General features: G+C 40.9%; 3 protein-coding genes across 8 annotated transcripts; 2 read left to right on the top strand and 1 right to left on the bottom strand.

Moving 5' to 3' along the window:
- The first annotated feature begins 5,942 nt into the window (after nt 1-5,942).
- On the top strand, nt 5,943-39,299 carry PPP1R21 (protein phosphatase 1 regulatory subunit 21). 5 transcript variants are annotated; one of them, XR_012622405.1, is made up of 23 exons: nt 5,943-6,066; nt 9,138-9,206; nt 9,610-9,756; nt 11,830-11,931; nt 12,603-12,767; nt 12,861-12,919; nt 15,254-15,348; nt 17,666-17,718; nt 19,877-20,026; nt 22,983-23,084; nt 23,160-23,248; nt 24,105-24,241; nt 25,233-25,325; nt 27,191-27,318; nt 27,698-27,850; nt 28,630-28,722; nt 29,891-30,124; nt 31,617-31,652; nt 32,844-32,960; nt 33,889-33,987; nt 36,015-36,143; nt 38,086-39,061; nt 39,156-39,299. XR_012622405.1 is itself a non-coding variant. In XM_074817675.1 (22 exons), the coding sequence occupies exons 1-22, from the start codon at nt 6,007-6,009 to the stop codon at nt 38,113-38,115; spliced, it is 2,340 nt and encodes a 779-aa protein (XP_074673776.1). In that variant the 5' UTR covers nt 5,943-6,006; the 3' UTR covers nt 38,116-39,299. The 5 variants fall into 5 exon arrangements, 4 of the variants coding, with proteins under 4 accessions (XP_074673776.1, XP_074673779.1, XP_074673777.1 ...); XM_074817675.1 differs by having other exon boundaries at nt 38,086-39,299; XM_074817676.1 differs by lacking the exon at nt 5,943-6,066 and adding an exon at nt 7,467-8,468 and having other exon boundaries at nt 38,086-39,299.
- A 6,823-nt stretch (nt 39,300-46,122) lies between these two features.
- On the top strand, nt 46,123-95,255 carry STON1 (stonin 1). 2 transcript variants are annotated; one of them, XM_074817674.1, is made up of 11 exons: nt 46,123-46,177; nt 57,845-59,838; nt 68,871-69,073; nt 82,958-83,059; nt 83,360-83,483; nt 85,072-85,127; nt 86,273-86,366; nt 87,599-88,200; nt 89,765-90,055; nt 90,811-90,900; nt 94,374-95,255. In XM_074817674.1, exons 2-11 carry the CDS (start codon nt 57,894-57,896, stop codon nt 94,479-94,481), a joined length of 3,615 nt encoding a protein of 1,204 aa, XP_074673775.1. In that variant the 5' UTR covers nt 46,123-46,177; nt 57,845-57,893; the 3' UTR covers nt 94,482-95,255. The 2 variants fall into 2 exon arrangements, with proteins under 2 accessions (XP_074673775.1, XP_074673773.1); XM_074817672.1 differs by lacking the exons at nt 82,958-83,059; nt 83,360-83,483; nt 85,072-85,127; ... (3 more) ...; nt 90,811-90,900; nt 94,374-95,255 and adding an exon at nt 69,448-73,688.
- A 5,104-nt stretch (nt 95,256-100,359) lies between these two features.
- Nucleotides 100,360-119,794, bottom strand: LHCGR (luteinizing hormone/choriogonadotropin receptor). The gene is given in 11 exon segments (XM_074820606.1): nt 100,360-101,590; nt 104,165-104,245; nt 106,817-107,002; nt 108,205-108,279; nt 108,948-109,016; nt 111,680-111,757; nt 111,853-111,927; nt 112,488-112,562; nt 114,462-114,536; nt 119,684-119,764; nt 119,766-119,794. Coding segments are annotated over 11 exon segments (2,055 nt in total).
- Nucleotides 119,795-125,733: the final 5,939 nt, after the last annotated feature.

Here is a 125,733-nt window from a genome sequence, read left to right as displayed (position 1 = left end):
GTAATATTGTGTTCTCTTACTTCTAGCTGAATTTCATCTAGGTTAAGAAGCTTGTCTTCTTATCTAAAACCATTCCAAAAAACTGCTGTTACTTTGAAATTTAGAGGTTTTTTAATACTGGAAATCTTTAACTCTTAAATCATGACATAGAATATTTACAGATCACGCTGAAGTTCTACAGTTCGTGTGTCAATTGTTTGGGTTTTTTGTACATAGTTTTCTACATTTTTTTTTTTTTTTCTAAAGTATAGAGGCCTGGAAGCCTACTCCCATACTTTACCAAAAAAAAATATTTCTGACCAACTGTGTCATTCCTTGATTAATTACTACGCACATCCCTGTAAGTGCACTCAAGTTCACTGCTAGCTTCTTAAAGGTATGTGATATTTCACTCAGCTGAAATAATGCTGCTTTTACTAGTCAGTGTCATAACCACAAAAAAAAAAATACACTGAGAACTGCACAAAAATCCCCATAAAATGTAGTAAAACACAAAGAAAAAGAAATTAGACGATTCATATTTTTAAAAATGCTAATATAGTTCCTCTCAGCCTTATAATCCCCCCTAGGATTCATCCTCCTCCTATTGTTAGGATTTAAAACTGACACTGCGTTGCTCCTCATGCTGTTTCTCCTTTCCAGTTCATACTAATCTGCAAAGACAAACCTATCTCTGCCAAGGCACTTTTTCCAGCAGTCAATTTGATCATAAAACTCCCCTGCTGCCTTTCGATCCTCCTGGGGTGTCCCCATTTCCACTGCTTCAAGTTCACATTTCCCATCGCCAGGCTTGCAATGTACAAGTAACTGTTAATCGCCTTCTCCTTCCGCATGGTGTGCCGTGCCTTCTCCCTGTGCTGTCGGTGAGGAACCCTGCTCCACGTCCCCTCCACCCCTCTTCTTTTTCCATGACAGTCTTTATGCACCAAAGACCTGGCTTTAGCTCATTCAAAAAGTCCAAATTATTTTTGGAGCTGCCACAATCTTTTTAAAAATAAAAATACTATCTTCATTAACAAGAACAATTCTGATTAAAATGTTTCTGAAACTACTGGTAAATCTGCCAGCTCTCTCTCCTTTCTCTGCTCAAGTGTCTGTCTCTGGAGATTTGAGAAAATTAAGACAAACCCATGCCATCTTTGCTGCAGGTAACAGGTCCTGCTTTGTTGATGTTACTTGTGTGGGAGAGTCAGGCCTTCTTTCAAAGGCATGCAGGTCTGTGTCCACAACTGGTGTACGTGAAAGAGCATCCACTTCTCACTGTACAATCTTCATAATGCTCCTTCTCAATCCAGTCTTTTATCTTTCTCTCTGAAATCGGACAATTTGTCTCTCAGGATTTAATGTACATTGGTTTTATTTTCCTTTCTCCAGCAAACAGGCAAGACTGTAGAATCTGAGTGCAGGCAGTCTTTGCTGGGCCAATGTTTCTCAGTTATGGTCCCTGCAAGCGTGCAGAGAAGGAAAGCAAGAAGCGAGGCTGCAGAAGATGTGTAGACCTTCAACAAGCAGATGGCAGAGCCAGGGAAGAGGCTTCATTTTCCTGGAAGGGGGAAAATTCTGCATTCAAAAAAAATGGTAGAAACATACACTTTTTCAGCTGTTACTAAGTTCTGCTGTTTTATGGAGCAAGTATCAGTAAGGATTTGCTGTGAAGATACAGAAGTTGCTGTTGTTGCACTAGGGGCTGGTATGTGTTGTACCCAAGTGGAACATGAGCTGCAAAGTCAACTCTGGATTATCACAGGCTCAGTTTTTCCATCTTCTTGTTCTCAGCAATTTCTTTTTACACAAAGGCACCACTCCCCTGGCCATGCACACACCCTATAGATGACTCAAGCTATTTATCCTATGGGCTGGGAAGGGACGAGAGAGACAGAGAGACTTGTTTTCATTTCTATTTTTAAATGCTACAGAAACACTGAAATTATGATAATGAAGACTACAAATTAAAAGAAAATGTTCTGTGAAGTGCATATCTGTACATGCATATACTTTTTTTTGAGTGCGTGGCTTTTCTTGTCAGACTTTTTGAAAGAGGTGAAAGGTTATATGTAACAAACGGTTTGTTACAGAGTCACCATGAGAAATAACGAGCGCATATTGTGAGCACATATCCTGCTGTTCATACTTGCCGTTGCTAAGATAACAGAAACAAAACACCAGTTTAGGGTGTTTGCAGCTTCCGAGGATGTGGCTTGTGATAGTCTGATGACTGAAGATGGCTCCCTTCCAATTATTTTTTAATTTTTTCCGGATCTTAGAAACCCTTTTGTTGTGAATACTTGTAAGCATGTAAGTGATGACAATGAAGTTTATTTTCCCAAAGCACAGAAAACATCCTGGATGATTCAAAATATATTCTTTGTTTATTTCTCTACCTGCACCTATTCACAGGGTATGTGAGTACAAGTTCTGACTAATCAGGCAGAGGGGAAGGCACTGTTTGAGCCAGGAAGGGAGGATAAACGAGCTTGAAAATAGAACATACTGAAACAATCACCGTAATTCTTAAATAAATTATTTGTCTTGAGACAGCATGTAAAATTCAACACCCATTATACTAGCTGCTGAGCACAGACATAAGGACAGCCTCTGTTCCACTGCATATCTTTTGCTCTTCATTCTGCCCCATGAAAGCCAACAAGACAAGCAAAAATGCTATGACCCTTGTAAGGGATTTTTTTGCTCAACACGTCATGTTTTAGCTTGCATTAAGTTCTGCTGCCGTAACATGTACTTATATTCGTGTGGGTGGATTTGCAGAAGGTAGTATTTTGGGGGTCCTGTGGCAACAACCCCACACTGCTTGGCATTCCACTCACTTGACCTTTCTCGCTCTGAACTTCTGATGACAGGTTCAGTCCTTTGCAATTACATACTGAGTCACCAACAAGGAAGCATTACGACACCACGCTGAAGCAACGCGCATTGTGCACCTCTCCGGCGCAGTGGTTGGACAACCTTGCTCTTGAGGGAGAGATGAGTATTAAGAAAGTGCTTGCGATGAAACAGCACAATACAGGCATTTTTTCACTGTAGGGGAAGTAGTACTGCAGCTGCAATTACAAATCAAAAGGATGAATCTGAGAATTTCCTATGAGAAAGTTAAAAAAACCCCCAAACACAACAAACAAGCCACATAACTTTTGTTACCTGTATGTTTGGGGAACTTTGACTCAAGCTGTTCATCAAGTACCACCATGGAACTGTGATAAATTACAACATTATATGTTCCTAAAATTATAAGGACTCCAGGATCCATGAGAAACTGGGTAAGAAACAGGACCACTTTTAAATACAAGAGGCTGGCCTGATGCTTAAGATACACTGAAGTAGAGCTGTTCTGATGAGCCCAAAAATCCTGCAGTCAGCGCTCAGCCTTAAAGCAGTAAAAGCACCCATCTTCTGATTCACTCCGTCCGCTCGTGTTTTAAGAAACTGACAGTACCTCCTATGATAAATGCCCTATATAATGCACATTTGGATCTTGCCATTCTGAATGGATGCAGGCGAATAAATTCTGTGTTCCTCCACCCTGAATGCTAGCTGCCCAGTCAGAAACACCGTTGTTGTCAGTGGGAACGCAATTCATTCTGCTACAACTAGGCACTGTAATTCCCTCAGCTCCCTTTCCCAGCTTTCAGCTGTGAAACCTCTCTGCCAGCATTCACTGCACCAAATACAAGTAGAAAATTTTATCACAAAAGCATCTTTGAACACAGCACAAACTGGGAGTACTGTATTTTGCAAAGTAAGTTCAAAGGATTTCAGTCTAACATTCCATGAAAGATATATCCTAGGAAATGCAAACCTGAAAATACAGGCTTAGAATCAATTGCAAAGGTTTTTAATAATTTTCCAGTATAAAATTTACTGCACTGACATGTGAGGACATATCATACAAGGTGTGCTGCTGTTAATCCTGGTGTGCTGAACACGAATTGCAAACTCCATTTACTTCATTAAGAACTTCTGTAGGGAATACAAAATGGAGTGGAAGGAGTACTCTATCATGGCTCTAATGTTAAAAACTAGAGCTTCTTTATTTCTTATTCCAGTATTGCTATTTAAGCTCTTCTGGTCATGCAGAAGAGCAGCAAGATCATTTGGATGAATAGTGACAATATGTGTTTTGCTTTTTTCCCCTTTTAGACTTACTAAAAATGTGCAGTCTCTGTTCTTGGCAATATGGATCAGCGACATGTCCTCCAATATTAAGACTTCCTGTGGAGATACAAACATATTTACTAATCTGGCCACCATATCATATTTAGTGCTTGCCAACTCCACTACTGTGATAAGCAAAAGAATAGCACACACCATCAAAACCTCAAGACTAAGGAAAAGGATTAGCTTCCATTACAGGCACCTACTATCTACTCCTACTTAAGGGAAACAAAGAAAAAAGGAGGTAAGAAAATTATAATTTAGGATCTCTAGCACAACCCACTACTGAGGAAAGGCTACGAAGACACCATGCTGAAATCAAGTGGAAAAAAATGATACCATGGAAACTGAACAAAAATCATAATTTGCTGTTACATCTCTATCCTAGCCCAGGAAGCCCTTAACCTGCAAATCACTAGATGCTCAGCATATACTGGTGAAGTATCATCACATTTTTGCCTTATTATCCTTTTCCTTACACATCTGTTCCCAGTCATTTTCAGAAACAAAATCCTGCATTGGCTGGATATCTGGCAGGACCAAATACACCTATTATGATGTCTTCAGATTCTGCTTAAAGAGTGCTGATGGTATATACATATTTAAATGTCTGGCAAATCTGAGGAGAAAGAAGAAGAAAATAGGAGATAATTAGCACAGTCTAAGCAATCTCTAAAGGAGGATGCCTGAATGGTGGAGAAGCTGAAAGAGGGCTCTGAAACAAAGGGATCTACAGGCTGGAGGCAGCAGAGAAGGGCCCCCCCCGGGGAACCACAGGGTGCAGACAGTCAAAATGACCGGATACTCTGGAATTCGAGTTTCTGTAGCTTGAGAGCAAACAGACGCACTACAGTGATACACCATTTATCCATGTCCCACTTCATTAGGCTAGAACGGCACTTAGGGTTGAACAGAGTAGGAAGACCCAAGTGCTGGCATCGACTAATCCCATCCCTGCCACTCACTTGTTGCAAACCATTAGAAATTACTTAACTGCCTTTTGACTCCTTTCTTCACCTATGGATCTGCAAAAAATGTATTTGCCTCAGTTTCTGTGGGTGTCGCGTGTGTTAGACAACAGCTGTAGTGCACTCTGAAGGAGGAGCGCACGACGCTCAGCGCCGCAAGCCGCCTTCCCTCGCAGGCAGGTAACAGCCCCCACGCCTGGCCCTCACCCCGGCACCACAGCCCAGGCGCAGGCTCGGCCGGGAGCCGCCTGAGGAGCAGGCCCTCCGGTAGCCACCGCTGCCTCTGCCTCTGCGGCCCGGGCTGGCCGCCCCCCGCCGCCGCTGCGCGCCCCGCTGCCGCAGGCCCGGGCCCGCGGCTCCCCCTAGCGACAGCCCTGCCTCGGCGGGGAGCCGCGGGACCGGCCCTGGCACTCGGCCCCGGCAGGCGACGGCGCCGGGGCCGGGGCACCACCCGCCGCTGCCCGCGTCGCGACCCGCGACATGACGCCGACACGATATCCCCCCTCCCCTCCCCGGGCAGACGATGCTCCCGCGCGCGGCCGATGTACTTTGGGCGGGGTGAGGCCCCGTAGCCTCAAGGCCGCGCAGGGCCTGGCGCCTGTTACTATGACAACAGAGGCGGCCATGATCGCCTCGCTGGTGTCACGTGGTCCGGCCGGCCCGCCCCCCTCCGTTGCGGCCCCGCCCTCCTCCGTGCCGCCATCTTGGAAGTTGCGTCAAGATGGTGGCGCCGGCGACTTAAGCTCCGCCCCCTCCCCCGGCAGGGGGCGGGGTGGTGACGTCATCGCGTTCCCACCGCCTGAACCCGGAAGTGCGTCTTCCCTTAGCGGGCGTGCGGCGCGGTTAGCGCCGAGCCGGTGGCGGGGAGATGGCGGCCGCCGCGGAGCTGCAGGGGAAGTACCAGAAGCTGGCTCAGGAGTACTCCAAGGTATCAGGCGCCAGAGCCCCTGCTCGATGCTCCGCGAGCGGCGGCTGCCGCTCCCCTGCCGGTGCCGCCCCCCTCCAGCCGCTCCCTGCGCGGGGGCTGCCGGCCCTTACGCGCCTCTCTGAGGGGAGGGGGTCTTCCCTCCCCGCTCGGCCCGCGGGGCTGCCGGTGCCTTCGCTGAGCCTTCCGTGCCCGGGGCAGCCGGCTGCTCTGCCCCGGTGCCGCCGTGGGGCGGCGGGGCCCTGAGCTCTCCCGCCCGGCTTGGCTGCCTTCGGCTGAGCTCCAGCCGGAGCGGGGGGCTGGTCAGGACTGAAACGCCGGTTTTTGCGGCAGCCTAAAGTGTTCGGGGCCCAAAGGTTGGCTCTTATTGAGGATGAGATGAAGGCAAACTTGGGCAGGCATAGGGTGCGAGTTTGCGGGTGCTGAGGGAATACAGTACTGCTGAGCCCTGGCTGGGTGAGCCGGCGTCAGGAGCAAAGTGGCCTTGTCTGCAAAAGCATCCAGTACGACAAATAATGGGTTCAGCTACGCCAGGGAAGTGAAACTAGCAGTGCTCTCCCTTGCTTCTCCACTTTCCAGTCAGGCATGAGGCTTAGTTATCTTTTTGGGTGTGACTATTGGTTGAGGCCTTGGTCTTGTATCTTACCCACAGGCTCTGAGTTTGCTTTGACTGGTGAGTGTGGGAGTTCACTAGTGCTAGTAGTGCCTGCAGTGGTGTTGCAGTGTCTTGGAAGTGAGGACACTCGACTCCACGCTTGCCTCATGTCTGTTTCCATTCTTCTGCAGCTGCCCTAGGTGACTTTGCTTCCTGTTTCTGGTACTGCTTAACAGAGTATGTAAAGACTTCTGTCCCATAGTGGAGAATGCCTTTCCTCTCCAAGGTGCTTGAGATGATTTATTAAATGGTGGAGTCTTGCTTAATACAGAATTCTTCATTCTTGTTTCTTCACTAAAAGGAAGAGGAGACCGTTGGTCTTGAATGGCATAGTTCTTCAGTGGTCTTGGGAAAGAAAGCCAGCACTTTGTGTAGCCCAGCATCAGAGTGGCACAAGGCATTTGACTGTATTTGACACCTTTTCCTAGATTACAGAATGATGCATCTTTAAATACTATTCTTCTTGGAACGGCTGTAAGAAAACCTATATCTAAATTGTTCACAAACACATTTTTTTTTAATACTTCCACAAAATCATTTTAAGAAAACTGAATTCACTTTGAAACTTTGTAGGTCACAGAGTTCATATTTCTTGTTGCTTTCTACAGTGGCTCTGCTGTACCTTGGAGATTAAAAATGGCTCAGGATAAGGTGTTTGAGGGACTTCACTGCTTGGTTCCTGAATGAAACTTTGAAATGTGGACTTTCAGCTATAGTTTCTGGAAGTTCAGCTGCTGGATCCTCTTTCTTTTAATATCATGGTGTCCAAAAGCTTTCTTTTAACTTCATCTTGCAACCTTCAGCCTGTGATGTTTCATTGGTACTTTGTGGGAAGTATTTTTTGGTTTCATCCCACTTCTTGTGCAACAACTCCAGGGCATTGTGGGATCCCCTTTGCAGATAACTCTCCTTTTTGTGTAAATGGGCAGTTGTTTAGTTGGCTGCTTATTGTGTGCAGGTGGAAATGGAGGGTAGCCCTGGGAAGCTGTTCGCCTGTTCACTTACTTGGGTTGTGGAAGCCAAGGAGAGAGGTAGACAAGAGCTTGACAGACCCAAGGAGTGCCAAGGGAAGTACCTGCCAAAGGATTGCTTTCCCTCTTAGTTCACGGAGCAGTCCAGAAGAAGGATGTGTGTTTTCAGAGTCTCCTTCCCTTTGAGTTGCAGCTTCTGGCTCTCTCACACAACCCTGATGGTAGTAGTAGTCAAAAGGCTTTTTCAACTTGTGACAGCCTTTGGTGGATCACACTTCAGTTTGGGTATCTCAGTGCAGCATGATTGAGCTTGTTCATTCAGTGCACCTGATGTGTTCCTACATTAGTAGCTGTGGCAGAAAAAAGGCATAGAAAACTACTGCACTGCTTTTTCTTCCTAGGGAAACCCTGTGCTTGGAAGTCTTTCTGTGTTGCTCTTGCAAGTTTCTTTTGCCTTTGTGATGCATGAGCAGCACAGTGGGAATACTGCAGGGCAAAAGCCTGTGCTTAGCAATGTCAACTGACTTCTGACCTTTCAAATATATTCAGTCATCAGACTGAAAAGGTTAGCCATTGCTGTTTTACATTGAATCTTGCCTTCTATGCATCTGCCAGAGGTATTCCCAAAAACTGTGCAAACCCTTTTAATTTATATCTGCAACAGCTGGACTCAAACATATCAAATGAATACAAACTGCCATTGAAGAAACCAGGATTCAAGCAGTTATCAAGGAATGGGAAGATGGAACTGTCGGTATCCTCATTGCTGCAGGGTAGAGGTACTCTGTGAAGTGACTGGGAAATAGATTTCTTAAGTATCACTTTTCACCGCAGTGAATTTAGCTCAGATTTGTGAACTATATAAGTAAGTCTTGGAGGGCTTTTTTTTCCGATGCTTTTTATGCATTTTCCTGAAGTGTTTCTCAAGCTGTTCTCTCTGGATCATCTGCTACTACCAGTAATAAGCATTTTTGCATTAGCGTGTAGTTAAACTCTTCCTGAATTGATAGGGATTTTGCCTTTATTGTGAGCCCTGTTTATGTTCCAGAATGAGTCATGAACAGTTTTGGGGAGAAGAGTGGAGAGGCACTGAATATGAGCAAGAACTTTATTAGGCAAGGAAGAAGTTGCAACTTTTCCATACTTCTTCACTGTTCTTCAAACCTTAACTATATCCAAGTAACTAATCTTCCAAGATATTTATTGAGTAAGAATCATGTTCTATTTGACCAAATGGTACAGTGACTTCTTGTTTCTTGGCCATTCAGGTTATGAATTGGATACTTTTTTCAACCTGATATCACTCCTATCTACCTGAACAGAATACTTTAAAAAGCATGCACATCTGGTGCTCTCATGAGAGAATATGATGCTTTATGCACATTCTAATGAATGACTTTTATTTATTCCTCTGTCTTGCATAGTTACTGGCATCTCTTATCTTTCAGCTTCGAGCTCAGAACCAAGTGCTGAAAAAAGGGGTTGTAGATGAGCAAGCAAACTCTGCTTCTCTGAAGGTAATCTCTAAAAACTTTTGTGTCAGATGTATTAAGCTTGTGAAAAAATAGGTAAATGAGAATACTTTTACTCAAAGTATTGTGATTAAAAGAGTAAAGAAGGAATTTCTGTTCTGCAACTAATCTTCATTGTTCTCTGTAGGTGCTGACTTTAAAAGTGGAAGGTTGCTTCTTGATGGTTAAATTATAGGATGAAGTACCTACTTGAGTGTGATCTGTGGCAGTTCAAGGAAGTGAATGCTGTTTTTTGGTTTAAAAGCAATACTTTTAGTCTCTTCAGTCATGAAATAGTGAAGAAAGCAATTCTTTAACGCGTTCTCTTTTTTTAATGTGATACTTCTTACTAAAAACATGTGTGAAAGTAAATGTGAAAGTTTTAAAATTAAACTTTTTGGTCATTCAGGAGCAACTGAAGATGAAGGATCAATCGCTGAGAAAACTGCAACAAGAAATGGACAGCTTGACCTTTCGAAATCAGCAACTTGCCAAGCGGGTGGAGTTACTTCAAGATGAACTTGCATTAAGTGAAGCTAAGGGCAAGAAGAATAAGGTATGTGCTAAAGGCAAAAACCTTGCTTAGCAGATGTCTGCTCCTCACCTGTCAATGTCTTACCCTGATTTCTAGCAGTAGTTGCCTTGTGTCAAGAGTTGAGCTCAATATTTTTGTCAGAACTTGTGTTATTAACTGATGTTAGTGAAAATAACCACTAAGGTATTGATTCATATAATACATGTGGAGTAGTTCTGTACTCTTCTAGTGCATCAACTAACTGATACTGAATTGCCATCTCCTTTTCCAGGTATTTAGGAAGTGTTCAAACAGCTGGGAAAGATCTTGGAGCTCTGTGATTAATCTACTGCTATGATGAAAACTGATCACCCCTCATTTCCTATCCCCACCTCCTTGATTTGTAATTTTGATGTCAATGGTTAACTCTTCAGCCTATGATTGTAGCTTTTCTAGTCAGCTCTTGTGTGAATCTTGTCAGATACTTTGAAATCTAAATTTTTAGCTAGTGTTCTGTATGTTATTTCAAAGTGACAGTATAATTTCAGTACTGAGATCTTTCTCTGCCAAAATGCGTGCTGATTAAACCTGATTATACCATGTTTAGTCTAAGATCAGCCATGTCGTCCGTACGTAACGTCAGAATTCCAGGGGTGGTGTGTCTGGACTTAAATAATTGTCAAGCATCCTTTGCTACCTTCCTCTTATCAGGAAACCCCTTTTAATTACTATAATCTTTTCTTTTTGGTTAGCTCCCAAAATGCTGTAGCAATGAAGACTGACATTAAAGAAATCATTCAGCTGACTAGTAATATGATTATCTTCCTTTTTTCTGAAGCTCTCATGCATTTTTTTGCTATCCAGTTCCTTGATAAGCATAGTACCTCTGACTTACATTATTCAGACACTGTAGTAGATTGTTCTCCAAAATGCATCTTGACCCTTCTGTTATTTTATTTCATTTTATGTAACTTATCACTTCCCTAGGCATGTTTCCAAACTTTGAAGGACCTCAGCCTGGCTTGAGTAGCTTTGCAAACCATTGCCACTGACTTTCCTGTTCAGCTGTCAGAATGCACAATTCTGTATTTCTTTCTTAAAAAGTGTTTGTACTACCTTTTAAATATGTTCCCTTTAGTTTTACCTGTCGGGCCTCACTGAGTACGTACATTATATTGAACACACTCCCAGTATATTCCATACCACCCTTACTTCAGAGACTTGCTGTTGGGAGACCACGTAAATCACATCTGAAGCTATTTAGATTAAGATTCAGATAGATGATCTATGTCAGACTGCAGTCCTTGTAGAAGGAAGAGAACATATGCCCATGTCTCGGGTGTTGTAGATCGTAGGCTGATATCAAATGCAGAGGTGGCTTAGCTGTCCTAGCTGTTCCAAGCACTTGAAGTTTAGCGTTAAGTTTGAATGTGAACAGTCTCCCTTTCATTTGGTGGTGGTACTACCTTTGTTCAGCAGAGAAGTAGTATGGGATTCACTAGTGGTGCATGAACCTTTTGGATGAAATGGGTGAAAAATGAGGAAACAGTTGGCAGAGTTGCCTGAATTCTTAGGGTAGTTGGCAGACAGCGAAGACCCTGTGTTTCCAGTGCCACCTTGTGCTACAGCCTGCCGTGGGGTAGTCTGCTTTCAGTGATTATTCCTGGTCCTTGCTGAGACCAGACCAGCTTACACGTGGACACTTAGTGGGGGCAGATGTGCCTTACACACAGCTACCAAACCTAATAAGCCCATGTCTGTAGGGTTTCGTATTACTGACTGCATGGAATCATGCAAGATTCAAATGGGTACCTGCCCATACAAGCAGTTTTGTGTGTGTGAATGTGATGCCTGAGTAGAGGCTTTCCTGAGTCCTTATTGAGTTAGCATGCTACCACTATACAGTAACAATGGTGTGAAGGAGAAAGTGCTGCTTTTAGGCTCATGCTGTGTGCAATATGCATACCTTTTGATGTATTAGTCAATGTAAGTAACGTATATACTCATGTGCCTCTATTGGGAATTAGCAATGGGAAGAGTTTTCATATACTTAGGGATGGACTTTGGGATACCCCCAGAGACTTGGAGGTAGTGAATGCATTTTCTTTCTTTTAGAAAAGTGCAGAATCCTCATCTCAGTTGAGTCAAGAGCAGAAAAGTGTCTTCAATGAAGATCTTCAGAAGAAAATAGAAGAGAATGAACGACTACATATACTTGTGAGTGAAACTTTTTTATCCTTCTTAGTTCAGAAAACTGGTCACATGACCGAAGATAAAATAAAACGCCATCTGAAAACTAGTGGGTATAGAAGCTTAATTGTATGCAAAACAGTAGATTAGATTGCATAGCTTGTTTACAAAGATGTTCACTGGGCAAATGGAAACGTATTTTGACTTAAGATTCTTAAGACAGTATGTGGAATAACTCAGTATGTGTTTTCTCATTTAGATTTTTAACTTTTGGTGACACTTAGCTACTTTACTGAAAATAGCCATATAGTTGGTACTGGGTGGAAACTTCTTTTTAGTTCACTAACTGTTTCAGAATTGCCTTAAAGCTTAAAATACTTTCTGCCAGTTGCTGTAATTAAGTCAGGAATTACTTTACTGAAATAGAATGCATTTCACTTTGGTTTAGAAAACTCCAGAAGGACCTTATGGTTCAACTTTAATTTTTCAGGTGTCTACTGTTAATTGGCAATATATTTAAGGAATGCTTGCTACTACAAAGCGTTAATAAATACAGAGTATTCCTGAATCTTTTCTCTGTAAATATCATCATAACAAGTACTACTTCTCAGACAAATAGAAATGTTATTAACCTGGACTGGCTAATTAAATTGGTGTAAAATTAAGCTTTCATATGAGCTCTGCATTTCTTCTTTTAGTTCTTTGAAGCAGATGAGCAGCACAAACGTTTAGAAGCGGAGCTGAGAACTAGACTTGAGGTTTTAGAAACTGATGCTGCGCAGCATCAAGCTGTGGTGGACAGTTTAACAAGGAAATACACGGATACCGTGGAAAAACTGCAGAATGATAAAGCGAAATTAGAAGTAAGGAGTTTTACTTGCAAGTTTGAAAAGTTTTGAAATGAAATGTCTTGCTGTGTCAGTACTTACATTGTGAGATTATCTTCTTGCATAAAGATCAAGTCTCAGACACTAGAAAGAGAAGCTAAGGACTGTAGGCTTCGAACTGAAGAATGGTAAGTGTTTTTATTTAATATAATGAAAAATTGATTTAACTGCTGTAAAAGATTAACTGGAATATTTTTAGAAAATAATACCTTTTAAAAAAAAAACCTGATAAAACTCAAAATACTGGTCAATAGCACATTAACATCAAGACTATGTGGGTCAGACCCCTTTTCCTTCTGCTGAGTATATAACTAGAAAGTCCCACAGATTCAACTTTCAGTAAGAACAGTTTTGTCACCAAGCTATTTTAAGTAGTTGTGAAGTTGATGAAAGCTTGAAGAATTTATTTGTAATGGAATGTTATAAAAAGAAAAGAAACTACTGAACTTATGTGAAACAAAGTTGTATGAGTTTTTACAAACTGCTTCTAAAAACAAAGCTTGAGCAAGGCATGCTGAGACAACTGACTGAAAAGAATTTCAAAAATCCCCCTCCACCCCAAAAGCTTCTTGAACAATCACTTTTGCTTTAAGTATAACACTCAGCTAGAATATTTGAAAGTTTGTTGAAGGGTTGTATTGATAGTTTTGAAATACCTTCATTGTCTTGAAGACAACTTGTAGAAAATGGGAAGAAGTTGAGGACTGTGGGTCAAATCAAATTAGGGTGCACTTCTCTGAAGTTGATTATTCAGGTGCATTTTTTTAAAGATATATATGCAGTGTAGATCTTTAATGTAATGGATAAATTGCATAGTGAATGATAAGATGAAGAGTTCCTTCTTTCAGATGGTAACCTTGAAGTATGTATTTTAATTATTTTCAGAGATGCAGGTACTTGTATTCCAATAACTCCTCTAATACAGGCCAGGATTTCATGAAGAATGACTTGCAAAGGAGGATGAAAGCTGTTTTGCTGCTATTTGCTTTTCTGTGGTGTTTGAAAAACAGTGTAGTCTTCAGTTCAGAGCTTGTCTGTCATGTTCTAGGTTGGCTGGGTAATTAATGTCATTGTAAGAAATTGTCCCTACTATTTAAGAAGGGAGGCTTTTTAAAAATAATAAAGCCTAACACTTCTTTATTTTCAACACTGAAATCAGCATCTAATGAACACATGACAGAAGATGCCTTTGAGAGTACTGCTTTTCTGTTTTCCCCATTCTTTCAGGGGAAGGGATCCATTTGCCTCTGACACCCATGGTTTATTCAGGAAAGCCAGGGAATATGAGACTTGTGCCTTGAAAATTAAAGGGCAGAATGTAAAACAAAACATATCAAACTACTTGTTTGCCATTCCTCTGTAGTACAAAAAGGAAACATCTGTACTTTCGCAGTTTGTCTTTGAGTTTATTTTCTATCGTGCCCAGTGCTACTGTGGTTCGTGCTGTATAGTTTCTGTGAAATTTTGGAGCTACTTTTCAAGAAAAATGTTTGTTAATGTGCATGAGCTATTATTGGCCGGTTTCTTCATATCTTACTTGTCCTTGTCTATTTTGAATTCTTTTTCCTTGTTAGTCCTGATAGACTTCCACCTATCAAATGTTTTTGTAAAAAAGGAAAAAACTGTCATTTTTTGATACCTCCCCCCCCCCCGCCCCCCTCAAGTATATGTGCAGGAGTTCTAGATGTCAAACGGGAAGCAAAACAGTGAAGAATTTGGGGGCCTAAGTTGGGTAAGGTGTGGAATTTGGTCTGAATCAATATGCAGTAATCTTTGACATATGTAGATAATGCTGGAATATGTTACTGTTCATCTCAAGAATCTATACTAATGATATTAGTAATCCTAATATCTTAGGTTCACATCTATATACACAACCAAATGTCAGTGAAGCAGATCTAGAGAAAAATCATTTGAGAATGCATCAGAAACATAATTGCCAAGTCTTGTGGGAATGGGCCGTATCATAGCAGTGATTAAATATTGGACTTTGAAGAGCTTGGGAGGTATTTCTAATAGTGATGTGACGTAGTTAACTGAATTATCAACAACTCACTAATTGCATGTTAGTAACTAATTTAAAGGTCCTTTTGCATTTCCATTCAAATTCCAATAGAATACTTTCCTATAGCTTAATACAATAATTGTGGAATTGGAAAATAATGTAAAGGTTAACTCTGAAATAAGGTAAGCTTCTCAAGAATGGAATTTAGGATTTACAACAATTTATTGCAGCTTTCACTGCATTTGTTAGGGATTAAAATACAGTGTCATATATCAAATATGACATAAAGGAAGAAAAATTATTCCTACTGTCTTATTTATATTTAACCTCTTGAAAGAGACAGATTCCTGTACACTCAGGGGATGCTTATGGTGAGCTATGGTGTTGGTGATACAGAATAAATCTTAAAGGTTTACAATGTGCATGTGTGGTTTTTCGTTTCTCTTCTGTTATTTAGCCAGCAACAGTTAAAGAATCTTCAAGCAGCTTTGGGCAGTAGACTGGAAGAATCTCTATGCATAATCAATGAGAAAGTACCTTTTAATGACACAAGTACGTATTGCCTTGGTCTGGGTTTCTTGTTTAATTTTGGGTGTCCATCTGGAGGAAGTACTCTTTATGAATTAAAATGTATCAGCTGTAAGAAGTGTTGGACATCTGAACGGACACTTTGGAAGTAATTGTAGTAAGTGTTCCTAATACTCACCATAATCTTTAGTGATCTTAAAATAGCAAGTTTTTATATTTATATGTATCTAATGAAAATTAAAAATTTTGAAGGCTTTTGAGTAATTTGCCACTTGTCTTGCTTAGTGTTGACAGAATATTGTAAAAGATGAAGGAACACTGTCAATTTACTGTTTTTTCCACAAAGATTTCTTTAGTTATCTCAGAGTATTATTTTTGGTAGGGTATATTCAAGAGTTACAGTAAGTGAAAATGGGACAAACCAGTGGCTGCGGAGCAGTTGACTTAATGAGGCATTGCATCAGTAATTGTCTAGACTTAGTGAGAAGTCTGTCAGCATGTCTCATGTCTGATCAGAGAACACCCAGACTAATTCTTACCTGTGGTTTGTCTCAAACTTGTTCATCTTTTCAGGGAAAAAACCCCTTTAAATTTGGAGACCGTTACCTGAAGCAATCTTTTTTTTTTTTCCTGCTTTCTTTCCAACTGCTCTTAGATAAACTGAAGTGCAGAGGATACCATGAAGTTAGGAGTACTCAGCCTTTGCATTGTCTTGGTACAAGAATCAGTTAGTATGTGCCAGATCAGTGCTGTGTACTGGGTGCTTTTGTGAATAGCTGGAACACAAGGTTGTACTTGGGCAGGCAGCAGTCTCTACTCTTCTGGCAGTGAGACTAGGAGGACCGGGAATAGCGAAAAAGCTGAAAGTAAGGGTGAAGGAGCGGAGAAGTGAAAACAGGCTGTTGAATTTCTGGTACATTTTATTGGTAGCTTCTGCATTTTTCATTCAGTTTAAAACTTGATGACAATGTTTTAAATAGCCTTAGGTTCTCTAAAAGCTGATCTGGTGGGGCGCTGCAGGGGCGAGCCTTCCAAGTTCTCCACTGGGTTGGCAATTCAGCAAGTCTTGGCTTAGAGACACTAGATCATCTTTTCTTTAGGCAATGTTGACTCTAATACAGCGTATTATGCTTAGATGTTGATGCCTTGAGTTGATACCCTCTTCCCTTTTTTCTTGGCATCTGCTGCCTATTTCTACTTCTCTGGTGATTTTTTTTTTTTACAGGTGGTTATCACTGTAGTGGAACTTTGATGCAAATAATTCGTTTATCCGTTCACTCGGCTGCCATAGCATAATGTTTTTACTTGGGTAGAAAACGCTGCAAATAGTGGACAGATCATTGGTGTCTCTCATTAGAAGAATGAGAGAAAGTCGGGAAATGTTTGTCTGCTGTGGATTCCAACTGTGTTGCTATAGGCTCTGTAGTTGGTTTTAAGTGTAACTAGCAGCTGGCATCAGTTTCAGTAACAATCAAGTGACTTGTTGACTGCTGAGCATGATTTTGAGAGTAGAAAAATAACAAAAAAAGTTTTCTGAAGCATTTACTTACCAGTAGGATTCAGTAATTTTGGACAGTGTTCTGAATGCAACTACCTCTTCTCATGTGTTAATTGTCAAATGTGAATGATACAAAAGGAATAAGAAGCTGTACATTTCCTTTGTGTCCAGATTTTAAAGTGGTTATTATTCCATTTAATTGAGGATGGATATTATCCCTTTTACATCTATAAGACTTTGTAAGCTGTTGTCTAGGTACAAATATCCCTCTAACCTCTTTAAAAATTGTGCCTGGTTGTAATTGAATAATCATTCTAGTTGCTCTGTAACTGGAACAGATGGAGAATACATCTTACTCTAAATTATCAACAAATCAAGTACGTACAGGAGCTTTTTTAAAATGTGCAAACCATTCGGCAGCCCCTGGAATGTAATTGGAATTTGAAGATCTTGAATTCTTTAAGGGTGGGTTTTTTTTTTAAAAGATTTGCACCCTTGTTAGTGATGAATACTGGTTTTTTGGACAAGAGGATTCTGCTCTTACCTATAAAATTCAGGGGGTTCAGATGGTTAAATTTGACTTATAGTCTGAGGCAAGTATGGCAGTGCTTTCTCTCCACTGAGTCACAGTTAACGGTTCTTAAGTGAAGTTGTTTAGGCCTACTTTATTGAAGCCTTTTTAGTTAATATTTTAACTAATCTTTTTAGTTAATATTACTTACATGAACTGTAATAATACTGCCATTAAATTTTATATTTTAGAAAAAAAATCAGTATTTACCAATAAGTGTGTCTTAAAAAAAACCACAATTAAGTGCATATAACTGAATTTTTGTCCTGTAGGATCTAATCGATACAATGCTCTGAATGTACCGTTACACAACAGAAGATACCAGGTAAGCACTTTTTGTGGTTTTGTGTGTAAAGATGCAACTTTCTGCACAGATACTGAATAAAACCAATCATTCTGGTGACTCAGAATGGCAGAAGATAGCCTATCTTTGTACTACTGTGATATTCCAAGGGAATGTCTGCCCACAGAGCCTTTGTGCTTTTCAAAAGGTAGTCTAATCTGTTCTTACATCGAGAAGTCAAGTTCACCTCACTTCATGAGAGTTAATCCATTGGCTACTGGCTGATGATTACTGTAGGCATTAACTCAGGCATGCCTTTCTAAAAAGAATGGCAAAAAGGTTTAATATTTGTCCCTTACTAAAGATACACAAAACATTCTCTTACTATGCCAACCTGCAGTAAGCTAGAACTTGGAACTTTTCATTTTTAAAGTTGGTTAAAACTACGTTAGTTTAGGGGTCTTAAGCTTTTTGTAGAAAAAAGTTAGTTTTGGTATCTTAAATTCATTTTTCCCTCAAACTGAGCTTCTTCACTCACATCACTTGAGCCCCAAAGAATGTTTGCATTTGGAAACTGTATGTTAGTGTGTATGCTAGAATACCATGCTAGTTAATATTACTTGTCACTAGTCACAAACCTTTTAAGGAATAAATCCTGTATCTTTGAGAACTCTGTGTGGTTCGCTTGTATTTTATGGGATACTTCTTGCCAAAACACCTCTCACTTGCAGCCATATCTCCCTTATTAAATATTATTTAAAAAAACCAAATCAGTTTCTGTTCATATCTGTAATTGCATCAGTTTCCTTGGGAAAGTGGTTTACTCAGTATTCAAAAATGAGCATTCGTTTTCTGTGAATAGCTAAATATATTAAGGCTTTTTGCAGTAGTAAATCAGATACCTTGATGCAGTCAAAATTTTCCTGTTTTGCTACGACTGAGGATGGGCTCCACAGCACTCAGTGTTTCTTCTGTTTGCTTATATGATATGTCTCGAACTTTCAAGTTAATGCATTCAGGTGCCACTGTAGGAAGACTTCAAATAGCTGCTTTCTCCATTCTTCAGAAGTCCTTATAAAGAGACCTTGTTGCTAATATGTCTGCTGTGAGAACAGGTGACCTGCTGTCCAGTTTTGAGATGGAAGCAGCGTAAACCTGTTGCTGAGTTCTAAGAGAAATCTGACTAACTATGTGAAGAGTTTCTCCCTTTACTATTTTCTGCTAGCACTGTGTCAGCCAGCCTCATGCTTCAAGATCTGCAGTCTTGAAAATGTTCCAGGACAGATTTTTGACTGGCTTTGCCAGTGGAGGCAAAATGTTAGTGTATTAGCACTGGCTGCAGTGTAAAGGACAGCAAACCAGTAATGTTGTCTGTTTTCTTTCCTTGCATAGTTAATTAATGCAGTCATTATACTCAGATTGTGTATGTTAATTACTCACCACCATTCCTGACCCATAATCAAGATTTACTTGATTTAATACTCCATTGAAGCATTAGGAATGCATCTCTGAAGGATAAGTCATTCTTGGCTGAAATGTCACTTTAACCTTCTTTTCTCCTACATAAATCGCAACAGAGTGTAGTTTTCTTCTGTGTTGCCTTTGCTTTTTCAGAATGTTCTGTTTTGGGTTCACTTCTTGGATACCCTCTTACTGCACTAAAGCCACAGAACAGCCTTATTCACAAACAGCAGCTCAGTTCTGTCCAGGTGGGAGAGTAAGAATTGAGTGATACTGGTTAGAGAAGCGAACACTTTTTATTCTGGGAGAAAACCTCATTGGTTTTTACTAATTAAAGTTAGGTTTCCTTACAACCAGATATTACAAATTTCTCACGATCACCACACTGAAAGAACTGAGCTGTTGTCAGCAATTAGTCTATTAGTCTTTAGAAATCTTAATTTCAAAGATGGTTTCTATAATTGTGCTATGCTCTTAACTGAGAAATGCAGCAGAGGCAAAGTATCACCTATTGTATAAAATAAAAACGTACTTTGTCATCATAGAAAAACATGCCCTTCTGTGTGACAGTGTAGTTTATTTATAAACTAAAAATTAAAGATAACTGCTGCTATGTATTTTAAGCTGAACTAGTAACAAAGAAATCATTGATAGCAATTTTTTGTATCCAACCCTAGATTTTTTTTCATATTTAAATAGGTACAAGTCAAATATAATAATTTTATAACTGTCTTTACAGCTGAAGTTGCGAGACCTTGCTGGCCAGGCGCTGGCTTTTGTTCAAGAACTTGTAACAGCTCTTTTGAACTTCCATACATACACTGAGCAGAAGGTACAGATCTTTCCCATTGATTCTGCAACAGATGCTATATCACCGTTAAATCAGAAGGTAACAGTTTTCAGCTACAAGTATAATCAATTACGTAGACTTTCATGAGTGAATAATTTTAGTCATGCAAATTACTGGAATGCTATGAGTGTGTTCCTGAGAGGCAGCCTCTCCAGCATAAGTCTTTTCTCTTGGGTGAATTCTCTGAATCTGGGTGAAGGTGTAGCTGCAGAGAATCCTTCTCCCCTGTGCTTCTGCCGTAAGAGCATTATAATAGTCAAATCAAGGCTCTTTTTTTTAAGTGCTAAATTAAAGTGCATTTGTCAAAAGTTCAGCTGACTGATTTTAAAATACACAAATATTGCACTGCTAAATAGATGCTTGACTTAGTTAATGCACTGGAGCATGGGAGATGTTGAGACAGAAGGTCTTGTATTTCAAGTGTTTAATGTGAAATAAAGTGGGTGCAAGGTAGGCTTATGAAGGAGAGAACTTGGACTTTGTTCCCTGGTCAAAAACCGGCTATTTGTATAAAGACCTTTCCTGTAAGCGTTCTGAAGCTTCAAGTTTGTAAAGCATGTTGAAATTATTAGAAACCTGACCTGTCTTTCTGTGCATCTCCATGGGAAGACTTTTCTGGGAGTGTCATTCAGAGCTGTTAAGCTGCATCTTTTGACTTTCTCTGCCATGAAGCATAGAAAGAACTTTGTGCACAAGGATTTGTGTGGGGATGCATATATGTGTGCTTTGGAATAAAACTAGTTTAACGTCAAAGTTGTTGACTTCGTAGTGCAAATGGACCTATGTGCATTTAAGTTGCTGGATGACAGCAACTGATTCAGACTATAATTTCAATTTAGTAGTTTGTAGGGCTCAGACTTAAGCTACCAGGATGGACGTGATTTGCGTTCATCAAATAGCTGCAATGCATGTAGTGACAATGTTAACTATCACAAAACTTTCCAGTTCTTGGGAAGACTTGCTCTGATCTCTTTGTAGGCAACAAATATGCTTGCGAAGGTGTCTGTTCACTAGAGGAATCCTGCTCTATTTACCTTCTCAGTTGTTTAGTCTGAGAACAACATTTTCTTGATCCTGCCATCAAACGTACTCAAAATGGTGTATCCTTCTTGTGAAAACTATGCGGTTTTGTCCTCTTCCAAATTCTTTGGGGCAGGAACTGTGTCTCCCTGTTTATGTGGCCCAGCATGGTGATTGGATTCTGCAGGCACTACTGCAGTTTACATTAAGGGAATAAAATCAAGTTTCTTAGACATCACTTCTCATGCTTTTTTTTCTTAATGTCCTAGTTAATGCTTCTTTGTTGCCTTTCAGCAGAGAAGTGCTTTCACACAGCTGAAACATGCAACTTAATCAGAACTGTAATTTGATTCTCCTTTTCTGATAATTGACTCTGATTCAGTAGTTCAGGCTTTGTTTGTTTTCATAATTATGTCTCTTGTAGTCTGCCCCATTGTGTATTCATGACCTAATTGCCTCAGTGCAGGCTACCTCTCAGGGCTTTTGTCATGACTTTCCAGCGGTGAAGCGTCTTTTATCACTCACTGAAGCTGCTGTTGCTCCTGTATTTTTGATTAATTTATCTATTTGCTTGGCAAGTGTTCTCAGTGTGATCTTAGCTCCTCCACTTAGTGGTTCAAAAACCTCCCCTTAATGTGGTAGAGAAAATGAGACAAGTGTCAGGTAGTGGCTTAGCACACTTGCACTGATCTATTTTTCCCCAACTCCAGGTCTTGTCTGGCGCTTTCAAGCTATTTTCCCCACCAAACATTCAAAGTAGATGTGGACAATTCCCTTCCAGGTTCAAGTATTCCTTTTCTCTTTAAGTATTGGATTGCTGGGTTCTGCTGGGTCTTCAGCATCGTGCCAGATAACTCCAGTCCTCTCTCTTGCAACACAAGTCAGGAGCATTCTGCATGTGTTATTTCTTCCTCCTTAGATTTAGGAATTTTCCCTAATTCCATCCAGATTTCTGCATGCATGAATGAGAGCTTGGCATCTCTCTTTTCTTGTTAACACTGTGTTACTTCACTGTAATAATACAAGAAATCATTAAAATTTCTCATACCCTATTTGCCTGGGGTCTTTAGCTACTATTGTGGTACAAATAATCAAAGGTGAAGGTATCTTTCCATGGGGTAAAATAAAAACCAAGATCACTTTTGACTACCTATGTCAGTCTGTGGAAGAAGCTTTTTGTAATACTGTGGTATCAAAACTGAAAGCTGGTGGTACTGTTACTTTTTGATTGTGTGTAAGAGTAAACACCTTTGTTCTCAGGTATACTTTTTTTGAAGGCAATATTAGCCGTAGAGTATACATAAGCAATTTTTAGCAAAGTCAGGCAGTTCTGTGAGGCCAAAGTTTCGTAATTGCGCAAACCTGTCATAGTTCTTGAAAGTAAGAATTCTCACTTTGATTAGTTACTGCTCCATCCTTTGCATGGGCATAAGTATGCTTTGACCCATGTTGAAAACTGGACTGGATACAGATAAAGATTAAAATGTATCTCTTGCTCTCAGTTTTAACTCTTTAGTTCTTCAATACTTCACGCACCATAGCATAGCTGTGCAAATGTTTGTGCTGGGAGGAAGGTAGGCTAGTTTATTCTGGTGGCTTAATGATGCATGGATCTAGCCTTAATTTGATGGAGTTGAGCAAGGAATGCAAGAATGTTTAAACTTAAAAAGAAGGGTTTGGTGTGCTGTGCATGGCGGTTAAAATGAGATAGGGTGCTGTGGCAGAGCCCTAGATGGGTTTTTGCTTGGACTTCCGTTGTAGTCTTCACTATTTCTCACTTTCCCTCAAGGTGTGCGTGTTTGTGTCACGTAGCAGAGGTTGCTGTACATCACTTGACTGTTATATCTTCTTATTGACGTCCTGGGGACCGTTTAAGATGATGGGTGCTTTGCTAAAGTGGACTGTTCAATTGTTGACTTGAAACAGTTTGCAAGAGCCTTCAGCAAGCACCATTTTAAAATCTCTCTGTACTCAGTTCTCACAGTATCTTCATGAAAATGCTTCGTATGTTCGCCCTCTGGAGGAAGGAATGCTTCACTTGTTTGAGAGTATTACAGAAGATACTGTGACAGTCCTGGTAAGATTTCTATTTTTTAGTATCGAAAAAGATTTTTACAGAGCAAAAATATTTATATGTTGTTTTTCCTTCCAGGAAACAGCTGCGAAATTGAAGGCCTTCTCGGAACACTTAGCTTCCTACTTATGCTTTTTAAGAAAGATTCTTCCTTATCAGTTAAAAAGGTACTTCTGATTTGATAGATCAAATTAAAGGGGCACTAAATGTCAGGTATGCAGCATTGTCAACACCTACAACTCAAATATTAAGTTAGCTCTTAAAGCGCTCTGGCTTAAAAGGTAGAACTTTTTTTTTTGCCTGCTGGTTTTTGAGCCTTTAGGATATGCATGTTTTTTTCAGCTGGGCATTAGAGCTAAACCCATGTATTTTAAAGCCTTTTTTTTCCCCCCCTCACAGATGAGACTTTAATAAAAACTGCACAGATTTTTAATGTCTCTTAATGTTATTCAATAGCATCGATACTATTCAGGTATGATACACTGAAACTGTTAATTTCTTGAGTCTGTCTGGAGATTATTTATCATGCAGTAAATATAGCAATGTAGTAAAACTTGGCCAGATGCACATTCATTCTGCAGTGAAAATCTTTGTTCCTGAGTGGGTCGAAGGGAGGTGAATTATTAGTGCAAAGAACTGCTTAAAAAGAGGTTTTGGATTAAAGAAGAAAAAGCTTGGTTTATGCCTTCTCTATAGCTGTTCTGCTCCTTAGGAAGTGAAAGGTAAATTATGTGTAGTAGAGGAAAAAGTCTTTAAACTGATGCCATCAATTCCTTGCCATGAGTGTAAACCATTCCTGGCTTGTGACTGAAGCTCCTAAGAGTGGGGATAGTACATGCACACAGAAATTTTCATTTACTGCTAAGTTACTCTGATATGTTAACCTTTCTAAAATAAATTCCTAGTCTATTTTAGCTTTGGACTGAGGATGTAGCGAACACTAGGTATCTACTTCAAAACTCATGAACTTGCTTTTTAAGATAATTGCTCACTTTTTAAAAAAAATAATTCATATATTCCTAGTTTGGAAGAAGAGTGTGAGTCTTCTCTTTGCACAGCTGCTTTAAGAGCTAGAAATATGGAGCTACACAGAGACATGAAAAGATTCACTGCAGTGTTTGAGAAGCTACATACATATGTTAGTCTTCTTGCGTTACCAAGTAAGTGCCAGTTTTGGCTCGGTTGGTTACATTGTGCCTGGAAGATTCTAGTTTTTGTTTTTGGGTGGATATTGGGGGTTTTTTTGTTTGGTTTTTGTTTTGGTTTTTTTAAACCATACACACAAACTGCCACCTCTATGATAGAGGAAAACAGGATTAATGCTAATCTTTAGGTAGTGTCTAAACTGTGGAGCAAGTGAGTTCTGCAGTATGCTCTGTCATACTAGACACTCCTTTATCCAGGCTGGGAGACCAAGTGTGCTTCTGAGTGTGCTGAGGAAGAATGTTTCCTTAATGCTCCACACTCTTCCTTCTGGATAGGCATGGGCATAGCGCAGGCCTGGAAATTACCAAGCACCACATTTTAGATAGTCATAGTTAACTGTAGAGGAGAAGAAATGACTCTAGGTTTTTAGAATATGATTGACAGTATGGCTTTTGCCATCTCTTAATCATGAAATTGTTAATAAACTACATTTTACTACTAATTATCACTTCCAGCTCCTCCTATTCATAAGACTATTAAATACAACTCATACTAATGACTAAATAAAATCAAAATTCGTCTGTGTGTGTGGGGAAACTATCTCCAAATGCATACTTTAAGTAATAAGAGGAAACAGCTATTGTATAGCTTCGGGTTATTTCAGTCTTCACTCTTTAGAAGGACCCAGATGGTCCTTCCTACAGCAGTGAGCATATAAATCTTTCTGCATGCGTAATTGGTTTTTAAGACCAAAACAGTTGATATTTGTAAAATCTGAATGAAATTTAGGAAACTTGGAAGTCTTTTACCTGCCTACTCTGGCAAAATTTGGTATATATACATTTGATATTGGAGGGGAAACTGAAGTAAATGAATCTGTTTATGATTCTTACACTCCATGCAAATGTTTCTAGTAGGTGGAAATTGGATTATTTTCAAAGCTAACTTTTCTTTCATGGTAAAATCTTAGTGTTGTTGTTTTTCCTTTCTGTGTGGTGCTCTTAGGTACAAAACCAGAAGGTCTTCTTAGGACAAATTACGGCTTGGTGTTTACAAACATTGCTGCAACTCTTCATGGATTTCATGACACTTTAAAAGGTGAGAGTACAGGAATGTTGTTATGTTTCAGCTCTGCTTCTTTCTGTTTAACATAGCACATGTATTCTCTGTAACAGTGCTGAATGTGTAATATGTGATAAATCTGGTTTGTTTTGCCTTTACAAACTAAGGTAAGAGGCTAAACCTACTAACTACTTCTTTTGGAATCGCATGCAGGTTTTTCACTCCTCCGTTCTGTTAGCTTTGTTATTCTAAGTTGCTGGAATATTTAATTATGGCTCTCTAGATCTTCCTGAGCAGTATTGCTTTACTTTCTGAACTCCACTGCTCTAGTGGAACTAGCGTACAGAATGGAATGTACATATTTTCCCCTGCTTATGTACTGTTGACCTAGTACCTGCCTTCAAAGTGGAATTTTTCCTTACTATTTGATTACTATTTTTAACATGAATATATAACCAAAGCTTAAGAAGTCTGCATTATTTTTGAAACTTAACTTTCTCCTTGAAAATGAGTTACTTTCCTTTTATCAGGAGAATATGGATATGTTACATTTTCAGTGAAGTGATGTTCCCTTAAAACTCAGGGAGTTTTGCAACACTGTTTCTGTGTATCTTAGAATTTCTGTACCATATAGCTGTTTCCAGGGAGAAAATAATCCGTATAGGTGAATTGTTTTAATACTAGTCAGCTGTTTAAACATTAAGCTTTTATAATTTTAAGCAAAATTGGGTTTTTTGTTTCTTTTAGTGATAACATCAATAGCATGGTCCCATTTTGCAGAGTCCTTGTTTTAAAAAAAGAAAGATTGTATTAGAGATTGTATCTCAAACAAAATAAGACACTAAACCAAGAGTTTTCTAGCTCTTAAATAGATGAGTTTATTGATAAATACTTTCTACCTCTTAATGTAGTTACTATAATGTAAAATCAGCCTGATTTATACTTTAACAAAGGAAATAAAGAAAATTAAGTAAAGCACTGAAGAAAACTGTCAGTAGAATTCATTAGCTAGCAACAGAAACGTTGTGCCTAACATCTCACACTCACAAACTCTAGAATGATTGATTTGTCACTTCTCCCTTCCTTCCCAACTCAAACTAATTTCCAACTGTTTAAGCTTGCTTCAAATTATAATTTATGGTGGTAATGACCTGGGATTTTTCCATTCTGTAGCAATAATACTGTATTGTAAAACAGGTGCAAAATGTTCCCTTGTCAAATAATTACTTATTTTTAATTAGGCCAGGTTGAGAATGTTTGTTCTTACATCATAAATACTTGAGTCTTTTTAAATTTTGGTGCTGTTGACATTAATTAGATTATTTAAGCTAAGATGTTTTTGTGAATGACTTTTTGAAAGTGTTCTGGTTTTGGTTTTTTCCCCTCTCTGAAGACTGTTCTGTTAGATTTGTCTGAAAGAATTTTAGAATGTAGGAAGTAGCATTCTAAACTTCTGGTAGCCTTTTAGATTTGCTCTGACAGAATTCAAATACTATTCCCTTAAGTCATACATGCTTAACACTTGGATATTGAACATGACTAAAAATTCTACTTTTAAGTGTTCTGACGAAAACTTATGGAAATGGAAAGTATATTTGTGAAATGAAGTGGTAGTTTAGTGTGAGCTTGTATCCCCTACATAGCTATGATTTTTGGGATACACAGTACTTAAATATACACCTTTATTCTGCCTTGTGTAACAGGCATAATGTCTATTCCTTGTGATCACAAACAGTTTTCCAAGGCAGTAAGCTGAAGAACTAAGAGTGTCTGGACTAAACTTTTATACAGCTTAGAGGGGAGAAGCATTCAAAGCTTGAGGTCATAAGCTGAATTTGAAAATGGTTGCTGAAATAGACAAAAATCATAATTTAACATAAATGTGTTTTTTCTTTTTCTAGATATTTCCAAGCACTACAGTCAGAAAGCTACTTTAGAACAAGATGTTCCAACTGCTACACAGAAACTCATAACTACAAATGACTGTATTTTATCCTCTGTTGTGGCTTTAACAAATGGAGTGGGCAAGGTAATGGATATTTTTGTTTCAGTATAATGCCCAAACTTGTGCAGGTGGTTTAAAAAAAAAAAAGCACCCGCAAAAATCTTTGTTGATTAATTTGAAAAATCTATGTGTACCTCTGATATTAATAATCTGTAGTATCAGGTTTGTTCCAAGATATTTTCAGGCCACAAGTTAAAAAGAACTGGGTGATAAAAGTAGATACTATGAAGAGGATGCTTTGTGTTATGGTCTAAGTTATGTGGAAGACCCTGTAGCTTGTTTGAAATTCCTGTTGTGAAGTCCAATTTCACTAAATACTTGGCTTTCTCTTGAAAGAGAAATTGTTCTGGTGAATCTTTGTGGTCAACATAATTTGAAAAGTGACTTTTCTTGATGTGTCTAGATTGCCTCATTCTTTAGCAACAACTTGGATCACTTCACTACTTCATTGAGCTATGGCCCTAAAGGAGGAACAGAGTTCATCAGCCCTCTTTCAGCTGAGTGTATGCTGCAGTACAAGAAAAAGGCGGTCGCTTACATGAAGTCTTTGAAGAAGGTTTGTTCAGAAAATGTACTTGCACAGAGAAAGCACAGTTCGGTTGATAGCTGGTTATGCCAAAGAGAATGCAAACTAAGGATTTCAGTATTTGGAATGGATGAGAATCTCTGAGAATCTTTGGCTGAGGAAATGGAACCCTTAGAGCAATAATGCTGTTGAAAAATTTAGAGAGCATACTTGCCCTCACAACTGAGGGTATGTGCCAATTCTACTGTTACCCATTTCCACAAATTATTTCTGTGCCAAGACTCCAAGGAGAAGAGGGTAGCTGCTCATTTAAATTTCCTCCCATATTCACCAGGAATATGGAGTGAATGGTATCATATTCTTATACTTGTGTTCACTGGAAGACAGTGGAGAGGAACAACAACAAAAATAGGAGCTGAAGAAGGTGTTCTGGAGAAAATGTACTGAACCAAAGAATTGAACACTGCCAGATCTCCCTGTTGTCTCCACTGAAATTAACAATTTAGTGATGCTGTGCTTAACAGTTGTTATTAAATCACTTCACTGTAATGTCTTTAAAATGGACTTTAAGATGCATTTGATCATTAATTAACACCTGGAGTTTTCTGAGCACTTTTTAATCAGGTGTTCATTTTGGAGTGCTGCTGGTTTTTGTGAGCTCAAAACATTTTTTCTACTGGCTGGTAAACACTTGGAAGATGTTTTTCTTCCCTTTATTAAAGTAAGGATGGCAATAAGAAAATAAATGTATAATACATATTCTGATCTACTGTGAAACATGTTTTGAGATTTCTTTTATCCTTGTGCAGCCTTGTGCAGATTCAGTGCCTTATGAAGAGGCTTTAGCCAATCGCAGAGTTCTTCTGAGTTCCACAGAAAGTAGAGAAGGTCTTGCACAACAGGTATTCTGGTATAAATTTTACTAACATATAGTGTATTTTATAAAGGTAAAGTAGTATCAAATAGTCTCCATATATGTGAGTGTGGTTGTTTGTACATATTTATGCATATACTGAAGCTTAAAATTAGACTGTAGATGTCTTGTAGAGTTTTGAAAGTAAAACTTATCGTTGTCAGGCTAGTTTATCCAAGACTTGTTCTTCTGTATGTGCAGAATGTACGTGTAGTTATGAAAGAAAGGATTATGCCATTGATGTCTTAATTTCTGAATATAAGTAGTCAGGCAGTCTTTAATTCAAATGAATGCAAAATGAAGACAAGAATAAGGCATACTGAACTATTAAGTGCCAATGTACTGTTTTGAGTGCTGCTTTTGAACTGTGCAGGATTCGTTAACACTGGTTAAGAACAATGTTTTTTCAGTAAGCATCTATTAATTGATTATAGTTTATCATTCTTGCAGTGTGTGTGTATTTTTTTTTTCTGGAGGGTGAGACAGAGGAAGGTTAAATGGTATCTAAAATGGTATCTCCTCATATAATGAGTCTGATTAATACTAAAACTTCTTTATTAGCTGGAGTGCTCTGACTGCTTGAGTCGTCATCATCAAACTTTTACAGTAGAAAAAGACTTCAGTGTTTTGTTTTGATTTGTTTGGGGTTTTTTGGTGGCCAATATTCAAAGTGTATTAATAGGTATGAGATGGATTTCAACAGAAATGTGTGGAGTGATATGATGTGAGATGTTCCATAGTTGATTTCTTATCTGGACAAGTGAGTTCTTCTGTCTCTGTGAGGTGGGGCTGCTGAGAGGGGAGAGAATTGTTTGTCTTTCTAGCATAGAACAAGAAAATGCTAGTGCCAGGCACACATCTTTCATGTTTTCATAAAATTCTTCCCTGCTTTAATTTTTTTCACCTAATATGATGTTGTTGCTTCTATGAGCTGTACCTTTGTGATGCATGTTTCAGACTAATTAAATAACATGGTCATTTTTGATACGTGACCACAGTTAAGCATACGGCTCGAATCAGTAGTTGTTTACCTGCTGCATTATTCATTAGCTCACTTATGTAATGGTTTAAAATAATACTGTCTTCAAACATTTTCTGTGTGGCTTTTTCCCCCCTTTGTGTTCAGTAACCTGGACTGTAAACTTTCCCTCCTAAAGGTCCAGCAGAGTTTGGAGAAAATTGCAAAACTTGAACAAGAAAAAGAACACTGGATGTTGGAGGCCCAGCTAGCTAAAATAAAGCTAGAGAAAGAAAACCAAAAACTGAAGAACTCTCTCAGTGGACACTTAACTGAAACTATACAAGAGCGTTCTGTTTTGCCAAATGTAGCTGAACAAAAGAAGGAAACCACAGAAAAGAGTCCGAGGGAACCTATTAAGAGTACTAGTCTGGTAAGTGACCTTTTTCCTTCAATAGAGAAAAATCCATTTTCTTTAGCAGTAGTACTGTTTGGTCAGTGGAACTCTAATAATGAAAGCTTTTTGACTGTGGTGAAATGCATTCATGCTTGAGCTCCTTGTATTTTGCAAAGCGACCTGCTAATACTTCCTGTAGAGTTTGGAACTTCTTGGATTTTGAGACTTTGTTCACTGTCTCTACTATCATGGAGATATTTTTGTAGTTCTGTACTTGTATGACTGAGGGGGAAATAACTTTTAGCTTGTTTTTTGTTTTTTGTTTTCTGACAGTGTAGTTAGGAAGCCTTGCAAGTAGTATATATCTCGGGTGAGCTCAGAGTTCCCAATACTCTTTCATCTTTAGATATGGTAAAGCAAATGGAAGTAGGTAATTAGTATTTTTAAATGGGTTCTAAGATTTATTACAGGTCCGTTTACTATAGCTTAATTTTAACTTGAAGAAGCTCTTCAAGCTTCCAGTGTTCTCTGGAGCACTAATTTTTATGTAACCTGCATAGGTACATACAGCTTGAGTTCAACAATTGCTCTTGGATATGGCATACGTTCTGTCCTTGCTCTTCTATGTTGGTAAATGGCTTTTTCCTGTTGATTATGAGCCTTTAAAAGGGGTTTGCCTTTCCTCTGAATTGCCATTTCTGAAGTGGTATTAACGGGGATCTCATCTGTAAGAAATAATCTACTCAGCTCAGCACTCAACAGAATTTTTTTTCTCCTCTCTTTCCTGCTCAGCGTAAAAATGACCAATGGATTGTTTTGAAATCCTCAATTTTGAAGTAAAATGGCATCTTCAGGTTTTTATCCTGTATTTGATCCATTAGGAGTTTGAGGAGAATGGCTCTTTCTAGCCACAATGCTTAATGTAACTCACAGGTCAATATATTGTATAAATATTTCCCATAAACCCAAATCTCTAGTCCTGTTGAGATCAGAAAAAACCCCTCGGATGCTCTGTGAAGATATTTTTCCATTAAACTAGTTATTGGCATACACCCCTCTGCTAGAGTTCTGTCAGTGCTTCACACTGAACTGTCAGTGTAGTTTACTAGTCAAAGTGGAAAGAAAGGAATTCAGAAGGTACTCAGGAAATCCAAGTTGGCTTTCCTTGCTCTTAAATATAAAAAGTAATGTTTCAATGTACCTCAGAAATAGTTTCATGTAATTGAGCAGTTGCATAATCGTACAAGCTAGCTGTGTCTTGTTGCTTTTATTGCTTTTTCCCTGTGTACATCATAAGGCAAAGGATATATTTGGAGAGTTGGTGTCAGCTTTAATTCTGTTCAACGCATTCATGTATATTATTACCCTTGTTTATGTTATAGGTGAAAGTACTTAAATTTGGTTTTAGTTTTAACTTTTGCAAGATCTTTTAGTTTAAAATTCTTCTATGACTGAAGCTGAAATGACGTGCAAGTATGGTATCTGTTTTTGCAGTTCTCACTTAAGTGTATTTTCTTTCTTGTTCCAGATTGGAATGTTGACTATAACTACTGATAATGAAAAGGTAATCTGTTTTAAGCATTATCAAAGTACATCTGGTAAATACTTCAATTCTGATTCGTTAAACTTACTCCAGAAGTCTAATTACCAACAATAGTGTTGTGTAATGTCATGAGTCACCCGTGTAGTCTGCATATCCTATGTTCAAGTTTCTAAAATCCGTGTATTTCTTAATTTTCTGCTTCTGTTTAGTGAACTGATATCTTTTGTTTATGTAAGCAGTTCAGAGCAGTATGAGCTGTGGTCCAGGTCTGTTCTCTGTAATTTGAGGAAAGCGTTGGTCTGTTTGTACTTCAGTAACCCTAACTGCATTCCAAGCCTCAGTTCTTGAGGAAGGGCTCAAGCTGCAAAAAAAGTGGCTAACTGTAGTGCCTGGTGTTTAACACTTAAGTACTGGCTATCCCAAACCAGAGGTCACACTGAAAGAAACTTCAAACCAGCTGTGGGACTAAATGTTAACTCTTTATTTAGCACTGCTGTAGAGTAACACTTGCCCCAGCAGGAACTTAGCAGAGTAATATTCAGTGCTTTCCCTTTACTGTTACTGCAGGGAACTGATGTGTATTTTCTTATGAAGGTATGATTAAAAAGGGGGTCAGGGCCAGATAATAAGTTCTTAAAAGTTACTGCATAGTGCTGAACTTGAAGGTAATGACAAATCATGTGAAAGCTGCCTCTAGTGGGTTACTCTGTAACTTACAGTAAACTGGTGAGTTGTGGGTTGGTTTTTTGTTGTTTTTTTTTTTTTAAAGTTCAGATCGCCAAAGAAACTTCTGGAACATGCAACTTCAGAAATAGTTCTGACTGTTGTGAGCTTCTCAAATTTAGTTATAAGAAGGAATTCTTCGTTGTTGGGAAAAGCCAGTAAGTTTTTATGTAGGTGAAAGCAGTCCACTTCTGTAGTGGACTTTCATCTTCATCAGAGACTTGATATGTTAAAACAAGCTAACTTCTTACATCTGCAGTCAGTTCTTTGTCCTTTAAGGAAACCTGACATTAAGAGTTACCATCAGAGTGACAAATTGTAGAGTGACCTGCTGTAATTTGTCTCTTGTGATTGGGGAATCTAATGCTCTCGAGTAGATCAGCCAGGCCTAAGGACAGAAGAAAAGTCAGTATAGAGGATGATGCTGTGATGCAAGTATTCAGTCTGCTAAACATAAATATCTGTCTACTTAAATTTTTGCTTTGCTAGGCTCCAGATGTTGAGTCTCGTGAAGACCTGATAAAAAACCACTATATGGCAAGGATAGCAGAACTTACATCTCATCTACAGCTTGCTGACAGCAAATCAGTGCACTTTCATGCTGAGGTGAGCAAGCAGGCAGTGTCTATACTGAAAACTGTAAACCCCTTTTTGAACTTTCCACAGGCAAGTGTTGTAATAGCGAGTTTTAAAAAATGGAACATAATGTTTCATAAAAATCTGATCCTGGAATATGTTTTTTGGCTGTGGTCTAGTATGCATAAAAATGGATACTGTAGAAAGACTTCTTTTTAATAAATCCTTTGATAGCCTTGTCTTGGGTGTTTTAAGTATAATGTGTGTCATGTATAGGTTTGTTCATATAAGCTGAAGCAGCTGGCTTTAGTTACCAAGCTAGTTCTGACTTAATCTTAAAGTGATGCTGATGTCATTCAAAAATATTTGAGTGTATCATGAAGTGATGAAAACAGCTCTCCTCTGAGAAGTTTGGTTCTTAGGCATAAGTTCTACTTAACCTCAAGAATTATCAAAATAATTCCTTGTATTTATGGTTTCCTGTTTTCATCTCATGAGGTAATTTTTCTTGAAAGTAGTGGCCATTTTGATTTGTGTAATCAACTGATGTGGAATATACCAAAGCTCCAGGTTGACAGAGCAAATACTCTTAAATGTTTTTTAGTGGTAGATGACATCGTATCAGAGAAAGATGGTTCTTCCATATTTGAGCAATGTGTGAAGTGAGTTGCTTGTGTTGCTTTTTTACTTATGAAATATTTCCTAGTAATTATGTGAAAAATAAGCTATTTAGAGGCTTGGCAGTATGGTAATTCTGTAAAATGAAGTTAAATTTAATATTAAATATTATATTACCTTTGCATTTAAAAACATGCACAAGCTCTGACTAAGTTTCTTGAAATCTGAGGATTACAGAAAGATGAAAATATCCAAAGCAATCAGTTAAAGGTGGCACAAGGCAATACTCTGGAACTAACTTTTCTCCCTTCTACCCTCCCTATCGTCTTCTGATTGACAGTGTCGAGCACTTGCCAAAAGACTGTCTTTAGCAGAGAAGTCCAAGGAGTCGCTCACAGAAGAGTTGAAACTAGCTAGTCAAAACACCAGTAGATTACAGGCAAGTATATGATGTAATAGATGCCTGGTTGGAGGAGAAAAATTACAACCATCGAGCATGGTGATGCCTTTACTAGGTCCTTAGTTATGTGAGGTAAAAACTCTAATGGTATATAGAGAAGAGACTTAAATAATACACTTCAAATCCCAGGTATAAAGTTGAAGTGGAACGTGCTTGCAAGGAAAAGGGTATAGTAGCCAAGCCTGTCTTTTAGCACATTTGATATCAAGGCTTTTTATGAAAATGTGTCATTTTAATATCAAAAAGTGTGGTTGTGTGACTGATTTCAGATGATATACCAAATTCTTAATCCTTTCTAGCATGTGGGACTGAAAGTCTTGGAAATGGCAGGGTGTTTTTCTGAGATGGATAGCTTAATATTAAGCACAAATAACTTTGGTGTAATCTATAAGAAGCCATTGTTAACAATAGACAATAAACTGTTACCTCAGACCTCCTGTGAATGTTCTGTCCCTTTGTCCTGCCCTTCCACACAGCTGAGAAAGGAGCCAATAGTAAAATAGAGTACATATATTCAATTCATAAACGCCTTCATGTTTTCTTTATATTTAGTTCATATCTCTATTGCTCACCTGTCTGAGATGGCGAGTACCAAGAGTGCTCCATACAGGCAGTGAATATAATGATATACACTTAAAAGAATTGTTCATAGACATGAAGTGCTCTTTTGATTTGTCCCTTTAACAAATTCCACAATCAACACCCAGCTTAGCACGAGATGCTCATCTCCAATTACATATTAAGCTTCCTAAGAAAAGATAGCAGGCACATCATTTGTATGTTTAGTAGTCTGCATAATACTGAATCATAGAATTGGTTGGAAGGGTCCTCTGAAGGTAATCTGGTCCCCTCCTTTGGTCAGAGCAGAGAGAGTTCAGATCATGCTGTTGAATCAGGAGTTTCCTGTATAGCCATGCTGACTGCCTGTCACAGTTGCTCCACTTCCTAAGCATTGGACTGTTCTTTTGCTCTGTCCTTGATCAGTCAGCTTTCCTGGGCCCCTTTAACTTCCAGGGCGGTTTTACCTGGTATCTTGCCAAGCAGACCTTGAAAAAGCCAAAATCTACTCTTCTTAAATCTAGGGTTGCTGTAATTCTTCTATTCATCTTGCTTGCTTCCCTCAGGATCTTAGATTCCACTAACTCATGGTTGCTGCAGCCAAGGCTACCATTGGCTTTCACATCCCTGACCAGCTTTCCTCATTTGTGAGTAACAGGTCCAGCAGAGAGCATCTCTTAGGCCTATTGAGCACTGGCATCAAGAAGTTCTTTACTACACTCAAGAGAACTCCTGAATCGCTTGTGTTCCACCTTGTTGCCCTTCCAGGAGATGTCAGAGTAGTTAAAATCCCTCATGAGGATCAGGGTCTGGGGTTGAAGAGATTTTTATCCGCTTGTAGCGGATGCCTGACATATCACCCTTGTTCTTCTCCTCTGATCCCTGCCCATGAGATCTTAATTGTCTTCAAACCAAGCCACTCCTTCACATAAAGCATGATTTCTCCCCTTCTGTCCTTCCTAAAGTGTCTGTATCCCTTCATTGTTGTGTTCTAGTCGTGCATACTATCCCACCATGTGTCTCGAACCCCAGAGAGCTCGTAGCTCTGCAACTGCATGTGGATTGCTGATTCCTTCAGCTTCGTATGCCACGTATATTCATGTACAGGCCATGATCTAAACCTATAAACTTGACTTGTTTCTTGGCTGGAAGCGATGTTGGAAGACTTAGCTGTTAGTCTTTTATGTAAGTCATAAAAAGTGGGGGAAAAATTATAAAGGAAACAGAGAAAACCAAGGGGAACAGACCATGCATGAGACTTCAGGTAAAATAGAAATAGCTATGACTTTCTTTCATAAAATGATTTTTTTCAATGGTTTAGCTTAATTGCACACATTCAGCATCAAAAGTGTAGATTACTAAGTAGAGATGGAAGTTGGCTGCTTTGCCAGTTGTCACAGGTATTGAACATAGGCTTCTGGTTTTGTTTTGGTTTTTTTTCCCCTTAGGATGAATTGATGACAACAAAAAGAAGTTATGAGGATCAGTTAAGTATGATGAGTGACCATCTCTGCAGTATGAATGAAACCTTAACTAAACAAAGGGAGGAAATTGATACATTAAAGATGACTAGTAAGGTAAGTTGCCAGGTGTTGACATTAGGCACTGGCTGCAGCTTGGAGGTCTTGTGGATTGCATTTGGCATTTCTGCAACGCTACCCTTTAACAAACCAATTCACAGGTTCTTATTCTTGGCCAGTTGGGAAAAAAACTCCAAACCTGGTCCTGCATGTTTCAGTGAAGAAAAAATTCTTGCAAAACACACGTGTGGGAAAGAATAAACACTTTGTCACTGCTTCAAAGTAGGCTTTCAAAGTGTACCCTCTGATGGAAGATCAGCACCTTTTTTTGCTTGTATGTGGTGAAAATAGAACTATTTGCAAATCCAGGTAGTGATACCAGTTGTTTATGATAAACTTACTGGTAGGCGTGGCCTTTCTGCACTCCTTTCTCGGTTGCAGCATACTCAGTTCTTGGCAGCTATTCTTCTTCCTGTTTTATTCTACATTCTAGCACATATGTGCCTCCTGTAGGAATGAAAGAGTTGCCACATACATTCTTCTGTGAACTTAAAATGCACGCTTAAATTATTTTCCAAGCAAGGAGTCTACCCATTTATCAGAAATTTTGGCTTGTGCCATTTTTGACAGGCCCAAGTAAAAAATATGCTTTGAAGATTGAGTGTTTAAAAATGTGCTTCAAGTTAATGTATCTCTTATCTCAAATTGTTTCTGCAACAGAGTATATCCTCAACATCAAACATTAAAATAATGTTAATGATGAAAAATACAGAAGTCTGCTGTTTCAAGCAGTCAGTGATTACACCATGGTGTATCTTATTCTGATGGTTCTAGGGAGGAACAGATGTTGTGAAGGCCTTTACCCTTCACTCATCTGGCTGTGAAACTAAAAAACTCGCACTATTCTCCTTAATTGTGGAATGCATGGAAGCAGATTTCACTGAAGGATTAAAAAAAAAAAATAAAATCCATGTTTTGATTAAAGGTCCCATGATGGTGATTTTTACTGTTTAGAATAAACTCTTTCCCCCACATATAGAACTGTTTTTCTTCAGATGTCTGAGTGTTTTGACTTGGCATTGTAATCTTTAAAATTACTTTTTGGTGTATAAGCTCTTGTGTTTTGAGAGGGAAGCTCTTGGCTGCATACTGACCATAGCACTTCATGTTTCCATAAAGTGTTTTCTGGAATTGTTCACTTGTCATACTTTTAAGGCTTGAAGTGGTACTCTGTAAGGAGGTAGTTCAGAGTCTCACACAGCAGACACAGATTTTTCAGATGTTACCAAATGTAGAAGATGATTTGGTGGAAATCAAAATGATGCAGTTGAAGCCATTATCACTCGGAGAGAGTTATTGGATAGATTAGAAGCAAATGTTACCTTAAGGAAATAGGAAGACAGAATTGCCAGGAAGTACCTGTTGCACAAAAGTTTATTTTAAGCTACACGTTTGCTTTGTGGAATTGTTGCAAGTCAAATGTGAGTTGGTTAGCTGTAGACCAAATTATTTTCTAAACTAAGAATATTCTGTATAAACCAAATAAAAATTAAATTTGTTTTGGAACAAAGTGATAGAATGGGGGATTGATTTTAATTTGACACAATTACCCTATAAGGCTTGTATTTGAAATATCACTTAAGGGTGAATTGTGATTTGACTTGCCTTCACTACCCTTACAATATCAGTGGTGTTAATACAGTGGAGTGTCTTGGGACATAACTCAAATGTCTCTTTTCCACAGGTTTTAGTTGAAGTAAGGTACTGTTGTGCTTATTTTAAATATCTGTTACTTTCCTCTGTTACACCTGTAAAGATAGAAGGATTTGTAGAGCAAGCAGTTACGGGCTTCCATTATTAAAAGCCTATGGACTGTTTATTTTCAGTTTGACTGTACTTCTTTGATGTAGGCATAAATTATCAGATGTCAGGTTTTATGTTAACTGTCTAGATTTTCTTATCTGAATTATATGTTCTGTTAACTTGTTTCTTGTTGCAGGGCAATTCTAAAAAGAACAAAAATCGATAGCTTGCAGCTGATCAATGGTCTTCGGAAGCTGCTGCTGCACAGGATGCAGATAGTGAATGTTCATTGTCCAATTCCTGTTTGTTCCAGGAAGCAGAGGGTGGTATTGGGTCTAGTAAAATCTGATTTGGTTCTGTAAATGGCTTTAAAATATTTAGAACTTGTAACAGATAAAACAGAACTTCATGTTGGCTCTAAACCAGGAAACACACACTCTGTGGATAATTTATATAGTAATTACCTTCAGTTTTTACTGTGCACTTTTTAAAACCCGGTTTTAATTTCATGTAATAACTTCAGATTTTGTATATCTTCAAATATGATTATGCATTAACAAATTTGGATCAGTGCAGTAGTTGTCTATTTTTGAGTTGTATATTAAATCCTCAACATGGTACATTCCCTTGCCTGTTAATAACAGTTTAAAAATCAGTTTTCAGACTTCTTTTGGCCATGCAAGCTGTGCAGTTACTGTAAATGTATTATTCCTGTTCTCAGCCCTTTTGAATTGATTGGAATTGTGGCTTTAAATTATTTCTATAAATTCACACAAGTAAATGGGATCATTATTTTATTTTAGACTGCAATAGTGGAAACTTCTGCTGCTTGTATTTGGCACTTTGGATTTTGAAGTAAAGAGCACAAATGGCTGAATTGGGATACTTCTATGAAATTGCTTTAAGCCCTTAGGCATTTTGTTTACACATATATGTATATATATATATTGGTTGAAATAGCTGTTTAAAGCTAGAGGAAATTGTGATTGTAATTTGCCCAAAAGAGTGAAATGATATGTGTGTAGAATAGATCAGCTTGCTGTGCTCTCTTACAGTAAAGAAGAATATGAAATATGTAGAAGATATAAACACTGAATTTGCAAAAAGTCTTGGAATTAAGTCCTGATGGATTCACTGTGGGGATGCACATGACTTTTCCTGTGTTTTGGGAGGTTTGTGAACTTTAGGCCTTTCCTAAGATTTTTTTTTTTAAGTGAAGTCTAGTACCATGAGTTTTCACAGCATTGATTTTTTTTTTTTAATCAGATGCTGTGCTGCTCCACACTTTACACTGATCTTCTGTTCCATAATTTGCATTATGCCACTTACCTGTCTCATAAGGGTTTACTCTGATATCAGCTGTGTTGATATATATTATTAGTATGTAATAATAAAATCAACTACACAAAACCAGCTTGACTCTTTTCTTGATTCCAGTTATACCCAGGTTCACAGTGTGGTATTGTGGTGAGATGTTAACAGCTATTCCTGTGAGGTGAGCTTAAGTAATTAGACCAGCCTAGTTACTCTTAGCAGTGCTTCTCTTTCTTTGGGCCAGGTTGCATTTCTGAACCTAATACTGCAGTGTGCGAAGTACACATCAACAGTCTCTCATAGTCATGAATAAGTGACCAATTCAGGTAACAGCACTATTTCTTCTTAATGGTTTTAGTAACGGGATCTTCAGAAATTCTTTCTGTGTTTTTTTTTTTAAACCTCTACTGACATTTCCAAAGATTTCAAAATGTTTAGCTGTCCTAGATTTCTGAAAACACGTCCCTAGTAACTGTTCTGTGTATTCAAAATAAGTATTTGCTATAACCTAGAAAGAATTTAACTTCAAGATTGCCCTCTTAAGAACTACTGCTTCATGAATTTTGAAAGTACCCAACAACCACCAAATACACTGGCTGTTTCAAAAGGCCTTAAGATCTTGGGGGTTTCCTTGCCTGAAAGATTAACTTCTTAAACAGGAGTCGTAGGATGACGTTGTCATAAACCGTGCAAGGGTGTCACCTCATTGCTGTGTAAATAATGATGTGATTATTTTAAATTGTTACATGCATAACTGTACATCTGTGATTTAAATACTGATCAGCTGAAGTGTTGATTTAAAAATAGTGGTGTTTGGAATGTCTTTTGCTAATTCCTTCAGATTAAGCCTTAACCAGCTCAGCGTTTCAATAATCGTGTTTATGGGATCTTCACAGGAGATGTGATCTAGTAGCACTCCAAGCAGCACCAGTATTGAGAATGGAACGCTTTGCTTTCCCATCTTTGTTGAAATGCATTGGTTATTTATACAGGGTCTTTTCCCTTTTTGCCAAGACAGCTTCACTTCTCATCCTGTTGCTCTTTCTACTTTATCTTCCCTTGCTGACAGGTGAGTTGAATTTTTGGTGGGGAGAGGTCTTTGGCCCAGCATGTTTCCTTGATGCTGACTTTGGGCACAGCAGGGGCTGTCACTGTCCAACAGTGCTCACTACAACTCCAAAGAACAGATTTGCTCAGACATACAAGGCAGTGGTTGCAAACAGTGAAAGGACATAAACTTCATATCCACGTATCACCTATCATGAGACTAGAGAAAGTTATTTACTGCCTTCGTTGAGCAGTGTGAATGCTTTTTTAAAAAAATATAAATCCAATGATATATTAAATTTTGGAGAACCACCTGGCCCTGTAAACTGGGCAAACCTGTTGTTCTTTAACACAGTATGTATGTAAGGTGATTTGAAAGTGCTATCTTAGCAACAACAGGGTTGTAAGAAAAATAAAGCTGAGTGCAGTAAAAAATTGTAATTGCTAGCAGAGGTCTGATTGCTTCCTCCCACAAAGGCTAGATGCCACTACTAAGAATGCTTGTTCTGTCTTATTCTGCATTTTTTGCTTCTGTTACTACTTGCAGTGAATTACTCAGCAGTGAATGAAAACAATGTTTGTTTAGAAGACGCCATGTTTGCCCTAATTCCTGACTATTTCTTTTAATCAGAGAGTTACAAACTTGCTTTTAACTACAATTGTGTGTGCAGAACTGCTGGGTTGGTTACAGAGGGGGACAGAGAAGAGCTTTTGGGGACCTCTCTAAACCAAGGCCTGACTGGGGCTAGGAAATCCACCACATGGAAACTGGCCTGGGGGCAGTTCTCATTGTCTGCCTCTGCTGTGTGTGTAGGCAGCTTTAGACACGTCAGTGCTAATTCAAAACCGCTCGGCTTCTTACAGAAGCTTCGAGTGCAAATAGCTGCTGCAATACTGAGGTTACGCAGCTGAGCTGCAAAATAAGAAGCGTATGATTCTTGTTGGGCTTAATTTGCAGGGCAAGCTACCATGCTAACAGCCCTATAAGAATTGGAGTTTTAAACTTTTTGTATGTGAAAGTGCAGAGACAACAGTAGAAATCACACTTTATCTGTACTGGTTTTAATTCTAATTCACTCTGCAAGTCCAAAACTTCATAAGTTGATGAGGTCTTAACTAATGAAGTAACCTTTGAAATCCAGGCCTGGTGTCAAAATTGTATTTGTGGTCTCCCATAAACAACACAGGTTGGTCCTGAGTAGAGTTAGAACCACAAAATGAAAGACTCCAGGTAATTTCCAGTCACTTTAAGCACTACGGATTCTTTCATGAATTGACTTGGAAGCTAGTCTGCAGTGGCATGTAGCTTCTTGCAAACTTTCTCTGTATAAAGTTCATTGCTTCTAAAATGAGTATGGGAAGACCTTAAATCTCCATATGCCCCCCTTTCTACTACAAAAAGTCTTCATCCTTGTCTGCTCTCCTACTAAAAACTTCAACTTTCCTTCCTCTCGGATTTAGAAGGCTTCAATTTGTGCTTGAATAGTAAATGCAGAACACTTCATTCAAGAAAGATTATTTTAATGAAGTTATGAGCTTGAAAAAGTCTGAACTAAAAACTTCAGTGCAGTTTTGTGAAGCGCAGCTTTTGGCATAAGAAACAGCTGTACTACTGGAGTTTGTGCTGCACCCCTTACGTGCCTTCTACTTAGGGACTTTCAAAGTGCGTATAGCATACGTGATGTTGGACACAGCAAATTTTTGCCCTGGGTTGCGGGGAATCAATTTTACCAAAAGTTTCTTTTGACATCTGGAAAGCCTGGTTTATCTTCAGTCTGAGCAAGTCTCTCTGAGATTATTGATCTAGCCCAGGAGGTCAAGAGCATCTGAAGCCCCTGTTCTCTCACAGACAGAACACAAGTATGCTAAATTTCTGTCACCAATTTATATGTAGTGAATATATGGTACTTAAATAGTGAATATACTAAACTTGTGAGGGTTTTTTAATAGCAATAGTACCAACTGAAAAATTAATTTATTAAATGAGAGGGAGAGAAGAATTTGACTCTCTTCCATTTTGGTTTGAATTATCAGATAAGACAGACTTTTGCAGAAATTTGCTGCTAAAAAAAAGGCAAAGTAGTAGAGCAAAGAGTTAAGTCTATCAACAAGTGTTCTTCTGTCTTCAATTAAGAATATTTGGTTCTAGCGAGATATGAACTGACAGGTTTCACTTTTGACAAAATATCATAAACAGTAAACATTTTATAAAAAGGGTAATATACTGCAAATCATGTTAAGATCGACAAAAATATAGTCAACAATGTAAACTTTGTAAAATGTTAAATGAGTTTAATAACTGCCTGTAGCAATATATAGTACCATATCTTTATGTGAAATACTCTTCAAACTGTATTTACAGTAGAAATAATTTTAATAGTTCTAATTTGTTCTGCATATGCTAGTCATTAAAGACAAATTGTATTAAGGACTTCTAAATCTCAGGTTTTTTTCCTCTGCTGCTTGAGTTTATATTGCACCGAATTATTTTGAAGGAAGAGAAAATGATAGCAGAATTTACTGGAGAAGAACAGTCTTGTCTTGAAAATGTATACACTTGTCTCAGCAAAGGAAAAATCTGATCTATTTTTAGACAAATGCTGACCTTGATTAGAGAAATTAATACCCTTCCCACTTGAAAACAATTAGAAAGGGCTAATGTGGAAGCTAACAGGCAAAAAGGTTTATTGAATGTTGTGCAGGAGTATGCAAGAGTGAAGGACTCCTTTTGGGTTATGTAGAAAATATTAGAAATCAGAAAATATTTCTAATTTCCGGGCATTTTGGTGAAACAGGAGGTATTGATCCTCTGGTTCCCTCTGCCAAGAGGCTGGGTGTGTCCTGGGAGAAGGCAGAAGACTCACTGGGATGGAATTCCAGAGGGAAGAGGTTGGGATCGGGTTCTGGCGCTTCCAGGGCTACCTGCTTGGGTGAGGGTGGCACGCGGAGCTACCTGACCCCGAGCTTGCCAGGGCTGCGGCTTTGTGATCTGAGCCTGGAGGCCTCGGGCTGGCAGTGCCCAAGAAACACATTTACAGACAGAAAAATGTAAATGTAATGATTCACTGGTTTGCAAGTTACAGATTAAATTATGGTGAAAACGTTCCAGGCTATCAGAAGAAAAGACTGCTACCCTTCCTTTCCCCTCTCCTGTCTACGTAGGAGATCCTCAAATCTTTCCTCTGTGAGCTGTGGCTGTCCCTTACGCGATACTGAGATGGAAATATGGGCAGCAGCAAGATCTGCTCAGAAGCTGGTATGTCGCAAGCCCTCAGGTGAAATTATGTATGATCAATGTAAAATTCATTGGAAGCATAATTTTAACCACCAGTATCTTACCTGGTTTGAAATGATAAACACTCATGAACACAGACCCAGGTAACTATATCAGACACTAGATTTTTTTTTTTTTTTTAGTTAATGAAAATGGAATTTTTTAAGCCAAAAGTGGCCAGTGTTTTTCCTGGTGCAACTTCTGTAATGGCATTAAGGTTACAGAAGAATTTTTTTGTAGGGAAAACTGTATTGAACGCTTCTACTGCAAATGCAGACAGGCAGAGCCTGAATAGTATTTCCCATGCGTAGAGCAAAGAATCAGGATTGCTTAATTTTCAGTGAAAACACAAGAAAACTTTTCAGAGAAGTAGGACAAATGGAAGCAATTGACAAAAGGACATCCCGTCTTATTCTCTTTAACACAGAAGGGAAAGTTCAACAACACTGAAAAGCAGTGGAGTAAAATGGATGGATGATGCTTTATGAAGAATTTTGGATGCATGACACGAGAAAGTGGAGCTCACTGCTGTGAGTGAGCTGTCACTGCTACTGACGGCTTTTCATCTGGGCAATTCCAGTCTCTGTAGTCCCTGGCAGCGCTGCTCCATGCCCCTGGGAATGCTCTAGAGGGTTTTATAGGTCGTTTCCCCCTGTTCCTCTTCATCCTAGCCATTCTATGTGTTCTGCCCTTCTAGGAGCAGACTTTCTGCGTGGTACCTTGTCACCTCCGGTAGGTGCACTCTAGAGACGCCCATTGTAACGGATAAGAAGGAATTTCTATTACTTAAGATAATGTGACACTATTATTCTGTTGGCAACTAAGCCATTTTCCAAGCCTTGTGCTATATGTCTTTGGAGGAACTCCTGTCTCCAGAGGAACATTGAAGCATGAGGTAACCTGTCCTCTCTTCGAGCCGGGAGGTGTTTGCTCCGAGAGGGCTCTGCAGAGGATGAGCAGAGGGCGAGACCTGGCCTGGACTTGGTCTTCCCACATTGCAGCTTGGTCTTTCCATAACTCTGCTGGTTTTTAGGAAGGCTTGGTGATTTTGATGGCCTACCTTGAAGAAAAATAAGTGATGTTTTACCAAGGTCTGCAGGGTGTTGTTGGAAATGCTGTCCCTCAGCATTGACAGAAATCTGTGCTTTTCAGAGCCACTGCTCATCCCACCTCACACCATAGATTTTACTGGAACCTGCCTCAGCTCAGTTTCCAGAAAAGTCCGTCTGCTTTGGCATGACTTTTTGACAACATAAGGACTTGTAAAACAGTCTCACCCGTTTCTCACCCCATGGAAAATCATCCTTGGCTCACCTCTGTCATGTGGCAGCATCTTGTATCCTCACCAGAGGCTGCCAACATGCTTCCTCCAAGCCTGTTCCCCAAGAGCCTGTTCCCCATCTTCATCAAGCAGTGGTAGTTCACCTCTGAATCTCCTAGTCTTTCAGTAGCTTGTCCCTCCTCATCCCTCTTTGACTGCAACTCAGTGCGTGAGCCGGCGCAGGCGGGACGCAGGAACAACCACAAAACCAGAGGTGAAATGCAAAGGGTAAATGTATTCTCGCTGCCTCGCGACCCCGGGGGATCTCCGCAGCAACACCCGGGCAGAGGCACACGAGCAGGGACACGGGCACCACGGAGCTTGGTCCTTGTGAGCCAAGAAGAGGCGAAGAAAGAAAAGGTCTCAAACCTGCTGCTTTTGCCTGTACGTATCAGGGATTTTTGCAGGTTTTCCACTGTGCTTTGATCTCTCCCGCAGCAGGTCAGGAACCGCAGGGGTGTTCAGTAGGGTGCCTCTGAGTTTCTCACAGGCCTACGTTATCCAAACGCAGACATTCTACCCATCAAGCACACAGAGCCAAGCAACAATTAGTACTACAGGTGTGTTTTTCGGCACCCCAGCTGCAAGTCACTTGAGCACGTTTACAGTCCTCCCGGCAATCTTCCACGGTGTTCCCACACTCATATGCTCTTACTCTTAAGGACAACAGTAACAGATTTTTCTGGCTGTCCTCCACCCATAAAGTTCTTTCCCAAGGGCTGAGCCTCATCTTCATTAAAGCATAGGTTGTTTTTTTTTTTTTTCTTTTAGCTGTCCTTTTCCTGGGACGTGAACATTTGGACACGAAGAAATTCTTTGCTTTTTTTTTTTGACAGTGTTTGCGCTTTTGGAGATAAGAAGATTGACACCGCAGAGAAGGAAATGGCTCTTCTGGCACAACTTAGAAAACCACCCTGGCTTATGATCTTCTGAAGTTTATGTATTTGGTACAAACTAAATGTCTGTGGAGCTCTCCCCAGGCGTTCCAGCCAGCGCAGTGCTACCAGAGAGGCACCTAGCAGGGGTGACCGGGGGAAGAGAGCGATGCTGTCCCCATCCCCTCCTCCAGAGGAAACTCGTTCGGGAGGAGAAGGCGGCGTAGGCAGGAACGGACCGAAGCTCCCTCCCAGCAAGCGCTGGCCCTCGAGTCCGTCCTTCGGGCCACCAAAGCCGTTGCCCAGCCCTGCCCTAGCCGTAGCCCGGACAGCAGGACTCGTGTGGCCCCGGGGGCGGGGCGGGGCGGGGCGGGGCGGGGCTCAGCCCGGCCGGGGCTGCCGCTGCCTCTGCCGGCGGCGGGCGGCCCCACGGCGGCGCCGAGGCGGTGACGGGCCGGTAAGGATCGGGCCCGGCGGGGGGGCGCGGCGGGGTCGGCCGGCTCTGCCCCGGGGGGGGCTGCTCCCCACCCCCCCCCCCCGGCCCGGAGCGGTGGAGCCGGGCCCCGGGGGGGCGCGAGGGGGCTCCGGGAAAAGTGGAATTTTCCCGGGAGTGGAGGCGCAGCCCAGAAGTCCTGGCTTGAAACGGGCCGGTGGATAGGGCGGCTTTGTTTTGGTTTAAGAACGGGATTTAAAAAAAAAAAAGGCCTTTTTTTCTTTTTTTTTCTTTTCCGTTTTTTCTTCTTTTCCCTTTTTCCTTATTTTCCTTTTTTATTTCTTTTTTTCATTTCCTTTTTTTCTTGTTCTTTTTCTTTTCCTTTTTTCTTCTTTTCCTTTCCCCCCTTATTTTTCTTTCCCTTTTCTTTTTCCTTTTCCTTCTTGTTTTAACTTCCTTTTTTCTTTTCCTTTTTTCTTTTCCTTTCCCCCCTTATCTTTATTTCCCTTTTCTTTTCCTTTTTCCTTCTTGTTTTAATTTCCTTTTTTCTTTTCCTTTTTTTCTTTTTCTTTTTCTTTTCCTTTTTTTTTTCCTTTTTCCTTTTTTCTTTTCCTTCCCCCCCTTATTTTTCTTTCCCTTTTCCCTTTTCCTTCTTGTTTTAATTTCCTTTTTTCTTTTCCTTTTCCCTTTTTCCCCCCTGTCCTTCCCCCCCCCCCTTTTTTTTTTTTTCTTCTTATTTTCCTTTCCTGTTTCTTTTAAAGTAGAAGTGGTGAAGAGGGGATGGCTTTGCGTGGGGTATCCGAAGCTTTGAACCACTGCGGAAATCGGTGGGGTTTGTGTGACGGGCATCCCGCAGGATCAAATTCCCATGACTTTTGCCTTGTTAGGGAGGAGACTGGGGCGATCGAGAAGTTTTTTTATTTAATACTTGGAGTGAAATGAATTCCTGGAGCCTTTCTCATATTTTCTAGTGGTTCAGCTGATGATGTTAAACAATGCATGTAGGCTCACAGTGTTTGAAATCATTGCTGCAGAAATCTCTCTGATACATACAGCGGGGTGCAGGGCTTTGGGAAAACAACCAGAGCGGCTGCAGGAGGATGTGCGGCATGGGGCTGAAATGGTTAGACTGCACTTACCATAGATACCCTCAGTGCAAACTCCGGGGATGGTATTTCAAGCATAATGTAGATGAAAAAGAATATAGAAAGTTTTGCTTTCTGGCTTTAAATAAGTGCTCACTGAAGGGGGACTTTTCAATAAGTTTTTTTTAAAAGCTGTAAGTGTTCTGATACTTGTGGCAAATAAGAGTGCTTCTGAAATGTGCTAGGAAAAATGCTGACTAAGGTATTTTATGGGAGCCCAGAGAAAGTTAAGTTACAGAAGTCTGTGCTTACCTTCCCCAATGTTTGTGTTTTGTTTTTTTGTTTTTGTTGTTTGTTTTTTTTTTTCCCTGTGGTGGAGCGCACTAGAAACCCACACCGATTTCTCTGAAAACAGCACTTAGATTTTTTTGGAAGAGTGGTAATGACTGTCTGGGGAGGAGGGAGGAGGGAACAGAAGTTTTGGAGTCTGGAGGCTGAGACTCTTCTATGTCTGTAAGAGAAGAAAAAAGAGGTAGCTGAAGACAAAACCTTGAGTTGCCTGGTCTAATGCACTGAAACCACACCTACAGCAAGAAAATCTTATGAAAAAAGATTATCTGCTTTCTTGACTGTATGTATGGGTAGCCACATGGAGAGGAGAGCTTAGCACTTCACTCTGTAACTAGCTGTAGTTGAGCACAGAAGTAGTTTGTACAACAAAGGGTAGTTGTACAACAGAGTGTGACTGGAGTTGTAAATCTCACCACTGGGAAATTCTGCCTGAAGGTATGAGGTCCTTGTTTCATGCTCAGATTTGATTATTCTCTGTCTTCCCATCTCCGTCTACACAGATGAAGAATGTTATTTTCTATCACTTTAAAAATTTATTGGGATTTGTAAGCTTAATGGCTCAGCTTTTTGATAGGGCTGCCCAAATCCAGATCCCTAAACAGCAAAGTAATGTAAGCTTTTAAGTTTTCCTCCGTGTGAATGTTAACACCAGCATGAAATGCACCCAATTACATGAATAGAGATGCACTGTCATGGACAGGGTTTTACTTCATGTTTTGGTAAAGAAGATTCCTCTAGTCCACCACTCCTTTTCTGCTGTTTTTGATTGGTATAAATATGAGATCTTTTGCTTCAGAAAGCCAGGCTGCCCACATCTATCTTAGGTTTTGGAGAGGAATCCAAATGAGGCTTTTTTTGGTTACTGTGTTATGAATTATACTTTCTGGCATGACTGTCATCAGTAGCTATTAAAAATATCTCCATCCAAATAAACAAAGAATATTTTAATTGTGACTCTCCTCATCAGTGCTAGTATTCCTATCAGGCTTTAAGGCAGGGAGAAGGGGAGTATGCTGCAGTTTAGGAGAGAGTTGGTCTGTCAGAAAATGTTACTAATGCTGTCAGGCAGTACTTTTCAGGTAGAAGAGCTCTGCAAATCTTATGTCATGTGTGAGTCTCTGGGAAGGTACTAGCACTTGTTTGTTGGGCCCTAAAGCATGAGATAGTTTTAAACATGAATTAAAAAAAAAACAAACAGGAGAATGTATTATGTTGTTCAATGAATATCCTAAATATAGTATATATATTAGCTTCCCTACTTTTTGTTATTCACTGCTGAGATTAGTGGCAAAGAGTTTTTGAAATGTACTTTTGCATCGTGTATTTGTGGCATTTCATCCATCGCTTCCCTTGGACACTGCAAACACTTGCAGAGGACCAGGTTTAAATTGTTTCTGACCACGACCAGTTTAATATTTTGATGTGATCTGTGTGCCCAAGCATTCAAGATTCAAGCCTTTTTTTTTTTTTTTTTTTTTTTTTTTCCATCCAGAGGGCTGCTTAATCCTTAAAAAAAAAAGGCTGTTGATTTTACAGAAGTGGGACGGCCACCCATAACTTCATTTCTGCTGCCTGGTAGCATATTATAAATCTCTGCCTCTGCTCAGGGGAAAGGCAGAGGGAGGGGTTTGGGATGTTAAACTACTTGCCAGAGCCCTCTGCAGCGCTGTTGTGACCAGAGTACTTTTGTGGGATGTTTGTGCGTTCCTAATAATAACATGTTTCCTAAACACAGTTAAAAATTGCTTCAGTAGATGCAGTAACATTCCATTAACTTAGTGACCTGCAGAAGTACTGTAAATAAAAATAGATTTATTTTCCTGTCTCTTCCAGGCCAGAGAGCTATGCTGAGGGAATGTTGGCTTTTTTTTTTAATTAAAAAAAAAATGCAACAAAACAAACCTTCTGTACAGTAAAATGTCAGCTAGTGTCAATAAACAGTTTACATGAGACTCTTCTGCAACTGTCCATTGGCTCTCCGAAATCTGCCTACTGAGTGTAAGTTATGCAGTCACTATGGTGATGCTGAAGAGGAGTGCGATTCAGAGAGGATAAAGCAGGACTGGCTGAGTAAACTGAATGGGAGCAGGAACAGAAGCACCTTTCAGGGGTGCACCCGCGCTGCTCCTGCAGCTTGACAGCCCAGCAACCTCAGCCTCTTCTCCCCTGTCCATCTTCTAACTGGGGGGTCTCTTTTGTAGGAAGAAGAAAGGCCCTGTGGAGAGGTGTGTTGTATACACAAGGGAAACGCGCGTATGCACGGTGAACTGAATTAAAAATGATTTACATATCTTGTCGAACCAGATAATGGGAAGTGCAACAGCACAGAGAGGTCAATCAAAAGCCAATCTCCTGCTACAACTAAGGATCACAGGCTTGCAATGAGCACTTTCTAACATCAAAAAAAAAAAAAAAAGTTTTCCCAATCCACAGCTGCATGTATTTATTCTGTTTCGAGAAGGTGCAATCACATCTTGCACACAAGTGATGTGTCACAGAAGGCACTGTGATGTCCAGGAAAGAAGAAAATAAAAACACTGAGTAGCTAATACTGATTTGATCATGCTTTTTATTATTTATTCTAGGAAAATACCGTTTTCTTCTGTTAAAGATGTTCAGTGTAATATTTTTGTGGTTTAATTCGAGTTAGCAGAAATGCCTCTATTGCCTTTGATAGCAGCTTGTGTCCTCTTGATGTTTTTCCTGACCATCCACTGTTTGCCAATGGTGCACCAGCATGGGCACGCCCCATCCTGCCTTCTCAGTTACAAACCTGGGGTCCAAAGACACACAGAAACACGTGCTACCAGACATACGTTACTGAGACCTGGCACAGTCTGTCACCTTCCGGGATAGGAATCCACCCCATGAACAGGAAAACGCCAGAAATCAGAGATGGGACTCTTTTCTGAGTCTGTTCTGGAGGAACTGACTGAGAAGTTAGAACTGATGGACCTGAGAAAGATGCTTAGACTTGTGTCAGGTACTGGTGCTTACCATTCCTGTGGTTAGACCTGATGGTATACCAGAGATAAGCGCCTTTTTTGTCAGTTCTGTTACATTTTAAAAAAAATAACAGGTTATAAAGTGTACCTGTTTCTGGCTCACTTTTATGTACCAAAATTATCCACAGTTGATGGTGTGATGAAAGATGTGATTGCATCTTCTTGAAACAAAATAGTTACATGTAGCTGTGGATTGGGAAAACTTTTTTTTTTTTTAATGTTAGAAAGTGCTCATTGCAAGCACTGTGATCCTTGAAGATTTTGTAGCTGGAGATTGTTTTTTGATTAACTTCTCCGTGCTGCTGCATTCATTGATTCATGTGTTTTGTAATGTGTCTGCATACTGGCTAAGTCACAGCAAGCAGTATAGGAGTTGCTGCAAGTAAGTTTATAGTTCCCTTCAGGTGGTTGAGGTGGCCTTTAGGTTAAGAGGACTACTGTTGTTTTTTGCAGCTCAGTGCTTGGCTGCATGCACTGATGACGAAACTCTCGAGTGACTTCCAAGAGTGGCTTCAGGTCTCTGGTCCATTATCTTTCCCAGTGACACTTACATTAGATTTATATTTTAGTTTATTTATTTTTAATTTATTGTGGTTAGTTTATCCATTCTGAAAGTTACATTCATGATAATAAACTCTGCAGAAAAGCCTTGAGAGGACTGGTGATGTGGATCCCAGGTGATTGTGGTGCAGTGATTTAGGAAAATCTCTCAGTTCCTGTAGAAAGCATCTTTGGCATGTGCCCATAAAATCCTACAGGCACTTCCAGTAAAATATTTTCTCTAGGCTTTCCTGCCTTGATTTCTATTCCCAACTAAGAAAATACTGAAGGAGCAAGCTGGTCTGACTCACCCATGGTGGTATGACCACTGGAGTGGGCCAAGGGAGGGTGTGGGAATCGGTGCTTACAATACGTGGGGTGATCGGTTGAAGCAGATCGTGTTGTACACAAGACCGGTCACGCATGCTGTTTTGTTGTCTTTTTGAGGCAGCTTTGAAATGACTTCACATCTGAGTGTTAGGGAAGGTCTGCTAGAATGGATCTAGACATGAAAAGGAGTTTATTTGCAGTCCACAGCAGCTGAGGTTTGGGTGGTTATTTCATGGCAAAGATGGGAATTATTTTGAATAGCTGTGCTAAATTTTCATATAAACTGGAATGTCCTCACCATCTAACCTCCTTCTGTTGTGAGCAGAAGCTACTTCTTTGGGGAAGACCCACTTCAGCCACAGCTGAGCAGGCTAGAATAGTTAGCAGAGATGTGAATCTGGCAGCACTGCTGCTTTTCTTTCATTTGAGAGCTTCCCACAGGTTTTCCCTCCCATGTGAATCTCACACTGCTTATGGCCTTTAAAGCATGATATGTGACGCTGAGAGGCAGAGGAGCTGGCATTTCTTCAGGCCTCTTTCATTTGGTGCCTCTGTGCAGCATCCCTCTTGAGGGCTGGATGCTTTCCTGGTGTGCAGAGAGCGTCGGTGCTGCAGCTGTGAGGACTTGGCCTTGTGGTGGGGAGTCCCCCACGTCCCAAACTGTGTGACACCATCTTCACCAGAGGCAGTTTCAGCCTCTGCCATATCCTTTTCCCCAGTGAGGAAAGTAAGCATTGTTTCCGCTTGGGAACATACTGTGATGTGTTGTGTTGATGCCCTTAAAAATGTTAGTTTTTTCATGCTTGCGAGTGCAAGTACCAACCACCTTATTTGTAAACTCCCCTTTGACTCAAGGCAGAAACAAGTAATAGCGAGAGGCGTTGGCATGAGTTACGCCTGCCTGTGCTCTGGGGACATGCACACTGTCAAAAGCTGAAAGCTTTAAATCCTCCAGCTCTCAGGGCCAAGAGTAAGGAATTCCAAATTAAACAGATTAGCTGTGAGCTCCAAACTTTTCCCAGCTGTGCCTATGCCCCAGAGAGTGAGCAATGTAAATATAAGTTCACATTACACTTTGAAGTCAGTGTATATTTTTGACTATTACACCAGTTCCTTGTTTTCTAGAAGTAATGAAATGAGTAATGCAGTGGGAGACTTAATCCATGTATATATCCCAAATACAAGCAAAAGCCAAGAAATTCCTGTTTCCCATCAGTCGTGCCTTTTGCTTATGTTTATTTCAGAGGTATAGGTTGGAGAACTTTTTTTTTGGTGTATGTCTAGGAGAGGTAGAGCAGAGTTAAATAAAAGTGCAGCCATATGTCGTTAAAATTTGAGGCAAATCAACATAAACGGTATTTTACGTAGAAGATATGCTTTGAGTTTTTTTTGCATAGTTAAGTAATAAACAAAACAGTGATACAAAGAATATGTCTGTAAAATACAGAGGTAAATCTGCCATATTTTACTTGGATATCACAAGGGCTTACAAACGTTTAGCGTATTTTATATACCATATGTGCTTTATTGCTTAAACTGCAGAGAATTTGTACTTTCCTGTGAGACTATTGCACTTTATGGCAAAATGCTTGAAGAATTGTCTACATATTTGTACAAGAAACGGTAACAACTCACACGGTGGTGTATGGGACAGCTTCACTACAGTGTGCACAGTATGCAGTTTTGCCTTAAATTTCTATATAGCCTCTGTGCAACAGATGACGTTGTTCCTGGAAATAGAATTGATGGATTGTAGTGCATGGGGTCCACAGTTGTTCTGGAAGGGTGGAAACATAACGGCCAGGCGTTGTACACAGAGTAGCTCCTGTGAAGAGCTCAGCTTATTTTGAAGGGATTATTTAACTGTTTTGTCACACTGTGTGTACGTAAATCTGTTTTTCTGAGCTTGAAACAATTCATGAGGTTGATATTTGCCCAGTAAGATCCCACCATGCAAGTGACACACATAAGATACGTGCTCAGGTGTTACAAAGAGAATTTATTTAGAGAATGTATACCTTAACAGTTTTGAAGCCATGATGGCCTCTGGAGCTAGAGAGGCAATAAGGAATGTATTTATAAAATTATGCTTTTCTGTGTATTATTTTAGAATGTGAGTACTGTCTATTAAGCATTCATTTACTTGCTTTACGCTTTGCAGAAGGGAGGTGTTTCCCTGCCATTCCCCATTAGCAGACCCCATGCTCCTCCACTGTTTAAAAAAAGGACCTTTGTGTTTAAAACCGAGCAATGTGCTTAAGGGTTTTAACTGGTGCCAAATGTTAGGGAAGACCCTGGGAGTGAGCTGCTCAGGGGGTTCAGTCATGCTGGTTCAGAGGCTGCTGCATCCCCGCTGGGTAGGAGGTGATGCAAGGCCACTGCAGCAGGGTGGTGGGGGACATCGCTGCATGCCAAGGCAGCATCCTCAGCTAGCTGAGGGCCAAGCCATAGCTGGGTTAAAAGTAACAAAGTCAATACCTTGAATTGCACCTTGGAGCAAGCAGGAAGTTATTATTGCTGTTTTACTGTAGGAAGAGATAATGGTATCCCCCAGCAAGGCACAAAAGTTGAGCAGTATTTTTGCTGCAGATTTGATCTGGGATTTTTGAAGCAACAAAGGGCCCGGTAATATCTACAGCCTGTAAAATCTCTCAATAATAGGATAGGATTTCTCTTCCTGACATCCTCGAGGTATTAAAATGAAGAAATTAAGCTGCAATCACTGTTCATTAAATGATGAAGGACTGAGTTAATCTGATAAATGGGGGATTGTTTTCGGGCAGAAGAGGATGAATTGAGATGATTTGCAGCTTTTGGGTTCACTGGAATCGATGCATTTGGGATCAACTGTTATTTTTTTGTTTGCAGTTTCAAGATTCTAAAAATGGTATTTCCTGTCGCATATCTGAACAAGATACCACACATGCTTGTAATTTAAATGTTATGGGCCGCATAACATGTGGTAATGGAGGTCAGTGGCATCTTGTATCGTTTTCCTCTTACCCAAAACATTTGGGTTATGTTTACGTGGGTCCCATGGGAGCCTTTTGAAGGCAAAACACATTTATTCTGAAGCCTGAGTTTACTGCAATTTTGAGGAAGAACATCCTCACTTGTAAGAAGGAATTTGGAGCACTTTTTAGAACAAAAAAGAACTTGAGAGAAAGGATCACTTTATTATGTTGTGCAGATGTAAAAGCATCAGAGAACAATCTACGTAAAGTAGCGTAAGACTAATTATTTTGGGTTTTAAATTCTAGATGAATGGTGCTGCCCATAACACAAAAGGTGCATTTCCTTTTATTAGCATGACATTACACAAAAAGCTTTTAAAGATCCATTTGGACTTTTTTTTCCTCCATTCCTAGTAGTCAGTTTTGGGGATCAGTGAGCAATAGTAGAGGAACTGCTATTTCAACACTTACTACTTGAATGTGTGCTTTTGTTAAAATCAGCTTTTTTTTTTTTTTTTTAAAAAAAAAACCCCACATATCTGGAACAGTAATAAAAGGTGAAAGCTACAGCCTCTGATAGGTACATTGAGGGTATTGTAACTGCAGATGAGAGCTCCATCTGCAGAAGTGGTTTTCTTCATAGACATTTATTGACTGAAGTTAAATATTTGGCAGGTGAATTTCAAGCACCTTTTTGCTTTGTAGCAGGAAAAAAACCTGCCGAATAATCTGTAACATCCCATTTTCAAAAGTGAATAGTAACAGACGTTGGGGAAAAAAAAAAAATCAACATCTGGAAATAATAAAGGACACTGAAAAACTTCATTTCTAACAAGAAAGGGAAACAGGCTGCAAAATGTGTTCTTTACTGTAAACAACATTTGTATTTACTTACATTCCCATTTTATGGTTTCTTTGTCACTCGTGCATCCCAGTGTTTTGTGATCTGCCCCTTCGGCGTGGCTGTGGTCATACCGAATAGCTGTGTCTCGTCCGGCTGCTGAACTTGCCGTCATTTCCGCCGAGCTTCGCGCCGTGCCCCTGCATCATCCCTGGAGCCCTGCCCGAGAGAAAGGTTCTCTCTCCCCTCACTCAGCATGGTTTTCTCTCTTGCTGGAGGTGGCTTATCTGTGGTAAATGCCGGCGGAGTTTTTAATGGCAGCCTTTGAGGCTGCTTCCTAGTGCTCTCTATCTACCAGTGTGCCTCATGGTCCTGGCTGTTACAGAAAAAAGTCATGCTCCGAGTTAGCATCACATAAGCTGTCGTTAAAAAACAAAGCTTGTTAAGGTGAAGCAAGGGCTGAAAACTTTGAAACTTCCCAATCTTGAAATAATCAATATCTACTGCTGAAGGGGCAGTGCCAGCAACCAGAGGGTAAGGAGGAGAAGGGTGTGGAATGGGAGGAAAAAATGATGACCAAGTCCAAGACCAAATAGCTGTGATTTTTCTTTCCATTGCTATGCTTTATTTTGATGAAGTGATTGTGTGGGTGAAGGACACACTGGTAGTTGTGTGTGTCTGAGCTATGATAGTCATTTGTAACTTGTTTGCTCCTTTTCTCTCTCTCTCTCTCTCTGTAAGTGGAGAGGAGAGTGCTTATAAAATAACTAGCATACTGCAAATATTTTTACTGAACAAAAAGGTCGACAGTTCAAAAAATAACGAAGGACCAGAGTCCTTCTCCATTGCAAGCTCTTGTTTGCTTGGCTGCAGAGCGAGCAGGCTGTGCCACGGTTTATGGTACTTTCTTAACGGCTATAAACTGGCCAAGAAATAATGGGGGAAAGGTAAAAATAATGACTTGTAGCATAAGATTTTACTTGGCTCAACTTTGGCATCTCTAGAAACAAACAGTTCTTTAAATGCTAGAGATAAAGAATGGCTTTTGTGGTTACATGATTGTATGCCGTGGTGCCATGCAATTAATAAATGGCCTAACTATGGCTGGCTGTGCAGGAAGGGGAATAGCTTCAAGTCATCATTATCTAACCTTAATTAATGGAGTAACGTATTTGCCGGTGGTTTTGTCTATATGAACTCTGCCTTCCTTGTGCTTTCAGGCATACATGAATATGTTCTGACATAACAATAATAATTTTTTATCAAATGAACAATGTTTATATGTGCCCTGTGGTTCTTCATTGTACTCAATTCCTCCTCAGTCATTAGCCATTTATTGCTTGCTTCTTCATCAGTCAGGAGCAGTGGGGAGGAAAAGCTTTGGGGGCAACATACATAAGGATACAGTGAGCATTTACATTTCAGTGCATGATTTAAAACCACAAAGGCAAGATTAATTATTTACTGGTTGCAGTTCTGCTCTGAGGACATCTAGCTGAGCCCTTTACCACTTTGATGCAGTGTAGTTTATTAATTGGTTTAAAGACCTGTATTTTTTCCAGGCCGCCAGCCAATTCGTACATTGTTACTTGGCCTTGACTTGTGTTTCACCAGTGTTTTATCTCCAGTGGATGCTTGTAGTCTACCCTTCAACATCATCCTTAGGGCTAACTTTCTTGCTTGTAAGACTAATGCTTTTCCACACCCCCTCAATGTGTCAAAGAGCGTAACTCGGGGTTGAAGGAACTGACGTGAAGTGATTCCTGCCCAGGTCTAGAAGGCATCTGGGACCACTCCATGCATGCTGCTCCTGGCAGGAGTCACCTCAGGTAGCAGCATGGAGTGTGTGATGAGTCACAGGCCAGTTCTGGTGGCCACAACAGGCTCCCTGCTGCCTCTCACCTGGGGATGCTCATGCAACTGCCCTGTTGCCTGTGTCCATCTCGGGAGGAGAATGCCTGCCTTGCAGAGAGCTCAGGAACTGGCTGCTCATTGCATATGTTACCTTGGTGGGCTGGTTTTGCCCTGCTGGCTGTAGTATGTGTACCTTTGCCATCAGCACTGAGTTGCTACAGCTTTTCAACAACAAAAAAAAATAATCCCTTCTCACCCTCCTAATTTTGTTTTTGGAACAAGTTGCACCATTCTTAGTAAAATGCTGTTTTGTTTAATAGGGGGAAGGAGGGGAAACCTAACCTGGAGCAGATGCCTAGTGTGGAAAATCTCTGTCCGTATTCCTGGCTACACGTAAGCTGTATAGTAGAAGGTGTTATGCAGGTGGTCCTGTATTGCCGTGGGACTTTCTCCTCTCTCTGATCTAGAGGCTGCATACAGCAGATGCTCTGAACAGCCCATAAAGCTTAGATCTCCCTTCAATCCTCAACCCGGGTGAGCAGCAGGGGTTCACGGGCAGTTTATCTGTTTCTACACAGCTATCTCTGATTATACATATAAAACACAAAGTACACTGGATTTGTGAACTACATGCAAATTTTGAGCTTTGTGTGGTTGAATTTTATAAGGGCTGGGTTTGTTTTGTCTTTCAAGACAGTTTATTTCTGCTCATGTCTGTTGTTTCTTCGTAGATGGTTTGTGGGTGATACATGTGCAAGTGCCTCAAGTTTCTCCTACAAGATGTGTTCCACAAATCCAGCAAATTGGGTCACCTTCGATGATGAGCCACTCTTCCAGTCGCCTCAGAAATCAGCTGATAATCAGAGTAGCTGTAAAGCAAATGGCCTTAAACTCAATCTGTCTAGTGTGCATGAGTCTTCAAGTAGGGCATCTTCTACAGGCAGCACTCCACTCTCATCTCCTGTAGTTGACTTCTACCTAAGTCCTGGACCCCCCAGCAACTCTCCACTTACTACACCTACCAGAGACTACCCAGGAAGCCCATGCATCCCAAAGCCTGGGATTCACATCCTGTATCCCATCCCTGAATGGCCATCAAAGGTTAACCTTCTTCCATCACCTGGGATTTGCTCATCCATAACCTCGCAGAAACCGAGCAGCCTTCCTTTGAACACGTTGCCTAATGACCATCCAATTAAGAGTTCAGTCTCCAAATCATCAGACGAAGGAAGCCCTAACCTGCCAGGAAGCTGCGAGGAGTTAGGAGAGTTGTCGTCAGCACCAGGGTGCTTCCCATACTTCCAGAACGACTGTGCTTTTTCCAGTCCTTTTTGGAAGGAAGGATGCTTACTCAGTCCATCACCAGCTAATGTTAGCACACACAAGAAGGACAAAGCACTCGACAGGAGTGTCTGTTATCCTAAAGACAGAGAAACTTGCCACGATCAGAAAAGCCTTAACCAGGGCTCCTTCAGCTACATCTGCGAGAGGCTTGAACACCTGCAAGCTGATAGCTGCGATGCCGCAGGAAGCCCGCCCAGCTCCAGCACTCGCGCGTGGCACAAGCTTTCCCCCGCTGTCCCACGCAGCCTCTTCAGGAGCCAGAAAGCAGATGGGTGGCCGTTCATGCTGAGGATTCCCGAAAAGAAGAACATGATGTCATCTCGGCAATGGGGCCCTATTTACCTTAGCGTCCTAGCCGGAGGTGTATTGCAGATGTATTATGAAAAGGGCCTGGAGAAACCTTTCAAGGAATTCCAGCTGCAGCCACACTGTAAGCTGTCCGAACCCAAATTAGAGAGTTATAATGTCTCAGGAAAAATCCATACCGTGAAGATCGAGTGCGTGTCTTACACAGAGAAAAGGAGGTATCATCCCAAAGTAGAAGTGACCCATGAGCCAGAGGTTGAGCAAATGTTAAAGCTGGGCACCACAGATTATAACGACTTCACTGACTTCCTCGTAACAGTCGAGGAAGAGCTCATGAAACTTCCTACCGTTTCTAGACAAAAGAGGAATTATGAAGAGCAAGAAATGACTCTGGAAATAGTGGATAACTTTTGGGGGAAAGTCACCAAGGCAGAAGGAAAACTCGTAGAAAGTTCTGTCATCACACACATTTACTGCTTGTGTTTTGTGAATGGAAGTGCCGATTGCTTTCTAACCCTGAACGACCTGGAGCTCCAGAAGAGGGACGAGCGTTACTTCGAGAAGGAGGAGGAGAAGAAATGGATTGATATTCTTGATTGCCATTTCCATAACTGTGTCAAAGAGCAGGAATTTGAGCAATCGCGAATTATTAAGTTTACACCCCCAGATGCCTATAGGCTGGAACTGATGCGTTTCAGGACACGGTATAATGGGCAAGACCTTCCCTTTTCTGTGAAGGCTGTGGTAGTGGTTCAGGGGGCATATGTTGAACTTCAGGCTTTTATAAACATGCCTTCAACCGCTCCGATCCCAATGCGTTTATCCTCTGTGAAATACTGTGAAAATGTTATGATACGCTTTCCCGTTCCCACGCAGTGGGTCAAAGCACTTTGGACCATGAACCTCCAAAGGCAGAAGTCCCTAAAAGCAAAAATGAATAGGAGAGCATGCCTTGGTGCTTTACACGAGGTTGAATCTGATCCCGTAATACAAGTCTCGGTTGGAACAGCAAAATACGAGAGCGCCTACAGGGCTGTTGTGTGGAAGATAGACAGGCTTCCAGATAAAAACTCAAGTAAATAATTTGCACTATAAAATGATGGGCTTGGTTGCACATCTTCACTGTTTTTATGCTCGTGTACCTCCATCAGCTTCTGTAGTTGGGGTTTTTATCTGGGTGGTGGTATTGGTAGAAGCTAGAGTAACCTTTTAGGAAAAAGAGAATATAGCCCTTTTTTTTTTAAAGGACATTTTCCTTATTTATTCAATGGAGGCAGATGTATTATTGTTAGTAATTATAAGTGTGCAATGTTATGGAAGTGGATCTCATAATGCTGAGTAAACCTCTAGTCTGTAGCAAGAAAGAGGGAAGCATTTACGCTTCACATATACCAGGTGTGCAATGGTGGGATGGAAGGCAAACACTAGTAGGTAAAATGTTTTGCCCACCCAATATCACACAGCTAATAGAAAAGATGGTATTGTAACTGTTGGGTCTTGGCTTTCTAGCATCATTTAAGAAATGGTAGGTATGATGCATAACTGGAAGGTATTGTGGTCAAACTTGCTGTAGGAAGTTGACTGTGCTTTTGCAAAGGCTAATATCTATTACCTCCTTTATGGGTTTGTGCATTGAGGTTGTATGTTCATGGCAATAACTGCACTGACAAAAAATGCCTCCCACTTTATTCCTGTTTCTCTCAGGTGGTGGTACCTCACTAAAAACTTGCAGCTGTAAAACCATAGTTGTGCATGTGGAAGTTGTTAATTTCCCACTAAGTGAAATAGTTAATTCACCTTAATTTAATGGAGAAAATATGACTTTTTGGAGAAGGAAAATATAAATGTATGTTTTTAAAATTCCAGTTTTTAGTCACATTACCAGATTCATAGACCTATACAGTACTTTTCTAAGGGCATAAAAATTCTTGAGGAATACAGTATTCTGCTTTGAGTTCTGTAGAGTGAAGGCATTTGATCCTCTGCTTGGATATGCATTATGTGTATTTGAGGCTTTGGGAATCTTGTGTAAGACAAGGGCATCTATTAAAGCATTTTGCCTAAAATAGCTGTAAAATCTGTACTTTTAAGAAGGGAGTAAGTGTGTAGTATTAATAAATGGATTGGCCTAGTCTTGTAGTTAGTCCAGACAGTTAGGATACTACCTCTTTAAAATGTCTGGAAAAGATTTAATCTTCCTGAGTCCTGGTTTCAGGTATGCTAGTACTAAGTTGACATATCCACTCCCAGGTTCTTACAGCTAGATGTGCGTGCAGGTGAGAGTTAACATTCAAAACTATTAAAAAAAAAAAGTAAAGGCAAAAAAACTCCCGAGGATATTTTTTTCCTCATTTTTAACTAATTGTAAGTTATATTTAATCTGACCTGTTGTTTAGGTAATTATGAATTTATTTTATTTATTTTTTTTTTACAGTTTGATATTTGAATTCTGATTGATATTTCAGTGACGGAAGTAACAGATGGACAGAAAAACAGGCAGCAGCAAATGAAAAGGGAATATTATCCTGAGCCTAGATATGATATAGATCGCTTTCGGTATTAAAACAGCATTTGAAAGCATCCTACATCAACATGCTAATGTGGCAGTACTGAGAGTATGAATTATTGCATGGCAAGAGCTAGTATTTTTACCAATGGTGCTGCATGGAAATACTGGTCCCTTTTGTGTGCAGACTGGGTCTTGCTTAGGTGATGAGGTCTCTCAAACCTCGAGCACTTGTGCCTTTCGATTTCTATTGCTGCACCCCATGGGAAGAACAGCACAAACACCGCTGTGGTCAGATTCAGAAATGATGTCACGTTAATGCCATCTCTGTTTTTCCTGTTCTTTTGCTTTGGAAGAAGCTGTGGTTGGCTTGGGCCTGTGGCTAATGCCTGTGGCTAATTGGCTGAGCCCTCCCTTTTACACGCTGCTTGTTACCCCAGTATCTCACGCTCTGCTTGGAGAGAATGCTGGTGGCTGCCGAGCAATGGGCAGCGGGAGAGCAGAGGAGATGCAGCACCGGCAGACGGGCTAACCTAAGGCAGGGAGCCAAGCCAGACTAAATGGTGGGGAGTGAGAAATGAAGATAAAGGGAGGCAGTAAGGGAGGGGTTGGGGAGCCTGCAAGATGATAGATGGAGAGATGTAGGGAAACTAGTAGACAGAAGAAGATTCCTCAGGTCTTCAAAATCTGCAGATACGGATGTCTTGCACTCCAGGCTTCAAGGATTTGCTCTGTGCTGCTGTGACCCGTGTGTTTTCCCAAGGCTTATGGGACTGACTGACTGGGTAGCTTTTAATATTCTTTGCTATTTAATGTTGGTTTGCTTCTGCAAAATCAAGTCAGCAATCTAGTCAGGCAATTTTAAAAGAGATTATAAGTCTTCTAAAGTCTTTAATTCTGCAGTTCATTCACCTTAACATTTGATGTGCACAATTAACTTAAGATTTATATTATTTGAAATATTATTTGGGTTTTTTTGGGCATTCTACAGCTTTATATTATCTTCTACCAGTAGCTTAAACTTCTGATGTTTGAATAATTCCTCTGGCCAAGATCTGCAAAATCACTTGTATCCTTGAAATGTTCGTGTGTTTGAAAAAGCATTTTGGTAGTAATACTGCCTGGTCAACTTTTAGACCTCTCTATCAAGTTTTCTTTATGCACTTAAGAGTTTAAAAATAGAGCTGTCCCAAGGCTTGCCAAAAATCTGGAGGCAGTCAAACTAATAGAAATATGTAAACTTTCATAATATGTTTACCGCAGGGAGAAAAATATGCTGAGGCTTTTGCTTTCAAAAAGCCTTTGTCCAAGGCTTCTTAAATAAAATAAAAAAAAAAAAAAAAAAGGAAAAGGAAAGGTTGCCTGCAGTTATATTGTGACTCCATTTATAGACATCGAAATATGTTACTATCCACTGGACTCTACTAAAGTGCTTCCTTGGGAGAGTGCTGGCCAAGCAAAGTTGGTATGAGCTGTGAGATACCCTAGTTTTTTAAAAGCTGCCTATGCTGATTCAGATACATAAATGGAGAGTTTAAAGCCAGAGTATTAGCATTATTTTTTTTTTTTAAGTTATAAAACCATAGACTTTGAAGGGTTGATTCAATTACATTTCTGCAATTTGAGTCTACGTTGGTGAAATTGGAGCATCGTATAAGGAAATGTAGAACATGTTATGATTTCAGCACAGTACTGGGGCCAGTCTTTGCACTGGAGAAGCTGTATGCACCTGTGTCGCCCAGGGAGCTGGGGAGAGACTAGACTTTGAAACACTGTGTTTTAATCTCTTGCTGTGTAAATCTGTGCACTGTGGTGTTCCCTGTTAGGACACCTCCACCCTTGGGCCGTTGTGTAAAGCAACAATTCTTCAGCTGATTATTTCTTCTGCATCATGGAGCCACACTGCTGAAGCAGTGATTAAGCAACACAGAGAAATGGAGCCGGGGGAGCTTGTGGCTGCTGGCAGCCCTGCTACTGCCTTTTAGCATCTGAGCATGGACTCCAGTGTGGGAGGTGGTGTGGTTCCCAGCAACCTTCAGCTGCTGCTTTTCTTATTTTCTAAACTGCCTAGGTGGAAACTCCAAACCATGACTTTGTCAGGTGGGCTCCATCCCTGCCCTTCCACCTCCTGGAACCAGCACCACTGCAAACTGCTCCTTGGCGGTGGTGCCTTCCCACTCACCTATTTCCTAGGCGTTTCTCCCAGAAGATTGGATAAATGCACCCATTTAGACATCGCTGCAGGAGTTAATTTCTAACAACCCTAATGTAAATCTGTTCTTAGTAATTGTTGACGTTTTCATGTTCAAAATAAGACTTTCAGAACTGGACTGATTTTGGCAAAAGTAGGATTACTACTTAAGTAAAATAACCAGCACATTTTCCAGCCTAAATTTCTTGGCTTCATAAGCCTTTCTCAGATCAATGTTGCTTGAATGCTGTTCATACAGGTGAATAAGGGCTAAATAGTGTGAGTAGATGTAGTGAAGTTAGATTATTAATTGTTTGTGAAGTGCTAAATGACAATTTGAATCTAATTTCATAGTTTTAGTGATCTTTCTGTTAGTTTGCTTTGGCTTTGCTTGTTGTTATTCTCCAGAGGAAGAGAGCAAGAATTTGGAACTTTTTTAGGAAATGAGAGACAGATTTTCAGATGTGAATCAGGAAAGACTTAGGTCTCTCAATTCACAAAAGTCTTAACAAGTTGCCTAGACACCTAAACTGCAGGGTTTCAGTCTCCTAAGTTAGCTAGTAAAAGCTCCGTTATCTCCCCAAATTATCTGGTTGCCTTTCAGGAGTGATGTGATTTCATCAGTCCAGGTGGCCATGGAGCCTGATGGGTCACATTTTGTGAATACATTGTCTTAGCTTGATGTACAAACTTACACTGTGCCTGCTCCAACCCATTTGTCTTTCCACACCACTACCTCTACTCTGTTTCTGGCCAACATCTTGCTTTTTCAGCATTACAGTTTCTTTTGAAAGGGATCTTGTACATGCAGCCTCTCTTTCTTCTTCTAACTCCAGTGTAATACAAGGCCTGGGAAGCGTTTCACAGATCAGAGATGAAAAGGACTGACAACTTTTAGGTGAACTCTAAGGCAGTGCTCAGAGTCTTCCAAAGTGTTGGTCGATCACTTTGTTGTCTGACAGACGATGCGAAGAAGTTGCTCTATGCTCTTAGCACAGCCCAACGGTGGACAGAACTTCTCCGCAAGTGAAGCGGTGAGTACCTCCTTCTGACATTGATGGTGATACAGCAGACAGATGAGTTGGGGGGAACCCTGTGTTTTGGGAGTAGGCAAAAAGGTCCAGTGGAGGCTGCTCCAGAGGACTCAGGACAGTAGCGTTACCCAGATCCTAACACTATCATCTCTGCCTTTGCAGGTTACTACCTAGGGGAAAGGAAGGACCCCAGAACTCATTGGATCCCAACACTGAGACCACCTCATGGGTGTGGGTTAGCTGCAATATAAGACCAGGGATTTTTTTAAGGGCTGTATGGCACTGAGTCACAACTGTGCCATGTCTAACAGAGGAGCCTTTAGCAGCAGACCAAGAGGAATGGCCCATTTATGCCTGGGCTCAAATGGACATCTATCATCCAACACTGACCATCAGATACCTGCCCAGGAAAATTCCAAGCAGTGGTTATTTCTGAATTCCCTTTCTCAGAAGACAAAATAATTTCCCAGACAATTCCCATTGCTACTTGTTTCTTCATAGGCCTCCCTTCCACAACAGGAAGATGGTGAATTTGATCTCCAAAAGCCCTTAGATCTACACTGTTTTCCTTCTACTGCAAATGAACTCCAAACAAGATGCTACTGCTCTTCAACAAACCATTTCTCCTCAGATCTTTGGTCAACCATAGCCCCAGAGGCAGAGAGCACCACTTTCCTGGACAAGGCATGACATGTCATCTTAGTGTTGCACCCCCTGTTTTCTCCAGGACACTTCACTTGTGGCTGATGTTGTGCAGTCTGCACATCCCAACCCAGCAAACGGCATAAAGTCCAGGTCAAGTAAGTGTGTTGCCAGGCTGCATCCTGGCACCACCACAGGAGAGTGGAGCAGGTCCTAGGGGCCAAGAGGAGCACAGTTCAGGTGGGTTGCTGCGCCACAGATGGGATGACATCTCACAGTTTGGCTCTGGAACAGGGTGCTTCTCATGGCCTCCTTCACCACTGGTGCTGCTGTCACCACAGCTGTTGCTGGGATGATGGCAGATTCAAGAATGGAGAGGCTGACAAGCGGTCTGGAAGAGGGACTGTGGACCAAGAGAGTGTTAGTGCAGGAGAAATAGGCTTGGACACAGCAAGAGATGACCAGCAGCAGATCATGGACAAGGCCCACATCACAGAGGTATACAGATCTGGCTGTCACTGTGTATGTGAGTGATGAAGTGCCATCTCCTCACACTTGTTTAGTGCTCCAGCTTCATTCTCAAGGGGCTGGCAGGTGGCTCCAGCACTTGTTTCTGACTTTGTTCTCTCCTCTGTTTCAGTAATAAAGTCCCTAATGTTACACTTTTACCTGTCTCTGTGTATTGTCTTATTGTCCTGAGACTTTAGCCACATGCTGTGTGCCCCTGGCATTGCACTCCTTTGCCTAAGACCTTTACAGGCTTACAAACTGGGTATCTTTGTGCTGTAGTGCCTTGAAGGACCCTGTCCTGTAGTGTGCTCAGAGGTAATGTCTCGCACACGCTGGGAGCACTAATTTAGCACAAATCAGTCAGTACCTCCTACTCCACCCCCCTACCAGCCTTGCTGCATAGCTTCGTGAGTGACTCTAAGCCCGATTCATGTGCAAGTGAACTAAGCAGTAGGCTATTACATAAAAAGGAGGTGACAGTGCTGCTGCTTTTGGTCATGGGCCATGGTTTGGTGGTGGTCATGATTTTTTAAGCGTGTGAGGGTTGTAAAGCATTGTGCTCTGACTGGTGCAGCAGGTGGGTTGCAAAATCTGCAAGGAAGGTTGAAGTCTTTCCATCCAGTCTCTCCAGCCTGTCCTGCTCAGTTTGGTTTCCCTCCCTCTGTGCTGGCTTTGGTGATGGCCATTGCTGGGCACCTACTTCTCCCCACTCACCTTAAAAGTGTTATTGTACTGGACATATTTAGGGGAGCTTCATTCCCAAAACTCAGGACCTACACATTTTTTGTTGCAGTGATCATACCAGTCACTTTTATGGATCTGCCCTTGCATTTATGAGTGCAAGTTGTATTACCTCTTCCTACAATTTCTGTAACCAGTTCCTTATGAGCGTGTGTTAGAGCTGTGCTTTGGTAGAAAGAAGGAGCTAATCCCATGTGGGGAGCGGTTGCTGGCTCTCCATTGTGATACACATTTCTTTAAAGAGGCCTGGGAGACCTCATGGCCAGTGTTTGATACTCTTCCGTGGTGCAGGATTCTAGCTGGTGTATATAGCATTATTTTCTGAAATCCAGGTCAGGTTTTCTCTGAACATTATAAGTAGTTATGTAAAGAAGCAGCATTTAGGATTAGGATTGAATGAGATGTACTGCTGGAAGCAAGCCTGCCGGGGATGCTTGTAAATCAGCCATGTAGAGAGTCCAGATGGTGAAGGACTGCACTTGTCCAGTGACATGCCCCTTACCCGAAGTCGTGGCTGTGTTTCTGTGTGTGTGCCTTTGGGGTCAACCGCATAGAGAGAGGAACACTTGCAGACAGCAGACAGCTTTTTAAGCTACTGATTATTGTTGCTGTTATTAAACGTGGAAAAAAGAAGGGAGGAGAAAAAGAGTTGGAGACCTCCCCATCTGAAGTTTAGGGGCTGATAATCCAAAGGACATTTCCTATTCCTTTCTCCCCTTCCCTCACCTTTTCTTCCAGGCAGTGAAGTTTTAACTGTGCTGTTAAGTGTAACAGCAAGGAGGAGGGAGGGAATTATTCATTATACTGATTATATAATTAGTCAAAAGGAAAAAAAAAAGTTAAATGTTTTAGTGAGTATGACTAAGACAAGCATGAACTTCGTGCTCTTTAAGCCTTGTTTTTTGGGACCCATTGACTTTATGCTGAACTTGGAATGAAATCTGGAGGAAGGTTTATTGAATTAGACTTTGTTCTGGTGAAGTTGGAGACACGTGTGACAGAACTCTGCCCATCAAACTGCTCAAATGTAAATTATCTCCTAAAATCAGAACTGGCTTGGGTAGGCTGTGAGGCAGGTTGCAGGGAAAACCTGCAGCACAGACCAGAGGATGCGCCCACCCCAAGGCTGCCAGGAGCAGCAGAGATGTAGCTTTTAAAATTTATTTTTGCCTTACAAAATGCCCTTAAGCCTGTGGATGTGGAGTGCTATAGTGTTTTTTCCCACCGGACAGATAAAGCTCAGTGTATGTTAACTCCATCTTCAGTATTTCCTTCATTCTGATATGAAATTGATTCCTGCCACTGGAGCAAGCCAGTGCATAAAGAATTTTTGCCTGAACTTTGAGATGCCATTCAGTGTAATGGATGAAAACCAAATTTACACTGCCAGGCTTGCCTTTGACAAAATACAGCCAATCCTTTCTCTGCCTGTAGCCAAATGGTAGTTAGTTGTCTATGCTGATGCTTAAAATCCTGGAGAGGAGGAGAAACACAGTATTACTACTTTTTGCCCTGAAGAATTTGGAGAGGCAGCTGCGATTTAAAGGATTCTTTTCATTATATTACATTATACTGCTTTCATGCACATAGTGAGCCTGCTGACCTCGGTTTCTTTGGAAAGCAGGCTTTTCATCCTGGTGTTCCTGGGTGCCAGGAGAAGGAGACATGCTTTCCCTTACCATTGCCACATATAAAAAATGCTAAAGAAAGTGATCCCTAGGATCTAAGTCTGGATTAAAGTAATTTAGAATATTCTGCACTACATAGGCAGTCCTTCATGACTCTGCTTTATAACATGACAGTTACTTCAGTAATACTTTTGTTTGGAAGAAATGGGTTATGTTCTTTACCCATAACAAACCAAGCTAGAAAGGGAGTCCAGGTTGCCCTTATCCTGGCAGCTGGGATTATTTTGTTTGAGCATCACTCTGAGCTGCGCCTTTATCTTCCTGCCACAGACATACTGTAATAAATGATGTTACACAAGATAGCTCTAGTACTTGAAATAAACACTCCAGTAAAATTCCTACAGCAGAGATCTCTGGAAAGGATGGTTGTTGGACACAGGACAGCATCTCTGCCTTGGCTGAGATGGGGCCTTCCTCTTTTTATTTTTCTACGAGAACAAGAAATGTATTTTTAAGGGAAAACTGAGATTCTTCCCTGAATTTAGCAACCACTCCCTAAGTTTGTAATACTCTTCTCTCAATCAGTAGCTGGAAGGATCTGGTAAATCTTGTGTAAATTAATTTGTAAAACCTCAATGATTGTGAAACGTGTGCTGAAGCAGACAAAAAATGAGCAAGGGGCCACCTTATGCCCAAGTAGCAAAAGATTATAGACAGGATAATCTTGTATCATAACAACAGCTCTGCATTAATAAAAGATAGAGTTGTGCTCTCTTGCTAGCAGATTAACCTTGCACTGTAAACAAAGAAAAGATAATTAACTGATGGTGTGGTTTGCTTTTTTTCTTTTCCAAGGTTCAGATCATCCACACAGCCTGTCTTACAAACTGGAACTCGGATCAGACCAGGAAATACCATCTGACTGGTATCCATTTGCTACTGTCCAGTTTGTCGTTCATGATACCTGTGCCTCAGGAACAGAAGTCAAGTCACTGGGCATAGAGAGCGATCTGCAGCCTCAGAAACATGTGGTTCAGAAAGCTTTTTACAACTGCCAGGTATTTTCAGGGCTATATTTTCGGTGTTTTCCTGCTCTTCTTCCTCCCCATTCCCCCATACAGTATTTGCAAAGTGAACGTGCTTTGTATTCTAAATGTATCTTGCATGTACTTGTGATAACAACTTTGAGCAAAGAGTCATTAAAAAATAATTCCTTTTCTGATCAAAGACGATGCTGAAAAACAGAACTGCAAATGCAGTGTTGTGTTTCGTTAGTTGAGCTATTTTTGGGACTAGTGGTTTTGAAAGCTGTTGGGTCTGGAAATGTTTTGATTCTGTCTCAAAGATTTTATTTGTGCCGTTGCTGCAGTTCACACTTTCAGTGCCCAATTATTTGCTAATTCTACCTGCTTTTTTTGTTTTCTAACTGCAGGTTGAAATTGAAAAGAAGTGGATTAGGCTTGATGGAGAAGATCCAGATAAGGCTGGCAATTGCCTAATGCAGTAAAAGAGGACAGGAGGCACTGTCATAGGATATTAGTAGGAATCAATTTACATGGGAAATTCTATTGTGAGAAGAAGCGCAGTGACCTAGTTTAGGATAAACATGGTCATTGAATTTTTCTTTTCTTTAGCGCTTTTTGGGTTTGATTCTGCTAATCATTACTCGTTTGACTGGCCTGCATTCAAGTAAACTTCCTGTCTTGGGAATACTGGTATGAGTAAGGTCTCCTTATAAAGAGTTGCAGGATGTGAGCACTTAATTGACTGATTGTAATATATTATTTTCCTGTTGTGTATCTATGACTTAGGAATGATCTCATACTCCATATTGAAACTTAATGGCATTACTCAAAGAGTTCATGTCGCTTGGACATATAATATTGAGCAATAAAAACTGCCAGAGTGCTTATGTGCAGACCAGCATCTGTGTAAGGTCCAGCAGGACCAATTACATTTTTTAGTGGTGTTTGAAAACTGAAGTCCCCCATGTTTCTGCTCCCCTCGATATATGTGAACAGAACAAGTTGTAATATTATTCTTGACAAGAGCCTCAATTAATGAGTTGGAAACTGGGTGATTTCATTGGTAAAATGGGAAAAGTTCCTCTGCAATAATATTCTTCATTTTTCTGTGGCTGCGAGTGTTTCCTCCCCGGCACTTTATAGGTTCACTCAAAGTAATCTCTTGGGCAAAAAAAACATATGGCAGATGTGTTTGAAATTTCTGTGCCAGCATTAGACAAATCTTTTTCACTACTGCAGCAAGAGAGACAAGGGGCAGATCCTCAGCAAGCGTAAATCAGTCCAGGCCCATTTCATTTGATGAAGCTTTGAGAATTTGCACCAGTGGAGGGTTTTTCCCACAAACTGAAGAAGTGGCTGGTTGCTGCCATTTGCTCTGGGTCTCCTTTAGGATGCCAGTTCCAGATGTTGGTTAGGGAACTGCAGGAGTTGTTGCTTTGAGTAACTTTTAAGACAGTCTTTCCATGCATGGGGAGATGTTTTCATGCTACTGGTTCTAAAGGCGTTTTCTGTGGGGAAACAATGCAGGAATGGACTATCACAAGAGAAGTGAAGCTGTGATGCTTCAGCAGGCAGCTGGAGCTGTTAATCCCGTATCAATGTGTTAACTGTGTTTTCAACAAACCATTGGCATTTAGGGAAACGTTTTAATGCTTCCCCTCAGCCATTATCCTGTTTGTGATTTTCTGCAGGCTGTAATTCCAGGTCTGAAAAAATCTGATAAATTAAAAAAATAGTCCTGATACTTTTTTTTTTTTTTTCCCGCAGTTTTCCTAAAATTATCCTTACTTCAAACTGAAATTACTGGAGAACAAAAATATAGTAATGCACTAAGTCTCACTTTATATTTTGTCACAGCTTGTAACTGTTTATATGAACACTGTGTAAAAATACAGATAAATGTTATTCCCCAAAAGTAGAAATATGTGTGATATGCACTGAGAAAATTACCAGTCTGAGGAAACAGAAGGCCATAATATGAACCTAGTTCATCACAATAAACTTTTCCCCCCATTTGGAAGCTGAGAATGAAATGGGTAATAGATTCTATAGTAGGTCCTGAGGGCAGGGTTTTTATGGGTATTGCATTGCCAAAGCCCCAAATAGACTATTACGGTATTTTGGCTTCTCTATATATCCCTTTTTATTAGCAGATTATATTATTATAAATCTAAGCAAGCGTTTGAGTGTAGTAGTGATCCAAATATGTCTCAGCTGTTGCATCCTCCATCACTGTTTTGACTTGAGAAGCCATTAGCACCTTAAAGTCAAGTTTGGTTTGTTTTATTTATATTTAATTTTGTTTTATATACTTCTCAGCTGAACTAAGGGGCACAGTGTGCGTTAGGGCAAAGTGTTTATACTTAGCATCACAGCAGAGCTCTGCAGTTCGCTGAAGTCCATGGTTATACTAGAGCTTCAATATCTATTAACCTCTTTGCTCAGTAAGGTAGAAGAAGCAAAATATATGTTGCAGATACCTGCACTAACCTTTGTCTAACCATTAATACAGCCAGTTCAGTAAATCTGTTAGCAGTGGTTATTGTGGAAAGCCTGTCTTGCCCAACTGGCCCCTATTTTTCTATATTTAAGAAGGAGGGACAGCCAGGCTGTTCTGGGACTCTTTCACCTTAGGTTCCCCATTTGCAGCACTCATCTCCTGGACATTTGGTACCTGGTGGTGTTACAAGTCCTGCAGAACCAATGGCTGCTTTTCTTCTGTCAGGTGTCTGCTGTGTCTCAGGATGAGTTTAAGAAGCCCGTGTAGTGTTGGCCCATCAAGATATGAGCTACTGTTTTGAATGGCTGAAGTGATGAACAGCCACACTGCAAGTCATCTTTCCTGCTAGTGAGTCTGTATTGTATCTGGGATGGTGCAAATGATCTTTCGGCCTTACTGAACTCATTAACAAAAGAAGGTCAAGCTACAGCTTTATCTATGTTGCACACTCTTAGATTTCCATCTGAGGCCTGCAAGACTTGCCATTAACTTTAATCAGAATTGGATCAGGATCACAGGGAATTAATTCCACAGAAATATTGCTACACTGAAAGAAAGTTACACTGTTTAATGCGTGGCTTTCAGTTTAAACCTGACAATTAGTGCAGCCTAAGGCTGAATAATTACCCTGTTCAGTGTCAAATTGATGTTTGTACGCCTTGCTGTCAGAATATTTAAAAATAGGCTGCAGTTTAATGAAAGTTTGGGTAGTCTGACCTTTTTTCCCCCCATCAAATTCTAACTTTCCATTCTATTGTAACATGCCAAAGCAGAAACACCCTGGCTTCCCATTTCTTCTGCATTTTTGGATGTCCTTGAGTGTAACCTACTGAACAGATATTCTCAATGTTTAAGACTCATTTGCTAATATTTTTGATGAATATTACAGCAGGTGACAATGAGTAAACATACTGGCTTTGATTCTTTAGAAATCTGGGCTATAAGTAGTCTAACTGTAATTTTGGGAGGGGAATGGAGATGAGGAACAGTTGCTATAAGCTCTTGTGATGCTCAGTGTCCAGCTAGCCGAAGGATTGGAGCTTTAAATAACTGATGAGGTACATTGGCATCCTGTGAGGAAACAGGTTTCACATGGATCTGATCTTTGCTTCCCACAGCTAGCACCTGCAGTCACTGAAATGCTTCCAACTCTTTGGGTCCCTTAAGATGCTGACACTTCACTAACATTTACTACAGGGCAGTATTTAGATATTATCTGTGTGTCCTTCACAAAAGACCGACAGGGTTTGGGATATTTTATACTTTAAACAGCAATCACTGAGAACAGCTATTTTTATAGTGTTTGCCTTATTTATAAAGTGTCATATTTGCTGAAACCAACAAATTTTATCTTTGCATTCATCTTTGTCATACTAATTGTATTACTGTAGGTAAATGGTACTTGTAATTCTGGATTCAAACACCCATTGAAGTCAATGGAAGTCTTTTAACTGACAAAATGGGATCTGCATCAAAGTCTCTAAGAATAAAGGAGAGGCAAAAAAAAAAAAAAGGAATAGTGGTAATGGGCAGAAAAAAACCCCACTGTAGAACATTCTTGATGCTAGTAGGTAAGCAACCTGCAATGCTTGCCTATTCCAACCAGAAAAGAGCACAAAAGAGAGGAAGAGAGGTATTATTGGGTGTCAAAGCTGAAGCTTTGCAGTGAGTGGGAACCATGGTCCGGCTGCCCCTGTGTAGCAGCTCTGGAGAAATGAGGATGATGGTTGCACTCCATTGAACATGATGCCAAGCCACTGCCATCCTTATGCTCCTTGATTTTTATTCCTCTAGATTTGTATTAATTGTCCAAAAGTACTTTACATCTGAAAAACGTGTTTTCACATGTTGCTTTTAGTTGCATTTATTTTACTTGATGGACTTCTTAGCTGCAGTATTGGTGTCCAGACCTGTATTTTACATTTATTTGTCTTTTTGTTGACTAAACACAGTAACTAACTGTTGCAGTTAGTAGTTCTTAGCTATAATTTTGATAACTCTGAAGCAGTGCTGTTATTCTTAATAGAAAACATAATTTTATTTGGGTCTTTTGTCAGTATAAGTATAAACAGATCATACTGATAATCTTGTAATAACATTTTGTAGATTGCATATTGATTAAAAAAATAAAGTTGTATTTCAAACTAGTAGTTTCTTGTCCCCTCACTAGAAATTTATCAAGCTTCTTTTACATTTACTATAATTAACTGGTCGATCTCATACTGCAGTTTATTAGAAAGAGCAGTTCTACTCTGTGTGTGAGTGGGGGACATCACTCCTCGCCTTAGATAAAGCTAGTTGCAGAAAGCTGAACAAAGCACTATATGCCATTAATGATTATTTATGGCAGGCCCTTTTCCTGCCTTATTTGCATAACAATAGTAAGCCAAAGAATACTGTGTTTTTTCCTATTGAGTACTTCCTCTCATCTCTCTGGGATATTTGAATATAATGTAGCAACAACTGTTGAAGACTCACAAATTTCAAAGTCAGTTCTTGAAATGAGCTGTTACTAGGGAAATAGTGACGTTTCTGTGGGGAAATAAGGCAGAGGTTTGTGGGGAAGCACTCAAAGAACCGGCTTAAAGTACAAAATAACGATGCCAACTGTCCTATGCTGCTGTCTCTGTAGCAAACCAGTCAGCTATTCTGGGAAACACTGGGAAATACAGTTAACGTTCATTTTCACTTCATCGGTGTTCTATCCTTCAGTGAGCACCTGCAAATGGAAAGCAGGTGAGTAACTGTCGCAGATGAAAGTATTGACATGGTAATATTGAGTAAGAAATCTAGGTTTATTAATAACTAACAGCAATTTATTATTATGAAATAATTCAGAGATACTAAAAGAAAGAAAAGCGACTTACTCAGATTCTAAAATGACAAGATTCACACTAACTTACTTAACAGTACCTATATATATATATACACATGCATGCACATAACAAAATGGACAAAGACACAGAAACAAAGGTGTTTGGATTCAGTAGAATGAACACAGAACAGACATACTCACACAGAGGCAAGGGTACGTACACACACACACACAGAGTAAAGAGAAGCTAGCTCAAAGAAAATTTCCCTCTCGAGTTTAGAGTAAATACTCACAATGCCTTGGCATTCCTCAACAGGCGATAATTGAGACTCGAGCGGGGGACTTCGCCCTGGCCTTCCGTCTGGAGCAGACGACACCTTAAGGGTTTGGTACCTGAGAGGCGTCCCAGCTCAGGGGAGATGCTGGTCACAGGCCCACTGCGATCCAGGAGAGCTCAAAGGGTCTCCCTGGTGGTCGCCATTTATAGGGTCCAAAATAATTGACTTTTGTCAAATACCTTCTGGTGCCTTCCAGCAGTTACAAAAGAATTTGATTAATGTGTGACTCTGTTATTGTTCCCATTTGACCACATCCCAGGCACAGGTGTGCCAGGCCCTTAGGAGTTGATGGGCCATTTTAACCATTTCCGAGCAATCGGGAGGGGCAGGAGCCAGGCTCGTTAACATTGTCAGTCCTTATCTCCACAGACTGGTGTATAGCTCGGGGGATGTGGGTGGAATCGCACCTAGCACCGAGCAGCCCAACAAAGAGGGGCGGGGGGGGGGGGGGGGTAAGAATTGCACCACCACAGTAACAGAAGTACAGTCCCCTTCCAGAGCTTAAACAATTTGCAGTGTTTAAAAGTATCAGTGAACAATATGATTCAGGTACATGAAAAAGTAAGATGGTAAATTGCTAGAATACGAGTAAAAACGTTTATATTTGGGACAGTTGCTTAGTGTGTGCTATGCCTAGTATGTGCTATTTTATAGCCCTGTTCTTTCCTTAGTAAAAATAACCTGTAATTTTTTACAATAACAGTCATAACACGTTGTAAGTGATGTTCATGCTCCCTGCTGAAGCCTTACTGATAGAAACAAATGAAAAATCGGCTCAAATTCTGCTTTGCCATCCCTCAAAACACAGTGTGATATTTCTGGTTGTGAGTAGCTACAGTCTAGCATTGCATTGCATTGTCATGGCCGTTTCAGTTTAATACAGACTAACTTTCACTTCCATTTCCATATTCAACAACAAAAGTCTGAGGGGGGAAAAATCAGAAATGGCGACGTGCTGGGAGCAGAAGAGACCCACGATGAGTGGAGGTAAGAGGGAGGAGGCAGGGAGTGAGCAGGGAGTTGGCAGAAGGAAATGGCAGCGGGCAGAGCTTGTTTGCGAGGGCTGTGAAGAACTGCTACCTCTCTAAGTCAAGGTGAAAAGTTTACCTATAAAAGGGACTGAAATAGAAAAGCAGCGAGGAACCCATGCAGAGAAGAGCCTTCAAGGGAAGGTATTGAGAACAAAGTTGCAAATAGCTGCGGGGGGGGGGTAGGGAAATGAACTGAATGCTCTCCTGGGGTGGGGGGAGGAGGAGTCAGGAGCAGCTGAAGAAGTGGGGACATGGGCAGAGCCACCGGAGACACAGCAAGGTGGCTGTGAGACCGATGGGGCACAGTGAGAGGTGCCCTACCTGAACAAGCCAAGCCGGTGCCGGCCTGTGGCGTGCCGCTGGCCCTGCTTTCATACAGCACGTGCTGCCATTGCGCCCCAAGCAGAACTTGCTCAGTCTGTCTTTAGCATCCCTGCCTCACATCTGTGCAGCTGTCGGTAACGGTCACCTATCTCCCTGGACAGGAGGATCTCGCTCATGCAAGGGACCAATGACACAGTCATGCTATAGGAGATGCAATGAAAATATCAAACAAAACCCAGCAGTGGAACAGGGAGGATTTAAAGCAAGAACTCAGGCGTTAGCCTGATGATACCCAGAGGTAAGCTACCGCTGTAACCTTGTTGGACTGCTCTCTAGGGAGGGACATTTGTCTTTCAAGTCATCTGTAATGTTGAGTAGATTTTACTGCCTAAATGTAAGTACTGACACCAGGATTTAGATGACAGCTCATCTGAAATGGAGGGAGCCATCCGCTGCCTGGAGAGAAAAGGTGAAAGGCTGTTTTAGCCCCCTTCATGGGAAGCTATTACCGAATATCTAATCATATCTGAATATCTAATGTCAAAAGGGGTGTGCAGAAGACCTACTTCAGGCAGATCTACACAAAAGTAGAATTGGGGGGAGGTGGGAAGACAAAGAGTGAACAGGTTTGTACAGTCAAGTATTAGGACACTGGGGAGCCACATTTGCTCAGAAAGGGAAGGTCAGGAAGATGAGCTTGAGCAAATACTGGGGTCCTCATATAAATGCTTTCAAGACCCAATATGGCAATGCAGGTTGTCTCCATGCATCTGAGTTATTCTTCAGTAGAGTTAAATTGGTATCAATTAGGAAAAAAAAAGGAGACCCTGACTGCTAAGCTGTGCTTCAACCTGTCTCTCAAAGTCACTTGCTGGATGATTTCTGTGGTATGGCTGATGCTGGAAGACCCACCGCTGGTGAAAGGGGCTACTGTGGTTGCTCAGCTTTATTCCTCTCCAAATTACCAAATGCAAAGTTAGACAGAGCAAATTGGCCTTGACCAAAACATGCTGCTCTGCTCTTATTTAACTTCACACTAAAACTGCTGGACTTCTGCAGTCATCTGCTCGACTATGAATTTCCAGCAGCTAATTCAAATAAGGAGAAATGATGGTTCTGGCATTTAGTCTGCCGCTGCACCCTGCCTCTGTGTGGTTCTGCGTTTCCCTGCAGCTAGTCCCTCTCCACTGGGGTGGGGGAGCCCAGGAGCAGGCAGTTACAGACAGGTGAGGAGGGGCTGGGATTTCAATCACTGATGAAGGGGGGTGAAACAAGATAGCAGGGAAGGGACTTAGAGAGCGATGAGGGCAAAGACAGTAGACAAAAGAGGAGGGAGCTGGACTGGGGCTTTTCTTGGGGACACGGGGCAGGAGGTTGGGGCCTCTCTGGGAAAAGAGGGTGCTACAGAACATCTGTATGTCATATGCAGGGAAACAAGGCAGGCAGCAAAGGAGGTGAGAGAACAGGAGATGAGTGCTGAGCTGGGCACCGGCAGGAGTGTGGTAGAAAACAGGGACAAGAATAAGGACAGTGAAGTGGCTGGTGGCTGCTGTTTTCCTTTGAGGCTTTCTCTCCACATAAGGCATATGTATCAGGGTGAGTATTTAGGAGCAGCAAGGCTTATTTCATCCTTAATTAGGCTTACTAATACTACATAAGTCTCAGGGCTTATCAAGGAGCTGAGATATACAGTACTGTTCAGTATATTCAATCCATCAGGACTGCCAATTTTATATAGCAGTTTGTACAGGTCAAAGCCTTTCTTACACCACCCAATGTCGTGAAAAATTGTCATTAAATTGAATTAAGGGACAGCTCTTTCTATGGTTCCTCTGATAAAGTGGTTTAAATCAGGTAGAAAAGGAGAGGCCCTTGAAGAAACAGGAGTCACACATGATAAATGAAAGAGGAATAAATCACAGGTCCCAGTGTTATCTGTCTCAGAACTCCGACAGAAATGATGGCGCTTATAACAAAATCACGCTGTTAATAAAATTGGTTATGAGACTAGAGTGCTGTATATCTATAAGTCAACAGCTAGAAACAAAGGGAGCATGTTGGAGAATATCTTTAAAATGAAATTACAGTTCTGTCCGTGTCAAGGCATCTCCATGAGGACTGCCTGCAATCTGCAACCGGTTCCTCCTAAGAATGATTGCTTTTACTTGGAAAGAAGGGCAAGATGGTATTTGTAAAATACGACTTGAGAAAGAATTCTGCAGTCTGGCGGCTGAGTGGCCATGTTCCTCTACAGCAGCAATGCTGGATTTGAACAGAAGAGGGCATTCATCACCAAGCATCTGAGTTTGCTGGGGGCTCTCCGTTTCAAGAGGGAAGGCATTTGAAAACGGTATTTTTTAAAAAATGATTAATAAAGGTTCATCATCTAAAAATAAATCTTCTCTAGACATCATGTACCAAGGGAGTATAAATAATTACAAATTAAAACCTGTCCAGTAAACGAATGTTTGAGGTGCCCTTAAGCAGCACTATCCCAAATGCTGACAAAACCCCTGAAAAATCAGGAGGGTTTGAACAGCATGCTAATCTTTTCGATAGCCTGACTTCTAAAACTCTTGCAAGCTGTTAAAGAGACCACAACGGGGAGAGCTGGATTGGAAGCTGAACCAAGACTGGTGAAACCTGGATGCTGCTCCCGACTGCCATTTGTGAGCTCGGGCAAGATATCTGGTGTGTCTGTGCCTCAGTTTCTTCTCTTCAAAGTGGGGTTAAATGTTAAAATGTTAATGCAAAAGCATGAAAATCACTATAGGGTTACACTTTATACTGCAGGACACTGATACTAGGTTAAGATCACCAATATCAAAGCTAGCCAGTCAGTATGAGTAATGCTATTCACAGATTTTAATATTTTTTTCTTGCTTAGAGAAGGTGATTGAATTTTTTCAGTGTATACCAGGGTTTCTCATGCTGTTCAGTTGACACTGCTCACAGTGCTTGGATGAAAAGACACCTTCTCTAAGAATTTGTAAAAGAAATTTTAGAAAGTACGTTGCTAAACCTCAGATGAAAGCATAAGCGCCTTGGTTAGCAGGAGGCACTCTCTGCAACCTCCCTGTGCAGTTTGGAGAGTTGTATTCCCATTCCCAGTTTTTACTTTCTCCTCAGTGATAGCTGCGTACTATCAAGTAGACTTAGCCCACTGTCCCTCGCATGAAGGGAGCTGACATGTTGACCTTGGTGACATGGAGTATGCCCACAGTGCGTTGTGCTGGAGGATGTGCTGGTATATGCAAATACAGAAACACGCTGTCATCCTGAAGTGCAGGTGAAGATCATTTGCTTTGGACTGCAAATGTTCATGTGGACATAGCCAAAGTAACCCGACCACTATCTGAGACAGCTGAGAAGTCCTTTGGTATCAAGCTTCCCAACCTCTCTTTCTTTTTGAAGTTAGGCATACAAATTGTTCCAATTTCAAGGCACGTTGTAATCCCTAGATAAACAAGGAGTGGTAGAAAGCAGTGAAATCACCTATAAATCTTTCTGCACTTCCACTTTTCTAAAACTGCTGTACGATATGCTGGCAGATAGATGGCTCTGCATCAAGTTTATCTGTCTGATGAGTGAGTCGCAGCCAGCTGCAGGATCACCATCTGCAACCTTCAGCACCCAGCGAGATCCTGAAGGCTGCAACTTCTTCCTGCTCTCTCTGCTATCACCACAGGACTAACCAGACAGGAGAATAATAATGACAGTCTTGGTATGCACTATCCCAGACAGTTTCAAATGAGCACTGTGTTTTAAAAAAATACGTTTTATTATTTAAATTACTCTATAAGCAAAGCAACATGGCTTGCCTTTTCCTTGTGATGATGCAGTGCATACAGAACAGCTGAATATGCAACTGCTGTTTAATTCAAGACCCAGACTGTGTCATTAAACATATTTTGTTGTAGAGCAAAATTACTTCAATAGCAAATTGCATTTGTCTCACTCATGAAAATGCAACTTACAATATTATTATGGATGTTGCTTCTTTTTTGTTGTTGTAGGTGTTAGGCTAGCTATATAATTAAGGGTCTGTCAGCATTTTCATTAAAATATTTTCATTTTTCAGGATGTGTAAGTCAGCCTTAAAAATTAAAGCTTAACGGGTGAGTCTCCTCTTCACAAGCCAAATAGCACTGTAAATACACAGCTAATGAAAAACACAAAAAGAAAGGAAAAAGAAAAGATGATGTTTCTAGGTTCTCAGAATTATCAGGGCAACACCAATCCATGTACAGACAGAAGGTATATAAAGACCAAAGTATATATTCTCCTACATATATGAGATTAACAAACATTTTTCCAGATGAGTAACTGCTAAATTGGTAAATCTCTCTATTAACATAGAACAGATTGCTGCAAATGTAAGCAATAATTTGAGTAGTTGTACCAGATTGCTGCTACTTAACTGGTAGCTTCAGCTTTCTCCCTGTTTATGAGATAATAATGACTTCAGCGTTTATTAGAGTAAAATAACATGCTTTTGTAGCCAGCTTTCCTAGGTATATTTTCACACCACAGGGCAACTGTGGTTCTCCAGACAACGCCTCCCTTCCCCTGTGCTCCCAAGGCTGAAGTTTCAGGCCAGAGCTCAGGGCCGACGGGCGCTCCAGGCCCCCCGGCGGCCTTGCGCTTGGTGCAGCGGCGGGTCCCTCTTCTTGGTCTCGGGAGCTGAAAGAAGACACCCGGGTTTAGTGACCAGCGCCCGGTTACGCCCCAGCGCTGGCACCGCACGGGGCGTTTCAGGGCCAGGGAGGAAAGGAGGGAGCCCGCCGGCAGAAGGCAGAGTAGGGCCCGGGCGGGGCCGGCGGCGGGCAGGCCGCGTCGCCGTGGCAACGGCGCCTTAAGGCGGAAGGGCGGGCTGATGGCGGCCGCCGCCATGGCTCACGTTAACCCCGTGGTGAGGGGCAGCGGCGGCGGCGGCGAGGCCGGTCCCGCAGCGCGTAGCCCGGGCTTCGGGGCTGCCCATGGCCCGGCGGGGTCTGGCTGCCCCTCTGTGCGGGAGGGAGGGGCCGGGGAAATCGCCTCCCCGGGCCCGGCGGGAGGTGGTGCCGGCTGCGGAATCCCTGGGAGGATTCCTAGGAGTCGCCCGCCGTTCCCTGGCGCGGGAAGCCCAGGGGTGACGTCCAAAGCCGTTATTTTTGGGGGGGTTTGTTAAAAAAGAAGGGTTTTGTGGGCAAAAGCATCGTGTCAGGGATTGGTGTGAGCCACTGGGTCGCTCCAGGGTGCGGAGGGGACAGTGTGAGAGTTTAGTGGTGCCAGGGAGAAAGGTGGCGGCTTTTACTCCCCTGCGGGTGTCATCTGCTGCCGCCTCCCCTCAGGTGGGAGTTCAGGTGCTCCTGCAGATGCCGGTTATCCCAGGGAAGCCTTGGAGGCTTCGCTTCCAGACTTGCTCTTGGTGTGTGGAAGTGGGGTGCTGATGAGCCCCTCCCTGCCACCCCGCTCTGTGCGAAGACAACGGGAGTTTGGTGGCTCCTGGCGCTGGCGGTTCCCGCCATGGCCGGCCTGGTTCTGGTGAGGGAGAGCCTGTGTGTAAAGGGAAAGACCGGAGTACAGGAATGTCTGCGCTGTAGCTGGTTTTCTCTAATGTGGAAGCATGTAGTGTTTGAATTTACAGTTGCTATGTACAGTTTTTATATAGCATAACAAATAGTTGTACTCACTGTAGTTTGGGAATGCTGCGGACAGGAATAGGCCTGCTGAAAGATTTAATTTCAGTTTCTCTTCTGGATTAACAGTGAAGGCAAACCATTTGACATATGGGCTAGTCAACATCTTTTAGTGTAGTGGTACAAGAATAAATTTTTTTTCTCCTCCTTGTCTTCCTAGTATCCTGAAATGTGCTGGGGGATTTCCTGGAGATCTCTAACCTCCCATAACAAATCATACATGAGTATGGTTATTTTAAAGTAGCGTTATGTTGTGCTGATAGCTTTTTGCAAAAGCTTGTTACTTAATAACAGATTTTTTTTAAAAAACAAATTGTTTATCATCTGCAGTCTAGAACAACTTTAGAGTAGTAAAATATTAATTTGATGTTAAATTAGAAAAGTGTAAATTGATATTCTGGAATCTTCAGAGGTTTCCTAAAAATCTCAGCTTCATCTTTCACCCTGTTTAAGCGATTCTGGTGGTAATGATAGTCAAGATTAATAAGCTTTAAATTGCTAAAAGCTTATTATCTTACATTTGCATGTGAGTGGATGAATCTTGAAGCTTGTGTGTGTCTGTCATCTAGGTCTGACTGGAGGATTAGGATTTAATCACTGACATGGGCAGAAGAAGGAATGAAATGTGTTGGGAGTCCTATTGTAATATAAGATGAATTATATGCATTGATAACTGTACTGTTAAAATTTCCATGGCTAAACTACTATACAGCATCAGAGTATTACCACAAAGAAAAAGAAATCTATTATTTCTTGCAGGTTACTTACATTATGCCTCTGATAGAACTGGCACATGTCATTTTTAGTAGCTTGTATTGTTGATTGGCCTTTAAGTTAGGGGCTATAACACTAGAATGATAGTAAGCAGTAAATGTCAGTTTTAAACTGACATTTTAGACATGGTTGTTTGAAAATACAGCACAGCAATTGTTTTTGCAATCTTTCTAGGATTTTCTTAAGCATTTCTGTAGCCCGCAGAAACCAGTCACTTGAGGCTCGAATCCAGTATTTTTCCAGGGATGTCTGTTCCCAGGGATGTCAGATTTAAAAGAATGAGTGGATTTGCGGACATTTGCACTTGACAGAGTATTCAGTTTATTACGCTGGTTCGTTCAGGCTGTTCAGTTTGTAACAGTAGTTCATGCAGTGAGATTAGACTTTGTGCTATCATTTCAAATGACTTGATGTTCATCTTAACTTGAAAATATTTTGGGGGCTTTTTATGTAGCCTAAACTATACAAGTCCATTATCGAAGATGTGATTGAAGGTGTGCGGGAGCTCTTTGTAGAAGAGGGTTTAGAGGAACAGGTTCTGAAAGACTTGAAGCAGGTTTGTTGGGTTCCCCTGCATTAATAGAAGTTGTGTATTTTTTTCTTTGAGATGATGTACCTGTCCATTTCTTTGCCCTCCAAAACATGCAAACTTTTGCCCTAAATGAGAGTTTTATATATTCTGCTAATTATGTGTTGGACTGCTGGATGTTGAAATTCAGTAGTGATTGCTACCATGTTTATTGGATAGAATCAGTCAATTTACTCTTGGAAAAACTAGGAATATCTGATTAGCATTTTAGATGTGTTTTGTTTTTAAAGCTGATATCTGTTGACCTTAATAATAATCTTTCTGCAGCTTTGGGAAACCAAGGTGATGCAGTCTAAAGCAACAGAAGGCTTCTTCAGACATAGCCAGCATTGTCCACAGTTTACCCTGCAGTTGCCGCACAATTTTCACCACGTTCTGCAGACTTCAGCAGGTCAGATGTTGTTGAACACAACAGATGCAATTTAGGAATAGGTCAGTGATTCAAGAACCTTTTTGGAAGACTTGAAGGTGCTGCAGTAATCTTGGTTTGTGATACTTACGTATATATCTAGCATGATGTGGAACAGTAGTTATTTGAAAGCAGAATTTGACCAATAAAGGACAAATTAAACTTTGGTAAACTAATGCAGTTATGTCTACATGCTCTTGATCTGCTGCTTATCTCCAGTAGCAAAACGTGAAGAGAATTTTAGCTTTCTTGTCTGCAGTCCAGAAGTGTAGCCCTTCAATTGTAAATTTGCCAGTAGGGTTAAGCTTTCTCTTCCCTTTTTAATGTATGGCATGATGTGGGCAGAGGTTATATGGCACATTTGTGTCATGCAGCTCTGCTGTCATGTTGGAGTTTAATCTGATTCTGCACTTGTTAAAATGTAATCCCTTGTTCAAACAGAAGAATGGGAGTTTTTGGTTTGTCTTTCAGTTAGTTTTCCTAAAACTGCTTGACACAGCCTCTGACATCAGGACCTGTTCTTCTCAGTTAAGTCCAGCTGACCACTGTGTAAATGGTATGATATAGTCTAATGTTCAGCTGAGGCTTCTCCCCATGTGAGAGGCCATTAGGACCTTTACCCATAAGGGATGTAAAACATAAGACATGGTTTAATGAAAATCTGTGTTGTAGTGCACTTCAAGGCTGGGCAGGCAGTCTTCATCTCTCTCTTTTTTTTTTACACAGTCTTCATAGTTGAATGTACCGGTTTTGGGGACATGTTTTATTTATTTCATGTGGTTAAAGGGAATATACTTTTGTACTTTTGGGTTGGTTTGCTATTGGGGGCTTTATATTTAACGAGCTCTACCTTGTTACCCTTAAGTTTTGGAAGGGCAATATTAAGCAAAAGTCTGTTGAAGCCAGTGAGTGCCATTTTTTTTTTTAAATAGGATTTGAACTGTCCTATGGCTAGAGATTTTCAAAGTAGTTAGGGCTACCTAACTTGTTTGCTTCTTGAAGCCTGGGAAAATTTTCCTTTTGGCTTATCTTCTCCCACTGAAGTCAGTATCGAGTGCTTTTGAAAATCCTGCCCTACTATTCCTACTATTAGCACACTGGATTTGCTCTGGTGCACAAAAATACTTGTTGACGAGTGAATACATTTTGCATATATGTTCTTCGTCATGTTAAAGTGGTAGCATTGTACATCTGTCCTAGTTGATGTAATAAATAGAAATGTCGTGCTTAATTTTTACAGTGCAAGTTAAACAGATCAAATAGTTAAATAGAACTATTAAAACAAACAAAAAAATCTTAAAGACCAACTTTTAGCAAGATGTAAGTTTTATAAATTCAGGGTATAACCTCTCCCCCTTGAGTACAGCATAAGCTTGAAGCAACATAAAAGGAAGTATATTCAAGAGCCTTACCTAGATGTGCTCACTTGTTTGTTGATCTAATGAGTATGAACTGAAGTTAGATTGCTTTAGTTTCAGCAGTTCTTGCTGTACATTACTGAAAGATCAACTGTGTCCAATAAATTCATGGTTTTTGTAAAGTGGTTGTTTTTTTTTTTTTTTTGGTATAGCTTCTTTAATCATCCCAACTGACAGAGGTTTTCAGCATTTTGTGGCAGCAGACCTGGTATGTAGCTGAGGTGACATTTTATTTCAATTTTGATTATTCCAAATTCTAAATTATTAAGTTTGCCATTTGTTAATAGGCTTAAGGGGAAGCAAGTATTAAATATTTTCCATGTATAGATGCATTAGGACAGCATTTAGGGAATGAAAAAGTAGCATTTCTCATGACAGTTTCATCTGTCCAATATGGTGTAGTAGGTAAGGGAGCAGGAGTCCTGCTGAGAGATAATCAACAGCTGAAGAAACTCAGTGTTGTTACTGCTAGCACCCCACCCCCCCCTTCTTTTTTTGATGAAACCCATACAAATTAAGAGTCTGCAGAGGGAGAGCTGTAACTCTGCTGTTTCTGTTTGAGTGAAAAAGGACAGTTGGCTTTGCAAGCATTGCAGCCAGAAGTGTGTTGAAAGACATGGCTGGATCTATTTAGCCCATAGGATGGAAGTGTGGTGGAAATGCACATCTACAGGTCTATTTTAAATTTTTTGTATTTTATTACTGGGTGTTAAAATAATGTATGGTTAGGAGATGCTAGCACTAGTGAAACTGGGAGCAGCATTATCTGCAAGGCATAGAACTTGTCTAGAAGAAAATGAGTGGTTTTAGAGTTGACAGGTTCTGAACTCTGGGCATGGCAAAATTTGTTTGGGGAGGGGCTGTTAATTGTCAGAGCTTAATGAATTTGAGTGCCTCCTGAGCCTCAAGTTAATGAGCTTGCCAAGCTGAAATATAATATTGGGAAGATGTTTGTCTAACATGCAAGTTTCCTGATGTAAAATTTGGATTTCCCCAGAACAGCTAGTTTGAAAGGGAGCTGTATATCCAACTCTTTGCTTTCCAGGAGAGAAAGAGAATGTGAAGTGAAGGCCGAGGCAAGGCATCTGTGCTTGTGGAGTAACAGGAAAGTGTTCTGTTAACAAAAAGGGAATGTGATAACTGGAAAATAGGAAACACTTAGGGCAAGTCATTATGCTGTCAATACAGAATACTCCTTACCTGTCTAAATCTCAGAAGTCTGAAGCAACTCTTTAGTAAAGATGATCACAAAAAGGCCCTCATCCTTGTTTCATCTGGATATGTTACGTGTGACATGAGGGCCCTAGGAGATAAAGTATGCACTAGTTCTTAATAAATCTCTCATGTACCTAGGGTGCTTCACGAGTGGGTGCAACTCTTACTCTCCCTTCGGGTATTGCTTATCCTATACACGTACCAGCTGGAGTGACGCTACAGACAACATCTGGTAAGATGAAAGAGGAGTTGTAAAATGTTACAGCGCATTGACTGTATGTGGGTATTGAAAGGTGGTTCTGAGTACAGCAGATAAAACAAATGTGAAGTTAAAGTTTAGGTGGGTAGAGCCAGTTATCCTCTTCTTTTTGTAATTGCTACATGGGGGAAGCAATTACACTGATTAGTTAGTTTGTCAGTTGTGTACACTCACAAGATCAGTTAACATGGGCTGCCAGGTGATGCCATTTTTTTTGTTTTACAACTGCTCACAAATGTGTTACCTATGTCTGGACTGACAAAGGATCTCCTCCAATATAAGGGACAATCTTGCATGTTTTAAAAAGGTAAAGGCATTCTGGTACTTCAGAATCAAATAGATTTCTTATTCAAATAAAATCCAACCATCCATTAACCTTCTTGGTCACAGTCTTGCTGATGAAACTGCCTGTACTGCTTATACAAAAATGCACTTAGGGTGTGATGAGTGAAAGGCTTATTTCAGATTGACTCTTTCCTCAAACAGCTGTTCTTTGATAAGAACTAATGGCACTAGGTAACTATTTCAGGTATTGCTAATGTACTGAGACCTATAGGCTGTGTCAGTGACTCTGTGTGTAAGCCTGTGTGTGGGGAAAAGAATAATTAAATGAAATTGGGAACTTAGCTCTGGCATCTTAATTCTAACACTGGTAATAATAACTTTAAGGATTCAGTATTTGGAGTGGTTTTCATACAATGAGAGGATAGATAAACTAGCAGTCTTTTTTTTTTTTTTTTTTAAAAAAAAAACCCTAAACAAGGCAGTTTTTTTGGAGGGGATACCTAAAGGTCCTTAAAGGAGAGAGCTGTACCTGTAGATATGGGGTAGTTTACTGTTTCATCTTGTATCCCTTAGTTTCTGAAATGACATTGAAACAAATTCAAACCAGGATTCTTTTTTTTTTTTTTTAATCCAGTATGTAATTAAATTATTGAACTTATTGCCACAGGGTATTGTGGAGGCCAAAATCAAACAGGGGTATTAAACATGATGGTCTGGATGGAAGCTCTGACTCAAAAAGCCTCTGTATGCTTGGTTTTCAAAGGCTGAAATTGTGCTTGGGGAAAGTACTGCTTTGTAAATATCCTGTTTCTCCTAGTTTGTTGAGTGTTTGCTATTGGTTATTAGTGGTAACAGGACAGTGGCCTGGATGAACCTGTAGTTTAACCTGCTGAAGCAGTTTTTAACTCTTCTCTTTGTAGGGCACCTTTATAAGGTAAATGTGCCTGTTATGGTTACACAGGCCTCAGGAGATGCAAGTGTTCTACATCATCCTGTTCATCAGGTATTTCAGCCCCTTGGGCAGCCTTCAGTTCTGCAAGCCAACATTGCCAGTGTTGCACAGGTGAATGCATCTTCTGCCCAGGCAGCTGCTGAAACATTGCAACCCCAGGAGACTGCTGTCCAACAGACAATGGTATTTCAGCCACATGTTGTGGAAAAAAAACACCTGGAGAACTCTGCCAATACTACCTTGGTCCAGCAGCCTTCTGTGAGTCAGCAGCAACTTGCAACTAATGCAGTGTTCAATCAGTGTGCAGACTCAACAGAAAAATCCCAGCATGGCAATCTTCACACAGCTGTGTTTACTCCAGAATCCTCTGAAGGGTTTTCTCCTGCTGAATCCTTGGCAACAAACTCGAGCAGTGTACTGCTGGATGTGGAGGGGCAGTTAGACATTGAACCTCAGGAGCTGGTGCAACAGCATGTGTCTGATGATATCATTGACCTGATTATCACGGGTAAAAGTTTGGATGATAACGCTGTTCTGAAAGATCAGGACAGCATTGCTCCCTCTGACAAGGTAAGACCTTTTATTTCTCAGATGGTGAAAATACATCTGTTGGAGACAGTTGTTTGAAGTATTGTAAGAGATGTGATCAAACACATCTGTAAGTGACAAGTAGCACTTCTACATTATAATAATAAAAATGATTACCATTTTAAAGTTCATTCTTGAGCTTGTTTTGAATAGCAGTAGCTGACTGCTTGTTTTTACATTAGGAATTTGTCACAAATATTGCTGAAATACAGAGATTGAAGAGAATATCAATCTTAAAAATGCTACAAGTGTAATGGATAGATATAATGTATTCTTAGACTTATTAACTATTCTTGGGGATAATAGTGTGGGTTTTTTTTTTTGTTGTGGTTTTTTTTGTGACTGAGCAGACATGAATGACCCTTTGAGAACTTCCATGTCATTCGGACACTGAATCTGCATATGGATACTGCCCAGTTATGGGCAGATTGCTTTTGCAGGGTCAGCTGGGATTAGTTTTAACTTGTAATGTGTGAAGAGCATTTAACTTGCACTTAGAATGCATTATTGAGTATGAAAAGTCAGATTTGATAAGTGAAAATCTGCTGGAAGGAAATGTATTTCCTTGGGAAAAAATCCTGAACAAACTAGAATTCAGCTAGAGCTGTATGGAAAACATGAATGATTTCAATTAACAGGCCACTTTCCTGACCTCATCTAATTTTTGTTCCAGAAATTATCTGCAGATGTTTGAAGTTCAGACTGGCTTGTTGACTTCGAGTTGTAGCGTGCTTATGTGATTGAGACAAATTTATTAAATGCAAATTTAGTGACAGTAATGACAGATGACTGTAAATAGAAGGCATGTTACGTTGCTCATCTGAACTTTGATGGCAGGATGATGAAGACTGTCCATAGTAAGAATGGAAGGTCAAAACAAAGTATTATTTTCTTGAACTAGAAGGTGTATGTGGATGTGAATTAAGTGCTACAATAAAGATTTAATGAGAAACTGAAGATGGCTGAAAGCTTAAAGCCCTTTCATGTTCCCGTGAATGCTCTGTTTAGGAATTCTAGCACTTTTATGAACAATAACTTGAAGTACTGAAGTATTTACTGTCTCTCTCAGCTTTTTATATCTTATTTAAACAAAGCATTTTGAGTTGAGGGAGGAGTTCATCTTGACTTTTATTTCAAAAATGAAAAATGCTGGTTTTGGGGGCAGGGGAGTAGCTTGTTTCCTTTTTTTCTTTTTTTGTTTGTTTTGTTTTTGGAATTAACTTTGCACTAGAAGTTCTAAAGGCCAGCTGGATCATCTTTTTCTTAAAAAGTTGTTTGAGTACAATAGTGTTTAAAGAAAAGTCTAAGAAAAATGTCTTTCTATATTGCTGAGGAATATTTGTCATGGATTCCACTTAAGGTTAGGTGTAAGAACAAGATTTGCAAAGGTACTCAGGGTTTACAAGTAGGCTAGGACTTGAAATTCTCATTTTAGTGCCCCGATCTTGTTGCTTTATTAAACAAAAATTTCAGGCTTTGTACTGAACAATGAAGGCTATGTGGTGTTAATTCACGAGCTGTCTCTGGTCTCTTTTATTCCTGTCAGATGGAACCTACTGAGCAGATGGAATCTAATTTACGATCAGAGAAGGATAGCTACCGTGACATTGAAGGCATAATTCAGCTAGATGGTACTGGTGATGTTTCTCCCAAGGATGAAATACCCCATACAAAAGATAGGGAAGAGAATGAATTCATTGGCATTATTGAATCAGAGGATCTAAAAGTTCTGGAGGATGAGGAAGATGATGATGAAGAATGCGAAAGTATTTCAAACACGGAGTCTAGCAGCAGTGGTGGTGATAATGAAGAGCCCCAAATGGATATAGTTGAGGAGGTAATTTACTTTTAAGCCTTGTGAAGCACATTAAAATAGTGTATCTGTTTTGACTGTTGAATTGTTGAACCCAGAACAATTTCTGTTAAGTTTAATGCAGAGAATGCATAGTTAAGAAGTTACCTCTTGAGATAGGAGGTACTGCTGAGAAATTACTGGAGAACTCATTATGAGGAGCGTGGACAAATGAAAGAGATGTTGAGAAGCCATTTGTTTATTGGATGAATTAGAATACCAAGAATTACCAAGATTACCAAGAATTAAAGTTCTATGGTAAAACCGTGGCCTCAGTGGAATGGAGTGATGCTTGTTATTTAAGATCAGGGTACAAATCTAGGTTTCTTTTCCTTCTGAAGGACCACAGGGGATTAGACAGAGAAGAGAACAGTGTGATACAAGTGCCTAGGTTTCTCAGGAAAAGGCTTTTCTCAAAGATGTGTAATTTTGTATCCTAGAGATTCACAAGAGAATCAGCTTGCAGCATCTGGACCAGCTGATTAGTATTCTAGTTACTGGGGTCAGCTTTGTCAGTTAGCAGTCTTGCTTTTTGATCTGTGCTTTTGTTTAGGGCGTTCCTGTTTTTGAGAATGGAAGCACGTAAAGACGCTTATAAATGAGCTTTGTGCAACATGGTCTTTGTAGCCTCTAGGTCTTGATTTTTGCAATGATAACCTTTATTGTTCTAGGTATGTTTAATGTCAAGTATATTCAATCCTATTCTGAAAGAATGTATAAAATACAACTTTACTCTCTAGGACCCCTTAAATTCTGGTGATGATGTCAGTGAACAGGACACTCCAGACTTGTTTGACACTGACAATGTGATAGTTTGTCAGTATGACAAGGTACAGTATATAGTTTTATCTTTGTTCCTTAATCATTCTAAATAATAACTTCAGCAAATCCATGTCTGGGCTGCTGTCAGTGCTGTTTAAAGAAAATCTAATGCTGTACTGCAGTGTTTAAATTACACAGTTAGCTGACAATAGTCTGAAGACTTACCTGCTGTTTTCTGAAATGAGGATAATCAACGGGTTTATAATGGCCTATTAAAGGAAAAGAAAAGGGGACCAAATCTTGCATAAGCTTTTGTAGCTTTACAAATCTTCATTTTGCGTTTCCTTAACTTTTAAGTAATGTCAACAGCTCCATGGATATATATGCATTTTCAGCCATGAATTAAGAGTTTTGAAATGGGTAACAGAAAGAGGAGTTTGTGTACCGTCTTTTAGATTTTTTTTTTGTCTTTTGAAGTGCTCACTGAGAGATTTTTCTACCAGAATTCTGTTGTTTCTGAAAAACAAACAGTTGTTAAGGGCTGTTTTGTCCTCCTTCATTTTAATGTTTAAAATTATACCTTAATTTGAACTCTTGAAGATGAAATTAAGTACTTCTACCTCTGGCATTGTTTTGGACACTTACATGTCAATAGTTTACAAGTTGACAAAAAAAGTGCATAATTTATTTTGAAACAAATATGGAAAAATACGTCTGTAGTTTGCTTAAGAATGTGCCTTAGCTTTTATTCTTTCAGAAGTGACTAGTGATAACTCTTTGTGTGTGTTCAACTAGGCCTGCCTTAACTGTGTCTGTGTTGTAGCAGTGAGCTGCTAAGAAAATTGTCTTTACTAAAATGTAACAGATCGAGTGTTTCTGAAACTAGTTACATTTGAAAATGTAGTTATAGGGATGTGTGTAGAAAAGGCATCTGAAATTAAGCCATGGCGGCTGTATTGTATTGAAAAGGTATACAAAGTTTTGAAGCTCGTAACTCAGTTTTGTTACAGATGCTATAGGTAGTGGATATTGTTGTCTACAGCATGTTTTGCCTGTAATAAGCTGAAAAATTGGTTGAAAATTAAAAAAAACCTGGTAAGTTCAGCATTGGACATGTCTTACAGGAAGTTTAAGATCAGATGTTATTACAAATTAACAGCTACAGAAGTTGGGGGAAGATGTTGGTAACTTCCCCTTTCCTATATAGATTTAATAGAATCATAGAATGGTTTGGGCTGGAAGGGACCTTAAAGATCACCCAGTTCCAACTCCCCTGCCACAGGCAGGGACACCTTCCACTAGACCAGGTTGCTCAAAGCCCCGTCCAACCTGGCCTTGAACACTGCCAGGGAGGGGGCAGACACCACTGCTCTGGGCAACCTGTTCCAGTGCCTCACCACCCTCACAGTAAAGAATTTCCTCCCTATATCTCATCTAAATCTACCCTCTTTCAGTTTAAAATCATTACCCCTTGTCTTATCACTGCATGCCCTTTGTTGTGGTTTAACAACAGCCAGCAACTAAGCACCGTGCAGCTTGTCCAGGAGGATGGGGAGGAGAACTGGGGGTAAAAACTCATGGGTTGAGATAAGAACAGTTTAATGACTAAAATAAAATATAATAATAATGAATATAACAAAAAGAGAGAAATAAAACCCAAGAAAAGACAAGTGATGCACAGTGCAGTTGCTCACCACCTGCTGACGGATGCTCAGACAGTCCCTGAGCAGTGATCTGACCCTCCTGGCCAACTCCCCCCAGTTTATATACTGAGCACGATGTTCAATGGTATGGAATATTCCTTTGGCTTGTTCAGGTCAGCTGCCCTGGCCATGCTCCCTCCCAGCTTCTTGTGCACCTGCTTGTTGGCAGAGCATGGGAAACTGAAAAATCCATAACTTGGAATAAGCATGACTTAGCAATAACTAAAACATCAGTGTGTTATCAACATTATTCTTGCGCTAAATCTGAAACACAGCACTGTACCAGCTACTAGGAAGAAAATTAACACTATCCCAGCTGAAACCAGGACACTCTCGTACTTTAAGTACTGGAAGGCTGCTCTAAGGTCTCCCTGGAGCCTTCTCTTGTCTAGGCCGAACAACCCCAACTCTCTCAGCCTGGCCTCATAAGGGAGGTGCTCCAGCCCCTGATCATCTTCGTGGCCTCCTCTGGACTTGCTCCAACAGGTCCATGGCCTTCTTATGTTGGGGGCCCCAGAGCTGAACACAATATTCCAGGTGGGGTCTGACAAAAGGGATTAGAGGGGGAGAATCCCCACCCTCAACTTGCTGGCCACACTTCTCTTGGTGCAGCCCAGGATACAAGTGGCTTTCTGGGCTGTGAGCACACACTGCTGGCTCATAGTCAGTTTTGCATCCACTAATACCCCCAAGTCCTTCCCCTCAGGGCTGCTCTCAATCCACTCCTTGCCCAGCCTGTATTTGTGCTTGGGATTGCCCCGACCCATGTGCAGGACCTTGCACTTGGCCTTGTTGAACTTCATGAGGTTTGCCCAGGCCCACCTCTCCAGCCTGTCCAGGTCCCTCTGGATGGCACATCCCTTCCCTCCAGCGTGTCGACCGCACCACACAGCTTGGTGTCATTGGCAAACTTGCTGAGGGTGCGCTCAATCCCACTGTCCATGTCACCAACAAAGATGTTAAATAGTGCTGGTCCCAACGCTGACCGCTGAGGAATGCCACTGGTCACTGCTCTCCACTTGGACATCGACATGTAGGCCTAGTAGAAAGTAGATAGGAAACAGTTATCTATTAAATTACCCTGTTACCTATAAAAGAACGCTGTTGGCAAAATTACTGTCCTGTTTGTTTTTTCCCTCCTTTTTCTTTCTGGACTTGAAAATAGACTGATGCTTAAAATCCACGGAATTTTCTGGAGATGTTTAAAATTCCTTCTTTTAGTATTAAACAAAAACTTTCTGTAGTATAGATCATTTTGCAGGCCTTTAAAAAGAAACAGAATATGCAAATTCTTTCTTACTATTTTGTATGGCAGTATTTGCTTTTAAGCAAAGTTTTCCTGCTTTTAGCCCTATCCTAATGTCTCTGTGCATGCAATGTTGCTTTGCAATGTGTATGGGAGAAGGAAACCACTGCATTTTAGTTAAGCCATACTTGTTTGCAAGGTGCGGTGTTATTTTGGGACTGATACACTCATGAAATTGCTCCATTATTGTCTTGTTTTCCTGTCGGTGTTGAGCTGTGACACAGCTACCTTTGCTTTTTTTTTTTTTTTTTTTTCGGTGGGGTTGGGGAGGGTGTGTGTGCTAAGATTCAGGAGGTTGTTTCCTTGGGGGCAGGGAGCTCATTATAAACAACTGAAATCTACTGCCTCTATTTCAATATTTGTGGTATGTTCAGTGGCAGTGATTCACATGTTTTGGGCTATCAGGATCTGAAAAGAAAAACAAGGTTTGTAAACCAAGTAGTGCTCAAAAACCATTTTTTTTAAAATGGATGGTCTAATATTTTTTTTTTTTTGGGGGGGGGGGGGGGCACTGATTTATTTTTTTCATCAGATACAGCGAAGTAAGAACAAATGGAAGTTCTACTTAAAAGATGGAGTGATGTCCTTTGAGGGTAAAGACCATGTTTTTGCAAAAGCCATTGGAGATGCAGAGTGGTGAAACCTCACTGAAGTATGTGTACTTTAAGACTCTGGCATTACTCCCTTATGAACTTTCTGTGAAACAACTAGAATTTCTATTGTTTTGCCATAAAAAACCCAACAAAACTGTGATTAAAAATATGCAAAATCAGTATTGTTAATACATGCAAACTAAAACACTGTATTGTTAGCTACTCAGCTGTCTTTGCTGTTCTTTTCTGATTATTTCATTACTTTTCCACCCAAGAAACATCATTCGAATTAATAGCTTTAAAGACTGAAATGTTAAATCTGTTAGTATTCCATGACTTCCTTGAATTACTAAGTGACTATATTTAAGTAGATTTCAGATCTGTTGATTTTCTTTCCACTTATTTTAAAATAAGAGCTAAAGTATGACTTGAAATATAAAACTACACAGTTGTTGGTGATAACTATGTTTTTCTTTTCAAAGGCTGCTGAGTTTAAAAAAAGAAAAAAAACCAAAAAAACAAAGCCAAAGAGCAACATCTGTGCAAGTCTGAAACCTATGGCTCTTTCAGATGTGTAGTTCTCTCTCCCCTTTCCTTCCTCCCTTGCTTTTTTGTTGTTGCTTTGTGGGTTTTTGACTTCAGCTTAACGGCAGGCACTTTGGATGTAAATTAGGAAACGTGGCTGGAAGACCCTTAAGCTCTCAATATATGAGAATTATTATTGTTTATTCTATACCCTCTATGTCTACTGAGATGCAATGAATAGTGTGATTTAACAGTAAAATGTGATTTATTTTCACTGCCAATGCAAAGTCATTTAAGTTTGCTTCTGTACATTCTAGGACTACAGACCAGTAAGCTGTGAATGATACAAATTGTGCATAATAAAAAAATGTCATGTCATACGTCCATTTCTAGCAGAGAGTTGTTTTTGTGTTCCCTAAATACAAACTTTGCATAGAGAAACGTGTACAAGCCATGCATGTGACAGCAGCTCACCCTGCCATGAGAACGGTCCTCACCATTAGCTTTTTGTTTGTTCCTCTAGAAATAGAGGTCAAAAAAAGTTCTGTGCCCATAGGTCAGGGCTGTAGCCCCTCATTCAGATCTGCAGCTTCCCGCTGGCTAGCCCCTATTCCTTGTAGGACAATATTAGAAACTAAATGGTAAAGCCTCAGCCAGGCTGATTCAGAGCAGGATAATCCTGCTTGAAGGGCAGGGCTACACACAAGTGTATGGCACCCCTCCCTCCCTCCCGGCTGCTGCTCTTAGTCTGCTGCAAGAAGACATCATGAGACGTTTTGGTTATCTCTACTCCCTGGGGGGACACAGAGGCCTTGAAGAGAAGGAAAAGTAAGGGGAGGGTTGGAGAGAAGGAATATATAGAAGAAATGGGGGGGGGACACACACCCCCAACCCTTGTTCATAAGGGTACAAACCCTTTGTGCTGATGGCATAAGGAACAGAGATGCTTCCCTCAGGATGTTGGTTTTTATCAACTACTGAGTATCTTGCATGCTTTTTTTGGCATATCTGCTGCTGTCCAGTACACTGAACTAGACGCTGAACTAGAAGGCCTGACCTGAGTGTGGCATTTCTTGTGTCTTTTATAGATACTGCTGATGGGATGTGAACTGTGTTTTTGGAGACAGTTACCATATTACAGCGTATGATTTTTTTTTTTTTTTTTTTTATTTCCCCATTCAGCTGACTTGTAGCTGCACTGGTGCTACACTTCAGAGCCATAAATGCACAGGAAATGCAGCTCTTACCACATGATAGATGCTTTTAGATTTCAGCACGCTCTCACAGGCTCTGAGGTGTTCATGCTTTGTAAATGTGTACATTATGAAACATGGGACCATCTTCAACTTGGGCAGCATAATGATGCTTCAGAAAAGACTGGAAGCAGAGGTTGTGCGGCACAGGAATCCGTGGGACGTGACTGGATATGCACCCTTCACCAGGTGCCACACAGTCTCTGAATGTTGCTTCTGAGAATAGCACCTGTTCTTGCTAGGCACTATATATTGAAGTGGCTAAAGGCTACCTAATTTTTAGCTAGTTTTAAAGATGAGCAGCTCTTTCCTCTTTGCTGCATCTTTCTGCTTGTGGTGTTAAAGACTTCCTCCACATGAAGGTGAGGAGTCAGAGCTCTGAGCATCCTTATAGTTGCCCATCTCCTCTCTCCCTGTCCCTTTCCAGTTCCTCTGTGAATGAGTGCCGAGATGTGTGGGATAAAAGTATCAGAGTAGGAATTTCCCTGATTTTTATGACAGCTTGCTGCAGCCTCTGTGCAGTCCAAGTATGATATTGATTATATAGACTGCACAGCTGAGATGGGAAGTATTTTTAACACTGGTCTCTTACTTCCCAGCTGACCTGCATCAGAAGGGACACTGGAGATGGCTTAGCTATGCCATCAAGCATCCCCTGGGTTTTCATTTAGTTGCGTTTTCTAACCCAGCACCTTCTCAACATGAAGGAACCTTAATGTGGGCTCCATCCAGTGCCCTCCTGAGCTATCAAATATAGAAGCTTTAGGGGATTAGAGTAGGGTTTTGCTCTCACTATCTCAACCCTTCCCATATTTGAGAAAATGGCTACTGAATTCCTAACACTGCAGATCTGGCTCCCTCCAAACTACACTGCAGATACTCCTTGGGGGTGCTTGCAGTGGTTTTCCCAGTCCAGAGCTATAGACTGTCTATTTGGACTCCTGCAGTAGGACTGACTCATTTTCTTCCATCTAAGCATACAAGAATTGTCCTACATCTTGTTTCCAGTGTTCTTGAATGAACACTGGCAAAGACTTACAGCTCTGAATAAGACATTTACAACTAAATATATTTGAAGTCAGGAATTTTTGTACTGGAATAAAATGTTTCTTATTAAAATCTAAGCTCAGTTAGCTAATTACTGCAGCCTGTGACTTGAGCAGTCATCAGATCAGAGTGCTTTTGATCTGAATAGTTTACGTATTAATGCTTTTGATTGTTGCTACTTAGAGTTTAGGAAACACATTGGTGCAGATGTGATGGGAAGAGGTGTGTAATACCAGTCATGGCCATCAAAGGTACTTCAGTAAATGGCTGTCTAAAAATTTACACCAGAAGGAAGGTAAGTTTACCAAAAATAATGAGGAATAGCAAGTATAACTTTTATGAGAAGTTTTAGCATTAATCTAAATCTTTATTAAAAGGTATTGCTTTTACTTATTCGCTCAGTTTTGTGTGTAGAAAAATTTGAAGTTTATAAAATACTTTTGTTGTTTATGTGTTGGATTTTTTTTTTTTAAACCAGCAACTCTTTTCTAAATGGTAGAGTTCACTCAACTTCCAGCAAGGACAAAAAGAAAAATGCCCACAGTTCTCATACTTCTTTGCTGTTACCTAAGCAGCATTGGAAGGCAGGTACTATCAGTTGCTATTTCTAACTCATTTCTTGTGCATGTAGTTTCCCGATAATGTTATGTTGTAGGTGGACAAGAAGGGTGTGCTTGCAAGCTCTCGTCCTGTTGAAACATATAATGTAAGTAAATTGGTTATTGCCCACTCAAGACATTGTTTTGCCATGTCCTAAATCGTGTGCAGGACTCTTCCATGTACTGTCCGAAGAAATGAGTCTTGAAAATCAGTTTTGAGATGGGTGACAGAGAAGCCTTAGGCCAGGTAGGTTTTTTTTTTCCATTACTGTCTTTAGTTTCTGTTGCTCATCTGCTAAGCTCAGGAGCTGGTGTGTATAAAGAGGTGCATCATATGGAATTTTTACTGATTGCTAAACCGTAGAGTTTTAACAGTCTCCTCTCATCTCGATCCCACTTCATTCCCCACGTGTGTGAACTGCTCATGAGTACAGCTGTGCTTACATACAGAGCGTTTATACTGACTGAAATCATGGCATTAAGCTGAAGGTAAGAGAGGGTCAGAGATGTTATTTCTAATTAACACAACTATAAACTGATGATAAACCAGTCACTAGTACAAAGAATGACTTTCTTTAATGTGAAGCAAATTTAATTTGCAGTGCAGTGTTTTGGCAACAAGAGGCATACTTTGGAACGCAGATTTTTACTCTATTGCTGTCACAGACTTTAAAGCAAAAAACTCAGGTGAGAAGGGGAATGCAAGAGGTTTAAAGTGATTGCAATAATACTATTTCCTTGTGTATCAAAGTCTGCACTTTTGGTGGCCATCAAGAACTGTTAAACTGTGACTGTTCTGGAGTAAGCACAAATCTTACACAGCTGCACTGCTCTGCTGAGTGCAGGGGAGGTGCATATTGTACCAGCTGAGGACCTGTCTTTAGATATTGTGACTATCATCTACAGAATGTCATCTGAGATGCTAAAACTTCGACTATAAGCCCAAATAAAATGCATTTGCATGACCTTCTGTGAACCATAAACTGCCACATGTAGGTCTCATGCTACCACATTGGTTTGATGAAATGTAAGCACTCACGTGTTCCTCCCATCAGAGGCAATGTAACCAATCTGTCAAGAATAAGCAACCTAAGACTGCTTGATCTGCAGTCCGCAGCTTTTGCATCTGTTTTTGCCCACAGGACTGTGAACTTTCCGATAACTAAGCACCTCATTTTCAGAAGACTGGGCAGTGCAGAACGTAGCCTCCTTAGGATGTGCCTGGGGCGGACTCCCACAGGGATCCTGCCTGGCATTCAATGCAATCTGCAACTTGTCATCCAGCACAGATTGGCCCATACGATTCAGGTAAGAGTTTAGACATCTGAATCTCCAATTTCAATGTAGTGTGGCATTGGTTTACGGCAAGTGAACTGTCTAAGGGTGACAGCTTATTTGCTGTGGACAGAGTAAATATGCTGCAATGACGAAGGAATGCTCAATTCTTATTTAAATTAGGAACGCAGCCACGAATCTGGATCTCCTTAGCATCGGGTAATACATGGTGAAAGAAAAGATAGATTTTTATGGGAAAACACAGTCACTAAAAAGTAACTACTCTGTTTCATCAGCTGGGAATGGAGTTGGACTATGAGTGCTGAGGAGTCCCCGGTGCCTCCTGAATGCCACTGGCACTGGTGATGCTGGAGAGTGGGCAGATAAAAATAATTCATGAGACTGCCCCAGGAGAGAAAACAAGGCAGCACTTATTTGCCTGTGCAGGAAGCAGCTATGCTGCTGCTGAGAGGGAGCCTTTACATCTTACGTGATTTGTGTATGTGCATGTATGATACACAAAATACAGTCCTGTGTGCAGCAGGTGGGGTTTTACAACTGTTGCATCTCTTGTGATTTCAGATCATACACGGCTGTGTATGTGTTAATTCTTAATTTCAAATTACCTACCAGCTCAGACTGAGATGTAATGCAAACTGCAAAATTGCTAGTAACAAAGGTTCAGCAGGTCAACTTTTCTCCTTGGTGACATATTTACAAACTACTGCTTGAACACTGTTCTTTAACCACGTGTAGGTGGCCGTGTAATTGGAAGTTTCTGTTGATGAAATGGAGACATCTAATTTAGTGCCCCTTTCTTTAACCCAACAATGCCAGTGCAGCTGATGCGAGTTGAAAAAAAAGGCATGAAAGGTAGCAGGCAGGCTTTAAATACCCCAGAGAAGCAGATCTGGAGGGAAAGGAGCCAGACTGCAATCACTGCAGTACCTGTTAACTTCAAGAGCAGCTTGACTACTTCTGGGCTCCTCTGGTTCCCCCCAAAGAAGAGTTTTGCCTAACAGTCACCTTCCACGCCTATCATTACAAAAGAAGAAAAGCGAAAATACCACTTTAAATGTCAGAACAGTTACGTTGCATGAGAATTATTGATTGGCATTTTTATTGTGAAAAGTGCAAGATACTATAAAAGAATCCTAGTCACTAGAGTAATTACAGCTGGCCTTGCAAAATGCTGCATCTATTGGCGCTCTGGTTTAATTTTCATTTTAAGATGTCTTGTCTTGTACTGCAGGATACGGCTTCTCTAATGCTGACAAGAGCAGCAGTGCTTGTGAGGCTTTGCTGGGGCCTGTGGCTGAGCTGCCATTCTTGCAGTTGGAGGTATAAGCAGAGAAATAGTTCATCCTGTAAAGCTCTGCTCGGGTCTTACAGCAACCAAGCTTGCTCATCAGCAGAAAGAAATCCCTTCGAAATGCTTTGGTGAAAATTGCGTAGAGAAAGGGGTTTGCACAGGAGTTGACGGGGTAAAATAAAACCAGCAAGATCTTGGAGTTTGTCACGGTGATGAGAGGTACTTTAAAGGCAGCAGATATGGCAAAAAAGGAGATGGGGGCCATGCAGGTAAAATCCGTGAAGATCAGTATTGCCATTCTCTTGGCGACCTTGGTATCTTTATTGGCAGCTACCAGCTCTGGATTCTGAACAGCTATGTAAATCTTAATGTAGCAAACACAGATGACAATGAAGGCGACAACATTTAGCACTAAGATCAGCAGTATGTAGGCTTGGGAAAGACCCGTTTCAATATCCATGGGCAAACAAATGCTGACCTTCATGTAACTGCTGACCCCTAAGAGAGGCAGCACTGCTATTAAAACGGAGAATATCCAGCCACCGAGCATGATGGGCACGGCGTGCCTCAGTCGTAGCTTTCGATCCAGCTGCATGGCGTAGGTGATCGTATGCCACCTTTCTATAGTGATCACCGTTAGCGTGTACACCGAGAGCTCGCTTGCAAACACGGTGAAAAAACCGGCAGTGCTGCAGCCACTGCCTGTTTGCCAGTCTATTGCATGGTTGTAGTACTGACCGCTTGTCTGGGCGTCAACAGAAGCAATGAGCAGCAGATAAAGTCCCATGCAAAAGTCAGCAAAGGAGAGATTGCACATGAGGAAGCGAGGAACGGTGAGCTTGTAATGGCTAGTTATGAGAACAAGGAGTACAGTGAAATTGCCAGCAATGGCAAGGATATTTATAAACCAGATCAGGACTCTGAGAAAGCTGTATCCCAGGATGTCTTCACAGGGGTTAAATGCATCTGGTTCTGGAGTGCACGTGAGTATTTTAGGCTGACAAAAGTCATACTCAAAGTCGAAGCCGGTCATTTCGCTGTAATCGAAAATGGCTGAGTAGCTGTAAGGAGAGGTTTCTTCATCTGTTGCGAACGGGTACATGTTCTTTTCTGCTGACCATGGTGATGTGTTGTAAGAGTCATCTCTGTAACTATTAAAGAAACAACCCCCCACAATAGAAGTGAACTATTTGTTACATGCTGCTCGCACTCTTCTGTAAAATACAGTAGGTAACCGTTGTTTTTAAAACAGTTACTGCCTACATGTGTTTCTACAGGGTGTTTACATATAATAAAGCCTTGCAAGGATGACTTTTTTGTTTGGGTAGCAGCCTTGGAGAGCAGCAGGGCTCATAGTCACATCCACAGGAATGCTTTCTTAGACAACTTATTTGTAAGCACTTTATCAGCATTGCTTTGTAAGTGAGCCATCGTTCTCATGCTGCCAGTAGACTGCAGTTCAAACTACAGTAACACTCTGATTGATGGATTATAGGTTTGATGCATGTAGGTTTATCAGTTACAGAAGCCAAACTAAAATAACCTAAGGATTTTGACTGTGCACCCTTACCTTCCCTAGGAAACGCACTCACCAAACACAGTCCTGAGACTACATATGACTTGAAGTGCTGAGGAATCTGATGTTCACAGTATTGTAAAGCAAGGAGAAGTGGTGCATGGTTAACTAGATAACGTTGATGGCTAGGAATATATTAAGTTTAGACTGGATCCAATGCCTAATTATAAATGTTTTATATGTTTAAAATAGACCTCTCTCATCTCTAGGTCATCAGAAGTGTGGGGATTAAGCCTACAAAAGAAGAAACGTTTTAAAAGCAAACGCTGGCTCTTTCTGATTCCCTGCCAGAACAGGTGCTATTTCACAACCACCCAGTTGTCCTGACCGTGAGTGTTTGGTGGGCAAACACTCAATCCGCAGTGTAAGACCTGGAAAGCATCTCTATTGAGGACAACTCTTCAGAAAACTGGTAGCTTTGGGATAACTTAAATACACGCTTAAACTTCCACATCTACTGAAGCATTAAACTATTTTTCTGGAGCAGGGTCTTAACTGGCAACTGAAGCTGAGCTGCTTTTCAGCTATTCCTGTTGGGCAAATAAATTCCTAATCTTGTTATCCTAACTCTTCTCTCCTTACGTTAAAAACTGCCCAATGTCTTGCTTTTACTTGCCTGGCTTAAACTGGAAGAGCAGGGAATATGTTTGACTATTTATTAATAAAGAATGATTGTGATTTTCTGAGAGGCCATGTAAACATGCTGCCATGTGTGAGCTGCGGGTTTTTTTTTTTTTCCTGATAAGAGCTCGGGACTTTCAGCTGATTTCTGCTGTGGTTCCCAAACTTTGCAACTTGCAGCCGTTCAGCTCATGAATCATGATCTTACTTCCATTTGTTCAATATAATGTCTGCCTGGAGAATTGCAGGGATTGGGATTTACCAAAGCAAAAAGCCTCAGGAGCCAATAGACTGGACAGACCATTTAATGCACTGCAGGAGTGCAACAGATGCTCACATGAAGCAGGGGGATAACTCTAGAGTAGGCACTGGTGATTTGTGTGATCATATTCCTCACTGGGGTGTCACTTCACTTGCCTTTATAATGTGATCTAATGCTCTGGGTTTACCTCCTTGCCTCACCTTGCTTCTCCCCACAGCCACCCCTGATAGAGGAAATATATTCTTGGTCTTGCTGACTGCCTGGACTTTGCCTTTTTGTAGTCCTGAAGTGCTTCAGTTTTGCAGTTGGGAGTGGACAGGACTAAGTGAGGCACTCAGAGGAGCTGCAGGCAGGCAGCAAATGAGAAGTGGTCACAAGAGACTCAAGGCAGCTGCTGCTTTACAAAAGGCCAAATAAAACCAAATGGCAAGTGTAGGAGGCCTGACCAACCAGCAAACAAGATAATGTCCAAGGAAGTCAGTATCCCAATGAATCAATCACCTTTCAGCTGTATTTAGCTGTTAGAATTTTGTGACCATAACCTTGTTTTTTCCAGACTTCACAATGCTCTGACCCCAGGTCAGGGCTGATGAGAAGTCCCAAGGTCTTCCATTTAGCTGTAGAGGGACAAATAGTAGCAAATCCTTAAATTTCTCCATTAAATACTGGTTTAGAGCCTGTGTTATCCAGCGTGGCCAGTGCAACAGTTTTGATGTTAGTCTTTTTCATTGTCCCACTGAACACTGTCAAACAGAACTGTGATGATATGGAAAGACACATTTAAAAGAGGTAAACCAATTGCATGGGGTCATCACACTTCTAACTCAGGGACTCTTTCTACCATGGAAAACTACTGACCATACAGACTTCTAATTATCCTTTTTTTAGGCAAAAAAAAATTAACAGTAGCAGCTCTTCTATGAATCACACAAACAACTGCAATTATCTCAGGGCATGAAAAGTCTCCATGTAGGCCATTAACTTTCTTAAATATTTATTCAGTGTTTTGAAAGTCTTTCAAGAATTCAGAAGAGAAGCTGGAGTCAGTAAAGCTCATGAAATTATGGGTTTTTTCCCTTCCCTTTTGAACATAAAAATTACAAATTGTGGTTTAATGATAGTAAAATTACCACTGTGCAACTTGTAAGGGTGACTAAATTGGCAGCAAAAGACGTGCTGTTCTAGAAAAAGCACACGAACAGCAGGAGGGGGAGGTTCGTATTTGCTACTTCCAATATCTGTATGCAGAGAGGTACTTACAATATTTCATTAGTTGGTTTCCTCATGGTGCTTTCACACTCTTTGGAGAAGTTGTTAAAAATGGAAAGTAAGGAATTTTGTCTGAAAGAAGGATGAAAAGAAAGTTAGTTTCAGTCTGGATTTCAGCAAAATTCTCATCTTCTCTGCAAGTGGTCTTCGCAGACACGTAAGGTAAGCCAGAGATGGCCTCGTGGCAGTGAGAACGGTCATGTAGACCTCCAAGTGGGGAGGAGAAGGCTTCAAATACTGTGACAGTAGGCAATACCTCATGGGGGCTACAAGAATGGTCTTTTGGCTTGGTTATAGTTTATGATGTATTTTTTTATAGTGAAATAACTTGAGCTGGAATGAAAATGTATGTTTTGCCTTATGCAATATTGTATTGAAGTGGCCCAGATTCTCTACCAGTGTGAGTGGTAGCAGTTACGCTGGCTTTTAGAGAAGTGCATGTTAACAAATGCTGGGAAGCTGGCCCGATACTCTCTTTTAAAAACTGTCTGGGATCTGGAGGTGGACTTTACATGCTGGAAGTAAAGCAATTTGAAAAGTACAACTTGAAAGATGATGTATTTGGCAAAATCTCTGGTTTTGAGGCTTTGAAAGTATGGGCCAGGTACTCTACCAGTGTGAATGGAAATGGCTTTGTCTGACCTCATTGCTGCAACAGTAGAAAGAGCCAACACTGAGCTCTTTTGTGTACTTTTAAGAGAGTCAGACATCTGGAAGCTTATAGGAAGTTTTATGTATAATGAGAGAAATAAGATACCAATCTAAGCCCCTATGTGATGCTTGTAAATAACAGGATGGCAATAGAAGTTGTTTTTTCTTGTAACTTTTTGAAGATGTGGTATAAACTGCTTCCCTGCCCCCACCCCCATTCAGGCCAGTGAAAGAAAGTCTAGGGAACTGAATGCTACCTTCCACCTCTCTTACACGGCTCAATTCTACCCCAGAAATCTCAAAAATATTTGGTCTGAGGACTTTATTTCCGTAATGTCTGTGATGATGACTGAAGTGAACCTGCTTGCCTGGTCAGATGTATCAGTGAGACCTTGTCACCATATCTCACTGATCAGAGAGTGCAGTCTGTAGGTGCTTAGGAATGGGATATGGGGCAGGGGTAGTAAAAACCAGGTGAGATGACTGTATGTAGAGTACAGGGCAACAGAAGGGGGTAGAAAGAGAGAAACAGGCTGCAGCTGTGTGACCATGAGAATACATAATCACACAAAGACTCTTCCCTGTGTAACCTGGGAAGGTCTTGGGAGATCTCAGTCTCTGTGGTCTTTGCTGTCATCAGTAGATGATGAGGAAAACAGCCAGAGATCTGTCTCTCATTCCTTTGTAGTAGCCGGCCATAGAAGATAACAGCCTGTTGCTCATACAGGTTTTTGCAGCAGCCAGGGCTGTGCAGATAGATCATCAGCACTGCTCTGAACCCTGCTGATGCCCCAGTTAGGAGGGCAGTCTAGTTTCCTGATTTGCAGGTTTTTTTTTTTTTCCCAGTTTACTAAGAAAACAGTTACTAAATACAAGAAAGTGACTTACTAAAGAACCCCTGTTTTTATAGAGCATGATCATGTTGCAAAGTCAAGCACCTCAAAATTAACAGAATATCAGAAATGTTATCTTCATCAGAATGAATAAAATATTATTTTTTCTGTCCCAGCGTTGCTTCTGCATTTAATACACTCAGAGACTTGATCTGGGACTGAATCAGAGTTCGGTAGCAATGGAAACCCTTGACTGTAGAATCTCTGCTCTATTCTTGCAGAAGCAGGAACCAGTTAGTAAAATGAGGTAGGCAGAGAAAGCATAGCATCACCCCTAATTTTACCCTAAAGAATTGGATTCTACTCTTGCCTTTGCAACGCAGTTCTGATGTGATGGCGTGCAAGTCACACAGATCAGGCTTCTCACAAATGATTGCTCAGTACGTCTTTTCTGTAGCCTTCCCTTGAGACAGATGAGAAGTGAGGCATCCTCATAGCTTCAGCTAAACTCATTTAGAGTTGCTTTGGCTGCCTAATGCCAACCGAGGGTTGATTTCTTTGAAACAAAAATGCTGAAAAATTAGCTCCAGTTGTCTCGCATTGACTGCCCCGAATTAGCAGATGCAAAGCGCTCTCTGTGCCACGGTTTCAATTGTGGGGAGACAATACTGTCTATTGTTATCTGAAATGACTGGAACTAAACTGACTAACCTCTTTCTGTAGGTTTGTGTCAGGTCCTAATTTCGGTGAGTAATTGAAAGCCTGCCTTTTCTACTAGGTCACCATATCACTTGCATTAAATAAGCTACATAGCTAAAGGCTACAGGGGTTCTTTTTTTTTTTTTTTTTAGAACATGCTATTGATGGAGATCCGTCTTCCATGTGCCAGTAGGCTTTTTAATTGATATACCAACAAAAATATAACCTTTAAGCAAATTTAAAATAATGTTCCTGCTGGCAGATCCTGGGCACAGGATGGGATCCATTTCTGTTCTAAAATAAATGAAGATAATTTTCCTGGCTTTAGCAGAGATCTGTTGTTTTGTGTGAGGCCTTGCTATGTACCACAGCTTCCTTCTGACTGGAGCTGAATAAAGCAGAATTGCCATTTTGGAGCTTCTGAAGTACTACAATACAATAATGTGCTATTTGGACTTACTTTTCTGTCCTTAGATTTCGAAAAGCACAGCAGTGGCTGGGATACGTTAGAACAGCTTCTAGAAGACTGCTGAATTTATCCAGTGGTGGCAGTCTCTTTAACGAGTAAGATGACGTTGCATTTAAGACTTGAATGGCCTCAAGTCCATAACTAGGCAGGGACTCCAGCGCTGTTGAAGAAATGTCCCTGTGAAATAAAGAGAGCATTCTTTTTTTCTTTTCATACGTATAAAAATACCACCAAAGCATGATGGTAGGTAACAGTGACTCGTTTTTTCACAAAAGTCTAAATCTGCAAAGCTGCTTCAGCGCCTGATACCCAGCTCACAAACACGGTCTGTGAAACTACAGAGCAGCAGGGTAAGAGCATCCCCACGGCCCAGGAGCCTCAGTGAGGCAAGGAGATCACTTTGTCCTGGGGAAACTGAAACCCACCACTCCAGGGGCTGTGCCTTGAGCTCTCTGTTTGAAAGCCACTGTGCACCAAGCGAGGGACGGCTCTTCAGGCCAGAGAAAAGGAGAGAAGGTGAGTGAATGTGACTCTCCAGCCAGCCAACAGGTAGGACACCCTCCTGGCTCTCTGAAGGGCTGTTCTAGGTGTTTTAATTAAATGGTTATTAATTTAAACACATAAAAGAATCCTTCATTCTTGCCAAGACAAACTTAAGCGGTTTGGCTTAAGAGTAACTTCAGAGGGACTGTTTGTGTGAGGAAAAGTGATTGACATAACTAAGTATTTTCAGAGTCAGGCCATTAAATAGGGGAAAAAAGGCCACAATTGTGAAAGTGATGTTAGTAATGCCATGTACTGTACTGCGCCAATAAAAGGAACAAAATGGCACGTGCGGCACAGAGTGCTATTTACAGAACCACCCATTGTGCTTTATTGCATGGAGTTACAGCCAGTGCAGCCCTCCAGTAAGTACTTGATTAATAAAGCATGAGGATAATAATGTGTTTTATTCAGCACAGGCTTATAGCATGCGATCAGCTAGTTCACTTTTATAACCAAATTCTAAAATAATATACTGTAAAAACATACTCATCCTACCAAAAGACAAGTTAGTTTGCAATGCCAGAATATAAGGCACAGGAATAGGATCAGGAGGATCTGACACAAATAAAGCAAAGGCTGAAATATCTAAGAAGCTGAGGTCAATACCAACGTTAGAACTGGCTGACATGCATTTGTCACGGTGCAAACTGAGCCTTCCGCCCTGTAACTTCATGGCATCTCATTGACATGTTTCCATTTTACAAGCAGAGGGTCAGAGATCGAGTCCCCTGCCAGGCTCAAAGCCTGTTTGCTGAGATGACACAGCCCACGTAGCACAACACAGGTCCTGTGGAACACCTATAAACCCAGTTAATGGAGCAGTGGATACTTACAGGACATCTGGCCCTGTGGCCCCTCTCAGGGCATCGTCGTGTATCCACCTGAGGTTCTTATTGTCCTTCAGGATTCTGTGGAATCAAACATTAACTCCCTTTACATCTGTATTTTAAAATAATCCCTTTTTTGGCAGCTTCTTCCTGTCTATTTCAATCCCTTCTCCTGCCACAGTGGTTGTCATTGCAATATCTGGCCTGGGGAGCGCTTGTATTTCTCATACGACCTTTCCCTCTGCTGATGCCATCACACCACTATCATCTACACTTAATTCTGATCATTTCCAGTTTCTTCTGACTTAAACCAGGTACAACCAGTCTGGTTCCTTTGCTGCAGTAGCAGCGTACAAAGATGCAAAAGTTTTGCCCAAACCAAGAGACTGGTCCCAGAGCATGATTTAAAAACTATTGATGTTGCCAGATATAGTATGTAGGTTCCTCAGTTCGAGCTACAGTTTCAAGCTTTTGACTACTGCTGCTAAGTTTAAGATTTTATTAAATTTTATTAAAAATTATGAGCTTTTCTCATAAAAACTGCAGCGTGCTAAGGGATGGTGTTTCAGGAAAAGCCATAAGTGCTGCAGGATTAACAATTGAGTCACAATGACACTGAAATGTGGTTTTCTAATGGGTGACAGGAAATGCAAGACACAGCTGGTTAAGTTGAAGGAAGAGCCTTTGACTGTATTCGAACTACTGTTTACTGTTTAACAAAACAAACCGAGGAGGGAAAACACACTCACAATTGATTCAGCTTTGTCCCATTGAAGGCATGGCTGTGGATATCTTCAAATCCATTTTTGTACAATTTGCTGGGGATTAAAAAAACATGTAAGGGAAAAAGACTTGGAGAAGACGAGATTATGTTATGTACCACAGGTTTCAAATCTCAATGATTAGAAGGTCTGCTTATAAAGAACAAGGGTAACTATTGCATGACTTATGTTAACTCTAAGATAAAATTGCAGCTTAAATTCCCTAAGCACCTTCCTGTTTAGCTGTTGAAGAGAGCTTCTGCTTATGTATAGATCCTCCCCCTCTCCAAGGGGCTCACCTGTGCCCACCTTGGGCTGAGATCCAGAAACAAGACATTAGTCCAGGTAAGCTCCTGGCTCACAGACAGCAACCTGGAGGCAAAAGACCTGGATTCTGTGGTGTTGGCATGTGAAAATGGAAGACTGCAAGGGCTAGAGAAGTGTCAGATGGAAAGCAGCTCTAAAGCCTGGGGACTGCTGCTGGATTGCAGATCCTCTGGGGACAGACAAACTTTCCAGCAGCCCAAGAGACAGCTTTGCAGAGAGGAAGGGGTGAGTCATGCAGCATCCAGCGGTCAGTGAGCTATTGGCTCCTCTAGAGTACTGCTGCCAGGCTCGATTTGTGCTGTGGAAACCTTGCTGTCCCCTGCGCTGCACAGGGACACTTGATGCCACCCTGGGGCCAGATACCTAAAGGCTGGGCTCTGCTGCATCTGGAGTCCAGCTCTTTTCCTTCATTAGGACATCTAACCTATGGGTCTGATTTCACTGAGAAAACATTTGTGATATCAAGTTCACATTTCCAATATAAATTCAATATAATCATTTGTATACAGTATTTTTTTAATATTAAGCCCCTGTAGAAAATTTGGCACAGTTTATAAATTGAACAGAATTTCTGCTGTTGCTTTTCCACTTGTTTGTAGGAGAGCAGGAACTGGGGCTATGGAACCTGCTCCCAAGAAAAGCTGAAGTGTGGGGAGCACCTGGCTACATTTGATAGGAGAAGGGGTCTATCTCAGCACAATGCTGAAATTAGTAATTTCCTTAAAAAACACAATATGTAGGATCGATTTCCCCATCCCTATGAAAGACTGTTAGAAAGACTAAATTAGCTATTTGTAGTGTAAAGTATTACTGCAGGCTGACTTTACACCTTCATAGATTACTTGTGTTTCACCAGACCATGCTGTAACAACAGGAATTACTTCAGCTAATTACAGTTAACTGCATGGGGTGGAGTTAACGTGTAGCTCTATAATTAGGAAGCTGCCGATAAGATAATTCGTTTCTTCTTGTAGTGAGCTCCCTATCACAACAGGATGGGAGGAAAATGATCATTGGCTGTTTCCTGACTGAGTTAGACTCCCTCCCATTTAATACATTTTAGGGTTACTGTAAAAATTTTAAGTACCTTTCTCCATCTCTTGTATGTTCATTTTCTTGCACCATTAACAGAATCATAATTTTGCTGAAGTTATTTTGAGAACTTGTGGTAGGAAAGAGGCTCATAAGATAAAATGATGCCCTAATCTAAGCAATTGCTCCTCTTTAACATTGTGTAGGAGTAGTCTTCAGTCACATTTATGCTCAGTTCCTCTAATCGTTTCAGAAGGTATTGGTCAATACATAAAATCTGTGTCGAAATTACTGTTGTGCCAGCACGTCAGCCTGATGAAGGGCCCAATCCAGTCAACTGCAGTTCTTGTTTGTGTGCACAGCTTATTTGCAGGTGCAAATATTCATGCAGTTTTGTGCAGGGGTTTTGGTACACGCTTGTCTCAAGGCAAGGCTCCCCATTTGGATGTGTGCTGCCTTTCAGAAATCAGTCTGGTCTGTAAAGGTTGGCTTTACTGGCCTCCACATTGGTGTCTGTGGCTACAACACAAAAGTAGGTGGCCTGCTGCTGCCCTCTATTGCTCAGCTGGTCCTCCCTCTGGAGACCTGAACGTCGGCCACATCCTGCAGAAAGACTCAGTCTGTGATTTCTCCTATTTCAGCACTTCCTTGTGGAAGTGTTTGTGAGGACAAAGGTGCTGTGAAATCCATATGTGGTTCTTGCTGTGCTGGCAGATGACACCTCACTTTGGCTTTCTGCTGCTTTTTGCGTTCCTCAGGTGGGGCATCTCGGTTAGCATCAAACCCACCTGTCTCACAGGCGGCTGCAGCAATGAATGCAGTTCGCTAAAAGGAAAGTCTCAGGTGTGGGGACTTAATGGGAATCAACGTAAGTTGAGTCAAAAGCAATCAGGGTAAGAACAAGCATTAGTACCAGTTTCTTCTCTCCCTTCCTCCTCTGCAGAGGGACCCTGTGCAGCTGAAGCTCAGCAGTGTTAGATCGGTAGTATCAGCCTGGTCGGTCCCTGAAAGCACTATTTCAAGAAACTGCATCCCTGAGGGAAGAAGAGAGACTTTGGCTTTCAGCACAGCTTTTGGAGTTTATGTCCTGTTGATGGTATTTTTAAAAACAACACTGCATGGAAGATGAGGATTTGGATTTCTTCTACTTTCTTTCCTAAGTGAAGTTAGCTTTTGGATAAAGCCCTGCTTTTTAGCTTGAAGAACACCCCTCTGTTTCCTAAGCAGTTCAAGTTTAACTCACAATACCAACATGTATTGTATGGGGCTTAATTTCGAGATTTTTGTAAAGGCAACCTGCTTTCCTCAAGCACAAGTGTTATCCTCACAGAAGCAACTGGAGCTAGGATTATTTTACTCACAGGGTCAGTGATTCATTGTTCATCCCCTGGAAAGCATTTTGTGGTATAGTTGTCATACGCAGGTTATCACAGAGCTCCCTTTGGGAGGTGAAAAAAAAAAAGGTATTTTTGTCAGTGATCCACAAACAAGATGGAAAAGACTCACATCTGGGTTAGGCTGGGTCTCTACTTACAAAATAAAATGAGCTTCTAATGAGAAGATCTGTGTCAGGTCTGGAAACTGTCTTATTCCAGTGTTACAAATGCTCCTAGAGAAAAGCATAAATCCTATTTACAGGAGAAAAGATTACCAGAGTGGATGCAACAAGAACCCAACTTGGTAGATACGAGTTTAACGATGCATTAAAAGGTGAGTGACAAATATAATAATTTTTATTTAGGCTCCAATTGTGTTTGTAAGGCCTGTAAAAATTAAGTTTTGTAGCATCCTCAAGCAGTGTCCTAGAGAAGCAGCGTATTTTCTCTCTGCATTAAGCACAAGGAAGAGATTTTAGTTACCCCTTTTGCATAGCACCTTGTCAATCTGAAAGCTTTATTCTAGAAATAAGTACTTAGCAGAACTAATTTACAGACTTTACTACTGTTTTGTCCATTACTGCTCTGCCCTGGATTACTTTATTTTCTTGCCTGCTGAAAGACCTCACTATTGGTTAACTGCACATTAAAGCTATTGTAAATGATGTATGTACTTCTAGTGTACAGTAATGCATGAAAAACTTTTTTCTTTATACTCCTTGCTGTAATTTGTCTACTCCTTTAGAGGGAAAAAAAAAAAAGCAAACAGAAAAGAAAGAGAACTCTTTCTTACAAGTATTTTAGCCTTGGAAGGTTTCTGAATGCTCCATCCTCAATGTGCAACAGACTTTTCGTGTTCAGGATTAATCTGTAATGAGGGAAAAATATTTCAGTATTATAATTGTAATATATTTGGGAAGGTCCTGAATTTTGCTCCTGATGGGCTTTGTGAGAAAACAGTCAAGTGCAGAATATGGCAGAAGGGTCTCCTGCTGCGAACAAACGTTCTACAAATATACCATGATTGCATCTTGAAGCACTATTGGTAATAAAAATGGCGTGTAATTGTTAGGAAGCTGACAAAAATAACAGCTCCTGAATTGTCATGGTTCACTGAGCTGAGATGATCTCATCTGGATATCCTGGTCACTGGTGGGAGTCAGCATTTTGCCATTTTCTGCCAGTTTTCTGGGATATGTGTTCTGGGCTCATGGCCTGCCTAATGCAGTGAGCTTCTGGTTTACATCAGGGGCTTGGAGGCAGGAGCTGCTGTCCCAATGACTGTGCCTCCCAACAGATGGGCTTGGCGGTGGGGCTGAGCAAGGAGCCTGAGCTCCAGGCATGTGTGTGGGTGCCTGGTCCTCGCCCTGCAATCAGATCCCTTTGTATCATCCCTTGTTTCCATGATATTACGGATGCTCTGCCTAGCCAGGAAAGGCAGTTCCTCAGATGGTTTGACCTCTTAAGAGCACCACAGACTTCCTTAGAGCAGTGGCTAGTAGCACCAGATGCCTGCTTACATCTGCAGAAACTGGGAGTTGGAGATGTGTGTGAAAAATACAGTTTGCTCGTGGTCGCTCAAAAAATGGGCAGACCCTCTCAATCGAGGAGCTACGCTATCTGGTAAATCTGTATGTTTGCATAAAAGCCCAACAGCCATGGTCCAGCTCCTTCCCTATGCATGATTTACAAAATTTAAAGATTTTCGCATATGAAATTGCGACAAGAGTTCAAATTCAAGAATGCCATTGAACCCATCTACCCTGATCATCCATTAAAAGTGGCCTTAAGTGCAGCTTGGGACATCAAGCCCTTGCAATGTGAGGCACGTAGCGCATTCAAGATTCAAACAGGTTTTCTTGCTAGTCTGCTGTAGCACTTTGATGGTCTTGCTTAGCTTTTTGTTTTAGAAGACAGGCAAATGACAAGCTATTCATAAACTCTAGGTGAATGCATGGGGTCAAATCTTTTATTTCTTCCCTAAACCCACCATTGTTTCTAGTGGAGGTTGGACCCAATCACAGGTGAACAAATCTGTATCTCTTGCTCATGTGAGTATCTGGCCTCAATGGAGTTCACATATAAAAAAAAAAAAAAAAAAAAAACACCAAACCAAAAAAACCGATTTGTCCTCACTTAGTTGCACCACTTTTAAGCCTCTCGCTGATCATGCTATGTGAAAAAGGCAGTAATGAGATATTGAATCAGATTTATAGTTCCAAATTTCACTAAATATTTCAGCGCATTCTCCCAGTCATTGCTTTTAACTCTCTCTCTCAGATGCCTGTGTTATGCAGGTCAAGTTTAAAATCAGTACATGTTCTGTTTGAGCAATATGTTAGCGTTCACAAGAAGCTATGCATACTAAGCAGTTGTATTTAAATACTGTAGGGCTTTGAAAACCACATCTTCAAAAAGGAAGGTTTTTCTCATCTGTTGTCATCTCGAATTATTTCCCCGCTCAGAGAGCTCGACAGTGCCGGCAGTAGAATTCACAGAGCTCTGCTCCTGCCATTGAGCTCGCTGAAAGCAGTGGGACTTTCTATGCATGGATGTCTTTAAATGATTTAGATCTCCAAGGCTAGACCTTACAGAGTGCTCACTATTTCATATGAAACTTTGGAAAGGAATGTTTCTCATCAAAGATCTAATCCAAAACCAGCCGAAGTAACAGAAAGATTTGGTCCAAGAATACTTTTCTGCAGACTGTTTACTCCTTGATGATCCTAAATCATGACATGGATGCCTTTTTTTAACTGATGCTTACATTTCAGACAAAGTGGGAAGGCTGTCAAATGCACTCGCTTCTATTCTCTCCAGGGAGTCACTCTGAGAGATTTCACTATAATGAAAAAGGCAGACACAAAGCAATACATTAATGGAAAAGATACCAGAAATTAGCTTTCCACGCTCTGTATTTCCTTCTTTTATGCACAGTTGTTCAACTCCCCTACCAATTCTTGTTTGGCAGCAGTGTCCATGCCTCACCTCGGACATCCTGACAGCCTGTGCCAGTGGGCTTTGCGAGAGACCAGCCTTTTGCTGTCTTGGCAAAAGGGAATGCCAACCCTTTGGAATAAGTATCCCCGTAGCAGCCAATCTCTGTTTTCTCAGTAAATTGTGGGTAAGGCAGCAACTAAGGGCCAGAACTAACATAAACAGAGTGAACCCAAGCCTGTGAGCCTTTTGCTCCTGTCATTGGTCCTGCTTAGTGAATTTATTTGGATGGGCAAGGATGTAGATAATGTTCACAGCGCTTCATACATTATTATTAAGTCAGGATGAGAGTCATCTAATCCACAGATGTAGAAATACACAGATATGTATTCAGTGCACTTCAGGAATAATTCTTGGATTTAAATGCCATTTTCATTACATGCATGCAAACTGAAACAACGTGGCTCTTTTTCGTCATTACACCGACCAACATGACTCTCTTTGTAGGCACTATCGGATTTTGATGTACAGATGCTCCTACCCTACACTTGTACATAAGAATAACCAATGCTGAACATAGAGAAAAAGAAAATCCACTTATTTGACGCTTGTTAAATGTGTGCTAGATTAAGGTTTATGGGGCTACACAAAATTGACTCCTGAAAGTAAATATTATATACTGATGGGTATATGGGGGAAAGGTCTTCAAAACAATGTTTTTCTCGACAGAATTGACTGCAAGGGCACAGAAACTAAGCCTCAGATTATACACTGTCAAGAAAAACTATCTTCTAAACAACTGGAATGCATCTACAAAATCAGAGTCAGTATCGTCACAGTCCTGAGACTTATCTTACTTCAGTTGTAATTACAAGAAAACGATTCCTTTTGGAGCTGATATAAAAACCCTTAGACCAGAATGAATTGGATTTTTTCATTTGTAGTGGCAAAGGGGGATGCAGACTAGAAATCATATATTAAACATGTATGTATTTCTTACAGAAATATTCATGATTTTTTCCATAACCAGAATTCAGTGAGATTTGTTCTTTTTAGTATTGCACTAGTTACTCATAAATGAAAGATGGATATAGAACAAGTGGCCTGCTGGGAGCCTGATCCTTAGAGACTCACAGGCTGGGAGGGATCAGTACCTGCTTGCAGAACTTGAACACTTTCCGATCTGGGGTCTGAAACATGGTCCTTCCATGGGATCCCTCCTGCCTGCCACTGGCTTACTACTTATATGTTGGAATGACTTACGGCAGTGAGAATAATTTATCATCTGATTTGCAGATGGTGATGAATTGCCAAATAGATGATTTAGAGATTTATAATTTAAAAATATGCATTTTTCAAAGTCACACTAAATCTCCATAAAATTATGAAGTGTTCTATAGATTTACTTCAGACAAATGCATCGATTTCTACGCTGTTAATTTGGAGAGATACATTAAAAGGACACAAATCAATTAAATTCTCTTTATGGAACGGGAAATGTCAATGAACAAAACATTCTCTGTGAAGAATAGGATATGCATACAATTTGGGAAAGTTTAGCCTCAAGTCATAGAGGTAGGAGAAACTTTGCAGATTTTAGTTGGTCTCATATGAAAATGGTAAGTTCTCATTAATCATTCAGATGCAAGTGAATGCAAGAATACAGTGCCACTGGATTGTACTATAATACTCCATTGCAGTGGAATACATGCAGCAGAGTTTAGCTTATTTTCTACTTGCTAGAGCTACAGGAACATATAAGTTTAAAATTTGGCCAAAATTGTTTAACCAGTGAGCACTAAAAACTAAACTAGTCCAGCTGAGTCTATTCAGGCATCAGCATTACCCTCATCCTTCAAGTCTTTGCCTTCAAAAATGCACCACGAAAGGGTTTCCTGCTTTTTGTTTCCTTGAAAATAAATTATGTAACATCTAATATATATTTTAATATCTGATGCACTATGTGCTTTTCATAGGTGAAGAAAAGTATAAAAAAGTGCACCTTGAAAAGAAAGTGGCATCATTTGTGCTGCTGCTTAGGTTCTGGGGGAGGTCATTCCCCTTTCCCCTGTTCTGCATTGCACTGGTGTGTCATCAACTTTTTCCTTTAGAGACCACTCAATGCAGATAAAAAAAACCAACACAAAAACAAAGGATACTCAAGCCTGCCATCTTTCAGGTGGATAACAACAGAAATAAGGGCAGAAGTGGTCAGACAAGCCTTATGGTCTGAGACCTTGATATAAAATAGGTACAAAGCCAAGGGATGATGTGGCGGTTGGAGGCTGACTAGGGCACAGCGATCATGAAATAATAGTGTTCTCTATTCTTAGAGAGGCCAGGAGAGGTCTAAGCAGAACTGACATCCTGGACTTCAGAAGGGCTGACTTTGTCTTGTTTAGGCAACTGCTTGAAAGGATCCCTTGGGAGACGATCCTGAAGGGTATAGGGGTCCAGGAAGGCTGGGCACTCTTTAAGAAGGAAGTGTTAATGGCTCAGGAACAGGCAGTCCCCAGGTGCTGTAAGAGAAGCTGGCGACTGAGAAGACCACCCTGGCTAAACAGGGAGCTTTGGCTGGAACTCAGGGAGAAAAGAAAAGTTTACAGCCTTTGGAAGAAGGGGCTAGCCACTCACAGTGATTACAAAGATGCTGTGAGGCTATGCAGGGTGGAAATCAGGAGGTCTAAAGCCCAGCTGGAAATTACCCTGGCTTCAGCAATCAAGGATAACAAGAAATGTTTCTGTAAGTATGTGAGCAGCAAAAGAAAGACCAGGGAGAGCCTCCATCCCCTGCTAAATGCAGGAGGAAACATGGTAACAAGTGATGAGGAAAAGGCTGAGGTGCTTAATGCCTTCTTTGCCTCAGTCTTTAATAGCAAGACTAGTTGTATTGAGGGAATCCAGCCTCCTCAGCCAGAAGACAGAGACTGGGACAACCACGCCCCACAATCCAGAAGGAGATTGTCAGTGACCTACTGCATCATGTAGATATACACAAGTCTATGGGACCAGACCGGATACACCCGAGGGTGCTGAAGGAGCTGGCTGGGGTGCTCGCCAAGCTGCTTTCCATCATTTACCAGCAGTCCTGGCTGACCAGGGAGGTCCCGACAGATTGGAAACTGGCCAGTGTGACGCCCATATATAAGAAGGGTCGGAAGGATGATCCAGGAAATTACAGGTCTGTCAGCTTGACGTCGGTGCCCGGGAAGCTGATGGAGCAGCTCATCCTGAGTACCATCACACAACACATGCGGGACAACCAGATGATCAGGCCCAGTCAGCATGGGTTTATGAAAGGCAGGTCCTGCTTGACAAACCTGATCTCCTTCTACGACAGGGTGACCTGCTTATTGGATGAGGGAAAGGCTGTGGATGTTGTCTACCTTGACTTCAGTAAGGCCTTTGACACCGTTTCCCACAGCATTCTCCTGGTGAAACTGGCTGCTCATGGCTTGGATGGGCACACGCTTTGCTGGGTAAAAAACTGGCTGGATGGCCAGGCCCAAAGAGTTGTGGTGAATGGAGTTAAATCCAGTTGGCGGCCGGTCAGGAGTGGTGTCCCCCAGGGATTGGTTTTGGGGCCACTCCTGTTTAACATCTTTATTGATGATCTAGACGAGGGGATCGAATGCACCCTCAGTAAGTTTGCAGATGACACCAAGTTGGGTGGGAGTGTTGATCTGCTCGAGGGTAGGGAGGCTCTGCAGAGAGACCTGGACAGGCTGGAGCGATGGGCTGAGGCCAACTGGATGAGCTTCAATAAGGCCAAATGCCAGGTGCTGCACTTGGGCCACAACAACCCCCAGCAGCGCTACAGGCTTGGGGAGGAGTGGCTGGAGAGCTGCCAGTCAGAGAGGGACCTGGGGGTGTTGATTGACAGCCGGCTGAACATGAGCCAGCAGTGTGCCCAGGTGGCCAAGAAGGCCAATGGCATCCTGGCTTGTATCAGAAATAGCGTGGCCAGCAGGGACAGGGAAGGGATCTTACCCCTGTACTCGGCACTGGTGAGGCTGCACCTCGATGACTGTGTTCAGTTTTGGGCCCCTCACTACAAAAAGGACATTGAATGACTCGAGCGTGTCCAGAGAAGGGCAACGAAGCTGGTGCAGGGTCTGGAGCACATGTCGTACGAGGAGCGGCTGAGGGAACTGGGGTTGTTTAGTCTGGAGAAGAGGAGGCTGAGGGGAGACCTCATCACCTTCTACAACTACCTGAAAGGAGGTTGCAGAGAGCTGGGGATGAGTCTCTTTAGCCAAGTAACAAACGATAGGACAAGAGGTAATGGCCTCAAGTTGCGCCAGGGAAGGTTTAGACTGGATATTAGGAAGCATTTCTTTACAGAACGGGTAGTCAGGCGTTGGAATGGGCTGCCCAGGGAGGTGGTGGAGTCCCCATCCCTGGAGGTGTTTAAGAGTAGGGTCGACATAGCACTTAAGGATATGGTGTAGTTGGGAACTGTCAATGTTAGGTTAATGGTTGGACTGGATGATCTTCAAGGTCTTTTCCAACCTAGATGATTCTGTGATTCTGAGGGGAAGGAACACAGACCCAGTGTGCAGAATTACAGTGCTTGTAAACTGAAAGACCCAACAAAGGGTTCAGTCCTACTGATGCCCTGCCAAGCTTATCTCTCAGTGCAAAACGCCAAAGAAATTTCTTATTTGGGTATTATATAAATGTATAATCACAGAATGCCATAGCTATCATAGCAGTGGTAATGTCTGATGATAGATTTCTATCTCCTCTGCCAATCAAAAGCTCCTATCACCAGTTATTAAACTGTATCCAGTTCTCTCCAACATGATTAATATTTCATCATGTGATCTGTTAAACAACTGTTAAAAATCACAGCTTTTCAAAGAATCTTTTATATACTGCCTATAAGAAAAGAAATGCTAGGTTTATCCCTCCCCAGTGTTTTTTTTCACCAGTAGTATGTTTTAGCAACACATTTTCAATTATTGTAAAAAGATGTTTGGGATAGAGGTTTATGATAGAATTCCTAGCAAGAAATTAAGGAAAAGCCTATGGAAAATATTGTCAACTTACATGACGTAGGCATCTCTAAGTCCTTCAAACGCATGTGATGGGATTACTTTTACAGGGAGATGAGTAAATGATCTGAAAAAAGAAGAGAGGGAGGAAAGGATTGTCAGGCATGAGGTTTTCTTGTTTACAGATTGCACCATTACACTAGGAGAAAAATAATAAAGCATAATGCCACTTTATTTTGCCTGCAGTTCACTGTACCTCTGGGGCCTGATCCACTTACCATTGATCTCAGCTAAAGAGAAGTCAAAGCATATTGGGTCAGTTCCTCAGTAGTATAAATTTGAGACTAATCACCATCAAATCAATAATAATCATAACCTATTAAGTAAAATTAATAGCCTCATGGAAGTGGGCTGCTACATTCACAGTCAAAGGAAGCTATAGGCTATTTAAAGTTAGTTCCTCAGCAAAAGTGGCTTTCATGTAAAGCTTTCTCTGTAAAACAGTATCTGTGCATTCGCTGGACCCCGTTCTCCTCCCAGCAGCATCCCTGTAATGTTGCAGCGTGGCACTCTGAATTCACTGCCAATGCTCTGGCTGTGTACAAGTGTAGAAGAAATCCAAATCAGGCCCGATATGTTGGATTCAAATTTTTTTTTTTAAATAAATTGCATCAGTGTGGTTAGTTAATTAAAAGCAAGTATGTATTTTCCTTTTTAATTTTTCATTTACTCTGACTGACAACTTAATAATGATGTGGGAGACAGATATGCATTTTATCATTCTACTCCGCATCTGAATCACAGTACTTCTACCAGTCAATTTATCTAGCCATGACCACACTCTCCTTGATACCGGCCATAGGAAAATATTTAACATATTTCAAGATGTTATCTCTGTGCAAACAGGTAATTGCTCCATAATTACAAATATCTAGTCAGAGACATTTGTTTCCCATCCTTAAACCCCACTCGAAAGGTATTTTGACTGAAATGTTTCAGTGCTATTCATATAACCTGCTTTTTGTTCTTTGTTGTCATAATCCTTTATATGAAGACAATTAAAAACGTTTATCAACTTTTAGATATATGTACATATATTTATGTGTTTCATATATATATATACACCTACGTCATGCCTACACAATATAACGCCAGGCTGTCACATGTATGTACATCTTGGGGTTACAAATCTAGATGTACTAAGGAGCCTGGTAGTCAATTCCTAGCTACGTTCCAAATATTCTGTGTGATTTGGGGCAAATAATTTAGTTTCCTTGCACCTTGACTCCCTGTCAGTAAACTGGGAATAACAATGCCTCACCACCTAATAGGGATGTTGTAAGGATATATAAGTTTTTCACGCCACTGTGATTGGGTCATACCTGTCTCTAGAAGGATGCTGGCATGTTGTGTTGTGTGTGAGGTTTGGTTAAATCAGAAATGAAACTAAATCATGTGTCTTGAAAAATGTATTTGCCCCTGAGGGGACAGACAGGTAGATATAACCTGCAGTAGGGCTTGATACTCTGAGCCAAAAGGCAAAGAACTTCAGGAAGAAGTGAAAAGCAGAAGCTGAGAAATTCTTGCTCTATAACCCTGGCAGCAGGAACCTCTCATAACTGCATCATCAACTAAGACTGCTTGGAAAACAAAACATACCTTTTGTGAAACTGTCTGCAAAAAAATATTATCATTTACTAAAGAAATAGAAATGTGACTGAAAGTGCAAAAAATAAAACCAGGTCTTGGCTTTTAATTACATCAAAATCTTCAGCCCAAAAGCCTCCTACCTCCCTGTGACATGTCAGTGAGCAGCGTGGTGGTTGTAACTTCCCATGGTGCGTGGCTCAGAGTGACCTGCTCCCCCGGAGTGCCTGTCCCCCCTCCCTGCAGAAAGCCTTTGGCGACAGTGCTCTGAGCTTAGCCACCTCAGCTATGTCATTAGATTTAAGTGGGATGACCCAGAACTTTTAATACGTACTGTAGTTAAACTGCATGATGGCACTTAATCCATTCTGTATTTCAACTTCATTGGTTTTTGTTTTTTAATTCTTGTGAATTCACCTTGATAGCTGGAACTGTGACCTCATCTGCGTTGACATTACCTCGTTCCATTAAGCATCTCACAAAACAGCAAGAACAAAGGAAAAAGGCAATTCATAATCAGCCTTCTCTCTTAATCCTTGAAATACTGGTGTAGCACGCATAGACACTTCCACATTGGTAAAGACATCTTAAATTCACCAAAAAGGTGAATGCTCCCATCTCTATTCTTGTCCACTTTACCTTTGTGGTTTGTATCTCAAAACCTGCCTGTGCTAAAGGGAAACATGATCACTTAGATGTTTCTTTCTATACTTAAAACATTTTGAAGAAGGTCCTTTAGCTTGCTAAGCACAATCCAGCCTGTGTATATGTATAAGGATTCAGGTTAATAGAGTTTTGAACTGCTTGTTGCAGGCTTCATTCTTTCCAAAGTGTCGAGTAAAGCAAGGCCTTATCTCATGTGCTGAAGTCTCTGCTATTGAACATGACTGATGTTTTTGATAGCACACAATGAAACTCGAGCAGGTACTGGCAGGAATTAAATATTGATTTCTTTCTGATAGCACTCAGATGTGACCAGTTATTCATCTCTCAGAGCTGAGGAAGCTTTTGTCAAAAAAAAGAAAGAACAAACTGGGTTTTACAAAAGCTTTTGTACATCTAACTTGCCCATGCTACTAACTGGACTTCTGTAGCTCATGAAAGGAGGGACGCATCCATCTTTAATACAAGTTACCAACACCGGTTTGAAAGAAGTGTTGTTAGTTAAAGGATGAACTTTCGTGCTTTCAAGAAAAATGGTAATGTTTCTTTCATATTTAATGCATCACAACGTGTATGCTTGTGCTCACTCCTGCCATTCAGCAGCTGACAATACCGCAGCTCCAGATAATTGTGAGAGTTTTCATCCTTGCAGAAAGAATGGACAGGAAGGAGTGGGGAGCCAGCCAGCCTTCTTGGCATTCTCCAGCCCTTAGCATTTCTATAAATCAAGCTTGGTTTTCAAAGAACATCATTCTACGCAGTAAGGTTTGAAATGGCCAGGCTAAATACATGTAAGACTATCCAAGAACATCGGGAGAGATGGGAACAGCACCTAGACTGACCAAATCCTGTCCTTCCCTAGTAGCTAAAATATTGTCCTTCTCTCTTCAGCTAGCATTTGTTTCCTGTATTTTTGTTCTGAAATCATAATTTTAGAGTGCATTTTTCACAGGGATGGCTATCTTCCTGTTACTAGGAATACCGGAGCCAGTAGGGACCACAAGAGCAAACCACCTTCTGCTTCCCCTGCTGTGAGTGTATAGATGGAGCAGTAAGAGCTCCTCAGAAAATGTTCACGGAGCAGTCAATCCCACGGATGCAGTGGCATAAAACCACTATCATCCTTTTTTTGCTACTGGGATATAGCAACTTGACTCGAACAATTTTTATCTGCTAAAAGATAAGCTTTGCTTCTGCGCTATCACATAGTGTCGAGCTCCAAGAGAAGCTTTGGAGAGGTCTAGATGCCCAAAGACCTCAGGACCACTTTCAGTCCTGTTGATGAGGAATCAAAGCCCAAGCCCACACACACTGCTGGAGAAAACCGCTCTATTATAGAATTTGCCTTTTGCAAAAAGTGATTAGTTTAACAGATAATAAATAAGTAAAAAAAGAACACAGGCCCTATAGCAATAGGTAGGAATGTGTTACTGCAGCTGGGTTGGCTGTTATATTTCAGTGTGTATATTTTATAGGACTACTCATATTTCTAATGCCTCAAAGGTGAATGCATAAGGTGGACTCTTGCTGGGAGCAGCAAACATTTTATTCTGTGGTGTCCTTGGACTTAACTCAGAAGGATTGGGAAGGAATATTGATTGAAACTAAGACTGAAACCCCACCATTTTCTGAGGATTTTTATCAGCTTCTGGGGGCAATGGAAAGTGTTGGCATTGATTTTTAAAGCCCTGTATATTGAGCATTATCTTCCTGAAAGGTGAACTATGATGCTGTATGTATCACACAAGGGCCTAAAGAGTACTTTCTGCTAGGTGATAATGGGTGATCCATTATCTCCTATGAAAGACACTTTGGCCCCGAGACTGAATTCCTTTGTCAGTTCAAAAGAGCCAAACAGGCCCTTTGTGAAGATGTGGTAGAACCGTCTACTTGTTCAGGCTTTTGCCACAAAGTTTTGGATTTGGTGCCTGGTAATTTGGTGCCTAATCATGCGCCGTTCACCTGCTGCAGAAGCCCTGCATACAGGGCCACATGCTCAGGCACAGCAAAGTGAACCTCACTATGAAATGAGGTTTTTGAAGGGGCAGAAGGGTATTAGGTAGCCAATGGCCATAACTGTACAGCTGGAGTTGGGTGCCTGTCCGTTTACACTTTGTAAAAACCCCAGAAGTACATAGGAGAATTCAAAAGAAACAAAAGTTTTGTTTCAAAACATAATGGTGTATTAAAAATCCATTTTTCTGCTGAGACTAAGATGACACATAGCTGCTATAGCCAAAACGGCATACAAAGATGTCAGGATAATGGAGTTTCTATAGTGTTTGTGTAATGTCCAAATTAAAAACAGGAGCCTGAGAAAAATATGGTCAATTCAGGACTGTATAAAACACATCATTCTGCAACCTGTTGGAAATCTAATCATTTTGAAAACTCTTCCAGCAGTAACGTGACATAGCAAGAATAACTTGGGTAAAGAAAAATGGCTGAAATTTCCCTGCAGGCTATGTACTTGGTATATAACAAATTATCAAAAGTACATTTGGAAGCACAGATCATCACAGCATCAAGGCTTGAATAGCCCAGGTATAGCTGGAGTTACATATTGGTGTTTATTTTCTTGACTGACCATATTAGTTAGAAAGGCTTCTCTGAGGTCTGGCTTCTGTGTTATAGAGGCACCAATGGAAGGACATGGGCACCCCAGGAACTGTGCTGGAGTAACCTGGAGCAGCATTTTTTTCCCAAATTATTAGTGCATTTGCAAGCAAGCACTATACTGCAGTTTGCCGGTGCACACAGGTACCGATGTGACTATGAGGAGACAAAAGCAACCTTCTCTTGCTTTGTCTCTCACACAGAGATGTGCAGGGGGAGAAGAGAGTGAAAAAGATTGGTAAAGCATGGAAAGAGAGGGAGTCAGTATTAACAAAGCTGGAAAAGCCGTATGAGTAGGAGAGAGGGGAAGACAACAGCTAAGTGGATAAGAAGACACTAGTACGAAAATCAAAGGAAGATGTGAAAGGAAATAAAAGAAACAAGTTGTATAAGAACTAAAAAAAAAGAGGAAGAATACATGTGCACCTACAGGGTTAGAGACTACATTCATCGGTACAGCTTTTTAATAGTATGATGAATGTAAGCTTTCTAGTAAAAACCCCCAAAATAGAAAGAAATGGGAATTTAATAGTATAGTTCCAGGCTCAATACAAACCAGGTTGGATGTAGCCTGAAAGTAGAAGGAGCTGGACATGTCTGCAAATGCAGACTGAAAGACAGGGAGTGTAAATATTTCCTCTGTAGGAGTATTGAGCAGAATTTTGGTTGAACTCTTTTCTAACTGTAAAGTTGGTGGATCCAACCTAACAGCTGGACTGGGTGTACAATCATGAAGGTTAAATGTTTTATTAAAGGTTGAAGGGAAAACTTCTCTTATTTTTGCCCATCATCTAGCCCTGTTGATGTGAGTGAAGCATAACTGGCAGCAGCCATAAGCCCATTATCTGCCTTAACCTGATCACTTGATGTTGGGATTTGGTTTCTTCTTGACGTGGTAGATGGAAAAAGGAAAAATAAAAGAGTAAACCAAAAAAGAAAGAAAAAAGTTTAGAGCTTCTGATAACCTCTCTGGGCTGTGATGTGCATCGTCGTAATAAACACACTAAATCACTGCAAAAACCAATCTCCCCACTTGTTTCTGCTGCTGCAGGGATCCTCTATGTGACTGATCCACTCCCTGCTCTGTGTGAGGTACAAACACCAGGGAAGAAACGGGCTCGTTGCAATAACTATGGAGAGTCTCCCCACCATCGATGGGCTCTGCTTTCTCTGATACTA

Source organism: Strix aluco, chromosome 3 (assembly GCF_031877795.1).
Source record: "Strix aluco isolate bStrAlu1 chromosome 3, bStrAlu1.hap1, whole genome shotgun sequence".
In the NCBI taxonomy this organism is placed as follows: Eukaryota; Metazoa; Chordata; class Aves; order Strigiformes; family Strigidae; genus Strix; species Strix aluco.
The sequence above is the reverse complement of the archived record's forward strand: the minus strand, read 5'-3'. Positions and strand labels throughout refer to the sequence as shown.

Coding starts and splice junctions, on each gene's coding strand:
- PPP1R21 (XM_074817675.1), top strand. CDS start 6,007: ATGGCGGCCGCCGCGGAGCTGCAGGGGAAGTACCAGAAGCTGGCTCAG. Junction 9,207..9,609: donor CAAACTCTGCTTCTCTGAAG/GTAATCTCTAAA, acceptor TTGGTCATTCAG/GAGCAACTGAAGATGAAGGA. Junction 27,851..28,629: donor ACATGAAGTCTTTGAAGAAG/GTTTGTTCAGAA, acceptor ATCCTTGTGCAG/CCTTGTGCAGATTCAGTGCC.
- STON1 (XM_074817674.1), top strand. CDS start 57,894: ATGTGTTCCACAAATCCAGCAAATTGGGTCACCTTCGATGATGAGCCA. Junction 85,128..86,272: donor ATTTTGTGGCAGCAGACCTG/GTATGTAGCTGA, acceptor TCATGTACCTAG/GGTGCTTCACGAGTGGGTGC. Junction 88,201..89,764: donor GCATTGCTCCCTCTGACAAG/GTAAGACCTTTT, acceptor TATTCCTGTCAG/ATGGAACCTACTGAGCAGAT.